This window comes from Leiobunum rupestre, chromosome 7, assembly GCF_980474605.1.
Source record: "Leiobunum rupestre chromosome 7, qqLeiRupe1.1.hap1, whole genome shotgun sequence".
Classification (NCBI taxonomy): domain Eukaryota; kingdom Metazoa; phylum Arthropoda; class Arachnida; order Opiliones; family Sclerosomatidae; genus Leiobunum; species Leiobunum rupestre.
The window spans coordinates 12,870,808-13,010,630 of NC_143390.1; the positions used below are offsets into that span (position 1 = coordinate 12,870,808).

General features: G+C 37.5%; 8 protein-coding genes and 1 long non-coding RNA gene across 15 annotated transcripts; 5 read left to right on the forward strand and 4 right to left on the reverse strand.

Annotated features, from left to right (window-relative positions):
- The first annotated feature begins 5,740 nt into the window (after nucleotides 1–5,740).
- LOC149934729 (uncharacterized) lies at nucleotides 5,741–6,972 on the forward strand. Of its 2 annotated transcripts, XR_016472324.1 has the most exons (4): nucleotides 5,741–5,871; nucleotides 5,938–6,025; nucleotides 6,094–6,324; nucleotides 6,717–6,972. It is a non-coding gene; the product is annotated as an uncharacterized LOC149934729 (long non-coding RNA). The 2 variants fall into 2 exon arrangements; XR_016472323.1 differs by having other exon boundaries at nucleotides 5,741–6,025.
- Nucleotides 6,973–40,538: 33,566 nt separating this feature from the next.
- LOC149934730 (uncharacterized) lies at nucleotides 40,539–50,118 on the reverse strand. Its single transcript, XM_090153464.1, has 8 exons — nucleotides 50,030–50,118; nucleotides 49,724–49,954; nucleotides 42,570–42,773; nucleotides 42,195–42,455; nucleotides 41,941–42,105; nucleotides 41,777–41,875; nucleotides 41,221–41,356; nucleotides 40,539–40,666 (listed from the first exon to the last, which is right to left on the reverse strand). Exons 4-8 carry the CDS (start codon nucleotides 42,438–42,440, stop codon nucleotides 40,539–40,541), a joined length of 774 nt encoding a protein of 257 aa, XP_090009590.1. The 5' UTR covers nucleotides 42,441–42,455; nucleotides 42,570–42,773; nucleotides 49,724–49,954; nucleotides 50,030–50,118.
- Nucleotides 50,119–53,732: 3,614 nt separating this feature from the next.
- On the reverse strand, nucleotides 53,733–54,428 carry LOC149934731 (uncharacterized). The gene has a single exon (XM_090153466.1). The coding sequence runs from the start codon at nucleotides 54,426–54,428 to the stop codon at nucleotides 53,733–53,735; it is 696 nt and encodes a 231-aa protein (XP_090009592.1).
- Nucleotides 54,429–62,254: 7,826 nt separating this feature from the next.
- LOC149934732 (leukocyte elastase inhibitor-like) lies at nucleotides 62,255–63,652 on the forward strand. The gene has a single exon (XM_090181046.1). The coding sequence runs from the start codon at nucleotides 62,511–62,513 to the stop codon at nucleotides 63,633–63,635; it is 1,125 nt and encodes a 374-aa protein (XP_090037172.1). The 5' UTR covers nucleotides 62,255–62,510; the 3' UTR covers nucleotides 63,636–63,652.
- An 11,026-nt stretch (nucleotides 63,653–74,678) lies between these two features.
- Nucleotides 74,679–77,004, forward strand: LOC149934733 (ATP synthase subunit s, mitochondrial). 2 transcript variants are annotated; one of them, XM_090152945.1, is made up of 6 exons: nucleotides 74,679–74,768; nucleotides 75,990–76,069; nucleotides 76,144–76,352; nucleotides 76,417–76,579; nucleotides 76,712–76,824; nucleotides 76,934–77,003. In XM_090152945.1, exons 2-6 carry the CDS (start codon nucleotides 75,990–75,992, stop codon nucleotides 76,936–76,938), a joined length of 570 nt encoding a protein of 189 aa, XP_090009071.1. In that variant the 5' UTR covers nucleotides 74,679–74,768; the 3' UTR covers nucleotides 76,939–77,003. The 2 variants fall into 2 exon arrangements, with proteins under 2 accessions (XP_090009071.1, XP_090009070.1); XM_090152944.1 differs by lacking the exon at nucleotides 74,679–74,768 and adding an exon at nucleotides 75,099–75,116 and having other exon boundaries at nucleotides 76,934–77,004.
- Nucleotides 77,005–101,139: 24,135 nt separating this feature from the next.
- On the forward strand, nucleotides 101,140–105,199 carry LOC149934734 (activator of 90 kDa heat shock protein ATPase homolog 1). 2 transcript variants are annotated; one of them, XM_090180975.1, is made up of 9 exons: nucleotides 101,140–101,252; nucleotides 101,336–101,449; nucleotides 102,478–102,557; nucleotides 102,620–102,730; nucleotides 102,795–102,880; nucleotides 102,951–103,181; nucleotides 103,248–103,367; nucleotides 104,219–104,320; nucleotides 104,416–105,199. In XM_090180975.1, the coding sequence occupies exons 2-9, from the start codon at nucleotides 101,370–101,372 to the stop codon at nucleotides 104,638–104,640; spliced, it is 1,035 nt and encodes a 344-aa protein (XP_090037101.1). In that variant the 5' UTR covers nucleotides 101,140–101,252; nucleotides 101,336–101,369; the 3' UTR covers nucleotides 104,641–105,199. The 2 variants fall into 2 exon arrangements, with proteins under 2 accessions (XP_090037101.1, XP_090037102.1); XM_090180976.1 differs by having other exon boundaries at nucleotides 101,143–101,231.
- Nucleotides 105,200–105,244: 45 nt separating this feature from the next.
- LOC149934735 (lys-63-specific deubiquitinase BRCC36-like) lies at nucleotides 105,245–106,890 on the reverse strand. The gene is made up of 7 exons (XM_090180589.1): nucleotides 106,680–106,890; nucleotides 106,497–106,611; nucleotides 106,303–106,395; nucleotides 106,149–106,243; nucleotides 106,016–106,086; nucleotides 105,784–105,956; nucleotides 105,245–105,434 (listed from the first exon to the last, which is right to left on the reverse strand). Exons 1-7 carry the CDS (start codon nucleotides 106,782–106,784, stop codon nucleotides 105,250–105,252), a joined length of 837 nt encoding a protein of 278 aa, XP_090036715.1. The 5' UTR covers nucleotides 106,785–106,890; the 3' UTR covers nucleotides 105,245–105,249.
- A 36-nt stretch (nucleotides 106,891–106,926) lies between these two features.
- Nucleotides 106,927–109,010, forward strand: LOC149934736 (uncharacterized). 2 transcript variants are annotated; one of them, XM_090180591.1, is made up of 4 exons: nucleotides 106,927–107,073; nucleotides 108,018–108,160; nucleotides 108,233–108,417; nucleotides 108,477–109,010. In XM_090180591.1, the coding sequence occupies exons 1-4, from the start codon at nucleotides 107,064–107,066 to the stop codon at nucleotides 108,583–108,585; spliced, it is 447 nt and encodes a 148-aa protein (XP_090036717.1). In that variant the 5' UTR covers nucleotides 106,927–107,063; the 3' UTR covers nucleotides 108,586–109,010. The 2 variants fall into 2 exon arrangements, with proteins under 2 accessions (XP_090036717.1, XP_090036716.1); XM_090180590.1 differs by having other exon boundaries at nucleotides 106,928–107,073; nucleotides 108,230–108,417.
- A 272-nt stretch (nucleotides 109,011–109,282) lies between these two features.
- On the reverse strand, nucleotides 109,283–112,549 carry LOC149934737 (serine/threonine-protein kinase VRK1-like). Of its 3 annotated transcripts, none has more exons than XM_090180586.1 (14): nucleotides 112,366–112,549; nucleotides 112,202–112,297; nucleotides 111,993–112,139; nucleotides 111,872–111,927; nucleotides 111,739–111,808; nucleotides 111,473–111,669; nucleotides 111,312–111,410; nucleotides 111,125–111,254; nucleotides 110,935–111,055; nucleotides 110,511–110,772; nucleotides 110,355–110,396; nucleotides 110,099–110,271; nucleotides 109,695–110,044; nucleotides 109,283–109,552 (listed from the first exon to the last, which is right to left on the reverse strand). In XM_090180586.1, the coding sequence occupies exons 2-14, from the start codon at nucleotides 112,257–112,259 to the stop codon at nucleotides 109,461–109,463; spliced, it is 1,797 nt and encodes a 598-aa protein (XP_090036712.1). In that variant the 5' UTR covers nucleotides 112,260–112,297; nucleotides 112,366–112,549; the 3' UTR covers nucleotides 109,283–109,460. The 3 variants fall into 3 exon arrangements, 2 of the variants coding, with proteins under 2 accessions (XP_090036712.1, XP_090036713.1); XR_016482248.1 differs by having other exon boundaries at nucleotides 109,438–109,552; nucleotides 109,618–110,044; XM_090180587.1 differs by lacking the exon at nucleotides 110,355–110,396 and having other exon boundaries at nucleotides 109,291–109,552; nucleotides 112,366–112,548.
- Between the last annotated feature and the right edge of the window lie 27,274 nt (nucleotides 112,550–139,823).

Genomic DNA, 139,823 nt, shown 5'->3' on the forward strand with positions numbered 1-139,823 from the left:
CTAATTAATGATTCATTAAAAAGAGCAAACATTTTATAGCAAGTACAGAAAATTTCATCAAAATCGGTTAAGTGGTCTTTGAATTATTATAAAAAGAAGTCGAAATGGTGGAAATCGAGTTTTTCGGCGAATTTCCAGACTTTCTCGGCACCCATGACGTCAGAAAATGCGAAGCGTATCATTGGCTAATTGTCTGTAATACATTTCTTTACATCTGGGATTAAAAGCAGGTTGATTTAAACTGTTGGTTGCACGAAAAATCGATAGCAATAGAAACGAATGAATGCGGGTTTGTTTTGAAGCCCTGGACGTTCTCTTTCCAAAATCCTGAAATATTCCGCGAATTTTTCTCCTCCGTAGCACGAGCAATTTGGAGCAAATCGAAGCTGTAGTTTTATTACTTATGGCGTTTTTCTTTGGGTTGCTCCGAAACCGCTCTCATGGATTAAATAACCTTACAGGGATAGTTCTCTCTAACACATTTTATTATACTACGAGTTGAAGATGTTTGTTTCAAACGAGGCTACCAGATATTTTTGCCGTCCCCTCAATTTTACCCCCTTTACCGATACAAATACGGAATGAGATTTCTTGACACGTCGCCATATCGCGGCGGCTTTTGGCGAATTTAATATTTTTCCAACGGTTTGAAATTGAAATATTCAAGCGTGTTCAGTACCTCAGTGGCTCTGGAGCTTCCTGGTTAAATGTGGGATATAATAAGTACCGTAAGCGACCTTTTTCATTTTGTTTTTTATCACCTAATTTTTCGTTAAATTGTTTATAGGCTTTCAAACTGTAAACAAGTTTTCAACTAGATAGGCCTTGCCCTACAAAAATAATAATTTCCCCCGTGTATCGGTAAAATCAAGACTTCCGGTCGTTGACAATTCTGGCCACCAGGGTACGTCTGGAGCAAATATTGTACCCCAGAGAACTATCCCTGTAAGGTTATTTAATCCATGCCGCTCTCAACTCCCTTTCAGATAAAAAAAATTGACGTGTGACGTCATCGATCCTTAAGAGAGCGGACGAGAGTACTTTTCCAATGATAAACGTCACTTTTTTCGGATCAGTATTTTTGGCGCGCTTTTCCCAATGAGAAACAATTGTTTCTCCAACTTTCTTGTATAAAATTCAGACGCGTTTTATTAGGCCTAGTGTATTCGAGTGGGCAAAGCCATACACCCTTAGTAGACACAGGTAGGCAAACTAATACAAAGCTTTTGAGGCTTTGTGATTTCTTATCGTTGGATATATAAATTGCCACCCTAAATGAAAGGGTGGATGCCGCCCACCATCAGGAGACCCGGGTGGGCAAACTAATATAAAAACTGTTGAGCCCATGTGATTTCCTATAGTTAGATATACTATTTACCATCCTTTATTAAAGAGTGGCCACCTTCCACCTTAAGGATACACGGGTGGGCAAACCAATTCATAAGCTGTTGAGGTCATTTGATTTCCTATCGTTAGATAGACGTAAAGTATCAAACGTGAAATAGGTAAGCAAAACACGACAAACACATTTTTTTTTAAATTATGGAAATTAGTGGAAAAATGATTTAAAGAAATTCTTAAACTGGGATTCAAATATGTTTATTTTAGGAAATTTATATCAAACATTTGGGTATGGTTCAAACACCAAAATTCCTATTATTGCACAAATTCAAAAAAAAGATACCCTTGAATGTAATTAAGCTTAAGTCCGACTGCTTTGGATTTTTTGGTCTCCCATATTCTAAGTACATAGATTCATTCTTGATTAATGCATATTGGTTTTGACTTAACTTGCAAGGTAATTTGACAAAAAGCTATATTTTAAATTTCGATCTATTTGTGGTAGAGCTATAAACGGGTAGTCTTTACTTGAACTTGTAAGTTAATATACCTAAGTTTTGCGAATGGTATACGGCAAAGATTATCGTAATAAAAATTTACATTCATAGATATAAAAATACATATGCCCGAATGCCCCTAGTTTTTGGATGAGTATGGGAGTCCAATAATTAATAATGGCGGTACGTAAGTGTGTGAAGGGAAATAGAGTCTTCAATGCTTTAACTGTTTAAGCGTACGCGTGTTCTTAATAATATAATACCTTCTCCCGATAGTGACTTCAATTTATAATTGTTTCTCTGTGGTTCTATTGCTTTTATTACCCAAAAGGAAGTTCGTCAGTGTGGATTGAACTCGTAGTTTGTCTTGAACCTTTTGTTTGGTGTAACGAGTGATGAAGTTTTTTAATGTTTCTTGTTGATTTATTGAAATAAGAAAATAAGTATCTCATAGTGGGGCTTTTAGAGCATTTATAAGTACATATGGGGAAGAGGGCAGAGATAAGGGAGTGCGTCTACCGATAAGGGGGCACCTGCGGGCGGGGGAAACGGGGGTGAAACGGGCCCCTGTAGGGGCCCCCATTTTGCGGCAATATTCGGCGGGGTCAAAAGGTTAGGTCAATAGGTTAGATGATTTACGATGTTATACCACCTCATAAAACCTAACCCCCCATTGTGGGTCAATAGGTTATCTGCCCCTATTCGACAGGAGGTGTGGATAACGATGTTATGCAAACAGCTATAAACCGTTAAATAGGGTGGAACGGGCCCCCATGTAGGGGCCCCCATTTTGCGTACATTTTCGGCGGGTCAAAAGGTTAGCTGTTTTACGAGGTTGATTTACGATGTTACCCTAGGTGGTAATCCAATTTAGGTCAAAAGGTTAGATGATTTACGATGTTATAACCCATAAAACCCGGGTTATAACCCATAAAACCCAGGTGCTAACCCATTATAGGTCAATAGGTTATCTGCCCCCCCTATGGCGGTGACACGATGTTATGCAAACAGCCTACCCGTCATAGTGAATGTCACCCCCCTGTCTTTCAAAGGGTTTTCGCCGACAAACACTTTCGGGCCTCTAAGGGTAGCGTAAAATAGCGGGCGGTCATCGGTAAAAGTGTTTTGGAAAAAAAGAGCAGAGTGTATACAAATTATAAGGTTTTATTTATACATTCAAAGTTACAGTACATTAAGCGGATGAAAACGTTTAAAGATAAAACAATTTATTTTTAATATATTTATGGTTGGTAGATACCATATTAAACAAATTGTAAAAGTTACTAAGTCTCATCTGTCGCGGCAGTGAGCGTTGACGAACATAATACCAAAAAACCCAAAACGCAACTAACATCCGTTAACGCTCACCGTCACGGCAGTTTTGCCACACTTTAGAATCAAAGAAACTGCGTACGCAGTGATTACGCTTTGCACCAAAATTGCAAACGCGTACACATTACACACAGAAACACACACACACACATACAGACACGGTGATTGTATAACCCCTCCTCGGATAATGGATGGATAATGCCGACCACTACTTTCACTGCATAAAGTACAACTATCTAGCAGAATACCATGAATTGCCTTTGTACTCTGTCTCTAATGTAACTGAGCCTTGACCCTGATTGTTGCGATTGTAGTGTTGCTCAAGTAATTGGGTCATTCCGTTCTCTCGGGGATAGTTCCTATTGTCGGCGAGACTCTTGATCTAAATTATCTTTGACTAGATGCACTAGCTTCCATGTAGTGGGCGTCAGTAGAAGGAAAGTAAGGGTGTGGCGTCAGTCCCGGGATCGGGATCGTCGGGATCCGGGATTTAAGGGGTGAAATGAGGGTAAAATCGTCGAAAAGTCAATGTATTTATGATATTTCTCGCGACGATTTGTTTTTTCGTATATCAACATACTATGTTCAGGCCAACTTGTTCATATATCTCCGCTTATCGCGAGTGACACTTGAACGTATATCTTATCGCGTTTTATCGTACGGAATAAGTTGAAATGATGTAAAAAGTGATAACTTAGGCGGCGCGCGCGGATTACCCGGGGCGCGGTTAATTTGAATTTAAGAGTGTTTTGACGTCATGGAATATTCGTTGTTAAAGTGACGTAGAATGGAAATATTTTTAAACTTCATTTTAATATCATTGTAGTATGCTTGGCACTTGAACCTATCTCACACGGGGATTTCCTGGGGCGTGGTTTTCGCGGCGCGGTTAATTTAAATTTAAATGAAAACATGGATTTAAGTGTTTTAAAAAGTGACGTCATGGAATATTCGAAGAAGTTGTTAAAGTGACGTAGAATGGAAATATTTTTAAACTTCATTTTAATATCATTAGTGCGTAAGTGGTTCCATTTTAATATCATTAGCGCGTAAGTGGTTCATGTACCCAAAATTGGACCGCAAGTTTTTTTTCTTTTAGGTGAATCTCTATGGAAGTTTAACATTGCTTACGAGTCGCATGATGAGCCTATTCACGATCTGGAAAGAAACTATCGCGTGAATGTTTTTAACGTTCTGCTTGATCAAGCTTTAATGTCAACTCAGGAGCGTTACGAACAAATGAAAAACTTCAATCAGACGTTCGGATTTCTTTTTGATATTCCGGCATTAAAAACGTGGAAAAACTCTGATTTATTGACTGACTCCAAGAACCTTGCCACTTTGTTCGACGATTTTAACGGAGTTGATTTGTATACAGAACTCCAAATTCTTAGTCGCTCTATTCCGCGGTAACACTAGTTTCGCCACAGCTAACTCTCGAGTACTTGTTGGAAAATGGACTTCGAGAAGCGTTTCCAAACTTTATGATAGCCTTAAGAGTAATACTAACGATCCCTGTAACAGTAGCCTCGGGAGAACGATCATTTTCTAAATTGAAATTTATTAAAACGTACTTAAGGTCGACAATGACTGATTGTCGACTAAACGGTTCAGCTTTAATTTCTATTGAAAATTATTTGTCGTCTTCGATAGACTTTTCGAACTTACTAAATAGTTTTGCAGCGTGTAAAGCACGAAATATTTATTTGTAAAAACTTAACAAACGTTTTAAAATTTTAATTTGAAAATAAATCTTCCTTCTTTTTAAAAACCATATTACATTTGTCATATCTAAAAAAATATCCTATACTAGGGCCGCAAAAATCAACGTCGCCTGAGTACAGAGTTTCAGTAGGGGTTACAAAAAAGGAGATCAAAGATCAAGAAAATTGTTCAGTTCAAGAGCGAATTTAGTTCGACCTGGTATGCTCTTGAGAAGTCCGGTAGTGAGTTCCACTCCCTGAGCGAGGAGGGAACAAAGGAGTGACGCCGGGTCATAGTCCTCATGAAGGGTGTTGCGAAGTATCTCGAGCGGCGTTTAAAGTTGGGAGAGCGCTGGGCTTACTTAGGTTGACCGACTGAAAAAATCTCCCTAAGTATTTTATTTTGAAATTAAAAGGTTTTTACTTTAGGAACTGGTTGTATCGCGATTTAATAAATTGAACTTAGTCTTAATGTTTTCTAAAGAAAAGTCAAGTTTTGTTTAATTTTGGCGACTGAAAAATGGCCCTTTTGGTTTGAGGACCAAGTTGAGAGTGAGGCCGATTTCTCGACCCCCAAGTTTTACAAGAATGGTATTGCTGCAACTTTCGAAATATTCAGCTGCGTACAACATTGAAAGGAACGGAAATTTTTGGCGTACGGGGTTTTTTGGCGCGACACAGAGAGAAAGCTACGAAACGAATATCGAGGCGATTAGAGCGCCTTGCTGACCACAACGACGCTATAGTTACAATGGAATATTTTTCTTTAGATTTTCTCTGTATCGTACCTCCTCCCGCCCGTCACTATTTTCGTCTTCTTACAATGGTTTAAAAACTTATTTTTCCACAATTACAGTATTCGCTAACGAAAACTCCGGCAGCGCCCCCTATCCACACGGCGCGTAACTATATAGTGTTGATCAGCATTCAGCAAATAGTGGTGTGCCACTGATGAGATGGCATTATATACATTTTAACAGCGAATTAGTGTTTTCTTGGTAAGTAGGATTGAATGTCAAGTTTAAAGACATATTGTTTGGTTCTAATTATATACTGTCATTAAGATTTGAAGTCGTTTTGGATTTACTTAAAACATTGTTAGAGTGGGCCTTGGAGCAATATTGTTGAAATAAAAGTTGACATCTCAAAAAGGTATGCTAACATTTAATTGGTATTCTATTATATTATTCTATTTTAACCTCTTATTTATTCCATAAAAGTGAATCTCACCATGGTTGAAATTTGGAAGAAGGAGAACGGATGTTTAGAGAAAGCCCAAAAGGATCTTTCAAGTTTTTTTTCTCTCACGAAGAAGATGGCCTAATTTCAATCGAAGGATTTGTAATTCAGTCGAGCGCACCAAGTGGGGAACCACATTCCTTAAAGCTAGTATTGAAATTGGAAGATAAAAAACATGTAATTCAAAGTGTCAACTGCTCCTGTAAAAGCGGGTAAATGTTTTTATTTATAATTATTGTCTGTGGTGTGATGAAGAATAAACATCATATCCCAAAAATGTAATAATAATAATAATTAGCAAAGCAACCCTTAGTTAAAGTATTGATTAAGGCATAGCAGTTAGCTATTTGTAGTACCATGTTGCTCAAGCTTCACTCTCCTCTTTATACTTGGGATTTTTTGAAATACAAAAGCTGGGTTTCCAGCAGCGCTGGAAATACGAAAATGGGAACTTCTGCTGATTCATCTCCATAGACAAAGTTTGGTCAACTGCCCAAGATTGGCTTTTTGAGTTTTTAAGCGCCTTTGGAAACCCAGAGCTTGTGTACGCGATATCTGTCTCCTTAAGCGCAGTTACCCTAACATATTTAAAATTATTTTTTAGAAACTCTGGATTTTGTAAACACAGTGTAGCAGGTCTATTTTACATAAATCGGTATGAAGAGTTAGACCAGCTCCATAATGAGATCTCTTGTACATCAAAACCTCAAAAATGGGAAAAAATGAAGGCTAACGTGCAAGCTCACTATCATTCACAAAAAATTAAAGATTTAGATTGCGTTAGAAAAGTTATGAAACCTGTTTTTTGCATTAACCGCTTAGAAAATTGTGAAGAACGAATTTTATCTAGTCTCCCTTACGAGCCAATGTGTGCAAGGCATTTACAAAACATAGTCAAATTGTGCAATTTTTATTTCAAATCATGTACTGTTGACTAGTAATGGCAAAAGTGGATATAATATCCACTTTTGGTAATGGTAAATATGATTTTTAAAAAAAAAAGTTCCTATTTTGCACTGTGCCAATTAGTATTATATAAAAAAAAGTAAAATTAATTTGATCAATTAATGTTATAAATTAATTTTTACTTGGAAGTCTTATTTATAATAAAAGATTTTTAAACTTATTTGATAAAAATTAATAAAATAATCACCATCGTCATTAAATAAGATTTAAACTTAGTCATCAAATTTATCATCTGCTAGAATTGGTTTTAGTAAATTTACTAATCCACATATGACCTTCAGAATTTCATCACAGTAGGGAACTAAATCAAGGTCAAATTTATCATTTAAAATTTTAAATAATTTGATTCTTTGAATATTTCTCTCCACGTGAACACGAGCGGATGCAATTTTTTGATTTTTTACATTTTCTTCCTTACTAAACTGTTTTTTTTTCTCTCAAAAATGGAGGGATGTGTAGAGCTATTCCATTGGCCGCACATTCATCTTCAATAAGGAAGCCTAAATTTAAGTTGAAAGGAGTTTTAAAATATTTTTTTTTAACATATTACACTTTTATGCATACCTTTGTCAACCATAATTCCATCAATAAATTGTTCACAAAGATTTATGACCCCACTCTCAATGGTGACTTCCTTGTCGCTTACCTTTCCACCCCAGGGGTCGCTAACGAGCGTGATCATGCCAGAAGGTGAAATTCCAATGATAATTTTTATTGTGTGAGTTCCTTTATAATGGCTGTAGGTTGCCACTCTGTCGTGAAATGTGTTGGGCTTCATCATAGGTACTTCTGAACAGTCCAACACAATGCGAGTATTATTAAACTCTTTAAAACATTTAGGAAAGTTACTTCTGATATTTTCTATATCCGGCCAAAAGATAAATTTCTTTAAAACTTCAGCAAGGGCACAAAGGGTTCTTTTGAAATATGTTGAAACTGTTCAATTCGAAATGACAAATAATGAAGCCAAAGCGTCAAATGTCAAATTTGACTTAAGCTTCATTAGGGTTAACAACACCCTATCTTTTACAGGCATTAGAAAATTAGCGAGCTCGCTCTGGTTTTCAAGCCCTAAAACCTCACTTGAAAGGCTTTCAAATAGTTCTTTCCCAATGCCAGTAAGAGACACAAAATCAGCATTTTTCATTCCATTGCTTGAAATTCCAACTCTTGACCCAGCAAAATACTTTCCATGGTCCAAATAAACTTGAACACCAATAGACGCATTCGTTACTCTAGATGGTTTGTGAGATTTGTCCTTTCCTTGGGCTTCAGTTGTTACTTCAGACGAAACATTATCATCCGGAGCTGGTTCACTTGCGCTTGCAACAACTTTTGGAGCAATGGAATCTGTTATTGGCGATGTTGAACATAGAACTGCTTGATTTAAAATTAAATTTATGTTATTATTCTATTTATTATTTCACAAAAGTTTACCATAAAATAAGAATACCTTTAGAACGCTTTACGTAACGTTGAGCTCTTTCTTTTATTCTAACTTCGGTTGATTCTTTAATTGGCTTACATGGCAATTTTTGGGAGGGAATGGAGTTACATTTCAAACGTCTTCTTACAGATCTACCATCTATTGATGAGTTTTCCGATTAATTTATTTTAAAATAATTAATATTATTTGCATCTCACCATTTCTTTCCAAGAAGTCATCATCTGTAAAATGGGCGCTACAAATCTGAGCCCACTTACTAGGCCTTTTCCCCGACTTTATCTTTGTTAACCATACATTTAAAAGTTTCTTACAACTTGGGAATTTATGAAATGATAATCCTGGCTTTGGTTCTTCACTATTTTCTTCAGTTTTACGTTTTTTAAGCGCAGTATTATTGCAAAAAGGGACAAAACTTCTCCCACCTCTAGCGTTAATGTGAACCGCCATATTTCTTGGATTTGTTTTGATTTTGATCACCACTATACGCCGGAAAACCAAGCTGCAGGGGTAGCGACGGCAGCGCCACCTATACCCGTTTCGCTAGCGAATAATACACAAATTATTAAAAAAGAGTTCACAGATTTTACAAATTATTTTAGGTCGTACAATTTTATACAATTTTAAGGAATTAATATTTTAATTTTATTACTTGGATTTTAATGTTTTGTTAAGGTTAATTAAATTTTATGACGTTACAACAAATTTTCAAAAAAGGGGAGGACGAATGAGGTTCCACACCGATCGCCACGAGGGGGCCTAGCCCACGCCGTGATAGAGTGAGAGAGCGGGGACAGTGTGGCATGGCTTTTGTGTACACTCTGTTTCAAAAGTCTTGACCTGTTATAATTTCAAAATTAAAGTTGGTCTAATTCCATTTCTACAAGAGCTAGAAGCGATGTTGTAGGCTTATCAGAAAGATAAGAGTGAAACAATAAAGGTCTGATCTATAATTAACCAAAAACCTTCATTTCCGATTTAGTAAACTTCTTTGAAAATGGGTTAATCAATGTTTTTATTGGATTTTCTTAATCTGTGGGGTCGAAAATCTGAAACCATATTTAAATTCCGACCAATAGTTAAAATGTTACAACCGTTTAAAGAATTGGTCGAAACACGGCTTAAACTAGATTCATAAATAAGATTCTAGCGTAATTAGTTGTAGGGTCTAAATGTGTGACACGTTAATTAGTTCGATTATTATAACGCATAAATCATAACGTATAAGACCGAACAAATATAAAACGAAAAGTCATAAATCTAATGTGGCGTTTTGAACTGGTTAACTCATATTTTGTGGGATAGGAATTTGATCAGAGGAGCTCCGGGAAGAAACAATGGCCATTCCACCGTGTAAATTTAAATTACGAAAAAGCTAATTTCGAGCTGAGTTAACGTAAAATGGACATTTGCGGTATGGCGAGGTGTTGCAAACCGAAAGTTTTCAAAAGATCGATTCCGCCAATAGCCTTTTCAGTTTACATAGAGCCACGTAGTGGCAAATGCGACAAGCTCAAGAACTGCTGGTTTTTCGTCTGCTAAGCAGACGATTTTTTAATTAAGCGTCTGCTTAGCAGACGAAAATCCAGCAGTTTATGAGCTTCTTGCATTTGCCACTACGTGGCTCTATGTAAACTGAAAAGGCTAATTGGTTAGGTGCGAATTGCTTTGCCTTATAAAGTGAAGGTTCCCTTCCTCATCGTCATAACGTCATCTGCTCCATCGTCTTCTCTACTTACTTTCATAGTATTAAGGAAACACGACGGAACAGAGGACGTCATGACGTAAAGGAAGTGAGACGTGAAGATGGAATTTCGAAACATTACTTGTTTGGAATCGACCTAAAGCATTCAGAGGAAATATAAACCGCGCAGCGCTGCATCGTGGACCGCGGTCCATTTGCGGCTCTCAAATATTTAAAAGGCATACATCTAAACAAAAGAAAATTGCATGAAGTAATTTGATACTGACGTTGTTTTCGTTTGCTCAGCCCATATATAAATAGAGTAGCGGCGTCCGTCAGTTCTGTAACCAAAAGTATTTCCCATTTTTTATGTGCTATATGGAATTTTTGAACGGCCACAAACAGACGAAAGTAACCAATTACTCAAAAAAGAATTTTTGTTCTATACTTTGATATGTATTATTTTGTCATTATAAAGTAAACACTGAAACAGTAAATTGAAATTCGTCTGGAAAAATCAAGGCGATGATGTTGCAATTTAACTTTAAAAGGGGGAGACAAATTAAATGGATTGGTAAATTCCTGAAGTCAGGGAATATCATTTTTTCCCTCTATGAATTGACGATACATTTTCTTTGGGTCATCATAACATTGCCTTTCTTTAAATTTAGGTCAAGAACGTCAAGAACATCGGTTTTTATTTTAAAATGGGGCAAAACGTTTCTTAAAAAAATTTATATAAGTTGTAAAGGTCAGGAACAGCCAAATCGGGGTAATATTTGTGCTTTCTCTTGAAAAAATAAACTTCTGTTGAAATATGGAATTAGTCGATTTTAATTTAAGTCAAAAGCAGACGCTGTTGTTTATATGGAGATTTTAACGGTGGCTCAAAATAAACGTAGTCATAATTTGATGTATGGTTTAAAAATTTATTTCAGTAATTAATAGTTAAGTCGCATCACCTCTCCTTCGAACACATTCTAGTAATCTTCGTCGAAATTAATTTGTTAGTTTTCTCACGTAGTCTGCAGGAATTTGTTAATGAGCCTGACGCACCATATCTGCGAGATCGTCTTGCGACTGTGGAATAAGTTTTTCAATTAATCTTGCCATTAGCGCCCAGTAGTTTTCCATGGGATTTAAATCGGGAGAGATTGCCGCCCAATCTAGCACTTCTATGCCTTCATTTTCTAAATGCGCCGTTACGATTCTAGCTTTATGACTGGGACAATTGTCGTGCATAAAAAGGAATCTGAAATTTTGAATTAAATGGTTAATTAAAAATTATTAATTTAACATTTTTTTATATAATTTATTTATCTTAGCCTAGACTACTGAAAAACTCGCGATTGACCGTAAATCCATAACCGTTACGTATATTTATACAGATCCCGAGAGTGTTAAATAGTATCAACGTCATCGCTCTAAAATGTGCCGTTACTCCGTCGACATACGTGATAAACAAACGAATATTGGGAAGCGGCAAAAGGGCAACCGTGCAATGTGAAACGCAGCACGGTCTATAATTACACTAAATGTAGACAATGCGCTTGAAATTTAGTATATATAAAAGCTATAGAATGTATTTGATGGCATTTCAATATGTCGTCAAAATATTTGTGAAGAGCCGTATACTTATTTATAACGCAGGAAATATTCCAGTTATAAAAGTTATTTTTAATCAAGGAATAACTCTGCGCTTGTATTCAATCGAGAGCGCTTGAGAAAAATCAAATAACTTCGGGAAGTTCGGGTAGGTATCGAACGTGTGACCTTTGGGTTACCGACACAACGATATAACCATATTTGGGTGCCCTCTTCGCGCCGAAATCTGGAAACACAACTGTATATGAGGCGTAACAAAATTCCATTGATTGTATATAATGGATTTTACGGCGGCCGACTTTGGTTTAAGTATCAGTCGCTGTCAGTTCAATTAGTCGCATAGCTGATGCAAATTAGCAAATAGCACCTAGTTTTAAACTAATTCCATATTTCAACAGAAGTTTATTTTTTCAAGAGAAAGCACAAATATTACCCCGATTTGGCTGTTCCTGACCTTTACAACTTATATAAATTTTTTTAAGAAACGTTTTAAAATAAAAACCGATGTTCTTGACGTTCTTGACCTAAATTTAAAGAAAGGCAATGTTATGATGACCCAAAGAAAATGTATCGTCAATTCATAGAGGGAAAAAATGATATTCCCTGACTTCAGGAATTTACCAATCCATTTAATTTGTCTCCCCCTTTTAAAGTTAAATTGCAACATCATCGCCTTGATTTTTCCAGACGAATTTCAATTTACTGTTTCAGTGTTTACTTTATAATGACAAAATAATACATATCAAAGTATAGAACAAAAATTCTTTTTTGAGTAATTGGTTACTTTCGTCTGTTTGTGGCCGTTCAAAAATTCCATATAGCACATAAAAAATGGGAAATACTTTTGGTTACAGAACTGACGGACGCCGCTACTCTATTTATATATGGGCTGAGCAAACGAAAACAACGTCAGTATCAAATTACTTCATGCAATTTTCTTTTGTTTAGATGTATGCCTTTTAAATATTTGAGAGCCGCAAATGGACCGCGGTCCACGATGCAGCGCTGCGCGGTTTATATTTCCTCTGAATGCTTTAGGTCGATTCCAAACAAGTAATGTTTCGAAATTCCATCTTCACGTCTCACTTCCTTTACGTCATGACGTCCTCTGTTCCGTCGTGTTTCCTTAATACTATGAAAGTAAGTAGAGAAGACGATGGAGCAGATGACGTTATGACGATGAGGAAGGGAACCTTCACTTTATAAGGCAAAGCAATTCGCACCTAACCAATTAGCCTTTTCAGTTTACATAGAGCCACGTAGTGGCAAATGCAAGAAGCTCATAAACTGCTGGATTTTCGTCTGCTAAGCAGACGCTTAATTAAAAAATCGTCTGCTTAGCAGACGAAAAACCAGCAGTTCTTGAGCTTGTCGCATTTGCCACTACGTGGCTCTATGTAAACTGAAAAGGCTATTGGCGGAATCGATCTTTTGAAAACTTTCGGTTTGCAACACCTCGCCATACCGCAAATGTCCATTTTACGTTAACTCAGCTCGAAATTAGCTTTTTCGTAATTTAAATTTACACGGTGGAATGGCCATTGTTTCTTCCCGGAGCTCCTCTGATCAAATTCCTATCCCACAAAATATGAGTTAACCAGTTCAAAACGCCACATTAGATTTATGACTTTTCGTTTTATATTTGTTCGGTCTTATACGTTATGATTTATGCGTTATAATAATCGAACTAATTAACGTGTCACACATTTAGACCCTACAACTAATTACGCTAGAATCTTATTTATGAATCTAGTTTAAGCCGTGTTTCGACTAATTCTTTAAACGGTTGTAACATTTTAACTATTGGTCGGAATTTAAATATGGTTTCAGATTTTCGACCCCACAGATTAAGAAAATCCAATAAAAACATTGATTAACCCATTTTCAAAGAAGTTTACTAAATCGGAAATGAAGGTTTTTGGTGAATTATAGATCAGACCTTTATTGTTCCACTCTTATCTTTCTGATAAGCCTACAACATCGTTTCTAGCACTTGTAGAAATGGAATTAGACCAACTTTAATTTTGAAATTATAACAGGTCAAGACTTTTGAAACAGAGTGTACATTGAGACACATAAACCATTTGTTTTTTTCTCAATATTGATATCTAAAAACGATAAGAGGGCCAAATTTCCAATTTCTGAAGTATATTTAATTTTTGAATTTAAATTATTAATAGTTTGGTGAAAAGATATATTCGACTAACGATATTTCACATGATAAAAACATGAAAATCATTAGTATTTACAGCTCGACGGGACTTTAATCGTACGCTAGCAGTTCTAGTCGATACTAAACAAGGTTATTTAAAAAAAAACCCACAAACAACCCCTTTTTAAGGAAAAATGGTTTATTACGCAATATTTACGTCATGAGAAGTCGCGCAAACGGAAACCCGCGCAAATGAGGGAACTGCGGAAAGGGGGTAATTTGCGCAAACGATAAACTGCACTCTTGAGGAACTGCGCAAATGCACAGTCGCGCAAATGGCCACTGGGCAAATAGGAAAAACGCCAATGAGAAAGTGCGCAAACGGAAACCGCGCAAATGGGAACCGCGGAGATGGGAATTGCGCATACGGACCCAAATTGTCCACGTAGGTTGTCACTATTATCTTCGTGGAATATAGTACACACATAGGTCAGCTCGTGATCGTTTGAATCCAAGCGATTTTAAACTTTCTCTAAATTTCGGTTCCACTGGAGACCAGACTGATGTAATCCATATATACTTTTCTTAAGTTTACAAACATAATTTCCATTTTCCACATCGGTATCAGTAGGTAAGGTGTTGAACGATTTTCTAAGCTCTTCTGTCAAATGGTCAAAGTGATCTGGAATTTCCAGTTTCTCTAAGTTGACCAACTTCCATGGAGCACCAAATCGTGTTTTCAAGAGTTTGTTCATTTGTTTCCGCTTCAATACGTTTAGTTTTCATAGGGAAAACATTTTCTTCAAATTGAACGTCTCTGCTAATGAACACTTCATCTGTTTCCGAACTCCACAGTTTGTAAGCTTTTGCGTACGCAACGTACCCAATGAAAATAGAAACGTACGCGAAATGCGTTGTCTCATCATGGACAGTGGATTTTTAAGAGGACCGGAAAAGCCCCCTGGTTTTTAGCCTCCTATACCGATCACGCTAACATAAGTCGCTCAAGGTCAAAATAAAAAATTATATAAAACTTTTATATGATTTTTTATTTTGACGCGCCATATTTCTTTTATAACAAAAGAAATATGGCGCGTATATTTCGGTCGGCTAGAGTTTTAGATGGCAATAAAAAGCCAAAAAACGTTATTCACGAAGAACATTTATATGCAATAAGGTATGTATTATACATTTCTTTAGTATTTATATTGTGGTAATTAAAATATCTTTATTTTAAACATGTTTTAAAACATAAGTTTATTCAAATTCAATGAATGTCAGTTAAGCCTTAGTCATTTTACTTTAGTGTGTGTTTTAGTTTTCTTAATCTATGATTTTTTTAAATGATTACTGTGTTTTTAGGGCTGAAAATAAGAAAGAACCTCTAGAAATCGATCAAAATATTGATTTGGTATTAAATATAGCTTTTGATGAACCTGAAGATGAAGTGTTGAAGCTAAATAACTGTCTTAATTCGAAAGTCTACACACCTTATGTTCTTGTAGAGGAAAATGTTTTAAAATATCCACCCAAGAAAAAAGTGAAAGCTATAGCAACCTGCAAATCACCCAAATCAAGTGAGTTCATTCATTTGTTAAGTTGTATGCAGAACAGTGAAGCTTAAATTGTAATCTATTCCAGAAATTTCTGAACTCGAGTTCCAAGACCATGTGGTGGAAAGCGTAAGGAAATTGGGTCTATAGGGCAAATTTTCACTAAATTCCGAACTAAGTCTAGTCATTGATGAGCTTAGTCATATTGTTAGGGAAGATACTCTACCAACTTGGGATAATGGATATAAAGCATTAAGCGACATAACCACACGGATGTCAAAAGGATTTTGGACTGATGCTCAACGTGTACAATCTAATGAGAATATTCTTCAAGATACAATATCATTTTTATCATCATTTGCTCCTCCAGTAAGGCGTTTTAGGTTAATGTTTTTGAATTTCAAAATTTTATTTTTTATTATTCGTAGATATTCCTCTGTATGGATTTTCACCTAGAAAAATTTTGCGCTGCTGAACTGTTACGGTGCCTCCTAAATTTATTGCAAATATACGTAGAGAAAATAGAAGCAGAAGCTGAGAAAGAGCCTGAGAAAGTTCAAGATGTTCCTATCAAAATTGATACTAAAGAAGCTTTAAGAAAACTTCAAATACTATATTTCGTTGCTGGGTCAACTATTAATTCAGTATGCAAAAGTAAACAAATTGCTGCGGATTTTAATCTCCTAGACAGTCTATCAATAAAGGGTTCAGAAGATGATATTAAAGCGTATATAAACAAAGAGTTACCAACCTTAGAAATTACTGGTTAGGTAAGTTTAAATAATAGAGGCGGCCTTCTTTATGTAAGAAAGAACACTTTTACATTTTTTCAAATGATGGACAAAATTGTTACCCCATATTATAATGGCACTGCTTTAATTGAAAATAACTCTAAGAGAAGGGAGCATGCGAAAGAAAACATTCTAAAAAATGAAAATTTAAAACAAATGTGGAAAACTTTGATACAGCTTTCCAAAGTTCCGAATGAAAAAGAAGAGTTTGTCCTTAAAAAGATTATAGTAAGCTACCTTAAACTTAGGGGAAATGGCTTGCAATTGTATTTACGTGCAAAAAATTTTGGGGCCAAAAATGCAAAAATTAAATCCCAAGCCAGTTTAAGAAAAGGGTTAAAAGAAAATAAGGGTAAAAAACCAGTGCAAGTTGAAAATAAAAACAATGATTTGGTAGCTACTGTGAAGAAAGATTTTCAACTCCCACTTAAAGTAAAGGGTATAGTCCATAATGGACATGAAATATATTTAGTTTAGATAAACTAAATTTTTAAAAATTATGTCTTTGTTCCTAAACTTTTAAAACCATTCAATTTAAAGAATCTAATCAATAAGCATTTTGTGATATTTTATTAAGAAATGTTAATGATTTTTCACATGGATTAAAATTTCAATAGTTAACAAAAAATGTAGTTAATTTTCAACCAATGTGTTACCAGTTTGCGGAGCTTTCACAATCCCATCTAAATCTTTAAATCTGTCAACATTTTGGGCGAAGTGCAGGACATCAGGATTGGTGTTCCCACCACATGAGCCTCTTTGTTTTCCAAATTCTTGCTCCAAGCAATCCTGATTTAGATGGCTTGTTAAGACAAACTTGGCATTTTTTTCAGCAGGAAACGAATAATAGCAGGAATTGAGTTAGCTGTCATCTGAATACCCTCAACTGTCTCTCGACTAAGTGTCATTTTTTTTCTTTCAGGAGCTGTAACTGATTTTGGCAATTTGTCCACTTCTGTTTGCCATTCCAACAAATAATCTACGAAGGGTCCTTCAAGCCACTAAATGTATAAATTTTATTAGTACTAATCAAATTAATTTAAAAAAATTATAGTACCTCCAATCTTGCATCATTTTCACTAAAATATGGAAGCAAGTTAGGATTTCGCTTAAAAATTCCCTCTTTTAAGTTTCTTGTGTTCATGCAGTCGAAAAATTTGTTCATCATTCTGATTAGTTTTATAGTTTCACGACATGAGTCACCAAACTCTAACTCTAGAGCATTTGCCACTGCCCCACTAAACACTTGAGCCGCTAGGCCTACCCTCATTCTAGAGTGAGTTTAAGTATACGTGGTCTCTGGTAAGTTTTGGTACTAGTTTCAGGGTTCGCTGATAGTCTAAATCGTACAGATCAACAATATGTTTCCACTGAATTTGTTGTCCATTCTTGATTAAGTTTTTGGTTTTCGTGTGAAAGTTGCTATTACTAAAGCCATTCCTAGCTGTTTTCAAAAGATGAGGAGGATCACAAATGAAATAGACATCGCAGGCATATATATTTTTCCAGAAAAAACTATCTTGCACAAAATTGTGAATCATTTTTCCCAAAAATTCTAGTTTTGATAGTGCTTCGGAAATGATACGATGAAGACTATCTGTATTCATATCCTTGCAAGGGAAATAAGCGAGTGGGAACTTGAAATCACCAGTTATACTTCTGATCATGATTTGTAGGACGTGCGTTGCTACTTCTGGTAAATCATTATTATCATTCAGCAGTTTAATTTTTTAAATTTCATTTCCAGTTGCATCCAAATTGCTAAAGCCCACTAGCTCTCCTGTACTTGCACGATAAATAATGTCCTCTTTGATACTCATTTCGTTCAAAATAATAGAAACGTATCGCTGATGATCTTGGGGACACGCTTTATAAAGCATTTCCCTTGCCTGCAGTAAACTTTCTGGAGTAAATCCAGAGTTAAGACCAACATGAGAACTATGATTGTACAAAGTTCTTTTGGATGGCAACTCAAACAAACCATTATCCTGCATAGCATTATAAGCTGAAGAAGACTTTTTGTAAAGATGCATAGCCCATTTAATGATTTTAGGATGCCAACGACGCTGTCTCTTGTTTTTTGTTTGCATTATTGCCAATTGCTGTTCAATGAAAAGTCTTTTAAAAGAATTTTTGCCCAATGTTTTTTTTGCAACTCTAATTGATCTGCAATAAGTTTACTATCAGCATTATGGAAATACTGACCACACTGCTTAGAGTCCTTCTTTAATTGATACTTGATTTTCGTAATTTTTTTCCTTTGGTCTATCCCTCTTTGGGTTTGAGTTTTTAACTTCCTTAGTAACTCACTTCTTGGTAAATAACTCACTCTTTGTTCACCACATTTTGGTTTCCTCCGGCGAATAATGCTATTTACCAAAAGTCTGCGATATTTTGTACCAGAATTGCACAAATTTTTAGTCTGCAAATAAATTTTCTTCTGTTGCTTACGTTGACTCAGAACGACTTCACAGTAATTCGAATGAACTGCGTCGTCGAATATGCTTTTATAGCCAGGTGTTTTCTCCATAGTTACAAAATGATTTATAAGTTCCTCTTAGAAAATTCCAGTGCTGAGTGGAAATAAATTTACGGTGTTAAGATTGTTAATCAATTTATCTACACACGTGATGTCCGGCAGTGACTTTATTAATGGATGATTATCGGTGATAACCTTCCCATGAATCTTCAGTGTGCCACGAACCTCGTGATCTTTCAGACAGAATGATTTTGTAATTAATCCTTTTTCTATGTTTTGATTCGTTAAGGCAATACCATTATCGATAATCGTTAATAGCCATTTTTTAGGAATACATTTTCCAGCAAGGGATTGAGACGTGACTAGTTTACTAAATGCAGACTTCTCATTTAAAACACCGAATATATGGTTAGTGCTTTCTACAATCATGGTTGAATTAAGAACAACTTCTTCGGCTCCATCTTCAAGCAGCTCAATGCTTTCTGCTAAAATACTTGATAAGTCTAGATCTCCACCATTAGTTTCTGTACTACTAATTGACTGCGATGTTTTGTCTAATAGCGATGGCCATGACCGACTCTATAATTGAAAAATACAACACTCATGAATATAGCTATGTATTATTTTTAAATCTGATAATAGCTATTCCAACTTACCATAAGATTTAAAGTTTCTGGAGTTTCTTCAAATGGTATAGGATTTGGACATTCAGTAGTAGGTTCATTGCCTCCCACAAAATGCTCGCCGCATAAATAATAAGATTTTTTCGCGACTTTACTAATGTCTAACTGATTGTCAAAACGACCACAGGCCACCATCCACTTTTTGCATTCGTCTAATTCTTTTTTCGGTCGAGGAAATGGTATAAAATTAGGACAAGGCTTAACGCGATCGGAGTTATTAAGACATAACGAAAACATACACCGCTTCGTTTTCGGCATTTTAACGTAAAATATTCAATGCTCCAAAATAATTTGAAAGTTATCCTAACGAAATTTAATTTTAAAATTATTTAAAAAAGAAATAACTACTAAAAACTAGCGAACGAACTGAGCAGCAGTAAAATCGGAAGCCATTTTAGAATTTGACGATCACGTGGAACAAACGACCTTGCGCGCCTCCTAAGGACCGTCTCAAGCTGATTGAAGCGCGGGGAGATAAAATTAGTACAGTGGAAGGCTAGCGAATTCCGGTCCTCTTAAAAATCCACTGTCCATGGTCTCATGCGAAAAGTTTCAGTGGGTTCGTTTGCTTCGGTATCTGGACCAAGTTCGGGCCTCGGGTTAAAAATTTATCACGCTTATTGTCAAAAGAAACAACCCAAATCTAAAAAGCCGAATGGTTAGTATTACAATTTTAATTATCATCGATGTAGTCATACATTGTTTGTTTTAAATATAATTTCAGGGGTAGACTTTAAAAAACGCTTCAAAATTAATATATTTGCCCAATGAAGAGTTTGAATCTCCTGACTTACCTTTTGTAAAAATTAGTTTTAAATGCTTAATTTCAAATGTTTTTCTATATTTTTATTCTTTTTTAACAGCTTTGCTTAGAAAACAATTAAGGCTAGAGGTCGGCGGATTAACCATAAAAAGTTTGGTTAACTGTTTTTTATGAACATTTTATACGAATAAACAACGATTTAACATACAAAAATAATCGGTTTTTCGTATATTTTTTGGATAATTTGCGGTTATGAATAAAAATAAATAATTGGATAATTTCTTATTCAAACGCCGATCTCTAATTAAGGCAAATCCAATAAAAATGATGACAAATGAAGCATTCCATTACTTGTCCATATTTACAATTGAAGGCACCAACGTATTAATAAACTTCGCTACAATTTAAATTTAACCCAACTTATGATTAAAGATGATTTGTGATAGTTCTTACAACTCTTGAATTGGCAAGATTTTCCCATATTTAGTTTACACCTTGGTAAAATAAAATAAACCATAGTTTAATATTATATCTGGTTAATGTAACTTAAAACAAATACCTTTGAAATCCAATCAGTAAAATAAAGAAAATTTACGCTTCAAATCAAACTTGGTCGAACCCTCGGGCCTCGTCCTCCAGTCCAGATTTTTTTTGTTTAGACTGCACAGTGTTTTAAAATCGACTTTTTGCGGCCAAAATTAAATACCGATAAAATGTAACATAACATTATATATTCTTCTGTGATTTTGTGCGTAGAATCTGAAAACATTGATCATTTTTTTCTAAGTGACAAAAGGAGGCCAAACGTTTTCTTTACGGAATTTTTCAGGATTTTTAGCGCAATTTATGTTAAGGGTGGTCATAGACGTTACTTGAAAGTTTGGTAAGTCTATAATAAATACAACCGCTGAAAATTGAATATAAAGCTTCAAATTTCATCAAAATGTGGCATTTTCAAATGGCTTTTTTGTAAAAGAGTGCAAGTGAATGCAAGTAATTTTAGAATTATCTCGTGGATAAATTTGTGTAGAATAAAATGCAAAAACTATGCGAGGTAAACGTCGTCAAGGTGTGTAGATACAGCAACTTTTATAACATGCAAAAAATCATACTTTCATCGGGAATTTTATCGTGTCTTTGATCATCTTGTTTTCTTTTAAACTTCTACAAAACGCACTATAGATGATCAAAGACACGATACAATTCCCGATGAAAGTATGATTTTTTGCATGTTATAAAAGTTGCTGTATCTTGGTTTTGCGCTTGTTGCAGCCTACTTCCAGGGGCTAGTAGGCCACACTTTGAACCTCTCTAGCGCTCTTTTAACTCATCGTAGGAAAATGGCGGAAAAAACAGGCATACTTCTCAACGCACCCCCTACAACTCCTTAAAATTTGTGTATAACCTTTTGAAACACCCTGTATATTGCGCGGGCAATTATTGAACTATAATTAACAACCTAATTTATTTGACCAAAAAACCGAGTTAAATAATTAGAAGGATGTGTATATTTGGTAGCAAACAAGCTTATTGAGTTCAGATACGAAGACATGAAACCAAGTACAGTTTTCTAAGAAACTTCCAAATAGAAAATTAAAATGTGCTCCTTAATTAAAATAAAAAGGGGCGAGTTATTTTTAAACTGCAAAGAATTTGAGTCAATAGATAAGTTTTTGAATTTTCTTCGAGATCTTTATGAAATCGCTTCCTGTTAGAATAATAGACTAAAGACTAAGTAGGATAGAGGGTGCTAGATCAGTAGGTGATCACATGAGGGCCAGGAGAGTGAGAGAAGGAATTCGGTCAATACTCTCATAATAACGATGTAACTACTACTAATAAAGACACTTAATTATTTTATGAAAGCGTAGTCTTTTTAATGTACTAAAACAAATAAAGATATAACATGGTGTCAGAAGTACCTCTGGTATGCAAGTGGGCCTACGTATTGTGATTTCTAGTGCTAACCCTACCCTTCTCGCTCCGCTCTTAACCCTTGGCGGATTGCGCCGCATTGACAGCCATGACTCAGGAAGTAGGCCCAACATCGTCGATGATGTTATCTATACGTTCACCAGATATATTTACAACAGGTTCGAAGTCAGCTGAGCCATGGCGGGAAAATAAGGAACGGTTTGACATTTTTTTTATAGCCTCTCAACTTGATAAAGATCCCATCCAACAACAGCGCAACACCTCATTGGTTCGGAGGGGTACCGGATATACAAAACATTGCTTTTTACGACACCGCCGGGTGAACGTACGTTGAACGATATTTATGACGCCTTTGACAATTATTATAAACCCTATCACAATGTGACTTATACAAGATATATATTTTTTACCACTAAGCAAGCTACTCAGCAGCCATTTGATGATCATTTGACGGTGTTGCGTACGCTGGCCGCTGACTGTGCTTTTGACACGTTACAAGACTCCTTAATAGCAACTCAACTAACGATTGGGGTCTGTAACGCGGAGGTGCGGAAGAAATTATTGGTTAAACCTACGTTGACCCTACAAGAAGCAGTGCAATTATGCCAAACTACGGAATCAGCTAACGCTCAAAGCCAATCCATATCGGGAAAGGATGCAGTGTCGTTCTCCGGTGACGCACAGGTGGACGCAATACAACGCACACGTCAATTTCACCGTGCACGCCAGCCTCAGACCAATTATCCCGCAATCAGACCAAGAGCGTACAGTGATACGTCACATAATACAAGGTCATATCGGGGTCGTGGACAGCGACAACAGCACTCGCAATCACAGGACCGCAGGGCAACTTCCCAACGTCAGTATAAGTGCATATGGTGTGGCTCTTTCAATCCTAATCACGCCTGCTCTGCAATGGGAAAAACTTGCCGGGCATGTGGAGGCATTAACCACTTTGCATCCGAATGTTGAGCCGTCCACACCTTGGAACAATACTTGCCATATTATGCTCCACATCAACCTACGCATATCCAACCGCAGACAATGATGCAGTGGATAAGGCCACTGCTGGGGATGGCGATGTGTACCTTAACCTGGATGCCAAATATCTTGATTTAGATACTATAGAAGATAAGACGCAGATGATGGATGACCAGATATGGAAAGCATCTTTATACGTTGCCAATACCCCAATCCTATTTAAAATAGATACGGGACCCCTACCACGACTACTTACGAATCGAAGGAAGACCAGAACTACAGAAAGCTACTCACAAGATCCGTGCGTACTCTGGACACACGGTTGAGATATTGGAGACGTGTACCATTTCTTGTGGATCAGATACAACGTCGGTAGTGACTCAATTTTACGTCACGAGGCAACGCTATACCCCGATAATCAGTGGGACAACCTCCAAACAGTTGGACCTCATCACTCGTCTGCCAACCAACTTGTACAGCATAGATACCATAGAGACGCACGGTCACAAGGGGATCCCCATAGAAGATTCGGCCTGCGGTCATAGTAAAATGACACCTCACGAGATACTAAAACAATATGGGGACCTCTTTGGGGAGATTGGAAAACTACCTGGCAAATACTCCCTGCAGATAAAACAGGAGGCGGTTCCGCGTATAATACCATCACGACCCATTCCCGTTCACTTAAAGGATAAGGTGAAGGCTGAGCTAGATAGGATAGAAAAACTACAAGTCATCGTACCGGTGACTGAACCTACACAATGGGTTCACCCTATGGAGATCGGGGATGGTTAACTTTTATTCAATAGATAAAGCTCTCAAAATTATTCGTAAAATGTTTTGATCAAGTTATTTATATTTCTGTATTATCCGATTAATTTTTTCGATAAATTTGTAAAATTAATCGGAAAAACGACGTTTTTTTCGATAAAAAGCTCAAAATTTACGAATAATACATGTTTTTTAATCATTTTACGAAATATTAACGGGTAAATTTCTTTGTTTACATTTTTTTCCCAAAAAAATCAATTTAATCATGGATAATGATTAACCGTTACCGACCTCTAGTTCACCCTATGGTTATCGCTCGAAAACCCAATGGTGACATTCGAATATGCTTGGATCCAGGGCAATTGAACACAGGCCTATTACGGGATTACTATCAAATTCCAACCTCACAAGATATCTTCATATCTTCTGTTATCGATATTCCAGACAGACATAGTCCAGTCTCATAAGCTCCCCTCTATTTCTTTGCCTGTTTCCTGTTTCTCCCACTATGGGTAAAACCCAGTTTAGACTACCTCTGTTTGGTATTAGAGAAGATCTCTCGCGTACCGTCGGCCTGAACCAAGGATCCTATATGTTAGAAGGATAGGTAGCCCTCCGGCCAGCCCGTGTTTTCAAAACGCCGGCAGCGCCGTCGATATTAAGAGAGCCTCTAAACGTGGGAAGTCTTGTTTCTATTCCCTCAAGGACAAATTTTGGCGGTGCTTCCTCCATGTTTTGTCCTTGACGGAATCTAAAGACGGATTCTCTATCGCGCATGACCCACCGACGGCGCTGCCATTTTTCGTCCCTCGCCTCATATCCTTCTAACATATAGGATCCTTGCCTGAACTTAACATGTACCTTTTGATTAAAGATTAAACCTTTTTATTCACCTTAAACGAGTTATTATTATGACGTAAACACGAAATGTAAAACGCATTTAACAATTCAGAAGTGGGATAAAGATATTCAAGTTGTTAATAGTTAGTGTAGGGAGCTGTTGGCTCGATTTCGTGGCATGCAGGGCTTGCCACCACCCTCCTACGCATTGTAACCCGGCCTCCTGAAATTATGGCTTCAAAAGTCACTTGATGACTTAGGCCTAAGGTGGTGTTAAAAAAAAAAGCCCACATTTACAATCGCAAATGTAAGCTTTGTCCCTAGCCGCCTTTCCCTTTACTTTGGAGAAACCTCTCGTTGTTTTGGGCGAACGCTGCTAGGGAGGGCCAAGACGACTCATCCTCGCTCGCGTCGTCTCTCTCTAGGAATTCTCCGAAAGGGGGCAACCTCTGACCCAAAAGGTTAAGAGCGGGGTGAAGTCGCCGGTGACGCTTTATTGCACCTCAGAAGGTCCGTCAAGATTTCTTGGCGGGCTTTTTCCTCTAGCCAATCGGTTTAGAGGACGGTGGCGTCATCCGAGGGGACCCCTATAAATAGGGGTGCCGCGGCACAGGAGGTCATCTTTTTTTTTCTGGAGCCAACGACGAAAGGACTCGCGATTTTTCTTCCTCTCTTAAAGGGGTTTTAGTTTATTTCTTTTATCATTTTTCTCTTTCCAACCATGCCTAACTGGTAATTATATATCTTATTATCAATAAAGAGTTTTATATTTTATATTGGTCTCTCGTACATGGGTTAAATATAAGCCGACAATCCAGGGCTTCACAAAGTAACGTAATTAACGAAAACGATGTATTTATGACAATGCACGAGGATTTAAAGCAAAAATCGAAAGACAATTTTCTAAGCCTTGCCCATGAGGTGAACGTTACTATGCGCCCAGTGGCCGAGGAAAAAGAAGTTAATGCAAGTTCAAGAAGACAATAAAGTAACGAGACGTAGCTCACGATTTAAAGGAATGGAACCGCCAGTGTACAACGTAAAACGAAGTTATACGTATTCAACTTCGCGTAAACTCGCCGCCGACGAAGCCCAACGAAATCGTAAGACAAAAACGCATGTATCGCGGAAACTTAAGCCTCACGAAAACGTAAATATCGACTACAAGCCTAACGTAATAGGAAACGATAAAGACGATATTTATAGCAACGCAAACGCTAATAACGACAACGAATTTACGGACAACAGTTCTGATTCTGAAGTGGACAATTCTTCAAATTCAAGTGAAAGTCTAAGCAGTGACGTAAGTGAAGAAAAATTTGAACTAGTTAACGATCAATTGGGTTTTCTGAACGATAAACAAAGAAAAAAATCACTATGGCTCTTGGAAATGATGGAGGTAATGCTAACCCCGAAGCTCCAGCAATTTACAATGCCACAGAGTTAGCTGACGTCATACAGACGGCTGTAGCTCAAGCAGTCGCTCAAGCAATGGCTGCGCTTAATGTAAATAGGAGAAGACGGAGGCGATCGAATGAAAGCCAACGACAGGGTAATGCTGAAAGCTCAGAAGAAAGTGATAATCCAGCAAGTGAAGATGACCAACGGAGTCAGAATGGAAACGTTCAAGAAGTAAAATGTGACATTGATCAAGGAAGTAAATGTGTAACTCTACGGAAAAGTGACGCAGAAAAGCGGCAGAATCCTTAAGCCTAGCCTATGGAGACGCACCTCCAGGAACAACAATAGTGGGCTACGGAGCAGGACTGCAGGAGTCACGTACCCATTGGGAATGCTGAAAACTCTTATGCAAGTTGACCAAGCAAAGGCAGAGGTTGAAATTTACATTGTCCCTGATCAAGCTCAGAACATTCCACTAGTTGTTCGTCAACCATTTACGGAAAAACCCCACATTATCATTGTCAGGCGAAGGAACACTGTCAGACTGTGAAAATGCAAATTCCAGAATTGCCGAAACAACCTGTTAACCTTTGGGTTGGTGAAGCGACTGTTGTACCAGTCAACTACGTTGGATTTGTGGACTGTTTCATTAAAGAGCCACATACGGAAGCAGATATTTTTATCGAGATGCAGTATAGGTCTCAGTTGGGTAAAGAGCACTGTATACCTCGCAGTATCTCCAAGATTGACAAGAACGGAAAAACTACTCTATCAGTCCTAAATCTTTCGGAGGATGACTTAGTTATCAAAGCAGGGCAAAAATTTGTACGAGCAGAGTATTATCAAGAAGAAAAAGCAACACATGAAATGTTACACATGGATATGAAGCAAAGATTACCAATCAAAGCAGATCAGGTGAAGATCGGGCCAAATGTTTCCACGTTAGAAAAGGAGTCTCTCCTGAAATTCTTAAATGAATACAGGGATTGCTTTGCAGAGAATATTCACGAGTTGGGCAGAACGGACAAAGCTCTCATGGAAATTGAGTTAGAAAGCATAAGCCTGTAACATTTCGCCCCTACCGCCTTTCCTTCACTGAACGTCAAAATGTACGAAAGAAAATCAGTTATTGGAAGCTGATATTATCACCGAATCAACCTCGCCCTACGCAAGTCCTATTGTCATAATAAAGAAGGAAAATGGAGAAGAAAGACTTTGTATAGATTATCGCTCGCTAAATAAAATCACAAAAAGGGACGCATACCCTATTCCACGTATGGAAGATTAGTTAGAACGGCTGCAAGGCAACAAGTATTTTACCACTCTGGATTTAGCATCTGGTTATTATCAGATACCGTTAAGCAAAGAGTCTCAAGAGAAAAATGGTTTTGTCACGCCTTATGGGCACTATGAATTTAAAGTGCTGCCATTTGGACTCACGAATGGTCCAGCGGTAGTCCAGAGGATGATAAACAAAGTACTAGGTCATTTGATATACACGATAGCCATGGCTTACATGGATGACGTAATTTCTCCCTGTCCTACTGTTGAAGTTCGGTTGAACCACTTACGATGCATTTTTGATGTCCCCAGAGAAGCAAATCTTACACTGAATTTAAAGAAGTGCTGTTTCTTTATGGATACAATAGACTATTTAGGTGTAGAAGTGAGCACAAGCGGAGTAAAACGAGGCTCAGAAAAGATTGGATGTGTCCAAAACTATCCTCCCCTAAGGAATGTACACGAAGTTAGACGCTTTCTTGGACTAGCGAGTTACTTCCGCAAGTTCATAAAGGGGTTTGCACCAATGGCCACACCACTTACAGAGTTACTACTACAAGGGGTCGCTCGACATGTTACGCGACTTTGCAATAAATAAATTAAAATAATACTAAGTTTTTTTGATATGAAGTAATAAAAAACATTTATTTATACATTTTGAAAATGACTTTTTACTTCGGAGAAGAACTCCTTACGTCTCGGTCCATCACTTGGACTCCTCTGTCAAACTCTGCCGTCTAACCCCCCTTGAAAATTCGGTTTCGGCATCAACCTGTCTCGCCAGAGGGGAAACGAAACGGACCATCGTTTGTTACAAAGGATGCTTACGAAAATAAGGGGAGAACGGTTTCGTTCTCGGAAAAACCCCAAATACCAAAGTATATATACAAAAGAAGCTTTTCCAAGTTATCGAAACCATACCCGACGCTTACACTACGAAATGATGTGAACTGGCTGTTAACAGAAAAGGAATAAAATGCATTTACGACACTGAAAATGAAGCTCACAGAAAGGCCTACATTAGCCCTCTACAATCACGAAGCACCTATTGAATTACACACGGATACACGGATGCAAGCCAAGATGGAATTGGTTCAATATTACTGCAACATGACGAAAACAATGCACTACGTCCCATAGTAGACGAACTACTCCTGAAGAGAGAAAATATCATTCATATGAATTGGAAATCCTTGCTATTGTATGGAGTATAGACAAGTTTACATGTATATCTTTTAAGAAAAAACTTCAAGATTATTTCGGACTGTAACGCTGTTCGAAACACGGTCTCAAAGAAGAATCTAATTCCACATATTGGAAGATGGTGTCTTAAGATGGAGGAATTCAATTATGAGATAATCCACCGACCAGGAAAATCAATGGCGCACGTTGACGCACTCAGTAGAGCAGCATTTGAGCAGAGTCAAGAAACTGAAATTGCCAATGGCCTCGAAATGTTACACACCAATGTAACGATAGAAGATTGGTTGGTTATAGCTCAGAAGCAAGATTCCCAACTTAATGAAATTAGATAAAAACTAAGTAAAGCGGAAAAATTTGACAAAATCTGAGAAGCAGCTTAGAGAAGAATTTGTTTTACAGAATGGGAAAATTTTTAAGTTAAATCTAAGCAGAACCAAAAACCAACGTTATTATGGGTTGTACCAGCAAAAGCAAGATGGAAAATTGCCAAACGACACCACGATGACATGGACACTTCAGTGTAGACAAAACGGTAGCAAAAATATTTGAAAAGTTCTGGTTTCCACGGCTACGCAGATATGTGAGACGTTATATCTTATCTTGTTTGGAGTGCTTATCCCACAAGTACCCAGGTGGAAAGAAGCCAGGCCAGTTAAATTCTATTGACAAAATTGGAAAGCCATTTGACACCATACATATGGATCACATAGGACCATTTATCAAAAGTGTCAGGAGAAATTCATTCCTAATAGTAATTGTGGATGGATTCACAAAATTCACTTTACTGAAGCCAGTCAGACACACAGGCACCACAACTGCTAAAAGAACATTAGAAGAGCTTGTAGGAATCTTTTGGTCACCACGACGTATAATCACGGACCAAGGAACAGCTTTTACAAGCAACGCTTTTGGAAACCTGTGTAAGGAGTTACGTATAACTCCAATTACAACCGAACCATCACACCATCCATAGCTTCATTATGCGAAAGAACCGATGAAAAGGATTGGGACGAACACCTAACCCAAGTACAGTGGGGTGTAAACAATACTATTCATCGAGCCACGAAAAGATCACCCTTTTCTCTGCTATTCAATTTTCAATCCAGAAATCCAAAAGGCAATTAAGTTATAGATGAAATTGACGATTCTTTTGACCCAGAAGTAATGGAAAAACGCCAAAAAGCTTTAGAAGACATAAAGATAAATCAACAATGCGAAACGTGCCAAAGCACCTAATTACAAAGTAGGAGACATGGTAGTTGTTGAAGGAGAACCATATATTGTGGCTGGAAACTCCCGAATGATAGATATATCATTGAAGACCTACCAGAAAGACAGCGCACCCAAAGGTTTTACCGTAACATTGCAACAGTGGACAAGCTGAAACGGTGGCACATGTTCACCGCTTATGACGATCTCGGTTCTACTTCTTCATAAGAAGATGATAACGATGATAGAACGCGACCAGGAACTTCATAATGCAATAAAGCAGTATCGGGACATTCCAAATTCGACTCAGAATGTGATGATGAAGACAAACCCAGGCGAAGTACCCGCCAGAAGAAGAAACCAGATTATTTTAAACCATAAACTGATATACTAAAACTGTTTTTTGTTTTGTTTTTGTTTTACTTAGATAAACTATGTATTTCATATAGTTCAAAGTAAAAATCAACATTTGAATACAAGTTAATGAAATTGTACAGCTATAAAACCGTTAAGGTAATTTAAACAAATAGTCCTCTAGCGAGGAGCCTGGGGGGAAAGTGTTTAGTACCGAAGCCGCGTTGCCTCTTTGGACGGCTATTGCAATGTGTTGAAGTAGGTACTGTACCGAGCGCGTCTCGCCAGTCGCTTCGCGAATTCGTCGGACGATGGAGTGAACCAAAGCTAGGCCATCACGCCCGAAGGACCCACGGCTTTAAACACGTAACAGTTTTCTAGGCCTTCATACTTGGCTTTCTTCTTTTGTTCAGCCAGGGAAGCGGCCCAGAGAGGGGTTGAAGAAGAAGAGGCCAAAATAGGAAGGCGCTAGAGGCTCGGTGCGGGTAAAATCCCACACTAGGGATTTACCACCAGACCAGGGAACCAAGGATAAACCGTCGGGACGCTTTCCATCCTCACGCGATAGACCTGGGGGCTCCAGGATGGCCGGAACCCCAGCAGACACCAAAGCGCGTTTAAGAATATCGTTCACCGCACCATCACGCGAAAGCCTACCCGCACTCTTCTTACAACTAAAGCCGTGGGTTCCAAAGGAATCGACTTGGCTACTGCAGTTGCAAGAATGCGGCACACATATGCGGGCGCCCAAACGAAGGCCGATGGCTTTTCGGAATGAGTCATCGTTTAAGTATGTCCCCAATGACGGTGACGGGAGAGCGTTCAACCAGCAGCCGGATTCTTTAGTGCTCACGGAGAGCAACCTCGCCTTGGCACAGTCACTTGAAGCGTGGTCAGACAAGAGAGCGATCGATTGGTCAACGACAGGACTCTCCCACACGCGTTGATGCTTCCACTGATCAGGTGACGGTACGGGAACTTAAGTACGCAGCTCCCAGTGATTCAGGGCGTCACGAAAATATGGGCATGGAGAGTCGGCGATAGACTCAGGGAGTATTTAACGCACGAGATCGGCTACGCTAGATGCAGAAGACAGAAACGCGGGAAGGGTGAGTTTCGTGGCATGGCGAATTCCGAGACCACCCGCGGCAACGGGAAGTGACGATTGTACCCAGGGGTCCTCTTCCATTAACGTATTGGTGACGTCCTGGAGTGCCAAACGCAGGGTAACGTCAAACAAATGAAGACCCTCTTCATCCTTCCACACTGGGCAGCTACGTAAAAGGTACGATAGCTTTGGAATTGCCTAGGAGTTTTTCAAAAGGAAAAAACCTTGGTGGGCTGATATTTCATGGAGGTTCCCTGCCATTGTTTTCAACGCCTCGTTTTTACTTAATAAGCAAGAGGGGATAGCTTCATCCAAAAGAGGCGCGCCCAGGAGGACGTAATTGGAACGAGCGACGATTTTGATGCCCGGAGCCGCCGCATCGAACTTGAATTTGAAATGACCGTCGTTGAATTTACCTGGGTTTAAAATTAGAAGCTCGCATTTCGACGGGTTCAGTTCGAGGCCGATGTCCAGCGAAAGCTCTTTCAGAAGGGGTAAATCATTGAGGACTACTTCCGGTTTGCCGCCCAGAGACGCATCGTCCAAATACCAGATATTGAGCTGGGAGCTCATTCGGGAAGCAACCTTTTGAACGAGAACACAGAATAGCGCAGGGCCTAAAGGGTCGCCCAGCTGAACTCCCCTCTCTGAAGATATTAAAGATTCGCCATAGGCGAGATGGGAAGGAGACTTGTAACATTGACGCAAAAACAGCTACAGTTCAGGGAGCTCCTTGTACACGCACTCCAGAATGCGGTCTCGTCAGATCATATTGAAAGCATTTAGAAAATCAAGCTTAAGTAAAACCGTGGGATCTTCATGGGGGTGGTTGACGAATCGACGTGCAGCGTGAGTGGCGGCTTCAGCTCCGCCGTGAGTACCGAAACCCAATTGCGTGGGACGAAGAAGAGGACCAAGCGTTGGCGACATATGTGTACAGGCTAACTTGGCGGCTAGACGACGGATACTATTACCCACCGCTATCGGGTGGACACCCCCATCTATTATTTATTTGTTTTGATGTAAACTGTCAATATTAATGTATTTAAATAGTGTAAAAGAACGTAATTGTAACTAATTTAGTCAGGAGTCTAAAATTAGAGGATGGCCGAATGTTATCGATATTCCAGACAGACATCATAGTCAAGTCTCATAAGCTCCCCTCTATTTCTTGGCTTATTTCCTGTTTCTCCCGCTAGGGTTAAAACCCAGTTTAGATTACCTCAGTTTCGTATTAGAGAAGACGGGGGTCTTCTCTCGCGTACCGCACGTCGGCCTGAACGTAACATGTACACTCTGTCTGAAAAGTTTGTTCGTCCTATAATTTAAAACTTTAAATGGGGATAACTTATTTTCTAGAAAAGCTAGAAACAAAGTTCTAAGCTTGCTGAAAAGAACAGAAAAAGCCCTACAATACACATATATTGACATAAGGAAACGCATAGGTTTTGACCTATTTTCGTCTAAACTTTCCAAAATGTGGAATAGTAACTTTTTTTGCCGCTTAGAAATTTGATTTTTAATTGCGATTGTCATATTCCTCTGGGTCGATTTAAATAGGAAAAGTCTTTGAATTTTTAAATTTCAACCAATAGTTCGCGAGCTACGGCCTTTTAAATATTAGTAGATAATACGCATTTAACTAATTGGCGCAGCACGCAATTCTAACATATCAAGAAGGTTGTTTCGGCGTCACACTTTTATTCATCGACTTCTTGATATGTTAGTATTGCGTGCTGCGCCAATTAGTTAAATGCGTATTATCTACTAATATTTAAAAGGCCGTAGCTCGCGAACTCATCTTTAGCCGCTTCCCTTTCGTCGAGATGTTTGTTATGTGATAAAGCTCATAAAATTCGAGTCATCAACTTTCGATATAGGGTATCATATGACCTTAATTAACTAATAGACAGACCTGCCCTAAGTACTCTCTGAAACTCACTATATGCTTAGCCTTGAAAAACTTCTGTATCCGAACCTGGAGCAATTTGCCCGCTGGCATCAGGGGGAATACCAACCAGTACTCAATTCCACAATTTCATTCATTTATTTCTAAACATTTTGTGTACTAATTGACTAGTAGGGGTACGTGGGGTCAAGGATTTACCGTAGAGTTCCGTTTTAGTCGAACCGAAATAAAACCGCACTCACCAAATAATTATCCTTTTAAAACTCTTTATTTAACCAGCCGATTAGTGCATTTACATAAACTCATGGAATACTGGAGATAAATTGATTGTTGGTCGGCCTCCAGATTTACAATTTACAATGAACGCTCCTTATATAGCTTCCAAAAGAACCCGCCGCCGCTGACCGTTGAACCCACGATAAGCCGGCCGCCGCCGGACTGGTGGCGCCATCTCTCCCCTCATGAACGAACTGTAAACATAGCTCCCCGTTACAGACTTCTTTAATATTCTAAGTTTATTTTATTTAAATTGGGTTTTGGATTTCATTTGTTTAATTTTGTTTGATTTCATTCTTTTAATGTTTTGTAATGTCTTGGCAACCACCATGTATAGGCTATACCTCAGTAGTTGCTTGCCAAGTATTTGCGAAGTAAATATTATTATTATTATTATTCAACTTGCTTTATTTCTGGGTAGTTTCATAAACATTAGAGTGGCTTCAAAGTCCATCGATGCCAAATATTGGCACAGGCAACTTATAGGCATTCAGAGGGCTTAAGTAGTTTGCACAGGAAAAGGCGAGGGGGTTTATTTTTCGACTGATGATTGTCGAGATGTTTCAGCTCCCTCTAAAACCCAAAAAACCACGTCTTTCGATCCCTCTCCGGATTAGAAAAAAAGTAACTAAATTATCCCATGTGCGAAGGTATCAAAAGAAGCGGCTATTTCAAGAAAAAACAGCGTCTACTGTTCTTTAACATGGCCGCTCCTTTTCTTTAAGGGTATGGCTTCGGTGGCTCTTACCCTACCCTCGATTCCGAGGGTATGGCTTCGGTGGCTCTTACCCTACAGGTGAAACAAAAATCTCAACCCGATCGCTACTCCCCAACTTTATTCCGCCAATCTTTAACTTTGGAGGACTTGCTCCTTAAAAAGAGGCTGGATACGTAGTCCAGTAACTTTAGGATTTCACTTCGGAAAAAATGCCCCCGGGCTGAATTTTTGCATACACCTTTATTTAGTGTCTATAACGTTGAGTCAAAAGTCCCCATCATTGGGGTGTATGGAACATTTTTTTGGCGGGAAAATGCCAGGCAAAAATAGTTTTTCACCAATATCTTCGTTATTATTACTTTTACAGCTATACTGTCAATTGCAAAATTAATGCTGAGCACGTTTTTAACAAGAATGGTCATATTTGAATTTAGCGTCTGAGCAGTCGTTTCTGCGCAATCGCAGTGCCAATGTTTTTAGTACGGCTTCCATGTTTTTTTTGTGGAAAAAATATGCCATACCTAAAAATTTCACAATCGAAAGAGGTTATGGTTTTATAGAACTAGAGGTCGGGGATGGTTAACTTTTATTCAATAGATAAAGCTCTCAAAATTATTCGTAAAATGTTTTGATCAAGTTATTTATATTTCTGTATTATCCGATTAATTTTTTCGATAAATTTGTAAAATTAATCGGAAAACGACGTTTTTTTCGATAAAAAGCTCAAAATTTACGAATAATACATGTTTTTTAATCATTTTCCGAAATATTAACCGGTAAATTTCTTTGTTTACATTTTTTTCCCAATCAATTTAATCATGGATAATGATTAACCGTTACCAACCTCTATATAGAACCTCCACAAAGTCCTAAAGTCTGCAGTGCCAACTTCCACCGCCATCTTGGAAAATGGCCGCCATTTTATATTCGCTTATAATTCAAAAATTATTTACCCAAACTCAACATATGAGGTGTCATTCTTATTCAAATTGTCTTATCATTCTTTATAAGCTCTTAAAACGTTGATTTATCAAAAGGTCTAAGTTCACGAGCTAAAAAAGTTAAAATATCTTTAAATTATAACGAAAAACGGTATATTTCTTACATATTGCTTATTAATTAAAACTTACAGTAATATTTCAAAGTAGCCCTGTTGCTCTGGAAAAGGTCAAAGTTTAATTGGATTAAATTGATTAAGTATTTATTTTAATATTAAATAATAACTGATACCCCACCCTTCGTTTTCTAATAAAAAAACGTCCTTGGTTTAACGTCAATTTCGAATGAAACATTTTCTGAGGCGAATTCTAAGTCAAAATGTTGCGCTATGTTCGAAAAAAATTGTTTCAAGACTGCCCGACTGGACATTCAACCACCAGGGGGCATTCTAGGTCGTTACGACCACAGCACATGCAGTTTCAAAGCGAACGGTACGAAAGATATTTTTGAAAACCAATTTTATAAAAATAAAGTAAATATCAAATATTAATTAATAAAAACATTAATAAATACACGTAGAAAGATTAAAAAAACGACCACAACCATCAGTTTATCATGAATCGCTGGCTTCCAATGGAATGCGGGTTATTTTGGCCATTACAGAAATTTCCATTAACGAATATCGTTATAAATGTTTTACAAAATCTATACATAGAAAGAAATCGGTAAACCTAAATCTTTTACCACCTACAGAAAATGCAGCTAAAGAGCACTTATTTCGAGTGTATTATCAAGTTCAGAAGTGGGTAGGTAATGAATTAAATCCTACAGTTTGGGGATGGATAAATAAAGATAATCTATTACGACCAAAAACAACTTCGCAACCGCCGGCTCCGGAATGTCTTTTGAACATGACTTTTTGTAACTATTTAAAAGGATGCGGACCATTATGTGGTTGTCGAAAGCTCGGACTTCACTGTTCATCAGTTTGCGGTAATTGTCACGGGCAATCATGCCAAAATTGTGAACCAATAGAAATGGATTCAACGGAAAAAAAGAAAAGAGCGATAAGGAAATAGGTAATCCAACAGAAAATGAAATCGAAGAACAAGAAGAAAATGAAATCGAAGAACAAGAAGAAAATGAAATTGAAGAACAAGAAGAAAATGAAATTGAAGAACAAGAAGAAAATGAAATTGAAGAACAAGAGGAAAATGAAATTGAAGAACAAGAAGAAAATGAAATTGAAGAACAAGAAGAAAATGAAAACGAAGAACAAGAAGCTCAAAGCGAAGAATAATAAGTTTAAAAAACGATAAATTTTTAGAACATTAATTTATCATATCTATTTATTTGTGTTTTATTTACTTTTTCATTTATGTATTTATTAATATGGTTAAAATAAACCTATGCAATAAAATATAAAAAGATTAAAAAAACGACTACTCTTGCATTCGGTAGCATCATCAGATGCACATCATCAGGTGCGATGTGCATCAGATTCTGATGATGCTACCGAACGGCAGCGAAACAAGTCGTGTCTTTTAATAAAACATTTTTAAATTTTACTATGCAAGGGTAGTCGTTTTTTTAAATCTTTCTACATGTATTTATTAATGTTTTTATTAATTAATATTTGATATTTACTTTATTTTTATAAAATTGGTTTTCAAAAATATCTTTCGTACCGTTCGCTTTGAAACTGCATGTGCTGTGGTCGTAACGACCTAGAATGCCCCCTGGTGGTTGAATGTCAAGTCGGGCAGTCTTGAAACAATTTTTTTCGAACAAAGCGCAACATTTTGACTTAGAATTCGCCTCAGAACATTTTTCATTCAAAATTGGCGTTAAACCAAGGACGTTTTTTTATTACAAAAGAAGGGTGGGGTATCAGTTATTATTTAATATTAAAATAAATACTTAATCAATTTAATCCAATTAAACTTTGACCTTCCCCAGAGCAACAGGGCTACTATGAAATATTATTAGAAGTTTTAATTAATAAGCAATATGTAAGAAATATACCGTTTTTCGTTATAATTTAAAGATATTTTAACTTTTTTAGCTCGTGAAGTTAGACCTTTTGATAAATCAACGTTTTAAGAGTTTATAAAGAAGGATAAGACAATTTGAAGAAGAATGACACCTCATATGTTGAGTTTGGGTAAATAATTTTTGAATTATAAGCGAATATAAAATGGCGGCCATTTTCCAAGATGGCGGTGAAAGTTGGCACTGCAGACTTTAGGACTTTGCGGAGGTTCTATAAGACCATAACCTCTTTCGATTGTGAAATTTTTAGGTATGGCATATTTTTTTCCACAAAAAAAAACATGAAAGCCGCACTAAAAACATTGGCACTGCGATTGCGCAGAAACAACTGCTCAGACGCTAAATTCAAATATGACCATTCTTGTCAAAAACGTGCTCAGCATTAATTTTGTAATTGACAGTATAGCTGTAAAAGTAATAATAACGAAGATATTGGTGAAAAACTATTTTTGCGGGCATTTTCCCGCCAAAAAAAGTTCCATACACCCCAATGATGGGGACTTTTGACACAACGTTTATAGACACTAAATAAAGGTGTATGCAAAAATTCAGCCCGGGGGCATTTTTTCCGAAGTTTAGTCGATTTTTTTCCTAAAGTTACTGTATTAACGGTTATATTCAGCGAGGTTCCCCTCACGGGTCACCTGTTTTAATTTTTCCGCATCTAATTTGAAGACTGAGGAGAGAAATGAGGGACACAGTCAGAGAATAATCAAAATCATTACTAAACAGCAATTCGGAGGATTCATATAGGTTTGGTAATGGATACGTTACACTAAGCACTATGTGCAACGGGGGCGCATCTCTGATACTCGTATTTGGAGATAAAGTCGAAACGCAGAGAGAGAGAGGTAGCGAGGCGTCTGACCAGTGACGTCACTGGCTAGATTTTCAAGAGAGCGATTTATAGGGTGATAAAATACGCGAAAAAGTAGATTAGTCCATAATTAAAAGGGATAATATAGCTAAATCCTAAACAAATTTCAAGAAATTAAAAAACTTACTACTAACTCGTACCCAATAGGTCTTCGAGCAAAAAACGCGAAACTCGGATCAAATAGATCTTCGAGTAATAAACTAAATTAAAATTAAATATATATATATATATATATTTAATATATATAGAACGAAACCGGTCTACCGTTGGAATTTCTGGCTATTTTATTTAATTTTAATTTAGTTTATTACTCGAAGATCTATTTGATCCGAGTTTCGCGTTTTTTGCTCGAAGACCTATTGGGTACGAGTTAGTAGTAAGTTTTTCAATTTCTTTAAATTTGTTTAGAATTTAGCTATATTATCCCTTTTAATTATGGACTAATCTACTTTTTCGCGTATTTTATCATCCTTCTCACAGTCCATAGGTGGTTTCTTCTAACTTGATTTATAGGGTGGCTACGTTTGTCTCTATCTTCGTCTGTCGCTTAAGTCGCCTTTCATTCTGGTATGCGAAGTATTATTAATTTTGTAGATATTTAGAAAATCGATATAATTTGTGGAGTTAAAAAAATTTCCTTTAAAGTTGGAAAGAACTTTACAGAGATAAAATAGTTTATTTTGGATATTTTCATATATATATATTTATATATATGTATGTATATATATGTATGTATATAAATGTATGTATATAAATGTATGTATATAAATGTATGTATATATATATATATATGTATATATATGTATGTATATATATGTATGTATATGCATATATTGTGTATGCATATTAGAATAGTACATTTTACCAACATTCTAAGTATTAAATCTTATGAATTGAGCTAGTTTAAGAATACGGCCTAATTAGAGGTCGGCAATATTCAATCTTTATCCACGTTATGTGAAGATATTTAGAGATAATTCAGTAAAGCAGATAATTTTTTACTCTATCTAAACTAGTAGAATTATTCCAACAAAATTGCTACGGATTATGACAGTACGATTTTAATCACAAATAAAATATCTGATGACAAAATGATTGAAATATTTTTATAGGCAAAATAAGCCGATTAAATTGGTTGAGGAAGAAATTGATCAAGCAAACTACACACACAGATAAGCAAATAAGAAATTTTCAAAAAACTTGTTCTTAAACGTTTTTCGCCGTAAGCAAATAAAAATTTGTTAATTCTTGAAAATATTTTAACATCGATTTTCATCAGTTTCAAAAAAACGATTTGTTTCTAGATTAATTTATCAGATTATACACTAATTAAATAACTAGCCAATTTGATACAGTTGAAGTAACATAACTCACCATCCTTCCACCATAACTTTAGCGACATCATCGCGGTAATTGTGTCCGCTTGTAAACTTGCCCTCTTAGGGCTGATAAGGTCAGTTCCCGCTGAGAAAACTTTCTCAGCAGGAACAGACGTCGCTGGTATGGCGAGGTAGTCTTTCGCCATTTTGCATACAGATCGATAAATATTTTCATTATCCGGAAAATAATAAAAAAAAAATCGTTACGTTTAATGCGAGATACATCGTCAAGTAATTAGCGATATCGTAAGTCAGTGGATGTAAATTAGACTACCGTCCAAAGTAAACACTTACTATTCCTACGCTATAACGTAGTCTTTCCTCTCACACTCCTAGCTTAAAGGAAGACGCCATTGTAGGGGAAGTCACTTAACTTTATATACTAGCGCGGCCGGATTAAGCCGAAGTGCGCCCACTGGCAATTGTCCTCTCTGAATCCTCCTTAATCCGCCCCTTAAGGCACGGTCACACGATCGGCTAAAAACTAGAAAATCAACTAGCATTCGGCAAGTCGCTTTTCGCCCCTTCTTGTATTTTGTTTCCTACAGAGGGGAACACAAAATGAATGCCCAAATAGTATTAATGGACTGTATTCATAAGGGCTTTATACCATTTCTTTAATACAGTGGCGTTGCCCGGATTTCGTGTCGGATTCAAAAATTCAAAAATTAAAGAAAAAACCAATGTATATACAGCCATACGTTTCGGGGGGGGGGGTACGTTGTCTTCGTATACCCAGGTTTATATGCCAAAATATCAAGTGAATGCTTTATCCCCAAATTCTAAACTCTCTATACGCGTTGTATCGCAAACCAAGGAGACTGAATAGTTTTTATAAAGAAACGTGGCCTTCTTGCTTAAATGTTGCTTTTACTACAGTCTCTTTTTTACAACCCTACGAGCGCGCGCTACAGTCGTCGGAGGAATGTAATTTTTTCTAGCACGCGTGCAAATCGCTCGTGCGAAGAATACACTAATAAAGCCGTGTCTTGTGACGTAAGAGCAACATTTTAACAAGCTGGGCAAGACCACGTTTTAATTTATAAATTCAACTACCCTACTATTATCCCTCCTTAAGTTATGTACTCCTTTTCTCTTATGTAGCAAAGGAGAGCTTGTTGCATAACTTCCTCTCGGAAAAACATGGGCCTCTTTTCAACTCCTCTGTTCAAATTTGGTTCAATTAATCTGACGGTCTGACCTACGCGTTCACGAAATTATTGCAACGCCACTGTCATTTACCTCCATATATTACTTAAGGTATTTTCCAACCCCTCGAAGAAATAGCGATTGGGTACACGTAACTAGTTTTTAGTGAGTTTTAACCGACGTTTGACCGTGGCTTTACGGACATTACAGTACCCGTAAACAATGAGGCATGAAGGTCCTTAATGCGGGTGTATCGAAATGACCGTAATTAATATTTTTAGTCCCATAGCAATATGGTATACGGATATAATTCGTGGTAATTTAAGTAAATGAATAATTACAGTCGGTACCATATCTCTGTATAAACAGGGGTGCCTATAATTTTAAAATTTTAAAGTCGAGATCGCCAAGTTAGGTATCCGCCAGTCAAGATTCCAAGTTTGGACGTTCTAGTCATAAGCCTTGGTAAAAGTAGCGAATTTTCAAATTAAGACGTACATCGAGATATCTAGTGCCGAACAATTTATGCAAAAATATCATACCAATAGCTACCCAAAATGCTTCGATATTAGAAGACTCTTTATATTTTTCTGGCTTGGTCCTAACCAAAGAACACGCTTCCTAAAAACGGGTCGATAGTTGGAGTTTTCAGTTTGTCAAAGAGCCAATGATAGGCCGGCATTACCGTAGAAATAGTGGGATATCTCGAGGAGGAAAAAACATTCGTTGCAGTATCGAAATCCTAAAACGAAACTATTAAATTTGTACGTACACTATGACGAATCTACGTAGGCAACTGAGAACGTAGGAGTTAACCGTTTAGTGAGCCAAGTTCAGCCAAGTTAATTCAAATTGAAACAAAAACGCCACTTGTCAGGGACGGGTTCAAATATATGTTTTGTACTATAATTCAGGCTCTAACCGCACGGTTGCTGTTTATGAGAAAGTGATACCATGAACATCGGCTTTTATTAAAATTGGTCGAATTAGTCATAAAATTGTTCTGTAACTAATTACGCACGTTTTTCATTAAAAGTAATTACAACCAACACCAGAGGGCCGGGAAGGTGGACTCTTACGTTCTTAATATACTAAATAGGTTTTTTTTGGAATACGACTTTGCCCACTTCAAATATAACGGCAAAGAGTTAATGTGACTAACTTTCAATAATTTTAGGAGGGCATCTAAAGTTTTCCATTCCTGTTCTGATAAGGCCAACTTTCGTAGGTCCTTGTCCGTTTGCATCATTGTTTGCAACGACTACATAGAAACAATTATATTCAAAAAAATATTACGATCGCGATATTACTTCATTTATCTACGACCTGTTTCAAAAGGGTGGCTCGAGAAAGCATGGCGTAGGTCGAGTTCCAACGAGTTTTTACATCGAGAACCAATTTGAGATCTTTTATACCAAAAGAAACATTTAGCTGAGAAAGTTGTTCTTCGCGCACACCCGGCAATCTGATTTTGGTGACCACATTACGAATCTATAAACATCGGAAATATAATTTAAAGTAAATTACGCCAATATTTTTAAACCAAAGTTCCTATAATATTATTAAGCCTTCATGATTACCTTTGCCACAGCATTCCCAATGTGGCAGTCCGTGGTTGTACATGTATCTTTTGTGTTTTCTACATATTCTTCGACGTTGTTAAAGTTTGGTTGCGACTTAAGATGTTTTAGAAGTTCTTGGACAGTCAAATTTAGGACATGGGCAAAGCATCGAATGCGATTTTGGGCGGAGTACCTAATCCCAAGGTCTTTACTGTTTTTTTGTAACTCCTCACTAAACGTATCATTATTTGTCGCATTGTCCATAGTGATGGCAAGCACCTATGTAGGCACGGATGTTTCCACAACAAATTGCAAATATTAAAATTTTCTATTAGCCTAAATAGCACTTTTCAACGTAATTATTTTACTCAATATTCAAAAGATATAACTCACCTTTGAATCGTATTTTTATACCATCGATACAAACATCTCACAAATATTTTTCCCCGTATGGCGTACGGGGAAATGAATAAATCCCATTAATTTGCTATTCATTTGAAAATGCTCGTCTACCCAATGTCCAGTGATGGCGACAAAAGGTATTCTGTTAGCGGATGTCCAGCCGTCAAGGGTAAAAGACATTTGTACCGAAACAGCCTAGCGGAAATCGTACAACTATTTATAGAGTGGGTTGTCTACAGGGTATTTGATGTTGCTTAATAGGAAGATTAATACCGAAACTAATAAAATGCCTGATGGTGAACCCCCTTTTTTTAATTGTTTTAGAAAACTGAAATATTAGGTTTCCAAACTTCACACAATCGTTTTATTTTAACGAAATAGTATCGAATTAAATAAGCATATAATTTACGAATTACCATATAGAAATTTCAATTGTTTGAGGAAACCAAACTATATGAATAGGTTCCGAGATGAAGAATCAACCACGGTCCACTGACCATATAGACCAATACCACCGTTCAAATATGGCTACCGACAGTATCGCCGCCGGGTAACAGGGATGCATTAAAAAAACCGAACTATCAATATATTGCTACCGAAAGACATACACTAGGTGAAAACGGTTCCTCAGTCGAGACCGCTCGAACAGTTCCAGAGCAGTCTATTCACCGGAAACATAATTCTTGAATAGTTCCGGTGAAGATTATTCGCTGTCAAAAACTGGTTCTCGGATCGTTCGGGACTGTACAAACAAGAATCACACCAGAACCGACGTAAAAGTCATCTGCTAATTTTTTGCGTCTTGAGTCGTCAACCACAAGAGTCAGACTATTCGCAAAGAAAATCTTGAACTACCCGGGATTTTTTGTGACGACAGTTCTCCAAGTGGTGCGGGACTGACGAATAGTTTTCACCTAGTGCTTGCAAATAACAAAAGTCGGCGGGTAGACGTTTTCCCACCCCCCTTAAGTGAAGAATTACTTTCCCTACGTTATAATTTCTTAAATTCCATCGTCGGTTTCCCTTAAAGGTACATTATCACGAGTATTTTTTTTTAAATTGAAAAATAGTTCTTGTGGTTCTATCTAAATGGAACCTCAGTTTTTTTGGTAAAAAGTCTTGCTCACACTACCATTATTATTATCCTGCTGATCAATATTGGCCAATATTGGGAAAGTCAATTTTTGGGAATTTGAGGGTAGGATGGAAAATAATGGGGGTGGCAACGTCGTTTTCTTTTCAGTTGCAATGCTGACTCTTTGCTCTAAGGTTGATTCGATTACCTTTTTGGTGTGTTATTGCTAAGAGCTATATATAAGTTTCTGGTACAGAATAAGTAGTTATTTTTAAATTATTTTTTAATACTTTACTAAAGAATATTTCTTTAATTACAAATCAAGGATTTCCACTGTTGTGTTATTGTTCAAATAATAATGTTATGTGAAAAAGCGCGGCTTACGTGAAAATCGCGGCTGCAATGAAACTTTTTTTATCGGGAGGTGAAATCATGGATTAAATACTATTTAAAATCCATGGTAAAATCAACTAAGGATATGAACGTATCTGCGATGGAATGCGTATTCTTATAATTAATATTAGTGAATTAGGTGAATGAATTTTAGTACAGTTGTAAATTGCGGCTTACATATAATTATGGATAAAAATATCAAGCGAAGTGAAACCCACAAAGTGACAATGGGAAGTGAAGCGTTTCAGAGGTGGACGCGGGAAAGGCAAAAACTAGGATTCACAAATGAAAAATTTGCTACTTTTATATTTAATATATGGTGAGAAAACCTTGAGTATTTTTTTTGAGAAAATTCATAAAATAATTTTTATTATATTTCATAAAAAATTAATGCTTGGACTAGGGATGAGTATGAACTTTTGAAACGTAAAAATGAAATGTATATTGGTAGAAATTACCTTTTAAAGAAAAAAGGTAAAACAAAGCTCTTCTGGATTAATGTTTAGAAAATAATAAGCTGTTTCTATTAAATTTAGATGGGTTTTCTCAGACTGAATACCTTACAACCTCTGTAAGCCCAAGGCCATTGGTACAAATTGAATTAGAGTCTCCTTCAAAACACCCAACTCTCCTTCAAAGTAGAGGAACCCTACGCCGTAGGTTTCTACTCGCTGCAAATTCGGAATGATTTTCACAAAAACGTTTTAAATTTTATCCGCTATTTTTAAAAGGAGCCACTTTACGGTGCGCAAAAAAGGGAAAATTTTAGACTATGTCCAAGGCGAGAAATTAGGTGATAATGTACCTTTAATCTTAGGGGAGGGTTTGGGAAGACGATGGGAATGACGACGTTTTGACAAAGGGAAGCATGTCTTCACTTCAGATGGAGGGGTTATACAATCACCTTGTCTGTCTGTCTGTCCTGCGAACGCGTTCGCATTATCCGTGCAAAGGTTAATCTTTGCGTACGCAGTTTCTCCAAATTTCTGCGTTCGCCGTTTCTCGAAGGGTTGGCAAAACCACCGTGTGACGGTGAGCGTTAACGGATTGATTTGCGGTTGGGTTTGGTTTGAATGGTCTTTTTTTCGTCAACGCTCGCGGTCGTGACAGTTTTAATTCATTTGTGAATATTGAGATCGTGTTATGACGGTTGTGGGTGTTGAGTTTGTTGTGTTTGTGTTATGATGGTTGTTGATGTTGAATCTGTTGTTTTGGACGGGCGTTTTCTCTCCAACTTCTTCTTAATGACTTTGGGACGGACCGAGTGCTGAGTGTTATGCAACCTCTCAACGTCCAATGGCAGGGTTTCCACCAATTGTACACGATATTCGTCTTAGTTTCAATTTGCGAATTATCGGCGCCGGCCGGGAATCGAACCCGGGTCTGCCTCGTGCAAGAGATTTACTCTAACCACTCAGCCACCAACGCTTGTTAAGTTACGGTGTTTTTCTAAAAAACAGCTTTGGCGAATGTCCTTTACAAAGTTATAACGTTAGGTACTATAATTTATTCTACATCATTTTAAATATTTATAAATTATATTAATCTTATATTTAATTAAATATTTATAAATTATATTAATCTTATATTTAATTAAATATTTATAAATTATATTAATCTTATATTTAATTAAATATTTATAAATTATATTGATCTTATATTTAATTAAATATTTATAAATTATATTGATCTTATATTTAATTAAATATTTATAAATTATATTAATCTTATATTTAATTAAATATTTATAAATTATATTAATCTTATATTTAATTAAATATTTTAGTATTTTAATCTAAAATTTTATCGTGATCAGGAATTGAACTCGGGTCGCATTGTAACAATGCGGATAGTTCACCGCCGAGCCCATGACTTCCTTAGGGGAAATATTAAAGTAAAGGAACCATTATGATAAGTCGGGTTTTGTTACTAAACGGATTAATACAATATCTGTATACAGGGTCTTTTTTTTTGCTCGGAAAAGTGTTTTTTTTCAAAAACTATTTATAGTACCGATTTCAAATTTGGAAGGTCAATTCTCTATACCGGGGGACATCAGTTTGAGAAATTTGAGCGTTTTCGGTAATGTTTTTCACCAATTTTGAAAAATTATTTTTCGACCACTAGGTGCGAGATAAAAAATTTCTATTATAAAGTTGTAGGCCGTCATCGAAAACCCTTAAAAATTGTTCACTCGACGAAAAACAATTTATTTATCAGTGAAAATTCGAGCTTGAAAAATTTACAAGTTGGTGAAGCCAAATTACGATTGTTTGAAACGATAATTGAAACCGAATTACCTAATCCAGTTGAAACTTTGGTTAAAAAAACGACCGGATTTAAAAAACACGAGGCTATAGGTCAATCCTAAACATGCATTGGGTATTTAAAGGAAAACTTTGGGAGATTATTATCAGTGTTTGATAATATTTCGAACAATGCCTCGTTATTCAGTAGCTGAGCGTACTGAGATAGTTGCCATTTACTATGGAGAAGCAGCGCAAAACCTTAGAAGAGTGACTGAAATCTTCGCAGAAAGACATCCAAATGGAGCACCATCTGTAAATACAGTAAGACGAGCAATTCACGATTTCAATCAATTTGGTAACTTGCAACCTAGGTTTCGCGGATTGGGTCAACCGGATTTAGACTTCGAGAACAATGTACTCGCGTACTTTGTGGCATATCCTCGTCACAGTTGCGCTAACGCCGCTGCTGATTTGGGTTGTTCTGCAAATCGTGTGTGGAAAATTCTTCGTAAGAATCGCTATCACCCATACAGAGCTACGCTCCACCAAGGACTAATTGACGGAGACCATTAAAGACGTTATGAATTTAGCAACTGGTTACTAAATGCTGTCCAAGAAGATAGACAATTTTTGCGCCATGTTTTGTTCTCCGACGAAGCGTCATTTTCTAGAGATGGGCCCTTTAATCATCAAAACAGCCATCTTTGGTCTGACATCAACCCACATTGGGGTTTTGAATATCATCACCTGGTTCAATTTGAACGGGTCAATGTTTGGGTTGGACTTGTTGGAAACCGTTTGATTGGTCCCTTTTTCCTGCCGACGAACCTCAACGGCCAAAGGTATTTACATTTTCTACAGAACGAACTGAGTGACGCAATCGACGACCTTCCATTGGCTGAAAGACGTCAGTTGTGGTTTCAGCAAGATGGCGCCCCTCCGCATTTTTCCCGGCAAGTAACTGAGCACCTCAACAACGAGTTTCCTGAAAGGTGGATAGGGAGAAATGGTCCAGTGCATTGGCCAGCAAGGTCACCTGACCTAACACCGCTGGATTATTTTCTCTGGGGATTCGTTAAAGCAAAGGTATACGCCACGCCCATTGAAACTAGGGAGGAACTCATTAGACGAACAATCAGTGCTTGCCGAGACGTCACACCAGAAATGGTAGAGAAAGCGTTTGAGAACTTAATTGTCCGCGCACAAACCTGTGTTGCAGCCAATGGTGATATTATTGAAAATGTTTTGTAAAAATTTATGTGAATAAAATATCTGCATTTAAAAACCAAACGTGTACATTTTTTCAAGTGTGAAAACTCTACTACGTTTGTATTAGACTTGTTCCCTTTTCAATTATCGTTTCAAACAATCGTAATTTGGCTTCACCAACTTGTAAATTTTTCAAGCTCGAATTTTCACTGATAAATAAGTTGTTTTTCGTCGAGTGAACAATTTTTAAGGGTTTTCGATGACGGCCTACAACTTTATAATAGAATTTTTTTATCTCGCACCTAGTGGTCGAAAAATAATTTTTCAAAATTGGTGAAAAACATTACCGAAAACGCTCAAATTTCTCAAACTGATGTCCCCCGGTATAGAGAATTGACCTTCCAAATTTGAAATCGGTACTATAAATAGTTTTTGAAAAAAATCACTTTTCCGAGCAAAAAAAAAGACCCTGTATATTGTTTATTGAACTTTGTTTTTTAATTTTTGTGAACTTGTTAAAGTCTAAATATTTTACGTATGAAAATTTAAAGGTCAAGTCTTGTTTCAGGTTATTTTTTGCACGAAAACGTCCAGTTTTGGAGGAACCTTTACAGTGTGTACGTCGTGATATTTAACTTATCCGGTTTCATAATAATAACGTCGAAAATTCCTGTTTGTTAATGGTAAGGTGTCGCACTTCTTGCTATAATTAAAATTTCTATTGTTTGGTTTCTAAATTTTTGAAGGAATTTGTTGCTTGATTGCGTTATATTTTTCTTCCGGTTTTTTTTTCTTTGAAGCCTGATCGATGGAGTTAATATTATATATTTTCTATTAAGTATTTTTGTTTTGAAGGTTGATCGATTGGGTTAATATTAAATATTCTTATAGGTTATTTTTGCTCTGAAGCCTGATCGATTGAGTTATTTTATATTTTTCTATTTGTTATTTTTGCTCTGAAGTCTGATTGATTGGGTTATTATTATTTATTTTTCTATTAATTATTTTTGCTCTGAAGCCTGATTGATTGGGTTGTTATTATATATTTTTCTATTGGTAATTTTGGCTCCGAATTTTGGTCGATTGGGCTTTTGCATTTTAATTTGTTGATTGTGTTGAGCTTTTGGGCGGTATTGTTAGCATTAGATTATTGTTCTTTGTGTGAAATGGTTTAAAGTAGGTTTTTTTGTTGTTATTAAGGAATTGTTGTATGCCACGAGGTTTGTTTTATTGAATTTGGTGTAGTGCTCTTTAAATAAGAGTTAGTAAATTTTGAATATTAGATGGCATGAGACGAGGGTTTATTTAAAGAAGAACTAAGAAAGGGTATCGGTTTTACCCATGTTATCTTCATCATGGGCGAGTGTTGAAATAAAATGAGCGTTAAAGATGCGGCAAGTATTGCGTAAGTGAGAAAACTAATAACAAATACCCTCTGTAGATATTTCTTTCATTGAAATTGGCTTCGTATTAATTGATAAACTTGTACTGTTAAGAGGGTTAAACTCAATTGTGCATTGTTTTAGTACGTCTAACACACTGTTGTAACTACTTAGTTTATAATATTCGGAATAAATTAATTTCGGTTGTTTCGTCTGAATTATTTTTATTAAAATTAAAATTTTATACCGAGTGGGATCTAACTAGGATTCGGTTTTCAGTAAATAACTCTGAATTGCGGAGATATATCTTTAAGGGTCATCTCGATAAATTAATACAACTAGGGACAATTCTTCCGAGGAGAGGTATATTTTGGCTTGCCAACTTGTCTATATAAAACTTTCCACCCATCGACTTTCATAATTAACCTAGCACAAGAAAAAATCAGTGACGCAACGTACTTCCTTGCGGCCCGGCCGCGAAACTCCTTTTTGATCTTGGCAACCATATTTATAAACATCTTTTAGGTACCCCTAAATAGATTAAAATGCAACTTATCTATAGTAACTATACTTATGCACTTTCAAATCATTAATTCAAGTTTGTACGAGTTGTATTTTAATTATGTTTAATATAAATTACAATTTAGAACAGAACTATTTGAAGGGTGGTTTTGGCCTATTCCATTACCTCCAAGGATTCGAAAATTATTCTACGCTCTCGTTATTAATCACCCCCGGAATTTGGATAATAATAATAATTCGCAATTTCTACATTACCCCCGCAGCAACCAATAACAAACACCCTAAGTAATTTAACGTGAAATAAGTACAACCTACCTTAAACGTCTCTATGACTTGTTGCGCTTCACGCTCGTAACGAGACATAAGGTTTGCTCTTAAAACTTTGGCAGATTTTGGCAAGGAGTCAGCAACAGTAGGATTTTTTCGATTTAGAGATTGCAGGAGAGCTTTGAATCTAGGATGTTCCACAACGGTAAAAGGCTGATCAGTTTCCACCACCCAGTGCTTCAAGGAATCATTGGCGTGTTCGATGTCTGATTTAGTTGGCTACACACGTAAAACCAATCGTTTCGTCTATATAACTTGAACTTAAATACATTTTAAACTAATTCTCACTCTTACCTTCGTAGTAGTCAACACGCCTACCAAATCCCCGTGGTGTTTTTCCAGATGATATCTAAGGTGACTTGTTGGTTGACATTTCGTAGGACCGTGAGTTTTATACGCCCTTCAATTGTTGTTGAATAAATACATTATACTACCGCTTTATTTGGCACTACGTTACACGCTACTCGATCCATTTGGTTTTGTAAATAAATCGAGACAAATAATAAAGAATTTGGCTAGTGCGTTCAAATAAAGTAGGAAAAGACCTTAAATTACGGTTAGATCAGTAGATTTAAAACGGTAATTTTGATGCAAACGAAAGACGTTTGATAGTTAAGACACGTAACGTTTATGACGTAATCCCGAAAGACATGAATGTGAAGCTTGAATTGAAAGTTAGTAACACGTTTCTTAAACAATAATAGTTTTGCATTTTACTGTTACCAAATTGAAGGCTGTCGGGCAAAATCTCATAAAGAAAACGAGAACCACCGTTGGCCTAAAGATAGGCCTTCAAGGCGAAGTTAAGACTTAAGCTAAGTTAGTCTTAACCGAGGGGCTAACCACTCTTAAGCTACGTTCACACTTACCCCTAAATTCGCTTCGTTTAGATAACTGGTTTTTAAAACCAACGTGAGAAATCGCTTCGTGTTGGTTCGGGAAGCAACTCGTCCAAGTCGGTTCGCTTAGAATCACTTTCAGAACGATAAGGCGGGGAAGTAAAATTGCTCGTATTTTAAAAAATAATGCGGATAAAATTCTAAATAATGTTAAATAATATTACTATATGTATAGTAAACATGATTAACTAATTGTTTTGGGATACATTTTTGTATTTTCAAAATTCTAGTCATAATTTGAAATGGCGTTAAGCCTTGGCTATAAGCGAACCGGGCAGTCCGGGTTGAAACGGTTTCGCACGTGTGAACCAAGAATTATCGTCGGCGGTCAAAACTGGCATTCAAACCGACCTAAACTGGGTTTTAGGCTCTAGTGTGAACGTTGCTTTAGAAAGTCTGTACACCGGATTACACTTAGATTAGCACTGCCAAAGGCAGGGACTTCAAAGATTACGCGTAATCCCATTAGTACAGTCAAAGGTACGGCTCTGTACACCGATTACGCGGAGTGATCATCCCCTCGGTCTTAACTCGTAACTTCGCCTAGAAGTACCGCGTATCGGTTCAACTTCATAAATAAATATCTTTTAGTTTATCCCAAATGTTGTTGGTCTTTCCCACTCGTCTTCAAATCTTATAAATAGAGCCACTGAATACTTACTTCTCGCAATATTTACAATGCACCACATTGTCAATAATTTCTTCTCGGCGGTATTTCCCGAGGTATTTCCCGAGACCGTAATTTCATTGCTCGCCATTGTCTCGATTTAAGATATTTCTATTATTAAATACTCGTTGCAAAGTTGTGGTCACTATATTAATATGAATATCCTGAATAAACGACGAAAAATAACGCAGCTCGTCAACTTACGACTAAATATATAGTTTTTGATGAAACGAAGTAAACTTCTTTTTATGTTTTTTAACTAAACCATGTTGGTGATTCTTCGATTAAAATATTTATAAATCTGTAAAAATAGACTAAAAAAATCAAACGATCTAAAAAAAACCTTTTATCAAGAAAAAATAATGATCGGCAATATTTTTAATTAAATATAAGTAAGCTTTAAATATTTTCAACCATTTTTAACATGAATATTTTAAGTCCATTTATCCATAGACAAAAATTAACCGAACGCCGACCACTAATTCAAGCCTAGAAGAGTTAGGCCTAGGTTCAAAAGAATCTGCAAAGACTCCAACCTTGTAGATGCGCCAGAAAAGCTCAACCTGAATTTCAACTATTTTTTCCAATAAACCTGCTTCTTTTATTTGACAATGCAAAATTTATTTTAGAACGTGAGTCTCCGAGAACTTCATTAATTTGCAAATTAATTACATTAACAGAACTTGACACTATATTGTAGTTCATTTTAGCTCCTTAGCCTTGGTTGTTCAAACCGGTTTGATTACTAAAATAATGGCCGTCGGTTTATCAGACGTAGAGCTAATTGGGCGACGGCATTATCGGCATTTGAGATTCGATGACGTCAAATATTACGTAGGGTACGGATGACGCAATATCTGTGAAACAAACCGTTAGTGAAGAAATAGAGCTAGTGGCATACTTATGAGTAATTATGTTACATATGATAGAGTATTGAAGGTTGGAGGTAGAAACCTAGAATTAATAAAATAGTCACCTCCTTTTTTTGGTCAGGTTTCGAATAAATAATCTGTTCACCTATTTTTTGTTATTATTTCGAATTAATAAACTGGACACGAAGACCAGTGATACCCCAAATTTTTTAATTATAAATTCGTTTGAGCAATTAATAAACACTGGTCTTTGACCACCTGACCACTTTTATTATTTTCAAGACTGCTAGCGGCTCCATCTCAAGAACGCCACAGGTAAATCGATTTTTTTATTTTCGAGGCTAGGAACCCCAGGAGGAATACTTGATTTCCGCTGGAAAAGCATGTTGTCTTCTGAAATTATAGAAACTTTATATTTTCGAAGAAATAAACAACATACGCAGTTCTAACCAAAACTAAAAATATACGAAAAATACTTATTATTAAACAGAAAGAAATATTCCTAACAACCTTATTAAAGCGACTGAATGAAAAAAACTTTGTTCATTTCGCAGAGATTTAGTTAGTGAATTGAAATTAAATCGTTATTAGATTTATTAAAGTGACACATTCTGAAACGCTGTGCTGGAGAACAAATTCATTTTCTGATAACTTCAGCGTGAAAATCAGCTACGTCCAACACATCTTATCATAACGGCAAAGACATTAAGTTAATTGTTATCGCTGAATCGGGTCGTTAATATGTTAAAAATAATAGCAACTATATGGCAAACATATTGGGCATTGCTGTTTTAATTTGTTTAATGGAAAAATAAACCGTTCGTTAGCTTCCTTATCAATAAAAGATAGGAGAATAAGCTAAACGAAAAAAGCAAAAGAATACGATATGACCTTGAGGGAAAAATCGTTAAAATTAAGTGTTATATTATATTTTTCGTATATTTTTAGTTTTGGTTAGAACTGCGTGGGAACTATTACTCGCTTTAATATTGCACATCTTGACCGCCGCCAAAATAAAGAGAAACATTATTCCTAATTTCTTGTGTTGTCAAAAACATTTTCGGTTGCCATGGCAAAACTAATGCCCATTGCGACTTTTCCCTTGGTGAAATTTCATGTTACCATAAGGTCTATATACCCACCTAGTTTCAACAAAATCGGTGATAATGACCTCGGGTAGTCTCCTCGTAAGTATTTGTTTAGAGTTCGTATATTTAAAAGGGAGCTTGCCTCCGAAAGCTGGCACAGTTTTGAAATTAAAGCCATTTTTGATTCATGTATGTTCGTTATATTTAAATTTAAAATTGTGTATATTTGCCTCGTTTAACATGATATTGTTCGCCATGTTGTAAGCAACTTCGAAATGAGTTAACCTAACTGACCTGTTTGACATTTTGTTAGTTCTTTAGTTCTTTATTAGCTCAAAAAAAGGTCAGAGACCCATCACGTCAAGACAGTGAGAAATGAGATATGTACAGTCAATAAGCAAAAACAATATACATACAACGAAAAAGGGTAATAAAATTGTGAAATAAAATAGCTTGAGAGATTATGGACACTTAGTCATAGAGTTCGAGATAGTTCGCCAACTCCTTCCGGAATTGAGTTTGCACGGCAAAGCCCTTAAGATGATCTGGCAAGGAATTCCAGTCCCGAATGGACGAGGGAAGGAATGAGTGCTTGCGGCACTCAATACGGAATCCCGGAGGCACCACAGACACCGTGCGGAAACCGCGGGGTTTACGAAACCACTGAGAGACCACCGCGGAAAGAGGCGCAAGGGCACCTTCGTGGGGGTGAACGACAGAGTTTACCAGAACTAGGCGTCTAAAACGGCGGCGCGAAGCGAACGTGTTCCATTTGAAATTAGTTAGAACGTTTGTCATACAAGTGTCCCACGAAAAGCCGATGCTCGCCGCGAAACGAAGAGCACGACGCTGGATAGTCTCAATAGAATGGATCCCGCTTGCCGAGTTGGGGGCCCAGACCGCCGAGCAGTACTCCAGGATAGGAAGGACATAAGATTTTATACCCAGAGTCTTAGTGGCAAAAGACCAATGGGCCAGATGGCGCTTAACGAAGCCCAGCACGCGAGCGGCTTGGGAGGTGACCCGTGCTACGTGGGTAGCCCACTCCAGGGTGTCGGTGATGATGACGCCCAAATATTTCTGAGAATTGACAACCTTGAGCGCGACACCATCGATGCGATAGACGGGCACCACGGGTGGTTGACCGGAGCGACGAAGGCAGAGCATGGCGCATTTTGCAGTGTTCAGAGGGAGCTTCTATTGTTTGCTCCATGTAGTGATGGTGTCGAGATCCCCTTGCAGGAGTTGATAGTCATGGGACGAAAAGATCGCCCGAGATAGGGCCACATCATCAGCGAAAATGTAGAGGGTTGAGACAACATTATCCCCAATGTCGTTGATGTAAATTATGAAGAGGAGCGGCCCAAGGACCGATCCCCGAGGGACCCCGGAGGAAGCAGGGAGCCAAGCAGAAGCAGCTCCAGGGAGAACTACGCGGAACTTCCGGTCACTAAGATAGGCCGACAGCCAGTTGAGAGTTTTGCCACGGACCCCATAAGAGTGCAGCTTGGCTTTCAGAAGTTCATGCGGAACCGAGTCGAAAGCTTTCCGGAAGTCGAGAAATATAACGTCAACCCGACCTGCTGCCTCCAGACCGGCGGTCCAGTCCTCAAGGCAACAGAGAAGCTGAGTCTCAGTGCTAAAACTACTGCGGAAACCATGCTCATACGGCATGAGGACATCGTGAGTAGTAAGATGTGTAGTAATCTGGGAGGCATTAACGTGCTCGTCCAGCTTGAGGACCTGGGAGAGAAGGGCTATCGGGCGATACTCAGACGGGTCAGAGGGATCACCTCCCTTCGGAACCGGGGTAACGTTAGCTGTGCTCCAGTCGGAGGGGATGGCTCCAGCATCATACGACTGTTGGAAGAGGGCAGTCAGGGGAGCAGCGAGAGCGTCCGCACAGTTTCGCAACAGGATAGAGGTAATCCCGTCAGGGCCGGGGGCCTTGAAGGGCTTGACTGATTTAAGCAGCTTCAGAATACCCTGCCTTGAGAAATGGATGGGATCCATGGTCGGGGCCCTCCGGGGTTGGAGGGGGACCGAGTCAAGGGTATAAACGGGAAACGTTTTCCTGAATGAAGCGGCAAGCAGGTTTGCCTTGTCGGTGGCAGAGGTGTAAATGTCCGAGCCCATTTTGAGGTCCGGGACCGGAGATGACTTTGACTTTCGCGAGACGAGTTGAAAAAACCGCTTCCGGTTTGATTTCAGGTCCGAGGCAACCAGGTCGAGGTGGTGCGTGCGCGCAGCCCGAAGAGCAAACTTCACGATGGCGCGATGTTGCGAAAAATGTCGGCGATTGGCATCGCTAGGGTGAAGCTTGGTGCGATTGTAGCGTCGTTTGGTCTTGCGGATCAGCCGGCGAAGCGATGGCCCAACCCAGGGAAGGTTCTGGCGAGAAGAAATGCGCTTGACGGGCACGTATGCCTTCGTAGCATCTTCAATGGCCGATCGTATAGTGCTCCAAGCTTCGTGAACCGACGATGGGAGGTGAATAGTAGAGAGACAAGCGGAGATACTCAAGAAGTCAGCGAGGTTATAGTCCATGGACGAGCGGGGGGGCACCCGGGCTGGAGGCTTAACCCCCCGGATAGGGCAGAGGAGAAAGTCATGATCGCTGATTCCAGGAAGGTGAGTGACTTCACCCACCAGGGTTGGGTTGGATACGAGAAGGAGGTCAAGGATGTTCCCACCATTGGCGTTGTCACGGGTGGGCTCCGTCACACACTGCGACAGATTGGAGGACAGCAGGGATGTGAAGGAAAGTTGTATCCTCCGCTTGTAAGCGACGGCCAGTCGATTTTGGGAAAGTTTAAGTCGCCAAAGAGAATGAGGTCAGACTCCGCAGTGGAGAGACTGGCGATAAGTTTGTTGAGGCGCTTATTGTACGCTGGTTTAGCATATGCGGAGGCAGGAAGAGCCAATGGTGATCCTAGCAGCAACGGCCTCAACCTCAGTGCGAAGGTCCAGAGGGAAAGAGCGGAGTCTACTGTCGATGGCTAGACATACCCCTCCACCGTTCCTGTTCCTGTCCTTCCTGTAGACGTTGAAGGACGACCCAAAGAGCTCAAGGGAAGAGAGCGAGGAGTCCAGGTGCGTCTCAGTAAGAGCAATTATGGAAGGCTGGAGAGTGTCAGTGAAGGCCCGGAGGGCGAGGTGTTTGTTTGCGATGGAGCACAGATTCGTGTACAGCAGGGAGAGCCCCGCAGTGCCGAGTCACACCTGCGAGCCTTGCTGTTGGATGGACTGCTTGGACTGCTCGCCAGCCGGAGGCCTAGACAGGGCGACAGTGATGCCTTTGGCCCAGTTTTCAGGAAGAAGCGCCAGGCGGACTTCCTGCGCCGGAAGTTCAATTGTGAAGTAGCTGGATGACTGTTGCGGACCATTAACCACCGCAGAGACAGAGAGCGGATGGAGGCCAAGTTTGTGTAAGTGATCCTCGACCTGGGAGGCCTTGGCAACTACGTGAGCCTTCGAGACGATTAGTGATTTTGTGAGTTTGGCGGCGAGATGGGACTAGCTACTGGACGGTTGGCCTTGTCTTTGACACTGGGCGAGACAACGATTCCAGTAGGCCAGTGGATCTTTTCCAGGATAGTGCCCTCGTCCTTCGGGTTGACCTCCAGGAATGCGGTTTGGAAATCGTGCTTCCGTAGGGTAAGTATTCGGATGCCGGATGGAGTGACGCCCAGACTCTTGACGTAGGAGTCCAGGACAGAATTGGTAACAGCTGGGTGAAGGCGAGAGATGTACTTCTTCTTAGTGGCTTCTTAGGAGGCCGCCTGCCAGCTCTCCTGTTGCCTGTCCAGTGACGACACTGCCACGGGGTTTAGTAATTTTACGGCGGCGCTTGGGGGCCCTGTCACCGGGCTTGGCCTCCTTAACCTGTGCATGGGACTCCTTTCGAGGACGCGATTGAGGAGGGTGACGAACATGAGAGGGCTGCTCCCGAGAGCGCCCAGGCGTCAGACGGAGCTGCTCGTCAGCAGGAGGAGATCGTTGGGAGAGCTGGGCGTAAATACTGCCAAGTGACTGAACAGGCCCAGAAGCGATTTCCGCAAAAGAAGGAAGCGGAGGGTGGACTGGCTGCTGAGTCACGAAAGAGCAGAGTTGGCGAAGCTCCTTGTTCTCAGCTTCAAGAGACTGAATCCGCTTAAACAAGGAGGCTTGATGCTTTTCCAACAGGAGTTTTTTGTGGAGGCTGAATGGTAGACACATTCTTTACAAGCCCAGAGGCCGTAGACGTTGGCATTCGCCCTGATTTTACAGCACAGCATGTGAATCCAGCGGTGGCAGTACGCGCAGTGGAGCATCTTTCCTGCAGTTTCACCTTCCCTGCCAAGCCCGCAATCAACATAGCAAAACTGCTGAGGAGGGGGAGGTGGGAGATCCGAAGGAGTAGCCTCTTTGGATGCCGAGGGGCTTACGGCGGCAGAGGGAGGTGAAAAATATTTATCAGTGCGGGACCACTCTAATTGTCAAGTTGCCTATTCACCGGGAATAATTGGCATTGTTTTTGAAAGTTGAAAGCGAATGTCTGTATATTGGAATGACGAAGTTACCTCAGTCCTAAAGCGTAGAACGCCACCGAAGCTTATTTGGGAGACGAGAAAGACTTATTTTTTAATTTAATTTTCAATTTTTATTAAATATTTCATTTGAAATAACAATTGCTGTAGGGCTAAGTCATGTCTGACTTGTAGGCCCTTGCTTCTCGTTCGGTGTTTTACAATACAAGCTCAAATAAAGAAGAAACAGAGCATTAATGAAATATTAAAAAGTAACAACAACAAAATAAATAACAATGAAAAATGAAATAAAATTAGAATAAATATTAAGATGTCAAATTCCCACTATTAAACTTAAATAATGCGATAATAAACCATGTAGAATACAATATAAAAGAAAACGAATTAGACCAATGAAACCGGAAAATATATATTATTCCAAGATTTAAAATTCATTTGGTAATAAAAATGATTTCAGATTACGTTTAAAAAGATGATATTTATGAGTAACGTTTAAGTTTTCAAGTGCGTGGTTAAAGAGTTTAACTCCATTATAAAATATCGAAGTAAATTTTTGCACGTGCTACAAAGTGGAAGTTTAAACATTTGATATTAGCTAGTTTTTATATATTTTTTTAGTTGTGTTTGGTTGCAATATTTTCCTATTTCCATGAAAGTCTTTAAACAGATGAATAGTCTTGAAAAACATTTAATATCCCGTCTTTTATAAATAAATCTTTTGTATGAATTAGTGTATTTATAATTAAAATTTATAAAAATTTAATTTATTAATTAAATTAATTAGTACTGTTTATATACATTAGAGGGCGTACCGGTAGCATAGTAGAAAACAGGGTTGCCTGTCAGAAGAACTTAAGAGGCTCAAAACGCTAGCACCTATGAAGATACAAGTAGTCTAACCTATGTAAATATATAAACCGTGGCCTTTTAAAACGTACGATATAACATAATAACAGACGATATTTATATTTCGTTAGCTCACGTTAGATGGCAGTATCGTTACCCAGCGTCCCTCAATAATCTCTCTCCATTTGAGGGGGGTGGAATTTTCAACGAGAAAATAACTTACCCCCCACACTTTTGTAAGGCAGAATTCACGCTCTGTAGTAACTTCTCCTAATCTAATTCTGCGTGATGTTTAAATAAAAGTAATTCAGTGCTTAACTGAGAATACTTTGTCCTAAAAAAATTGTTCAGAATATATCATCTATTTTAATACTTAATTAAACTAATCAAATCGATAAGCTCAGCTGTAATTCAAGTGTTACGAAATAAATGAAACTTAATATTTAATATGCCTTCAAATTCATCATACACCCCACAATTTACTAGAAATTATTGATTTTTACGGTAATATATTGACTCGTACGGTAATTAACATACAGAAGTAGGTTTCTTATATTATTTCAAATAGAAAAACGCTCCTATTTACATTAACACAATTTTTAATTAACTTGACATTGAATTTTGAACAAGTGGACCATGTGTCTTAAAAATTTGAACTTTTTGTAAACACTTACAGCCTTAGGAACTGAGATTGTCTTATACATTTAAAGATACGTAGCGTAGTTATCACAGTCTAAACATCTGTAGAAAATTATAACTCTTTGTATTTGAACTTAGTGATCACAATGTAAACATCTCTAAAAAATATCACCCTCTACATTCGAGCATATTTTACAAACATATTTAGCGTCACAGTGCACTAATTCCCGTACTAAATGGTTTCCGATGTGGCTACAGTACAGAAACCTAGGTCCTTTCTAGTGTCGATGCTTAGTCCTCACTAACTCCTACTTGCTAAGTTACGGGACACGCGGTCCTACTCAGCTTCGGATAGCCTTCTTTCTGGTAGGGCGTCAATTTCGATTGGTCCTGCAAGGTGCGGAGTCCAATTGGTCTGGCGTACCATAAGGTTCCATTTACGCTGCTGATGTCACTCTCTCCCGGGTGATGTGCTGCTCGGGTGACCATGCCACTCTTCAGACGGATCTGGACCAAAGAGTGTCCTGTAGGTCCGCTGGAAACGTCAACTTGAAGAAATGCAAGGTCCTTAGCATACTTCGTCCGGGGACCAAACCCAATACTTATTATTGATATTAAGTGGTCACTCTCATAAAAACATGTTGAGGCTAACTGTAGGGAGCTATTTTCTCGCGTGGCATGAAGAGCTTGCCACCACCGTCCTACGCATTGTAACCCGACCATCTGAATTAATGGCTTTAAAATTCGCTTGATGACTTAGGCTTAAGGTGGTGTCTTGGGTATTAGTCTAGCTGATTATTATTATTATTAACTGAGCCTTAGCTTCCTTCGTGGGTACCTACATGACTGCTTCTTCTCTTCGAAAACTTCGGGAATTAAAACTTATGTCATGCCGATCTTGTAGTAAATCCACAAGCTTCAAAAGGTCCTGAGGAAAACAGTCTGATTTGCCACATCTATTGGGTACACATGGCATTTCAGCAGCACTCGTGTCAATTGACCCACTTTTGTGTCCCGTCGTCGATTAAACAGAAAGTGAATGAGGTGCTGTCCCATATACTAAATTCAATCGAGTTATGCGAGCGAGCTCCCCGTGGTTCACGACGATGTACTACTATGTCCTTCCTTTTGCGAAGACTAAGCTCCGGTGGAACTCATTCGTACCTTCTCCTGCCCGAGACGGGAATTCAGTGCCTGTTTGATACAAGATATAGAATTTCTTGTTAATTCGCTAAAAACTATGTGTTTATAAACTACCTCGTAGAATCTAGCCCCGTTATGCCACCTAGACTCGTTTCGGGCATCAATAATCAAAAGCATTACTACACAGCAATTTGGGGGATTCATAGATGTATACGTTACACCAGAATTAGATTAGGAGAAGTTACTACCTTGGATTAATAATATTATTAATCCAAGCAAAGATAATTTAAACTCGTACCCTAGATTCGAAATCACTCTCTCGCGCGTTGCCGATAGCGTTTACCCACTTCCCGCCGGAACTCAGAAAAAATTCGCTCCATGGTTTGCACCGTACCGCAACCACGGCCAACTTCGATCCCGCGCTATCGCGGCAGCACGTGATCGAAGTTGGCTGTGCCACAACCGATGGAGCCCGATTTTTCTGAGGTCACGTGCCGGAAAAGGGTAAATGCTTCGTAACAAAACCGTCAATGGGAAAGCTCTCAGTATTCGAATCTATGGTACGAGTTTAAATTATCTTTGATCCAAGGTACTGTAGAGCCTGAAATTTTGGAAATGCAAATGCCTTACAAAAGCGTGGGGCCACGGATAAATTTACGGTCCGTGGTGGGGCGTAAGTTTCTTTCTCGTTGAAAATTCTACGCCCTCAAAAGGAGAGATGATTCTCGAGGGACGCTGGGTAATGATACCGCCATCTAACGTGAGCTAACGATATTAAAATATCGTCTGCTTAGATATTAAGTTGTTAGGCATGGAAGGGTGGGACTGGGATGAGACCATAGATATAAGAAATGTATATAAAGGTCTAGATAAATTTCGGGGCGTCTAAGCCTAACATAAAATACGGAATTGACACCTAGCAGACGCCGAGGAAGGCACGTGACCAAGAGCGCGAGCTCTCTTTGCATTTTAGTACTAAGTGCTTGACCTTTCCGCAGTCCGTAGTCTTTAGACACCATCTGTTGGTGACTTTTAGTATAATTTTAAAGCAGGAGACAATGGCTCTCGCGACGATAGCACAGGCTTTCTTATCGATAGATAGCGCCTTATAAGGATAGCCTGCTAGCTGTCACCTTCGTATTGACTCCCTTTGAAATATTTTATCTAGACCTTTATATACGTTTCATATATCTATGGATGAGACCTATTTACCTAAGCTACTAATATATTTAAAAAAGATGTAAGTTTATTTGTTCAGTCAAGAACTGCGTTATTTAAAAAACCAAAAATTTCAGACGTACGATAACATGTCCATAACTGTGAGCCAACTGTTGGATCTACTGAACGCCTGACGATAATTTTTCAAAAAAATTTAACCGGTGTTAATTGTCTGACTTTGGTAATTATTTTTAAGAATTGGCAGCACTACCTGTTATCCTCAGAGTCCTCATTATTTCATAGCATGAAGGAATTCTCCCGCGAACTTCGCGAAGCGGCGAAAGAGGAAACTTAATATTTTCCTCTTAATATCCTTCTTGTTTTTTTTCGTCGGGCTCTCCGTGAGGTTGGCCTGCCTGAGTCCCTTGGCCCAACCTTGCCCTCACTGTTGACTTTTTCTGCCTTTCCCGAAGGTTGTTCTCGTTCGGGATATATGAAGCTGTTGTCTACGTTTCTGGGTACGCTTTTAACCTTGTCAATCATTATGTCTACCGATTCTCTCTTCTTCGTAGTTGTGTTTTAGTATGTGTCTGTGATTTATTTTATGCTGGTGTCTAAGGCCTTGGGTCGACACCACTAACTACTTTGTGTATATAAAAAAAATATATATATATATCCATCTTGTTTTAGCGAACTTTGGAATCCTTGTCTTAACACCGCCCCAAAAACTCGTAGGATTACAAATAGGATAGTTCGATAAGATACGTGTTATAACAACAGTTGAAAGCACCTTTTGAAGGAAAGTAGGTGTTACATCAAGTGAATCACCGATAGATTATTAGATACTAATTTTTAAGCCTTGGTTTTAAATCAGGAAGGGTAGAACTCTTTAACATTTTACTAAGTTTAAACGGTGTTATTACAAAGTAATATAATGTGTGACGATGATTTCCACTTGCGTATTTCCCATAAACTTCTCTCCAAATGTCGGGATATAAATAAAAATGGCAATATATTTATTTCACCTGTGAGCATTTCCCTGGGTATTTTATCTCTGGCATTCGGAACTAGAGAAAATTCAAGGAATCAAATTGCCTGTCTTTTGCATTTAAATTCTGAGGTTACAGATGAAGATTTAATATCGGTCTCTTCAACATTTGCCACTCTAAACGAAGATCTGAAGCTTGCAAATGGTATATTCGTTGACAAGACATACAGCATTAATCAAAGCTTTTTGCAAAATTTGGCAAAAACCAAAATACCGTTGGATAGCAAAGAAGTGGATTTTAAAACTAATAGCAAAAATGTATTAGCTCAAATTAATACCTGGGTAGAAAGAGCCACTAATTCTAAAATCAAAGATTTTCTGAATGAAATTGACCAAGATACTAAGATAATTCTAATTAATGCCATACATTTTAAAGGTCAGTGGCTAGAAGAGTTTGATAAAAAATTTACAACTAAAAAACCATTTCACTTAAGTACTTCCGTAAACCGTCTAGTCGACATGATGTTTATTGAAAAGAAATTTCAGACCATTGATTGCGAGGAGCTTGATTGTCGATGTATTGAACTCCCTTACAGGAAAGATTCTATATCTTGCTACATTCTTTTACCAAATAAAATTGACGGGTTGTCAATTATCGATACAAATTTTACTCCCGAGTTGTTCAACAAAATTTTATTGGAAATGGAAGGAAATACACCAAAAATAGAACTTAGCTTGCCAAAATTTAAGATTGAATGTTCCTTAGATTTAGAATCGCTATTCCTGCAGCTAGGAGTTGTTGATATATTTCAACCTGGCATAGCTGATTTGAGTGGCTTCTGTGCTGAAGGAAAGAAGAATTTGTACATCTCTAAAGCCATTCATAAAGCCGTAATTGAAGTTAACGAGGAAGGAACAGAAGCAGCTGCGGCTACTGGCTTTGTGGGAGTGACTTATTGTGCCTTTTTTCCTCCAAATCAGTTCATAGTTGACCGTCCATTTACCATTATCATAAGAGATAAAAAACTTAATGCAATTTTATTCATTGGTTCTATTAAAGAAATTGAATAAATTAAATGTTTTTTATATTTTTGTTGCAATTGTTTTATACTTTAAAATTGTAGAAACTATAAAAGCTAATATTGTTATTGAAATTGATGCTTTCGCAGTAATAATGTGATCATTTTGTAATTTTAATATTATTACAGAATTTATAAATACTATATTTATAGGACTGATAATATGCAATTTATTTTCAATAAATATATTTATATGGATAAGCTTTTCATGATGATATAGTGGTAAATAATATCTAGTTTTTAAAGTGAAAAATATAAATACAAAATTAACTTAATAAATGTATGACTAATTAAATATGCGAATAATATCACTTTAGCCCTGTTCTTACCTTTTTATCTTAGTAAAATAGAATTATATTGTTTAATTTCATAACTTTTTCATAGTTTAATGAAGTTTTTCGTTAGCATTTTCACATGTGACACATTGTTAGTTATTTAAGATATGGGTAGACAACGCGTATTATAAGCAGTATGTCAAATAAAAAGTTAGAATTTCAAAAACCTGATTGAATTTTATGGACTACTGTTACTCACGACCGAAAATTATCGCTACGCCTCCTTTGGTTCGCCATTGAAACCTAGATAGGTACTTTAGGTAGCGGCTAAAGCCGCAGACGCTGTTAGTTTTCCTCATAGTTATTCATACTTTCTAAATAATGATACTTGCATTTAAATATATTTTTTATTTTTTTCTATCGTTTGCTCATATTTTGATAAATTTATTTAAGAAAAAACGTTCTTATTAGTTATGACTTTTTAATTGGTCTGTAGTAGAAGCTAGAATGATCATAGGCGCAACCAGCGTTGCCAGGTCAAAAACTGAAAATTATTGCACCCCTGATCGAAAATTATTCAATTCTTTTAAAAATTATTGCATTTCCTCTGCAAAGAACTTGTAGTTATTTAAAATTTTAATATTATCAAGAAGGATCAGTCAGTGATCCTTCTTGATATTATTTTTATGAAACACGAGTCAAAACTACCCAATTTAGAGATATTAAGGCGGAAGTCGGTGGTTTTGTGTTTCGTGGAAAAAAATTAGAGATGGCGCTCTTACCTTTAACAGTACAATGAAATTAATCAAATCATTTGATTAGTTTCATTGTAATGTTGGGGCTGAACATGAATTAAAATCATAATATTCGATTTATGTAAAAATTATTTAAAATATGGTACAACTTGAAGAAATTATTGCATAAAAGCGTACGATTAAGCCCCTCCCTTCGTAGCGACTGAGGTCAGACTACCTAATAATGCAGTTCGATATTCATGACGGTAATATATTGACTCGTACGGTAGTTATCATACAGAAGTAGGTTTCTTCTATTATTTCAAAAATAAAAACGCTCCTTTTTACATGAACACCATTTTTAATTAACTTGACATTGACATTTTAACAAGTGGACCATGTGTCTTAAGAATTTGAACTTTTTGTAAACACTTACAGCAACTTGACCTTGTACCAAGTTTCATTTATCTTTCTTTTACTATACAAGTTTTTGCACAACTTTCAACGCAACCCTCTTGAGATTTTGTTATTATAATCTTCCTGTTTTTGAGCCAGTTTCTCTAGCCGCTCTTGTCTCTTCTTCTTCCGCAGAAGAAGATTTTCTTTTCTATCCTTCTCCTCCCGAAGAAACGCAACACATTCTTCGCTTGTTAAGTGCTGGTCCAATTGTGCTTTCTTTGATTGTTTGCTTTTTCTTGGAGGTATTTTTCTACGAGGGATAAATATAAAAAATTATTTCAAACATGGTTCTTTTATACTAACATTTGGGTCAGGTTTGGACAAAAGCACTTTTGGGTAGATTAGTGTATTTTTTAAACTCGAGTCACTTGTTGAAGATGCATCTGGTAGATCAACTGATTGCACAAGCGAATTGGTTAAAGACTCGTTAGATTTAGTAGCTCTTAGTTTAGCAACGTCCGATGTACATATTTTCTGTTCGTAAAGGATTGTGTCACTTGATAAATTGCTAAGTTTTGGCTCGTAACAATAAGAGCCACACCATCCAGTAGCGGCGCTAAGGGTGGGCTGAAGTGGGCTTTAGCCCCCCTGCATTTCTGAGAGGGGCCACATATTTATATTAAAAGGGCCACATATTTATATTTAAGAGGCCACATATTTGAAATTTCTTTATGTTTTTATTGCCAAGTAACGTTTTTCGGGGGGAAAAATCTTTAAAAATCAATTCGTTTACTCAAAAAGATAGTAGGCCATAAACAGATAGATTCGGGGGGCGAAGGGAGCGGAAATGGAGAGAAAGTTTAATGAACAATTGAAAGAAAAGAAAGGGGCTTGAGGGAATTTCGGGAAATACCCCAGCGGGCATGCACGTCAATGCTCGGAATCCGACGCTCGGATACAAGCTCAGAAGGGGGTCCAGTAAACGCGACGATAGCCACAACAATAAAACGACCTTGCTCTTCTCGCTTCCTGGAAAATTCTGCGGTTTTTCGATTTCACCACTTTTGCGAAATATGGTCAATGCCAGGCTCGACCGCTAAGCTGCTTTTTTTTTAAACATTTCTTTCCATTTCGTCTTGAGCTCCAGAACGAGTCAGGTCTATTTTGGAAGTATTCCTCGAATTTTAAGTCTTTAGTCTTTCTGTTCTATTATTTTGGCAAGAGCGGACTTCTACCTCCTCGAGGTTTAAAGAAGCCCTAATGCGCTTGTTTAAAATATAAATGACCAGTTGATAGTTTAATTTTATTTCAAATTATTTCAACAGCCTTTTAAAGGCTAATTAACTATTAATAGTTAATTTTTCAAAAAGCATTTTTCATAGCTAGCTAACTATTAGTCAAAGACTATATAACGCTTCGCTTACTAGACAGGCGTGTTCCTAGGAAAAACATGTTAACACCTCTGTAGCACTGTAAAAGCTGGGGTAATATTTATACCCGCGGCTAGAGGCGCCACTAGTAACACAGCTCAAGCTAGGGGAAATTTTGGGCCAGCGTCGAGATGGAGCCACAATCGGTATGCAAGTTGAGCCATAGAACACGCCTGTCTAGTAAGCGAAGCGTTATATAGTCTTTGCTATTAGTAGATATATATTTTCCAAACCGCCTTTGTCAAGGCAAATTACTATTATTAGTTATTTTTCTAATATCTTAGAAACTTAGTCTTATTATTTACTAAGATAAATATTCCTCGAGAATTAGAAGGATTTTAGAGATACATTTTAGATAATTATATCCGGTAAATTTAACTATTTAAGTATTGACAAATTAAAAAAAAAATTGTAGAAATGAGTGGGAGAAAATTTCCGTCAAGAAGCCAAAGTCGCAAAAAGCGAAAAGCCAGTCAAGAATTTTTAAATTCTCAAAAAGGGGCTCTAAATAAGTACTTCAAAACATCAATTCCAGTCTTAGAACAAACTCAATTAAATGCAATTGCGAACAAACTTGACTTACCAACCACTACTGAATCTTTAAAAAATCAACTTTCCCACAACGAAAACAAATCGCTAGAATCCGAACCAAAACAAAATAGTACTGACAATAAAATAAGCTTATTGAAGAACGCTATAGGGGTTCATGTTGAAAGTAATCTTTCAACTAATAAATCGAACGATGTTATAAATAAACATTCTATGTTGCAAACGAGTCAAAATGTTTTCGATAAAGTTGTAGAAGGCATTGAAGAATCAGTTATTGATAATATCTTAATAGGAGCTCCTAGTGAAAGTGAATCAAACAATTCAAATGACATTGCACTTTCATTTGTCGCTTCCAGGAATTCCCGAGAACTCCATGAGAATAGCAGTATCGTGCACCATTTAACTCCTGCTCTATCTGATTTAAATGCAACTCAAATTATTCCTGACATTAGTATCGACATGGATTCTCCACTCGCTCAACCAAGGCTCTTATCATTTCCCCAAACGATTATTAGGGGTCAAAAACGAAGTTTCAATAGTATTTATTATGTAAAATATCCCTTTTTGGAATATTCTGTAGAAAATGACATGGTATACTGTTTTTGCTGCCGTCATTTTCCAAGCTGTGGTAAAAAAACATATTTCACAACTGGTTATAAAAATTGGAAAAATATGAATGAGAAATTTCACGAACATTTTACTTCCGAGAAATCGACCCACCAATAGTTCTTTTTATAAAGTAACGTGGCCTTCTTGTTTAAATGTTGCTCTTACGTCACAGTCTCTTGCTTTGACAAGTCTACGAGCGCGCGCTACAGTCGCTAGAAATTAGCTTTTTCTAGCGCGCGTGCAAATAGCTCGTGCGAAGAATATACTAATAAAGCTGGGTCCTGTGACGTAAGAGCAACATTTTAACAAGTTGGGCAAGACCACTTTTTATTTTATAAAATCAACTATTAGCGGAAACGAAGTACATACATTTTTTACAGTCTAAGAAACGAGGAGCTATAACTTCACAGATAAATAAGCAACACCGTTTAGATACTATTCGAAACAGAGAAGTTTTATCCGCCCATGTGCAAATTGTTTTAACATGCGCTCAACAGGATATTGCGTTAAGAGGGCATCGAGAGAACGACGATCAGCAAAATCGTGGAAATTTCATTGAAATCCTAGAATTGTTAAAGCGCATTTCACCTGACTTAAAGAAAAAAGTAGATAGCATGCCCAATGTAGCAAAATATACCCACGGATCAATACAAAACGAGCTTATTAACACTAGTGGTGCACTTGTTCAAAGAATGATTATTCAGGATATTAATGATTCGGGTGGTTTTTACGCAATAATTGCTGACGAAACTAGGGACAAAGGCGGTGTAGAACAACTAAGTGTTTGTGTTCGATTGAAAGGTTTTTGTCTTTTGTTGATTTACATAAATTTGACGCTGAATCTTTATCTTCCGCGATTATCAAATGGGTTAAAAATATCAAACTGTGTAGCGCAAACATATGACGGAGCGAGTGTAATGAGTGGAAGTAAGTCGGGGGTGAACATTAGGATTAAGGATGCTGTGGGTGGGATGTGTCCATATGTGCACTGTTACGCCCATCGCCTAAATTTAGTTTTGGTGGATACCTGTAAGAATGTACCAATAATTCGTGAAACACTTGGTTTGTTACAGGCAATTTATACATTTCAAAGTAATTCGTCACTTCGAAGTGAGTATTTCCAAGAGGCCCAAAAAGAGCTTGAATACGATGTAATATTAAAATTACCCCAGAGTTGTGACACTAGATGGTCCAGTAAAAAAAAATGTATACATTTTTTTAGAACTAGATATAATGCTGTAGTTTTAGCTTTAGAAAACTTAATTGAAAGTGGCAAATCTGAGGAAGCAGCCGAATGTAGAGGGTACCATTCCCAGCTTCAAAATTTCAGCATTTTATTAATGGTCGTAGCATTAGATGAGATTTTAGGCGTAACAAATGTGTTGTCTGAATATTTGCAAAATTCAAAAGTAGTTTTAACTCAAGCCGTAGCAATTTGCGGTGCCACAATAAAAAAGTTAGAAACAGACCGAAATTCTGAAAGATTCGATCAAATTTGGGATGTTGCGAAACAATTAGCTCTCTCAGCCTCAATTCCAGTACCAGAAAAGAATAGTTCCGTCAAAGTACCCATGAAAAGAAAAAATATTCAAAACAAAAGGTTAAAAGGTACCATAATAACGGGTACTATAGGAAGTCGGGAAACGGAGTTCAAAACTATTGGCGACCAACTTAAAGCAACTTATTTTGAAATTTTAGATAGATTCGTATTAGAAATGAAAAAAAGATTGTTAGAAAATTGTTCTATTTATGAAGAACTTTGCGCATCAGACCCAAATTCGAGCGAGTTTTTGAACGTTGAAAAAATTACTGCGTTTTGTCAAAACTACAAAAGATTTAATTTTGAAATGGAGTCTCTGAAAAATCAGGTCAACGTTGCTAAAATGTTATTTAGTACCAAAAGCGGTGAAAACATAAACACAGAAAGTTTGCAAACGCAGCTTGAAACCAATGAATATCTTAAACCTCAAAATTTGCAAAATGTTTCCGATTGCTATAAATATTTATTGACATACGAGCAGGCATTCCCAGATCTCGTAAAATATTTCCAAATTGTATTATGCATACCTGTTGCTAATACTATTTCAGAGCGTAGTTTTAGTACACTTAATAGACTCGAATCATTTTTAAGAACAACAATGTCTTAAAATCGATTAACAAATTTAGCCTTGCTCTCTATAAATAGAGATTTATCTAATAGGTTAAGAGACAATCCTTTGTTGGTTGTTGACGAGTTTAGTAAAAAAAAGAGAAGAGTGCAATTTATACTTTGAGTTAAATTTTCAAATTTTTAAATATGTAGAAGCTATAAGAGACATATTGGAGGGCAAGCCACAGCTGCCACCAAATTATAAGGGGTAACTAAAATGGTAAGGGCCACAAAATTCTTAGGGGCCACAAAATATTTAGCCCACCCGTGAAAAAACCTTAGCGCCGCTACTGCTTGAAAAAATTACGAACAACCAAAGCTACGGGCACAGATGGCCTCTCTTGTTCTTTAATTAAAGGCCTAGCAATTATCTTGGTCCCAACGTTAACGAAACTCATTAATATGTCTATTAAGACAAACACTTTCCCGTCAGCCTGGAAAAGAGCAAAATTCATTCCCATTCTCAAAGCAGGTGATCTAACGGACCTGGAAAATTACCGTGGAATATCAATTCTTCAAATTCTATCAAAAACACTGGAGAGGTGTGTTTATGACCAGCTATTAACTTATGTCCTTCTACACAATTTGTTATAACCAAATCAATCGGGCTTTAGACCAGGTTAATCCACCACAACATGCGCCATAAATCTCCACCAAACAATAATAAAAGAACTGGAGGAAAACAAAATTGTTGGAGTCATTTTCCTGGACTTATCAAAAGCCTTTGATAGAGTTAATCATAGCTTGTTAATTAAAACTCTTAAAAATATCGGTGCTGACAACAATACAACTGATTGGTTTGAATCTTATCTCAAAGTGTCTTTATTAATGGCAAGGAATCTAGTGTTGCTCAGATAGTGTCTGGTGTTCCACAAGGAAGCATCCTAGGCCCGTTAATGTTTAACATATACATGTATATCAATAATAACTACAAATCCTTATCAACCTCAAAATCCTTTGAATACGCTGATGACAATTCCATTTTGAATTCTGACCATGTTACTAATATTAATATTTTAACAAATAATCTGGAGAGTGACTTTAACTCCCTTAAAAACGTTTTAGAGGCTAAAAATATGCAGGTCAATCTAGCGAAAACTGTTTTTATGATTTTCTCCCCTCAGCGCTTTAAATCTAGCACTAACTTAATCGAATCCCTCGGAAATACTGGTCTGAAAATAGTGAAAACATATAAATATTTAGGGTTGATATTTGATGAGGACCTATCGTGGAAACCACATATAGACTATGTTATTTCAAAAGTCAATAAGCGACTATGGTTGTTAAATCGATTCTTCAAGATCTTGGATATATATAATATCAAGTTATTGCATGACTTATTAATAATGCCAATAATTGATCACGGCAACCGTCTATATATGAACGGACCTAAATTATACATCAGGAAACTTCAAGTAATCCACAATAAATGTGGTAAATTTATGTTGCATAAAAATAGAAGATCATCTGCAACAGAAATGCGTGCGGAACTGGACTGGATGACACTGGAACAGAGATACATTTGGATGCTTCTAACTTTCATGTTCAGGGTGAATATATCAAAAGTACCAGAATATATTCTGGACTTATTTTAAAAAAATGTACATCATAAGTACAGTACTCGTGAGAAACTGACTAACTTCTCTCTGGCCCCTAAGGTCAATAAATTCAGTAAGCAAAATCTGAGTGTCTCTGGGGTAAAATATTGGAATGAACTGCCCAGAGATTTAAAAAATAGTCAATCATTAGGGAGTTTTCGTCAGAATGCTAAAGACTACGTAATTGGACAATTTTATCATTTTTGGTATATCTCTTAGATTTAATTTAATTTTAATGTAATGGATCCCTCTGTAAAAAAGTTTTTTCAACTTAGTAGGATTTATCCAATAAAAGCTTATTTTATTATTATTATTATTATTATTATTATTATTATTGAGCGTAGCTCTCACTGTGGAAACTGGCAGAAAAAGTGGCTGTCCGGTCCTAGAGAAGCTATTGGATGAAACGAAAAGGGGCGTTTCGGAAAACGACTCGAGAGGGAAAAACGGGTGATTGTTCCGCGCTTTAAAAAAAATTGGTATTCTCTCACTGCGATGAATTGGGGGGGAAAAAAGTGGGGTTTCGGAAAACGAGTCGAAAGGGAAAGAGTGGTTAATCGGTCGTGTTGGGGGGAAAAACGACTCCAGAAGAGCTGGCGCCAGAAAATTGCTGTCTGACGGAGCCACGAGAGGGGAAACAAGTGGGCCCGGCAGTCCCAAATAATAGTTTCACACGAGCCAAGCTTTACGAACACACGAATAGTAGTATAACCGGTAACGGAAACATGAACAAATAAAATAAACGGTCGAGAAAAACCGCTCGAAATATTTTTGTGGGTAATATGGGAACCGCTCGAAATATGTTTGTGGGAAATATAGGGGTGACAATTTCAAAAATTACCCAGAGTGGTTGGGCTAAAGGGTTAAAAAACCAACAGAAGCGATTTCACCACGTTTAGAGATGCACTTACGAAAACCCATGCCACCCCCTCCCCTCCCTTCACACATAGGGGCTCAGGGAAGGTGATAGCATAGTTCCCAATTCCACAGAATGGCTGGGCTCCGAAGAGTCGCCAACAATAGATAGGAGCGCTCGGTGGGAGAGTCGCCATATCTTACCCTGCCCCACCCGAATGGAAGCGAGAGGCAAGCGCTGTCGCGGAAACCGTGTGCAAACGCCAAAACGCCAGAGACGGAAACGCCAGAAGATCGCCGAATCCCGATTGCCTGACTTGCAAGGTTGTTGGTTGTCTAAACCGCGTGAATTTTAGGGATGAAAAGCTGGTTTAACTATAGCAGCATATGGCTAGCTTTCTACGGCCTTTCCCTCTCTGGTTTAAAGCGCGAGCGTAGGAGGATTCTACCGTGGCGTAAGAGAACGACGTTATTGCGGACGGTGAGAATCCTACCGTGGCGTTCGAAAACGGCGTGTTTGCGAACGGCGGCGGCGGGGACCGTAGCGGCTACGGGAGTTTTACTCTAGCCTATACTAGCAAAAATATATATAAAAACCATAAAGTGGACCTCTAAGGCCCTTACCGACAACATGAAAAATGAGAAACCCCCTCAATCACCCCAGAGCTGCGTCCCCCATTCGGGGAGAAGAGGAGGGGATGTTAGTTCGCCGCCGCGGAGGGTTAAATTCGCGCATTTTTACACAAGGTACATGCGTTAGTTGGCAAAATTTAAATAGTTCCAAAAAATCTCAAACGTTTTCGTTGTGATATTTCCAAAGTGATAGATTCAAATTGATTTTTAAACATGAGTGAAAATATTAACGGAAAACCATTAGATTTAGTGGCGTTAATAGAAAATTACGAAGATGAAGACTTTTTTATCATTGATAAATCCGGAAACCTTAAAAAAACTCTGGAATGTTTTAAAAGGCAACTGCTCTTCTGTTCTTTTCCGTGGCATTTCAAATGCAAAAGAAAAATATCCCTAAATTGAAATGAAGTAGATGATTACATTGATGAAATTTGATTTTATAACCTAATTGAAAATTAAATAAATAAAATTCAAAACAAACCTAGAAAACGATGTAGCTTATCGGGCCTTTGCATCAAAGGAAAATAAAGTATTTCCGAATCCATAATCCGTAAATCTAGAAACCGTGGTATTTCCAAAGCAGACGGTGCAGACGATTTTGATACTAGGCTCGTGTAAAACTAAAAAGACTCAACAGCTGACAATGACCGAAAAACACAAAACGTTTAAATGAGTTTTGAAATTTATATTTTTATTGACCGAAAAACATAAAACGTTTAAATGAATTTTTAAATTTATATTTTTATTGACCGAAAAAAACAAAACGTTTAAATGAGTTTTGAAATTTATATTTTTATTTAAAAAAAAAACACGTTTAAAAATTTATTTTGAAATTTTACGTAAAAGAACATTTAAACAATGGGCCACGTCGACGTCGACCTCAGATTCCACACCGGCAAGTCGTTCCCCGCATCTTATAACTGTTTCTCCACTCATTAATGCAAACGAATTGAAATAAAGAGTAATCTTTAAAAACTAAATTATTTATCTCGCTTTCCTTTCTCTACTTGAGTTTAATTAATCTAAGCCTAATTAACCACCGGATTTGCATCTCGCTCCGCTCAAGTATTTGTTGAAAATTCCGTTTTCGGTTTTTGCAACGTCCTAGTTATTATTATTATTATTATTATTATAACATTAGCTTACAAGAGTGACAGAATCAGATAGCAAAGCGAGGGGTCGGACATTTGCCTGTTTTGTGTACGGGATTTTGGATTTTTTAAAAGTCCAGGATTTTTTATTGTGGATTTGTCATACAAAGTCTATGGATTTTGGATTTGTGGATTTTTTTCCAAATTTTGCCCTAAATACAGTAAACTATTCTTTTTAATAATAAAGATAAGTTACAACAATTATTCAAAAGATAATCTATCATATCGTAAAAGAAAACTAAAAAATGCTGTATTTACCTTTCGAAAAATATGAATCCGAAAACCTTATTCTGGATAGTTGCAGCCTTCTCTCGCTTTGTACTTACAGCTAAAACCGTTAAACAAAGTGGAAAAGATCACTAATGAATCAACAACACCTGTAAATGGTTATTTGCATCAGTGCCTACGTTATTCACAAAGTAGACCTGATCACTAGACAAAAAAAGCTTCGTAGGCGCGGTGTAGATGGTGTTACTGTCGTTTTAGCCAATAATATAATCGGTGGGCTGCCAGCCATTCGATTAAGCTTTCTAGTTTGTTATCAGATTTCTATGATTAAAATAGGGGTGTGGGATGGTGGGAATTCATGGAAATTTTAACTTTAGAAAATTGGCAACACCTATCCTATGTGGCTAGTGGCTACATTGACTGATTAGTCAGTTTAGATTTTTCTACCGCAAACGTTAAGGCAAAAATCGTAAGATAAGTAATACCGCAGTAGTTGAAGGAACCTTTTAAAGAAGGTAGGTGTTAAATCAAGTGAAATATATATAAATTATCTATTTTGTTTAAATTAAAAAGGGTTGAACTCTAAAGTTTCGTTTAAGTTTAATAATGTGTGACGTTGATTTCCACTTGCCTATTCCCATAAACTTATCTCCAATTGTCGGGATATAAATAAAGATCTAGTAATATAGTTAGGGTTCATAGTTTTTTTCACCTGTGAGCATTTCCCTGGGTATTTTATTTCTGGCAATAAAGGAATCAAATTGCCTGTCTTTTGCATTCAAATTCTGAGGTTGCAGATGAAGATTTAATATCCGTCTCTTCAACATTTGCCACTCTTAATGAAGATCTGAAGCTCACCAATGGTATATTCATTGACAAGACATTAATCAAAGCTTTTTGCAAAATTTGTCAAAAACTAAAATACTGTTAGATAGCATTGAAGTTAATTTTAAAACTATTAACGAAAATGTATTAGCTCAAATTAATACCTGGGAAGAAAGAGCCACTTATTTTAAAGTAAAATATTTTCTGAAAGAAATTGACCAGGATATTAAAATAATTATAATTAATGCCATACATAGTCAACACGATGTTTATTGAAATTTGAAAAGAAGTTTCAGACCATTGATTGCAAGGAGCTTGATTGTTGATGCATTGAACTGCCTCATTTTGCTACTTTCTTTTACAAATAAAATTGACTGGTTGTCAATTTTCAATGCAAATTTTACTTCTAAGTAAAATGTTATTGGAAATGGAAGGAAATACACCAAAAATAGAACTAAGCTTGCCAAAATTTAAGATAGAATGTTCCTTAGATTTAGAATCGCTATTCCTGCAGCTAGGAGTTGTCGATATTTTTCAACGTGGCATAGCTGATTTGAGTGGCTTTTGTGTTGAAGGAAAGAAGCCATTCATAAAGCTGTAATTGAAGTTAACGAGGAAAGAACACAAACAGCTGTAGATTCTGGCTTTATGGGAAGGTTTTGCGCGTATCTTCCTCGAAATCAGTTTAACGTTGACCGTCCATTTACCATTATCTTAAGAAATAAAAAACTTAATGCAATATTATTTAATTCAATCATGTTTCTATTAAGGAAATTGTATAAATTAATTTTTTTATATACTATATGCTTAAAAATTGTTGAAACAATAACTTAAAAAAACTAATATTGTTTAAATTTATGCTTCGTAGCAAACATAATGTGATCATTTTATAATTTTAATTTTTGTTGCAGATGTTATTCCGTGGCGCTTTTCAAAATAAAATTATTTTGAAGAGAAATCTTTGGGGTTGGCTTAATGAAGTGGCAAATCGGTATATTTAATTGATAAGCCTCTTTCTGTTGTTGAGACCCATTAGCTCAGATTAAAGTTTTAATTTCCCTGAAGAGTTGATCCTTCTCGAATACAAGAGGTTGGGCCAAATAGAGCAGCAGCTGAATGGCTTATTCGCTGTGGTGCCTCGATAAAATGGAAAGGAACAAACAAATTTCACAGTGACTATAACACTTTGCCCGCTACCAACTTACCTACCTATAAAATAGAAGAAATAGATGCTACGGAATCATCTATAATGAGTACTGGATTTCCACATCTCAGTAATGAAAAATGAATTTAAGTTCGATAGTTACTAGTTTTTTTAGGGCTTTTTTTGTTATATAGAAGGATTAGATGAATTAAAAGTGTTTACACTTTTACGGTGCAATTATCTGGATGATGAGGCCTTGCCTTTATTGAGTTATGTTAAAGGATCTCTTGAGAAATTAGAACTTTGTAGCTGTGGTAATATATCCGATGTAGGATTAAAGTCCCTTGATCGCCTTGTGTAAGTTTAGAAAGTAATTTTTATATTTCTTTTAATCTGTGGCTTGCTTCGTGCTTCAAATCTTCATTTTCTGAAAGTGTTTAATTTCAAAACAAACTTTATAGTGATTATTTATTAACACAAGTTTTTCAGGAATTTAAAAAATCTGCATTTATTTGATCTTCAACAAGTGAAAGATCCCAAAGGGTGTATTTCTCATTTAGAAACTGCTCTGAAACATTGCCAAATTAAATTTGAAGGAAAATAATATGTTCTTTTAAATATGTTAGTCCATTTTCTTGTATTTCTCATTTCTAAAATTCTTTTAAACATGGTAAAATAAAATTTGAAATAAAATAATAGTATTCATTTTTGTGTAATTCAAATTGAAACATTGTCAAATTTGAAGGAAAAAAATAATTTGAAATGTAAATAAACGTGTTTGAAAAATAATTTTAGTTTCACACTTGCAAAGCCTCTTAATTTGACCTAACTTCGGAAAAAATCCCCCCGGGCTGAATTTTTGCATACACCTTTATTTAGTGTCTATAAACGTTTTGTTAGAAGTCCCCATCATTGGGGTGTATGGAACTTTTTTTGGTGGGAAAATTACCGGCAAAAATAGTTTTTCACCAATATCTTCGTTATTATTACTTTTACAGCTATACTGTCAATTACAAAATTAATGCTGAGCAAGTTCTTGCCTCGCGTTCTTGACAAGAATGGTCTTCTTTGAATCTAGCGTCTGGGCAGTCGTTTCTGCGCAATCGCAGTGCCAATGTATTTAGTATGGCTTCAATTTTTTTTTGGTGGAAAAAATATGCCATACCTAAAAACTTTACATTCGAAAGAGGTTATGGTCTCTTAGATTAAGAATTTGTTACAAATTCTTAATCCAAGATGGTCTTATAGAACCTCCCCAAAGTCCTAAAGTCTCCGCTGCCAACTTTCACCGCCATCTTGGAAAATGGCCGTCATTTTATATTCGCTTATAATTCAAAAACTATTTGCGTAAAACGTTGATTTTATCAAGGAGTATACCTATCCTTCTTGATTTTATCAAAAGGTCAAAGTTTACGATCTAATAAAGTTAAAATATCTTTAAATTATAACGGAAAACGGTATATTTCTTACATATTGCTTATTAAATATTTTAATAATAATAATAATTTAATAGTAATATTTCAAAGTAGCCCCGTTCTTCATTTTCATTTCCTTCTCGTTCTTCGTTTCCATTTTGTTCTTATTCATTTTCATTTTCTACTTGTTCTTCGATTTAATTTTCTGCTGGATTATCTATTTCCTTATCGCTCTTTTCTTCTTTTTCCGAAGTCCGAGTTTTCGACAAACACATAATGGTCCGCATCCTTTTAAACAGTTACAAAAATTCATGTTCAAAAGACATTCCGGAGCCGGCGGTTGCGAAGTTGTTTTTGGACGTAATAGATTATCTTTATTTATCCATCCCCAAACTGTAGGATTTAATTAATTACCTAACCACTTCTGAACTTGATAATACACTCGAAATAAGTGCTCTTTAGCTGCATTTTCTGTAGTTGGTAAAACATTTAGGTTGACCGACTTCTTTCTATGTATAGATTTTGTAAAGCATTTAAAACGATATTCGATATTGGAAATTTCTGTAATAGGAGCCCCATACATGGCCAAAATAACCCGCATTCCATTGGAAGCAAGCGATTCATGAAAAACTGAAGGTTGTTTGAAAACTTGAGCTGCAACTTATAAATCTTCTCGTTTTTCTATTAAGTTCAAAGCTGATGTTTTACCTTTACTTATTAAAAAGAGCAGATGATGTGTCACACCCGGTAACTGCGTGTAAAAATAAAATATGATCTCTGCCTTTTTCATGTCTGTCAAAACTTTGAGAAGAATAAATTTTCTTTTCCCGTTTTCAAAAAAAAAATTCTTTATTCATATTTGATATTTTCATTTTTATTTTTATAAAAACATTTTCCAAAAATATCTTTGGTACCGTTTGCTTTGAAACTGCATGTGCTGTGGTCATAACGACCTAGAATGCCCTCTGGAGGTTGAATGTCAAGTCGGGCAGTCTTGAAACTATTTTCTCTAACTAAGCGCAACATTTTAACTTAGAATTCGCCTTAGAACATTTTTCATTCGAAATTGGCGGTAAACCAAAGGCGTTTTTTATTAGAAAAAGAAGGGTGGGGTATCAATTATTATTTAATATTAAAATAACTACTTAATCAAATTTAATCCAATTAAACTTTGACCTCCTCCAGAGCAACAGGGCTACTTTGAAATATTACTGTAAGTTTTAATTAATAAGCAATATGTAAGAAATATACCGTTTTTCGTTATAATATAAAGATATTTTAACTTTTTTAGCTCGTGAACTTAGACCGTTTGATAAATCAACGTTTTAAGAGTTATTAAGAAGGATAAGACAATTTGAAGAAGAATGACACCACATATGTTGAGGTTCTGTAAATAGTTTTTGAATTATAAGCGAATATAAAATGGCGGCCATTTTCCAAGATGGCGGTGAAAGTTGGCACTGCAGACTTTAGGACTTGGGGGGGGGGGGGTTATAAGACCATAAGCTCTTTCGATTGTGAAGTTTTTAGGTATGGCATATTTTTTTCCACAAGAAAACATTGAAGCCGTACTAAAAACATTGCACTGCGATAGCGCAGAAACGACTGCCCAGACGCTAAATTCATAAATTCAAATAAGACCATTCTTGTCAAGAACGTGCTTAGCATTAATTTTGTAATTGACACATTTTTGCCGGTAATTTTCTCGCCATAAAAAAAAGTTCCATACACCCCAATGATAGGGACTTTTGACACAACGTTTATAGACACTAAATATAAAAGGTGTATGCAAAAATTTATCCCGGGGGCATTTTTTCCGAAGTAAAATCCTAAAGTTGCTGGACTATTTCGAAATTCGAACTTGAAACATTTGTGGTAGATGGCGCATATATACTGCGACCCTAAACGGTGTTCCATTGCATCTGTGCTTGCCATTCGTTCGATGATCTCTCTTGGAAAAAAAGCACTGGTCGCTGTCAAGACACTAGTCTTCTCGATTTTCCCCACAAACAACCACACTCCAGTAACAGCTTATCTAGTACTCTAGTATCTACCCACTCAGGGGCGGCTCAAGGGCCGGGCAACTGCCCGGGGCGCCGGTTTGAGAGGGGCGCCGAAATTGAGTTGTGAGCCTTTTTGGTTTACCAAGAATCGGATTTGTTTATAAAAATTTTAATGAAAGCATAACATAATTTGAAAAATCTTTAGCTAATTGGAAATACAAACTGTTTTACCAACCAAAATGTCCAACATCGTCGATGAACGTTTTTTGCGACTATTTTTTTACAATAGTAAATAAACCATAAAATTACGGTGCATAGTTCTGACGGATAAAGCATTTTCCTGGTATTTTCATTATAAACCAGGGTATATAATATGAAGAAGAAAAAGTGGTTGGGCGATAGTACAAGAATAGAAGGGTGTCAGAATTTTTAGCCCGGTGTACCTAGCAACAGGGGCCATACCACCGGAAGCCTATCATCATAGTGCCCTACGCCAGCGTCCCCAAGCCCGGACAGGTGACAAATCCAGCGAGGGGCTAGCCAGTAAGAATTTGCCTGTACAACAATTACGTAATCAATAATGAGTACAGATGAGTACACATGATTACGATGAGTACAGACCGATTACGATGAGTACAGAATGATTAGGGTGAGAACATAATAATTACGATGAGTAAACAGGCAACCCAAATCTTTAAAATTGTAACAGATGAGTAATTAAGTACGGGGTAATTCCAATGAATACGCGTGATTACAGATGAGTACGAAAATTACAAATGATTACGGGATTACAAATGAGTTCAAAAGATTACCGAAGATTACAGTTAGAGTGAACACCGATTACGGGAAGTGGTTAGCCCCTCGGGTAGTAGTACCCTACTACTGATGGTTGCACCTTTGACGCAAACCACTCAACCCAGCAGAAGGTGCAGCAATGGGTGGACCAACCCTCACTTCGCACACAGCCGTGGGATTAAGAGTGGATGCTATAGCAACTCCAGCCGACACCCTACCTACGTAGGTAAAGAGTCATACCCTTTGGAGAGAGCTCCTAAAGGGGAACGACGGGAACACAGCGGTCCACATAAAACGGGCACAGCTGGCACCGGAGATCCCGGTGCGACTCCAAAAGGCCGAGAAACAGGAACAGAATTATCAATAAAAATATAATTCAATTATGTAATTGTTAAACGTTGAACGAAAAAGAGGCTTTTACTGTATTCTTCCCCCTTAATCTGTCGTGTGTCCGTGGTTAGCGTTAGTCACTTCTATTTTACGCGCACGTGCAGAAAGCCATTTATTAGTTTCAGTTAAATAGTTTTAGTTAGATAGATATTAATTAGAGACACGTTGAATTGAATTAAGATTATAAAAAAAGGAAATTAAGAGAAGCCGTTGAAGCAGAAAAGAAAGCGACAGCTTAAAAAAAGTTCTTAAGTGTAGGCCTTAAAAAATCCCGCCAAATACTGTTTTAATTAAGTTGTTAAAGCAATAAAGCGTTCTATCAAATAGGCCCAAAACCGGCCAAACGTTTCATACAGACTATAGAGCTAGTTCATCAGGACTAACAAAGTTTGTTATTCTTTGGTTTAAGAGAATTTGGCTTATATCCTGTCTTTATATGAATATTTTAGAGACGTACCTTTAAGCATATGTAACATAATTGCTCAGTAGTATGCCACTGTACCTTTATTCCATTCAAAAATCTTCACTAACGGTTTGTTTCACCACGAACCAGTAAAAAGGTGGACTACGTTAGATTTTAACCTTTTTATTCATCCTAGTAATTTTGGGAGTCACACTATTGGCTACTAACATATTTATTTAAGCCAATGGAAAACCTCTAAATTGAGAAGGAATTTTTTGCGTCGGAATTTTAGTCAGCCCAATGTAGCTTTATTGAAATTTATAAACTCGCTCGGTTTGTGCGGATGAAGTTAAATACTGAGTAGTTTAGAAAAATAAAATGAAAATGACCAATACGGTTCGGTTCAGAGATCACTTTCCGAAAATGAAATAAGTAGTCGAAGTGGGATATTCCACCAGCGTTATTAAATCCCATACCAAGCCTAGAAGAGTTAGGCCTAGGCTCAAAAGAATCTGCAAAGACTCCAACCTTGTAGATGCCCCGGAAAAGATCAACCTGAATTTCAACTATTTTTTCCAATAAACCTGCTTCTTTTATTTGACAATGCAAATTTATTTTAGTACGTGAGTCTCCGAGAACTTCATTAATTGGCAAAATAATTACATTAACAGAACTTGACACTATATTTTAGCTCCCAAGCCTTGGTTGTTCAAACCTGTTTGTTTACTAAAATAATGGCCGTCGGTTTATCAGACGTAAAGCTATTTGGGCGACGGTATTATCGGCATTTGAGATTCGATGACGTCAAATATGACATAAAATATGATATCAAATATTACGAAGGGCATGTATGACGCAATATCTGTGAAACAAACCGTTAGTGAAGAAATAATGCTAGTGGCATACTTATGAGTAATTATGTTACATATTCTTTTAGGAGTGGTAGCCTGTAGGAGGGACCCTAGGTATTGAAGTACGTTTGGGGTTAAGAATATTATATCTAAGTTTCTTTTTAAACCCATGGATTTGAGACTAGTATTTTGCTTATTTACACAAAGTATTGAGAAAGTGATTAAAGGGATTATTTATTGTTATGAAAACGGTAAATTTATAACATGGACATGGTTATGTTTTTTACCGGGGGGGGGGTAGTTCAATTTAGTCTCAAAATAAAAGGGGCGCCAAAAATCCCCCTTGCCCGGGTGTATAAAATTTCTTGAGCCGGCCCTGTACCCACTACCTAGTAGTAGCTGCCGTTTAACCTTTCTTCCCAAAATAGAACATTTACCTACATATATTCACTATTCAGTAAAGAAAGAGGCTCACTCGACGCACTGGTCTAAATTAATGCTGTAATTATCTTAGAGCTCCAACTAGTCTAGATATTATGGAATCAACGCTCCCAAAATGGTTTCTTCCACTCTGTAGTGTCAAAAGCGACATAAGACCCAAAAGTGTGTCGGTACGGTATAATGTTTAATGAGAGCTTGTCGCGAAGTAAAAAGAGGGAGTGGAAGAGGGGGTTGAAAATATGTCATCAAAATTTGAAATTTCCTCCTCTTCAGCGACGCCGAGTGAGGCGTTTTAGAACGTATGTCTACGGGAGAATAAATCGAAGAGATGAAATCGCGCCAGACCATAGACTAAATATACCGTTGCTAGTACTATTCCATCTAGTAGGTTATGTAGTCTATTGTGAGACTAGCTCTCAGTAAATATTTTAACGGGCGCAAAGGTAGAGTTGACACACTTTTGGGTCTTATGTCACTTTTGGTAGTGTATACATCTACTTCATAGTTATCTTGTACCCATACAATTCTTTCCTATTTACAAACGTCAAGATAACTTGCAAGTTTAAATTTTGTTTGGTTCGTCACTCGTGACCTTCAGTTTCGTCGCGCAGAAAAGAACGTTTTTTGTTTACTAACTCTGGCGGTAGAAATTTGATGCAAATACCAGATAATTTGATAAATTTGGATTAATATCGACAAAATCTAATTAAATTTTTATAAATAGAATAGTCGTTTTTTCAAAGTTCACTTTTTGGTATTCTAGAATTTTAAAAACTATAATTCGATTGGTCGGTGCGAATAACCTAAAAATAACCAAATCATTTGGTCAAATCGAATAATAACGAATACTTTGCACAGCCCTATCAGTATTGCCGGAAGAGTATGAAGGGCGTTGGAACTTTACGTCCTTTGTCGTGACTTTACCAGTTCATGAGACTCCCAGAGCCTTCCTGTCTGAGCACAGGACTATGGGCATCGTAAATTCGTAATAACGTTTCATCGAGCCCAGGGTCCACAACCTACATCAGTGACGCAGAAACCTTCCACCACCCCACGTCAATGACTTCACAGGGACTCTGTCTCATTGTTATATACGAGCTTTATTCTTATTCAATTCCCTCAAGCTAAAACAATAAGCTCTTCGGGCTTATATCGACACCCACAATACCCAGTTCATTGCCATCTCGGAAACAAAACTCGATAACACCATCTCCTCCTTTGAACTTTTCGGTCCGAAGTTTTCCGTCTATCGTAAGGACCGAAATGCTGACGGTGGAGGCGTGTGCCTTGCCATTAACACAGATTACGAAACATTCCCTATTGAGAACGTAATCGTTTTTATTATCAAACTTACGTTTATCATTGTTTGATAATAGTTTTTTGTAATCGCCCCATTTTTTAAACCTTAGTATATAATCATAAACCGTCCTTGAAATTGTGTCCAGTATTACCTGATTGATTCCATGTATTAAATTATTAGTTGAATTTTCCTAATGTCTTCATTGATCGCCTTCTGCTAAGAATTACATTCCCTATGGTCTATGGAGCTTCATTAATCCATTGAAGCTGTTGTTGCACGGGTAAAAATCGGGTCTTCATGTCTGAGGCTGTGCTTTATTTATCCGCCTCCATCCACGACGCCATCATATACTAAGCGTCTCAATGCACTAATTCAAAAACTTACTGATGCACATTCCGATCTTATCATCCATGGGGATTTTAATTACCCAAGCATCGACTGGGTCTTGATTACTAGTCCCTCCACAGTGCAGGAAGCATGGGCCGTGCTTAAAGGTGCAGTACACTCTGCTGTGGCAGCGCACGTGCCGATCCAAACTCTTTCGTCTAAACACAACATGCCTTGGGCGGGTAACTCTCATAAGTCGGCGAAGAGAGGAGCCAACTCAAGGCAGGTTGTGCCGATCAAAATTCTTTTGTCTAGACACAACTTGCCTTGGGTTGGCTCCTCTCTTCGCCGACTTATGAGAGTTACCCGCCCAAGGCAGGTTGTGCCGATCAAAATTCTTTTGTCTAGACACAACTTGCCTTGGGTTGGCTCCTCTCTTCGCCGACTTATGAGAGTTACCAGCCCAAGGCAGGTTGTGCCGATCAAAACTCTTTTGTTTAGACACAACTTGCCTTCAGTGGCGTCGCTAGGATGTTTTAGGCGGCATTTTAGCCACCTGCCAAATTTCTGAAACGCCACCTAAAATTTCCGAAATGCGCTTCCTAAAATTCCCAATTTTTCCAATTCACTTGTCGAAAAGTTTCTTCAAACTTAAAAACGGGCATCAAAAATTTAATTTTTCCTAGTCGACCAGTTTTGAAATCCTGGTGACGCCACTGCTTGCCTTGGGTTGGCTCCTCTCTTCGCCGACTTATGAGAGTTACCAAATGTCACTACAGCCGCGCTCAACAGTATAATGCTAAATATCACAATAATAATAATAATTATACCATCCTCTTCCCCAAAAATAATTGCTGGTCGAATATTTTGGTGATTGGGTGATTCGGTTGTTTGTGTTTTATCCCAGGTAAGGGAAGGGCCCGACCTTTTACCGGGAGATCTTTGGTTTTGTGGGATATCGAGGAAATCACAGCGCCCCTTTCGCCCCTTTTTGATATACCGACGTGCCCAAGACCACTTGTGGGATTGCCATTTATATTTCCTATACATTATATATATTATATATTATTTATTGTGTTAAAATATGTCTAATTAATGTATTATACATATTTTTTATTTAAATTGGAGAGTTGGAAAAAATAATACCCGAGATAAATAACGCGAGTATTTAATAACGCGCGCTCGGACGCGAGCTAAAAAAATGAAATTGTAACGGTTCGGGATTTGATTTAAAAAGTACTCCATTTTATGACCGGAGAAAAATAATTTTTATTCAACTAATTTTGGACGTTAAAGTCGTGTTTTGTTTAACCTTCGAGCTGTATACGTGTTGACTTGAAGATAAGGGCAGCAACAATCTATATTGGCAAATTCGTTATGCCCAAACATCCAGCGGCTACTTTCATCACATTGTACGAGATATACCATCGCCACCAACATAAATTCTATGCCCTGCTGTTCCGAAAGTTCAACAACGTCGTTCAGATTCTTCCACGGCTCCAACCGGACTCTGTCACTACGATAACGTTTTCGCAGTTCAACTGAACATTTCATGATGAACTTTGTTAGGTAATGGTTGCAACCTCTATTTTACATTTCGTTAATGTCGGGATCAATGGCCAGTTGCTTAATTTGTTAATATTTCATTTCGTTAATGTCGGGAGCACTGGCCAGTTGCTTAATTTGTTAATATTTACTTTAGTTAAATTAGTATTTAGGTAGTTTTAAGTTAGCTTAAATGTTTAGTTAGGATATTAGGGTTAAATTAAATCATTTAGTGTTTGGCAATCTAACAACTGGCTTGATACGTTTCATTTCAAATTTCTCCTAGACACCAATTTAATACTGAGGACCCTCGCTAACCCCACCATATAACGTTACGCAAGTAGTCCCGGGCGTTTTCATTCATTATTATCTCCTTTGGTTTTCTTTTTTTTTAATTGTAGGCGTGTACCTTATACGGGTTCGCTTAAGTCGATTGTCCCTAGGTTGAGATCTGATCTCCGACGCCCGCTCTACAACAGCCTACAATTTGCGCCAACTTACGAGACACCAAGCGATTGTGAAATTCGCTCTCTGGGCTGCCAGGACTTATCATGTCGATAAAGTGGCCTCAGACGAAGGTTCTACCAGCTTGTTGTTAAGAAAGCTCAGACTTCTAGCGTACGTTCCTGACCTTCACTCGTCCGGTCGGGTATATGCCTCGGCGCTTGAGAAGGCAACCCTCCTTACCGAAATTAACTTGCGAACCTTCCCGGCATACACATCTGATACAGTTCCACTCCTCCATCTCGTTCCCCGGCGATGACTTCTCTCACATTCTCTGCACAGGGAATCCACAAGCTCTTGACCAAGGTCAAGCCATACAAAGCCCCTGGCCCTGGTGGCATCCAATCTATTGTTATCCGTCAATGCGCAAAGTATCTCGTAGAAACCGTAAATACTTCTCAACATTTGGCTTAGGTGGAAGAAAGACAGGTCCAAGTAAAGTGTTACCAGCAATTCCACACCAGATATTAAGGCTAAATTGATGTTGGTGTGAGCTAACAGTTGTCGCGTGAGAGTTTCTTTGACTCCACTGATGTCCATTGTGCAGATTGATAATGCCGTCACGAGAAAAATTGGCTTCATCAGCCGTTAGGATTATAGCCGGAAACTGTAGATTTTCAGCGACTCTGTTCACAAACCACTGGTAAAACTCATCTCGCCTAAGATAGTCTGCTTCGTTCAGAGACTGTACCTTTGGCAGATGGTAAGGGTGATACTGGTGACCATGAAGTATTCGCCACACTATGACGTGATTTACCCCCTATTGCCTTCCCACTTGCCGAGTACTTCTTTCGGGAAGATTATCTTAAATAGTAAGCACCTAAATAACATTCGTATTTTTAATTACTCTTTATTTATTTATCAATAAATGGAAGTAAATACTATTTTCGGTAGATTAAAAGCAACGAATAAATGATTATAAGAAAAATGCCAGTTTTAAAGACCAGGTGTAATTACTTGTTCTTCGACGTCTTCTTGATTACTTGCGGGTTGAATATGACCACGCTCTCGTAAATGTATATCGACGGCTTCGAACGTGCGTTTATCTGGTAATCGTCTTTCGGGGAATTGCTATTGGTATAACCGCCTCGCTTCTAAACTATTACCATGGGCCCGTCCGTACATCAAATGCATATCCGCATTCTCAGAGTTATTGAAATTCGCCATAGCTGGTATCATCTTGACGTAAAGTAATGATTTTCGAAGCAGCACGTTATTTTATACTTCAAAATCATCCATTCAGTCTGTGAAAGTTCAAAGTCTAATAGAATGACCGTTGGGAAAATGTCCCCCTGGTTTATTGTAGCTTATCTAAATACTTTTTTCAACTAGATTTCAATTCGTCTTCTCCGTCACTTTTTTATGAACTTACATGAACGTAAAACGTCCGATATTTAAGTAATTACAATTTTTAAAGTTGATCTCAGAACAAATACCCGGCAATTTTGGGGGGTAATAACGTTATGTTGTGACGATTAATACGTGGCCCACAATCTTTCCGTGGTTTTAAACTGAATGTTCACAAAAAGTTAACCACCAGTGGAGTCAAAGAAATGTCACGCGAGTCGCGACAAGTGTCAAGTCACACCAACAGTAATGTAGTCGTATTGTTAGTAACCATTTATTTGGAACTTATTTTCTTCCACTTATGCTAAATGGTGAGGCGTATGTATGGTTAATACAAGATACTTTGCCTGAATTACTGGAAGACGTACATTTGCAAGTTAATGGTCCAATTGCGCAGTTCCCATTAGCGCATATGCAATTGCGCGGTTTTCCATTTGCGCGAGTTTAACTTGCTCAGTTACCCATTTCCGCAGTTTTCCATTTGGCCATTTTTTATTAGCGCAGTTTTTCACTTGCTCAGATATTTTCGATTTCCGCAGTTTTCGATTTGCGCGTTTTCCATTTGCGCGGTTCCTCGTGACTTAAATAATATATATTAAGCCTTTTTTCCTTGTCAAAAGGTATTTCGTGTCGGTTTTTTTGTCATAACTTTTTATAGCATCCAGCTGAACTGCTAGTGTATGTTTTATGTTCGGTCGTGCTGTAAATAACAATAATTTTAATGTTTTTCTACGGTTAAATTTTGTTCGTTGAACTATTCTCTAGGGTATATATGTTTATCAAATCGTAGTTTTTCGGCCTCCCGGCTAAGATGAAAATGTAGTATCTGTTACGCTGTGAATAAGTTTCTCGGTTCTAAGGAATAAATGTAGCTTGTAACAATTGCATTAGACCTAATTCAGCTGTATTTTGTAGAGGTTAAGCTTACATTCAGGTGGAAAAAGGAAAATGCACATTTCTAAGCGGGACAAAGGGATAAAAATGAGCGCCTATTTAAATGGGAACATCGTACTTCTCAGGGATAAGAATTTTTAAGTATTATTGAGAAAGTCAAACCATGGATAGTAGATTTTAGAGGATCGGTAAAAAGCCTGGTTTTTAGCCCCCGTAAACCAATCACACTAAGGGAGTCGTCCAAGGTTATTTGAAAAAACCAAGTATCGCTAAGAGTGGACGATACTGTTCGAAAAAAGAAAAAAGATAAACACGAAGTACATTTTTACGCCAAAAGATATTTTTTCACGTTTTTATAGATCAAATATGATATACTAAATATCAGTTGATAGTTTTTATTGAATTAAAAAAACAAAATTAAAAATTACTAAAATATAAAGCGCAAAAAATTACGTAACAATATCAACCGCATTAGATTGCCATTTTGAAATTTTAAGATCACGTGGTACAAACGACCTTGCAAGACTCCCTCGGAGTCTCTCGAGCTGATTGATACGCGGGGATAAATAAAATGCACTGTGGAAGGCTATCGAAAACCTGTCCTCTTAATTTACTGTCCATGGTCAAACCGACCTTCAAATAAGCTGACGCTACCCGAAAATTAGTAAATTCGTCGTAATCGTGTTTTATTTCAAATTCAAAAATTCCTTTTTATTGCTTGTTTTTTATGGGATGATCAAATTAGTCAATAAGTAGATTAGTCCATTAGGAAAAGGGATAAAAAAGCTAAACCCTAAACAAATTTCAAGAAATTTAAAAACTTACAAATAGCTCGTACCGATAGGTCTTTGAGCAAATAAAATGACGCGAAACTCGGACCAAATAGATCTTCGAGTTAAAAACTAAATTAAATTAAATCAAATAGCCAGAATTTACAACGGTAGACCGGTTTCGTCATATTTGGAACTCTTCAGTACCGTGCGGGAAGGCTGGCTCGCGACTATTACACCGAAAAGAGAAAGTAAGCCTAAACATAAAAAATTTCAAAACGAGTTGCGTAGCAACGGAAAGCCGAATATTGGGAGAGTGGTGGAGAATAGTATATACGAAATGTTACATTTCTTGTTATTTATGGGGACTAACTAATTTCACATTTCTGCCACCAGGTTTAGCAAAAACTAGGAATAATTGGCGCTAGTCACGTTAGAAAGCAGACAACTTTTCGATTTATTTTATACTCCCTTTTTACGATACGTTAGTTTAATAATAAGTTGGGCAATACTTGGTTCGTTATGGCTAGGTCCTGTCCTCTGGCTCGTTGCAGACGGCCCATCATGATAGCAAAAATGGGGTTGTGGTAGCGCAGCGCCGTCAGGCGCCAATACATAGCGTATGAAGGCCCAAACACACATACGGTTCGCAACCGATTTCGCCTGTGAATTTTCGCGCACGCGCCCATGCGCCATGACTTCCATTCTATTTAAGTCACGCGACGCGACGCGATTTGCCAGCGAAATTTCGCGCGCGAAGGCTATGTGTGCATCCACCTTAATTCTTAAGATTATCTCACATTTCCAGCGTAGTACAAGCTATAGTTCCGGTTGAGCTAAGGTTATGTTAGGTGGCCGCCGCAAGCTTAGGCTAGGTAGGGTAAGATGACTGCCGCAGGCCTAAGCTAGGCAGATACCATTATTTCATCTTGGTCGAACGGCCGAGAAGCTACGCTTCGCTGTTCGACTAGAAATATATTCCCAAGAACGATATTTTACCTGAGGAGAACATGAAAATCATTTGTATTTACAGCGCTACAGGACCTTAATCATACGCTAGCAGCTCAGGTGGATGCTAAACAAGGTTATTTATTAAAAAAAAACCCACAAACAACCCTTCTTCAAGGAAAAATGGCTTAATACGCAATATTTACGTCATGAGAAGCCGCGCATATGGGAAACAGCGGAAATGGGGAAAAACTGCGCTAATGGTAATCTGCGCAAATGGTAAACTGCGCAAATGCACAGCCGCGCAAATGACCACTGCGCAAATAGGAAAAGCGCAAATGAGAAAGTGCGCAAACGGAAACCGCGCAAATGGGAACTGCGCATACAGACCCAAATCCATTAGCAACGAAAAGGTGCATGCGGTAATTGAACGACGGAGCCCTAACAAATTGTAGCCGAGAAGAGCTCCCCTTGATGCGCCGTTTCCCATGAGATGAATTGGTCGAGGGGTCACTGTTGCGTGGTCCACCCGATATCTCGACTTTTACCTCTGGGGACACATTAAAGACTTGGTTCGCGACATTGATGACCTACGACAACGAATATTTGATGCCTGTGAAACTCCGTAACACGCCTGGAATCTTCGAATGTTTTCAAGAATCATTTGTAGGTGGTTATTTTGAACAATTTTTGTAATGAAATGAAATTAGTACGTGTTTCATGACATTTGAAGAATAAAAAGATTCCAATTCAATTAGAAACTTTCATTTAATCAACGGTGACACTTTGAAACACCTTCGTTTTACGTAAAATGTAATTTATACACTTACTCTAATTTAATATCGCACTTTTGATATTAATGATCATTTTCTTATCTTTTTCGAAAAAAAAACCAAATAATTAGTCAAAGGAAACAATTGGGTCCAAGGAATAATAGAAACTGCACATTTGCCCGTCTAATACGTTTTGGAGGAAAGAACATTCTCCGAATTTCAGAGGTGGCGAAAAAACCGTTTCCAAACTAAAAGGGCTGTCGACAACCTCAAGGATGGTGATGGAAAAAACTTGACTCCTGGCCTGCCTTCGGGGAATCAGGTTTAGGAAGTAACGAGACCCCGATTTCCAATGTGGGGTGCCGTTTGCCTACCCGAAGGACACGCACGGGAATTCGTAAAAAATATAGACGTGTCCGATCTCTTTTGGCAAATAGTCCTTTAAAATTTGGTTTTCTTAAAGGAAAAGTCCAGGTTGGGTAAAACTTGGGTCTATTTGAAAGATCATGTTTAAATATACCCAAAAATATCAGTCGTAAAATTGTATCTTTTTTTAATGACGAGAAATTAATTTTTAAACGAGCGAAATTCACCCGCCAAGCGAGCTGCCATTTTCTTTCGCCTTCCCTCCGCAGACCGCACGCGGAGCAAGCGCACGTAGGGAACAGAGCGCTGTTATAGCGCGAACAGCGCGTGATTAAAGTCCTTAAACGTCACCGCGAAAGAAAATGGCAGATCGCTTGGCGGGTAAATTTGGCTCGTTTAAAAATTAATTTCTCGTCATTAAAAAAGATACAATTTTACGACTGATATTTTTGAGTTTATTTAAACATGATCTTTCAAATAAATCCAAATCTTACCCAACGTGAAGTTTTCCTTTAATATGCAGGGTGCTTCCACATAGAAATCTCATAGGTAACATGCAAAAGTGGATGGAAATCGATTCAATTTTTAGTAACAAACAATTAAATTTTTTGTTCCTTTCTGAGACTCATTTGCGGGAGTGGAACCTCCCTCCTCCATTTAAGGGTTTCACATGGTTCGGTTTGAATCGTAAGGGTCGTGAGAAGAAAGGTGGAGGGTTGGGAGTTCTGTGCCGAGCTAGTGAATCGTGTAAACTTGTTAAGTCTTGTTCAGAGCATATTTGGTTTTCTCATGAACGGTTTCCAGATCTTGTCATAGCTCTAGTGTATTGTGCTACGGATAAATGTAGTGGAGTTTACAATCGTAAAATCTACGACTGTTTAGCTAAGGATATTGAGGAATTTCGGGCTAATGATGTTCTTAGTTATTGCATCGGCGGAGATATGAATGGACATCTTACTGAATTTGATGGTTCGGATTGCTATAACGGTAAACTTTTGAGAGAATTTGCAGAAGAACAAAGTTTTACCATAGGGAATTTGATAGACAATTGTGTTGGTCGCACTGCTAGAAGTCGTAGGAACAGTAAGTCTACCATAGACTACGTCCTCTTTAGTGCTAACGTTGTCGATAATGTTATTTCGATGGAAATTGACGAATCTGGATCAGATAGCCTTGGTAGTGACCATAACTTGGTTTCCGTTTCACTTCGGCCTCGTTCCAGTTTAAAAGCAAACGACGACCAACCAAAAACTGCTTCAGTTCCTGACGGTGAACCAGTGAAGACATTCTGGGACTTCGATAACAAGACAACTCTAAAGGCTTACAGTGATGAAATGGAAAAGTGCTCAACCCTCGTATGGAAGCAGCAGCGCGGAAAAACTTAATCAAAAATCACCTAGTGTCATTTTGAAGAAAGGTATTGTGCCAAAGAAATGGTGGGATAAGGAAATTGCTGATGCCATTCGTGCCAGGAAAAGAGCGTGTAAGGATCATAGACAGGCGAAATCTCAGGGCTGCACGGTGGAAGAGGTGCTTGCAAAGTGGGTCTATTATCTACAGAAGTAAACTGAAGCTAAAGAATCGATAAGAAAAAAGATCCAACTTGTTAATAAACATATTGAGAATGATATTATCAAGGCTGGCAAAGCGCAGGGGAAAAGGTTCTGGAAGTTCATTTCTAAAATGCGACGTTTATCCTCCCAATCTGCTTCTGGATTAAAGGGTTTTCGGTCTAAGTTTGGTATCCTTCTGTATTAAAAATCCGTCATACAAGCCCGAATTCAAGGGTATATAGCAGACATGGAGGCAACGCTATTGAGTCGTCCTACTGTGACGGATAGCCAAGCGCACTCCGTGGTGAAAGTTCCAACTATAACTCCAGCCGAACGCCTCAATGTACCCTTCTTATTACCGAAGTTTTTAGCCGTTATTAAAAAATTAAAACGGGGTAAAGCAGGTAGGATTAATGACCTCTACGGGGAACTAGTTCTGGCTCTTGGTTCTTCAGCTCTTCAATGTCTGTTGTCCATCTATAATGAAATCCGAAAGTCTGGCGATATTCCTGGTAGTTGGAAGGAGTGTCGAGTCAGCGTGATTCACAAGGGAAAAGGAAAGCCCGAAGATGATTTGGATTCCTATAGGCCGATAGCCGTTACTTCTATTATGTATAAGGTGTACGCAATTTTGTGAAAGGAACGTCTTGCTATTTATATGGAGTTGAATGGTTTTTTAAACGAGGCGCAATATGGGTTTCGACATGGTCGACGAATTGCTGATAATTTGTTCGTGTTAACACAACTTATTGAACTTTACGGTTTACCAACTAAAGAAGCGCCCGCTTTATTGCGGTTTCCTGGATCTACAGAAGGCCTATGATAGTGTTAGGTTACCCCAACTTTGGATGGCCTTGAAGAACATGGGAGTTGATTCTGCTACGATAGACAGCATTGAGCGCTTGTATGCGGAAAGTAGTTGTGTCTATAAAGCGCAAGGAGTTACCACCACTCCTATGAAGACTTCTGTCGGCCTTCGTCAGGGTTGCCCGTTGTCCCCCCTACTGTTTGTTATTTACATAAATGGATTGGCTGATCGCCTGGAGTGGTCCTCTCATGGTGCTTTTGTGAACGGGGAATCTGGACGTCGTTTGAGTTGCTTGCTCTTCGCGGTTGATGTCCTCTTATTGGCGGATTCAGCGGGAGGCCTTCAGGAGTTGTTGAATACTTGCACCTCTTTTGCGGAAGAGTGTGGATTGCGCTTTGGGAGTGATAAGTCTAAGGTTTTGATCTTTGGTTCAGAGGGTGGAAGCGATACGTTCACTTTGCATGGAGCTAAAATTGAGGTCGCTACAGAGTACATGTACCTTGGAATTATTTTTTCTTCAAATGGAAATGGTTATTTCGAAGCCTACGAACGGAAGTTGGTGTCTAAGGCGACGAGTCTCCGATGGGCAGCAGGGCCGGCGTGATGCGGGTGCAAAGGGTGCGGTCACACTCGGCCCCGCACTTGCTAGAATTTAAGGGGCCCCGCAAATTTCCTTTTATATTAGAAAATAAATGATTTTGATAACCATTTTTTTTTCATATTCAAATAAATTGTGGGATCATTTCGTTATTTTATTAAACATCTAAAATTTCTAAGAAACCATTAAACGAAGCGGGTGACTATTTTTGTAATAAACCGGCCCCGCAGGTTTCTCGGTATTTCACACTTTCAAGCATTTAACGGGAAATTCCTGGAAAATCCAGTTATAGATAAGGTAACAAAAATGCAGGTGTCCAATGTTCATTTCCAATATGGTAATATCCAATATATGGGAAGAAAGTATACGAGTGGCGCAGAAAAGAAAGCATGAAGAAATTGCCGATAAAGAGAAGGATGCGCCTTAAAATTTTTTCGAAAAAAGGAATTGTACTGTCACACTTATAAGCAACGAAAACTGTAGTGTTCACGAAGAATTAAGAGAGACCTTCGTTCAGTCATCGGGTGTCGAAGAAGATAAAATTGTGTGCGCGATTAAATCATCGTTCGAACGCGTAACTTTGTCACCAATCAATAATAATAATAATCAGCTAGGCTAATACCCAAGTCACTATCTTAGGCCTAAGTCATCAAGCGACTTTTAAAGCCATTTATCCAGGTGGCCGAGTTACAATGCGTAGGAGGGTGGTGGCCAGGTTAGAGCTGTTAGATTTCAAATTCCGGCCCTAAGCATTATGTCTTGATTTCATCGTTAGTTTGATTATTTGGTACGAAATGTTGACCAAAGTTAATATAGTCAGCAAAACCAAAAAGTGACAATGGACGTAGCGACTAAACATTTTAGCAGAAATTGTATTTATTTTTCAAAATTATCGTTGAATTTGATATTCAACCATTTTTAGGGAAGTTAGGACACGAAAAAAAAAAGAAAATTTTTAGTTATGAAGGTCCCGATGAAACAGTTTACAATGGTGAGGTTCAATTTAAAACGAATTATTTTTTAAAATTAGTTGATAACGCGTTATCCGCCATGGAAAGTAGATTTAAATTGTACAGAGAGCACAAAGATGTATTTGGCTTCTTATATGGTGCGGGTGCAATAAAAAACATTTCGGAAGAAGATCTACAAAATTATTGTAAAAATCTCGAAACGACGTTAATTGACGATGTAGACGGAGAAGAATTATTTAAAGAGATTCAGTTGTTTAAAGATGTTATTCCTGTAACAGTCTTGACAGCTATTGATACTTTAAATTATATAACTAAAAATAACAGGGTTGTACCCTAATATCATATGTAACATAATCACTCATAAGTATGCCATAAAAGCATTTTCGTTAATGAAACCTTGCTCACGGGATATGACTAAATTACGTCACTTACAACTCCGTGACGAAATATGCGTCATCAACTTTACAGATGGGAATCGGAAATTAGTGAGAATTCCTCGCGCGTTTCTGGCTTTGCCCATGTCAAGTTTAGCTCGTGCCTCGCGATCACATGATTTCATTTCCATGGTAACCTTTTCAATAGACTTCGGTTTCCCCTTCCATAAAAACTTGATGAGGTTAACGGTAATAGTTAGTGTAGGGAGCTGTTGGCTCGTACGCGTGGCATGCAGGGCTTGCCACCACCCTCCTACGCATTGTAACCCGGCCACCTGAATTAAAGGCTTTAAAAGTCGCTCGATGACTTAGGCCTAGGGTGGTGCCTTGGGTATTAGCCTAGGGTATTAGCCTAGCTGATAGCGCAAGGATTATAAGCATTTTTGCACTTTTGGGTCCGCTCATTGTATGTTCCGCTTGAAACAAGGTCTCATTGAAATTTTTTCAATGGAAATGTTATACAGAGGCATACTTGTTGACCACTCCAGTTTCAGTAGCCTCAGCAGAAAGATCTTTTTCAAAATTGAAATTAATTAAAAACTATCTAAGATCAACTATAAGCCAAGAGAGACTGTCATCACAAGCCTTATTGTCAATCGAAAATAAAGTTGCGAAATCATTAGAGTTTGATGGCGTAATAAAAGATTTTTCTTCCAAAAGATCTAGATCAATTTTAAAGGGTAAAGGTAACAAGTAACTGTTACAACTGTAAATGAACTATAAAAATAAAATTAATGTCTTCCAATGTTAGAAACTTAAAATAGTGCAATATTTGATCAATAAAACGACGGGGGGTAAAACGGGGGTGTGTAAAAGGAGGGTAAAGCTATAGGGGTTATGAAATCCGAAAGTCGAGAGCCCCGCAAGTATATTTCGAACCCGGCCCCGCAAAACACCAAGCCGCCCTTGATGGGCAGTGAAGGATTTGGCGAAATATTCGTACAACAACTACTTTGTCGGGCGCACTTTGTGGAAGTCGGTGGCGGTTCCCGCCCTTACGTATGCAAATGAGGTGATGACACTCTCGAAGGCCTCCATTGCAGCGCTGGACTATGCTCAAAGAGAAGCCGGTAGGAGGGCTTTGTCTGCGGGTCCCTGTACTCCGAATGCTGCTATTAAGGGGGAGCTTGGTGGGAGCACTATGCGTGAGCGTGAGGTGGTTAGCAAATGAAGTACTTGGATCGGCTGATGTTGATGCCAAGCCACATGTTTCTTGGTATCGTGTTTCGGGCCTTGCGACAAGAAAATGTTAGAACACGCTTTTTTTCGGCGGCTAGAACATCTTGACAAAATTTACGGTATTCGCACTAAAAGGAGTGAGGCTACGTACGAACATCAATGGACCAGGATTGTAACAAGGGACGTTCGGGAATCTGCAAGAAAACTGTGTAAGGCTGAAATAAGAGAGAAGCGTAGCCTTTGCTATATCAGTTGAAAAGTGTTCCAGCTCCAGAGCCCTTCTACGACGGATCGTGGCAGAGTGGCCTACTTTTTTATGCCCGTTGTGGTGCTTTGTTGACTGGTCAACGACAGGCCCAACTTTTCGGTGACTTGCCAGCATGCAAACTCTGTAACCATGAGGTCAAAGACCTAAGTCACATCCTTTTGACGTGTCCAGCTTTGGAGAACCATCCGGGAGTTTAAGCTTGCCATTTTAGCTCGTGTACTTTTCCCCCTGTAGCACATGCAGCCGTTTTAGGGTCGGGGTACGGTCGAAAAGTCGCTTTATAGTCGACGACCAAATGCCGACCTAAAAACGTTTTTCGACACTAAAACCGTAAATCCTTTTTTGGGACTATTTATGGTCGGAATGCCGACTATTATCCGACTTAAAATAGACCTTACATTTAATTATTACCCCTGTGGCACAAAGAGTCGATTTAAGGTCGCGCTTTGCCAATTAATCGCTCAAAACTGTGAAACTTTGGCGATTTAATAAAACCAAAGATAATCTAGACTACGTACCCTAGATTGGAAATGCAGCGAGATTCCTACGGGCTCCCGTCTAACCATACGATTCCCTAGTTGCGGGGGGCAATGTAATACCGTGGGGCTAAAAAGTCTGAAAAATTCAGTTCGGTTCAGTTTTAAATCTCGTATCCGAGGTCGGTGCTGGCTGCTGGCAGTCTAAACAAAAAAAATCGGGACTGGAGGACGAGGCCCGAGGTTTCGACCAAGTCTGATTTGAAGCGTAAATTTTCTTTATAATTTTACTGATTGGAATTTAATTTTACCAAGGTGTAAACTAAATATGGGAAAATCTTGCCAATTCAAGAGTTGTAAGAACTATCACAAATCATCTTTAATCATAAGTTGGGTTAAATTGAAATTGTAGCGAAGTTTATTAATAACGTTGGTGCCTTCAATTGTAAATATCATAGTCATTCAGCCGCTGAAAAGAAAATTCCGCGCTCGCCTTGAGCTTGCTCAGTTGAAGAGAGATCACATATTATCGCCTGCGTTGAGATCAGGTTCACTTGAATGCTCGCGGAAAAAATTTCTGAGCGTTCACTTTGGAAAGCTGCTCAACATTTTTGCCCACCTCTGTAAATATGGACAAGTAGGCCTAATGGAATGCTTCATTTGTCATCATTTTTTATTGGATTTGCCTTAATTAGAGATCGGCGTTTGAATTAGAAATTATCTAATTATTTATTTTTATTCAAAACCGCAAATTATCCAAAAAAAATACGAAAAAAACGATTATTTTTGCATGTTAAATCGTTGTTTATTCCTATAAAATGTTCATAAAAAACAGTTAACCAAACTTTTTATGGTTAATCGAAATTTAGCCGGTTAATTTATTCTTTCCGCCGACCATGGACAGTAAATTAAGAGGACAGGTTTTCGATAGCCTTCCACAGTGCATTTTATTTATCCCCGCGTATCAATCAGCTCGAGAGACTCCGAGGGAGTCTTGCAAGGTCGTTTGTACCAAAGATAATTTAAACTCGTACCCTAGATTCGAAATCACTCTCTCGCGCGTTGCCGATAGCGTTTACCCACTTCCCGCCGGAACTCAGAAAAAATTCGCTCCATGGTTTGCGCCTTACCGCAACCACGGCCAACTTCGATCACGCGCTACCACGCTATATAGCGCGGCAGCGCATGATCGAAGTTGGTCGTGCCTCAACCGATGGAGCCCGATTTTTCTGAGGTCACGTGCCGGAAAAGGGTAAACGCTTCGTAACAAAACCGTCAATGGGAAAGCTCTCAGTATTCGAATCTAGGGTACGAGTTTAAATTATCTTTGTTTGTACCACGTGATCTTAAAATTTCAAAATGGCAATCTAATGCGGTTGATATTGTTACGTAATTTTTTGCGCTTTATATTTTAGTAATTTTTAATTTTGTTTTTTTAATTCAATAAAAACTATCAACTGATATTTAGTATATCATATTTGATCTATAAAAACGTGAAAAAATATCTTTTGGCGTAAAAATGTACTTCGTGTTTATCTTTTTTCTTTTTTCGAACAGTATCGTCCACTCTTAGCGATACTTGGTTTTCTCAAATAACCTTGGACGACTCCCTTAGTGTGATTGGTTTACGGGGGCTAAAAACCAGGCTTTTTACCGATCCTCTAAAATCTACTATCCATGCGCCGACCTCTAGCCTTAATTTTTTTCTAAGCAAAGCTGTTTAAAAAGAATAAAAATATAGGAAAACATTTGAAATTAAGCATTTAAAACTTATTTTTACAAAAGGTTAATCAGGAGATTCAATCTCTTCATTGGGCAAAGATATAAATTTTGAAGAGTTTTTTAAAGTTTACCACTGAAATTATATTTAAGACAAACAATTTATGACTACATCGATGATAATTAAAATTGTAATACTAACCATTCGGCTTTTTAGATTTGGGTTGTTTCTTTTGACAATAAGCGTGATCCATTTTTAGTCCAAGGCCCGAACGAGGACACGAGGTCCATAGATCGAAGCAGACGAACCCGCTGAAACTTTTCAGACTAAACTTCCACCCCCACCTCTCCCACTAGGGAATCGCATGAGACAACGCATTTCGCGTACGTTTCTACCCCCTGATAAAACCAATTGAAATATTTTTAAAATAACTTCCTTTCTGTATTATATTTTTTCGAAAAAGATTATATATTCAATCTGAGAATGTTTCCTTATTAAAAATCTCTCAGCTCAAGTAGGTTACATTCCTATAGCTAAATATGTTAGGTTAAGATATTATTAATGAAGATTTATTCGTTACTTTTACTAAGCCCCAAGAAATTCTAGAACTCTGTACTCTAGATTTAAGAGCTTTCCGATTGACGGAAATAAACTCATTGTTTCACTCAGTGTTGCCAATATGTGGGATAAATCCCACATTGTGGGATTTTTGGCGATTTTTTGGGCTGTGTGGGATAAAGGGATTTTTAAGCGAAAATCGTTAATTTGGTGGGATTTTTGGCCTGCATTTTTGAAAAAGCACTATTTCCAGAAATTCATAAACCGAAAATATCAGACTTCTATAATCACAATAACCATAATATTAAATCTCTTGCAATTTTAAAAATACTGCTCATTTAAGCGTACGTTTCAATCAAAGAAGATGGTAAAATGACTTAACAAAACATTTCCTAAAGATTTTTTTTATAAAAATTATTAGTAATTTTTATTTAATTTTTTTCCCGCGCTGGCCTACGAAACTTGAAAATATTTGGCATGTTTTCCGCTGAGTTTTGGGAGGGGGCGTGGCTAAAAACGTGTAGGGGGTTTGGCTGGAAATTTTGGGACTGGACTGTGGGATTTTCGCTCGTCAAACATTGGCAACACTGGTTTCACTCCCGTTCATGGGACTTGACCAACTACATACATGTATATAGCTATATTTACGGTTTTATTTGGTCATTTTCAGTCACTTAAAATATCAAAAAGTAAGTCGTTTCGACGTAATTATACAGGACATTCTAAGTCGGGATGACGTCGTTTCGGAGTCGGTTCTTAGGTCTATTAAAAGGCGGTAAAGAGTCGACGTTTTGTAGGCGGCCGACCCTTTTACCCCTAGGGCATTTCGACCCTGAATCCAAAGGTCGGCCGACTTTAGTGTTTAGTACCTTTTGCCGACGTCGGCCCGACTCTAATTTGCTACAGGGGTCCTAATTTTGATCCTTTTAACTCATAAAACATAAAACTAATTAATCTTACCTTAAATATTTGTGTTCTCTTAAATACTAAGGAAATGAATGGTAAATCACAAAGCCCTAAAAGTGAAATCAAACGCTACAACTATTTTTTAAAACTAATAGAATTAACAGTAGGATAGTAGCAAAGACGTAGTTATATTATCTTTGATAGTAGATTCTGTATGGAAAACAGCTTTTCATCAACAGGGCTACCAGAACATTTTTACGAGCTTCAATTTCAGACGCCGCAAAAGGTCTATATAGCAGAATTATCGCTGCAGTAGTTCTCGAATTTTCTTTGGCAGTTTGGCCTCCTTGGTTTGGCTTTTACAATTAAGAGGAAGATAATTACGCAAGAAGTTAGAACTTCTAGGCACTCTGACCTTTTTTTACGCCGGTTGTGCTGCTGCTCCTTTAATTTCGTTAAATATTCGGTGAAATTATATTTATTTTTCGTTTTAGAAATTACAAGATTTTTATATTGTGTGTTCTCTGTATTTTTCCCAAAAAAAAACCATTTTTTATATCTTCCGTTAAGACTTGGTATTCGCAATTTAGTATTGGTTGAAAGCATGGCTAAATGGGGAGAAGGTGATCCACGTTGGATTGTTGAAGAACGTCCAGACGCAACGAATGTAAATAATTGGCACTGGTTTGTATAATTTTAATTTTCGGTTTGCAAAGTTTGCTTATGCACCTAACTAGCTGCTTTTGTAGTTTGTCCGACAGTCTTGTATCGTTTTTATGCTGTATTTTACATTATTGAGTTTTTAAATCAATAAATAGTATCGGAGTTATTGAATAGAACTGTTTCAAGACAAGTATCTGTCTAGGCCATAAAAAAGTGAAACACGTGTCTTAGCCACTTCAAATGGGGTTTATTTTCCCACAAATCATAGAAGCCTATACTACATCATGGCTTAAATTTTATTGTCTTTATTACTCCACCTACCGATGTGATATGAAGAAATTACATTGTGTATACTTATTTTTAAACCAAATGTTTTGGGATATAATAAATTGCTAATTTCAATTATAGGTCCCACTAGCCAATTTTATTTCTTTTAGCTAAATCTTGAAGAACTCTGTGCGTAGATTACGAATATGTAATGATTTTTAATGAAAATTAATATTTAATTTTTAAATTAATTTAGAAGTTGGTACTATGTCCTCTAAGTCGCAATACTAGACAGCCTAGCTTGATTAGCAAGAATGAGGCTGTGGTGGTTCAATCCGCCCCTAGCACAAGAGTGTAATGAGCGTGCGGCACCAATACTTTATTTATACCTTATCTTACCTTTTCACAGTGTACCAACTTCTAAATTAATTTAAAAATTAAATATTCATTTCCGGTAAAAATAAATTCTATATTCACAATCTACGCACAGTTCTTCAAGATTTAGCTAACAAAAATAGAATTGGCTAGTGGGACCTATTATTGCAAAATCCCTAATATTACATATTTCGTCTTTACTATTTTTTCAAGACATTTGGGAAAGGCAGTGGGAACTTGTTTCAACTGAAAAATTTTAGTACCATTGGGATGTAGTTAGATACTTCTCTAAGATATACACTTCTGGTAATAAATAGTAAATTTATGCTTAGGAAGTAGAACTAAATGGAACCTTTGTCACTCTCTATGTCATCACACCTTTATCATAAAACCTAAATTCTATTTAGGACTGAAAAGAATGCTTCTCAGTGGTCAAAGGATAAATTAAAAGAATTATTCCTAAATTTGAAAATTGAGGAAGAGATAGGTAAGATATATTTAAAAAAAAATCAATATTTGGTTCCTAAAAGAGGGTCACTTAATTTTTAGGAGCAGTTGAAATAACTGAAATATCTAAATGCGAAGGAGAAGCAGTTGCGAATAATAGAAAAGCTAAATTAATTTTCTTCTACGAATGGCTTCTGACTTTAAAATGGAAAGGTAAATTAACATAAAAAATCAACAGATGGAATATTTTTTAAATAATAACGTTATGTAAATTTAGGTCGATTAAATGGTTCTGACGAAGAAGTTAATGGTAAAATTGAAATACCAAATTTAAGTGAAGAGCATGAGCCAAAAGACGTTGATGTGAGATTTTACCTACACTTCAGTAGGCAATGGTTTATGAAAGTTCTTAGTTTGTCAAATTCACCCGTAGGTTACTGTTACCATTAAAACTCAATCGCACGAAGCGGAAATCCTGAAGGAAATGATGCGTCATAAAGGAAGCGAAGTCATCAGGAACAAGTTACAAGAATATATTGATGGACTCAGGAAAGAATTTTCCCAAGGCATGATACTTCCTACCAAAGATGGCTCTGAAACTAAATCACTGATTAATTCAATGGCGAAGGAGAAAACACCAATAGACTCTACCATATTAAATAATGTTAGGTTTTTTTATTGATTTCTTATGTGTAAATTTTATTTATGGCAGTTTTCAATTACTCTTTAGGTTAAAAATGGAAAGAAAGTTGGGAAAACTGGTGTGAAAATAGATACAGGAGAGATAATAATGAGTGAAACATTTAAGTGTACAGCTGAAGATTTCTACCGTGCATTTACTATTAAAGAAGTAATTAGATTTTTTAATTCATAATAAGAATAAGAGCCTTCTTATTAAGTCCAATTTTATTGCCAAACCTTTTTTGTGACACTGACACTCTCTAACCCAGCTATGACAGGGACTCTCAACTGAACCGAGTAGTTTATTATCATACTTGGTAGTAGTATATTTTGGTTTGGCCACATTTAGACTCTAAACCTTGATTGCGCAATTACTCTGAAAATCAGTTAGGTGATAAATTTTGCTAATTGTTATACTTTTTGTTATCTTATTTATGATAATATGTATTGGAACTTTAACTTGGTTTTTAAAGGCAGCCTGGCCCCTGAGCCAATAATATAGAGTTTACAGTAATCCTCATCAAAACATGTGGAATAATTCGCCTTAAGGGTTGAGTGTGTACACTTTAAGTTTCATAACAACCAAAAAGTATCCCCTTAGTATTACTTTTGTTACTAAAATTACAAATATTCATCCTCAGAACTGATCTTGGCAATTAATGGTTAACTTTTTAGTTATTTTTTAAATAAATTTTAAAACGTGACAGATTAATTGAACCAATTTTGTTTTGGCTTTATATCTGGTTGGATCATTTAAAACATCCGTTATAAATCTCTGTAGCCATTGTTCTTTTTACTTATGTCATAAAAAAGTTGTTTACAGCACTTCATAACACTTACATTTTTAAATTACTTTGAGGCTGAGATATAAATTTAAAAGCAATTTATAATTCACTTTGGGTTGGAGAATAGTTATTTCAACCTTACTAATCGCTACAGCATGAACCGTACATAAACATTTGTAGGGTTTCAAATTAAATAAAACCTTATTTTAGTGGTTCGTTTATTTTAATATTTCAGATGGTCCAAGCTTTCAGTCAAGGTCCTTGCATTGTAGAAGCCGAAAATAATGGAAAATTTTCTTTGCTTGGAGGAAGTATTACAGGAACATTTACTGAAGTGGTATGTTTTATTAATTCTTTATGATGAATTTTGATGTTTTTTTTTGTACCACTTCCTATAAACCAGAACATTGTTAAATAAAGGTTTATTTTCAGATACCAAACAAAAAAATTGTCCAAAACTGGAGGTTCAAGTCATGGCCTGATGGTCATTTCTCCAAAGTGTTAATAGATATATCTCAAACGGAAGATAGCACGATTGTGCAGCTGACTCAAACAAACGTTCCCAAAAGTGAATTGGAGTGTACTAGAGAAGGGTGGAAAAAGTACTACTGGGACAGTATGAAAAAAATTTTTGGTTTCGGAAGCATTCTTTATTGATAATACTAAAAAAAATTATAATTCTAATGCTACAAAATTCATCTTGTACTCTAGCGTATTTTCTTTCCCCCTTAGCCTTTGTACTGGTGCTTTTCCCCACCATTATCAGCATACATTGTATATATACGCAAAAAATATTAACAAATTAACTGATGCGTCATCTCGCTTATTTATTTGGATTTTAAATTTTGAGCTGTAATTCGGAAATACATTTGATTGTATCAGAAATATATTTTTTCGATCAACTATTTTGGGAGCGAAATAAGTCTATGTAGGTTTTTAAAATACAGAAAAAATGTTTGTTCAAAATGCAAGGTTATATCAGCTTAGACAAAACTTTATCTTCACACTTCCAAAATAGTTAACCAAACCATTTTATGAAGGTGACAAGAGAACACATGACGCAAATTTAAGGAATATATTTAAATAACCCCATCAACAACATTGGGGGAAGTATCTGTTTATCTTCAGAATAGGATAACAATTTTGCTGGCAACAAAATAGAACTTCTTAGAGAAAAAAATAAATTGAAAATGATTTATTCAAAGTTCAAAAATAACTGTAGTCTGTACATAATTTAAAAAGAACCTTTTTTAAAGAAATATTAAGTTAGGAAGAAGTAACTGAAGGCTCCTTTGTACGTCTCTTACAGACTGCAAGTTCCAATTCCATTTCTGCTCTCTTAATATCCTTCCTTTCATTTTCAAAATCTATTATTTTACAAAGGCCTTCTAAAGCTTGCATTAGAGGTGCACTGATGATTTCAGTTATATGACATATTGCTCTAGTAAATACTGCAAAACAGACCAAACTATTGTTAGCAAAAGCATATAATGTATCTCTGAGAAGAATACATCTTTCAATTCTAAGGTTACTTGCTGGAAATTGTACCTTCGCAGGCTCCCGTTGATTTTTCAAAATATACTTTGGAAGAAAAATAGTGCCTGGTGAAATATATTACGCTATATAAACTATTAAATCCAGAGAACATGGTTTACAAATATAAATTTTGAGATATGATTTTCTGTGCTACTAAAAATCATTTCAATTAGAACCTGGGAAGGTACATGTTTCATTTTTATGGGCAAAAAAGATACTTCTCTTACTTCTAGTGCTAGAGATAAGAAAAAATTATATTTATACCAGACTCATTGATTAGCTTTGCGAGGCAATCTTGGTTGCTGAAGTTTGTGGTTAACTGCAAAATCTCTTCCTCCTCTTCACATAGAATCATTGGAAAATTCATTAGCATTTCCAAACAATGATGGCTTAAAGGTGCTGGTTCAATAAGTACAGGCACATCTAATTTTTCGTACCTGTAAATTAAAATATGTAAAAATAACATTTAGGTTAAAAAACCTTAGAATTGTTATACTGAGGAGCTTCCCCTTCAGGGCTTTGATTTACACTTTGAAACGCAATCAGTTGAATTTGATGTGGGGATACCTGTTTAAAATTTGGTTTTGGGATCACTGTGATTTTTTAAACTATAACAAAATACTTCATACCTTTGATTTCACATTGTATTCTTGACTAAAAACAGAAAATATCAGCCCTACAAATGATTTATCCATCAATTGGTACGTTGCTTGTGTTCTCAGGTCTTTAATAGCAAAAATAATAGATTATATTTTCATATTAATTTTTACTACTTTTACTAACCAATATGCGATGGCCAAACTGTAATATGCGGATGAGAATGATACCACCCCAAAACTCTCATTGGTTTACCTAACTTCTCTGAGAGAGAGTATAGTATTAATGTTAAGGTGATATTTTATTGGTTTTCAATCATGTGTGCTTGGCATATTGAATAAGCCATTTATGTTATGTGCCATTGATAAAGGATATTTCAGCGCGCGTTGATGCCATGGTTAGTTGTTCAGGTGATATTTCCACCCTGTCTTTCTTCTTGTCTGAACGTCTTAAAAGTATCGAAGAAGAGATATGCAATGTTTCTGAATTATCTATCTGAGTTTATGGTAGTATACGTTATTATACATGTTACATCCATAGATTGATTAAAATTGTTATTATACTTCTCCTATTAATAATCCCATTATTTCTTCTCTTTCAGTTGACAACGCGTGAGTTAAACATAGAAAAAATACATCAGAAGATAGAACTACTTTAGAGGTAGACATATTAATACAAAAGTTGTTTCTTATAAGAAAATTAATTTTATTTCCTGACCGTCAATATGAAACCATCTTGACAGCACCCACGACAAAAACCTAAACTAAAGATTTCATTGGCTCGCTGAGTAACAGTAGATAACGTAGAGGAGCTTAACGACCAATAAGGTGAGAATCTTGCTGTGGAAGATCATTTTCCATTGGTCTATTTTCTTGTGCAATATATATATTTTTTTTAAAATACTCATTCCGAAAATCTCGAAAGTGACTGAAGTCAAGTGAGACAAAATGGCAGAAGGTGAGTGGCGAATTTTTTGGATTCTTTCTTAAATTGACAGTTGAATTTGAATTCAATTTCGAATTTAAAAACCAATAAAAGTTTAGAGTAGGAGCTGCGCTTTTTGAGGTTATGGTATTGTTGTGTAATCTAAACCGAACGTGATTTTCAATGGCAAAGGCTTAAGTGGGTAATTTAATAATTTTTGTAATCTGTATTCATTCGGGCCTTGGCGATCGACATTTCTTTGTTCAAATCGCGCCGGTTTTTTCACACGTTTTTTTGGGTGCCGGCAAAATGTTTTGATTAATGTTAGTGTTTTTATACATCAGAAGTTAATAAGTTAAATATGAAAAAAATCTTTATATTAACGAATTAACTATTTAATTTTCAGTGATAAAATGTTTAATGGATTTAAAATATTGAATTGAATGATTAATTTATAACTTAAAAATTTTGGCATTTATTTCTTAACCTTGAAGACCGAATTCTTACTAGAAGTACTCTGAAGTAAAAATGCCCTTTAACATGATACAGGAGTGAAAAATGCAAAAAATTTAAAATTTGCAAGCAACATTGTCATGTCTTCTTTTTCTTATTACTGTCACCAAAGAATATAGACCCCAGGAAGCGAAAGAAAAACCGTTAATGTCTCGGCTTCGAGTTGACGGGAGAGCTTCCGGCTAGGCGAATCAATAGAACCGGAAATAAGCCCGTCAACCTAGGTTTGCCTTTGGAGGCTAGAGACAAGCAAATTTATACTAGATGGAGCGGCAGTTTCCATTCCTGGGGTCTAAATTCTTTGCTGTCACTGTTATGGCAATACACTTCACATTACCAAAACGGTGTTACAGTAAAATACCTCCAAATGCTGTTACAATTATGGAAAATGATCCATTAGTTTTAAAAACGACCACATAAAGCTTAACACATTATAATTTGAAATTTAAATCAATTTTTTTTAGAACAAACAACCACAGCGACTGAAGTTCCTGCTGCCACTTCCGAAACAGCTGCGGCTCCAGTAACAGAAACTCCTACCACTCCTGCAACAACAACTCCAGCTGGTTCTGGTGAGACTACAGCTGCTGTAACAGAAAGTGTTCAGGTTAATCCTTTTTCTAGCAGATATTTAAATTCACATGAAATATAAATTGCTACATAAAGACTGTTATAGAAGGTTGTGCACAGTATGGAAAAGGACAGCAATACGGGAACTGCACCCGCAGTTGACAGTAGTCAACAGTCACAACCAACTTCTAAGAAAGCGAAGGTAGATTTGCAGTCATTGCCAACTCGTCAGTATCTCGACCAAACTGTCGTTCCTATTTTGCTTCAAGCACTCTCCACTCTAGCTAAAGAAAGGTAAAATTAATTTTATAAGTCTAGTTTTAGACCAGTTTGATCATGAGTCTCATTTTTAGACCATCTAATCCGATTGAATATTTGGCCACTTATTTATTAAAAAACAAAACTCAGTTTGAACAACTTCAGATCCAACCTGTGAATGGATCAAGTTCTACAACTAATTAAGTTCATTAGTGGGATTTCATTAAATTTAACCCTGATCCCTTTAAAAAAACCATTATTAAAAGCAACTTTTTAGTTAATTTTTTTGTTCATGTGTAAAATTGTCGTCACAATGTTTTTGTCCAAGTTTGTATATTTCGAGTTCGAAGCGTTTTTAGATATAAAGTAAAGAAATGTGGACACTTGAATGTATTTTAAAAAGCTCCCTGATAAGCAATTTTTACCGAAAGTGGAAATTTGAAAATCTTCCATGTTTCGCTTTTCCTTAACTTTTACACTCCTCTTAGACTCCCATGATCCTTAACCCAACAAAAAAAGAATGGTTTAGCTTGAGAGTGCGAGTTGTTTTGACTAAAATTACGGTTTCCAACTAGTGTTATCCAGTTTTAATTAAAAATAAAGATATCTTGAGTAATTGTTTGCACTAATGAGTTTTTATATTTTTCAAATCAATATTTTTACTAGCCATTAACTGGTGTGATGGCCAAGTGTTAAACCATAACACATCCTAACTAGAAACTTATTAAATCATTTGCATAAGTAATGTTGTATTTTTAGATCAATGTGAATTAATTCCCATTCCTTGTGCTGTGTAATTTAAAATAAATGATACGTTCTTTTCCTAAGAACAATGTGACATTAAACAAACTTTTAATAGTTTGAGACACTTTTTATAAGAATATATCAATATGAAGATAAAAACTGCGAAAATTTACATAATGAAACAAGTTAAAATAATCGCGTAAATGTCTTAAATTCTTTAAAACCACGAAAAAACTTTAATTATAATTTAAAGACCTACAGGAAGTTGGGGTTATGATAAACGAAAATAATTTTAATATTTTCGTAAGGAAGTAAAACTTTTGAGGATGTAATTTTTAAACTTCAGGGCTGTAACTATTCTCTCTGTAGTGTCGAGGCGGTGGGTCTTGCGTTGGTCGTGTGGCTAATGGTTGCCTTTCATTAGATTCTGCAAGAGATGTGAAAAGTCCGAAAAAGTCTTTTTATTTAGAAATTTTACAATTAACAACGTACCAGTAAGAATTTTAAAAGCATGCAAAAAACATATACTAGCGAATAGTAACAAATTTAAATAAGGAGGGGATTAGCACCTTTGGCCAACTGAGAACGTGGTAGCCTTTTAGGTTTCTTAACGTTTTTGTTTCCCATTAGCTTATCAGGAATAACAACAGTACTCTCCACAATTCCAAATAGTTCAGGACTCCTTTCTTTGTATTTCTGTACAACTTGCAAAGTGTCTGATATAGTGTTTCCCGAAGCGGAAAATGTTGCAAAAGTTTTCTTTTTAGGTTTGGCACCTTCCTTTTGCAGTTCTAACTTACGCTGCATAACTTGCAGCATGGCTGGGGTGGGATTTTCTAGGGAAGTATCATGTTTGGTCACAGCAGAAACTTCTTCAGCAAATGAGTCATCTGTACTGGTTGATGACTTTTTTTGGGACCTTAAAAAAATTACTTGGCATAAATTTGAAGATTTTCTTATTTCTTACTTATACCTATATTTTGCTGAACCACTTCTGGTTGGTTTAGCTTTCTCACTAGTGGAGGGTTGTGGAGAATGTACTCTATCTCTTCTTGTTCCTTTAGACCTACTTGGATGACATTCTTTAACATCTATGATTTCCATTTCATCCTCACTACTCGAAGATATTGTTACTGCTTTGGTGCGCTTCAGGAGTTATAAAATCAATAAATATTTAGTAACCACTGTTTTAGGCAGTTAAAAGTTAAGAAAAAGCTAACAAAACTAACACTATAATTTTTAACTCTTTGATAGGCACAACCATTCAGAGGCTAAGAAATACACAAATTATGTAAAGATTCTTCGGTTAGAACATTCCATGAGATGTTAAAAGAGTTAAAGAAAAAGCAAGTTCAGATAATTTTTTTGATTGAAACGCAAGTTACTTTCTTGGTAGGTGACTTGGACCTATGCGTTGTTGGTCTTTTCGATGCCTTTGCAACTTGAGGAGAGGTAAATAACAGCTTCATGTCATCCTTCGCGTGTGCTTTTTTAAGAGCAGACCTAAATATTGAGCGACAGTGGTCATAGTTTGGTTCTTCCTCAAATTTAATGGTAGCAATGTATTGTAGAAACGTTGATATGGCTTCAGGATAATTTCCTTTTGGGAAGCACTTGTCCATTAAAAGAGGAACATTCATCATGTACCTATTACAGAAATAATTTAAATTTTGAAATGTTCTAATGCGTGATTATTAAAACCCCATCAAATGATTAAATGTTGATCCCAAAATAATTTAATAGTGATCATTGGAGAACCCAAAAATTTAACGATATGTCCTAGGATAATGCTAGTATAGAATAGCTAACCCGCTCTTTTGGTGGCTGACATATTCAGGATCTTTTAGATTGTCTTCCCACGGTAACTGACCACACAACCACTGAAGCATGTTGTACCCTAAAATTTCTAAGTCTCCTCGCCTTGAATGTGCTGAAAGTACAAATTTTTTTTTCATAGACTTGGACTTCATTTATGTCAGTTGCCCGGTTTAATACGTACCACCAATGTGAGCATCGCGACTAGTGAATTCGATTGTTCCATCATGGGCTTTGCGTAGATCTTCTTTGTACTCTTTGTGTTTGTTTCCGGACATGAACCGGCAAGCCAAACCAAAGTCAATTAAGTATACCTGAAATATTTGGTATATGAAAAATACATTTCAATAGTTGTACAATTTATGACATACTTTATTTTGGTTTTCTTTTCCATAACCTAGTAGCAAATTGGACGCTTTAACATCAGCGTGAATGTAACCAAAACTGTGAATGTATTCTAGAACATCTACCTAAAATAGTGATAAAGTTGTACACGTGTAAATAATACAGTTCCCCTATATTGTTAACTTACAATTCTGAGACCAAGTGTGAATACAGTTTTTAAACTAAAGTTGTTACTGCATCGAACGAGGATTTTCTGCAAGTCCTCCCCAAACCTATCCATGACCATAAAACGATACTTTATCCCCTTGTACTCGTGAGATCCAGAACTAATGAACCTTGGCATTCCCAAATAGTCTAAGCCTTTCTTTTTAACCCAGGCATTTACTATAAACATTTTTATAAGAAAATTAAAATTTTCAACCTAAATTATACATATTTTCCATTTCATCATACTTGAGACCTCTTTTCCAACCCTGTGATAAAAATGCATTTCTGAGAACAAAGGACCATTATGGTGATGTTCCTGGATTTAAGTTTATCATTAGCAGAATAATTTAAAACATTTCGTTTAGTTTATGATACTCACAACTTTAATAACATATCTAGAATCTTGACCAACTGGTTTGTTGATATCATTTGAAACTTTAAATGGAAAAATTTGTTAATACAAGAAACAACTATTTACATTTCTCAAATTAGGCACGTACCTAAATATATTTCTCCAAACCCTCCTAAACCAATAGAGGGGCCAAGAATCCACTGTCCTTTATATAAATCGGTTAAAATTTCTCCAGGAGGCAACTTTTCTGGTAACTTGTGTCCATTTGCTGCAATTCTTTTAGCTCCTGCAGTGCCTGTAATGAAAATAATTAGTGAAAATGCCTTTACGAATGTAAAAAAATGGTATATAATTTACCTCTTTTCCGACCACTGTTAACTGTAATCTCATTGTCTTTGTCAATTCTTTTAGGCATGACTGACCAATATTAGAAAAAGGGGTTCTTCCTAATAACTAAAACTACTTTTATTTTATTATTCTTTGTAAGCCTTGGATTTTTTACGCGGGAACTAAATACTGACCTTGGATTAGAAGACTTAGGATTGTTAAATGTCGTTTACAGTATTTCACTCATAATCTCCTAAATACGGCGTAAACTTCTCCAAAGATCATTACCAACTCAAATTTAGAGGAAAAAAAGTTAAACTATTCGAATATGTCAGATGACAGCAGCCGCTAAATGTTCAGAAAGAAGAGCGAAAATCCCGATTATCCCGTGGGGTGTTAAATCATTGAGTTTGGAATATTAATCTAGAGGTCCAATCAAAACGTCGGATTTCAGTATTTCGCGAAACAAGTTTTTAAAAAATAAGAATACTGCTGCCGTCTGCTCCCAAATGACGAGAAAACTTTATCATTCTACCCATGGCGCCGTCTATCTCTCAATGGTTCGTTCAAATAAGACGCTTTTTCCGGCGAAAAGATTTTTTTGCAAAAATAATGGATAGCGCCACGGGTCATAAAATAATGTTTTCTCGTCATTTTAGAGGAGACGGCACATTCGTAATTTTCAAAAACTTGTTTCGCGGGGAGCAGATTTGATTGGATCTCTAGATTAATATTCCCAACTCAATGTGTTAAATACGAAACTTTTGTATTATCGCGTAATCTACAGCAGTTTTTCGAAAGCACGGATTCTAAGTTTTCTAACGAGTCTAGGTGGCGTAACGGCGCTAGTGACGTACCTTATTACGCTCGCCTTATTATTCGTCCATGGCATAGAGATAAAAAGGAACTAGAGGCACTTTTGTATCTGGCGAAGTTGACCGCGAGTGCCGACCCCTTTTCGCCAATGTAAGAAGCCATGAGATGGGATAGATGGCGTTGCAAATTCTGCCCATCTCCGCTTTCATACATGCGCGGGGGGGGGGGGGGGTGGGATGAATTTTGCCGGTCAAAAACCGGGGTGCCTTAACCATGGACTAATTAATGTATACACAGGGACGGTCCGCATAGGAAATTTAGCGGCTAGCGATTGCTAAATGTGCCCTCGAGCGGCGATTGTGCGAACTAACGACAAACTGAGTCAAGGGGGATGGAAACGGGAGGAAAGGTTTAAGGGTACATAAAAAAAGCAGTCGCCTTGCCGGCGATGTTGTAAGCTCCACGTGCGTTTGGTAAATGAATTCATTTATATCAACAATTAAATTCATTGATATTAATTTTTCGGCCCATACATTCGAGACCTTATTCTCAATTTCTCCAGACAAAAAGAAAATTAAAAAAGTGGATTTAAGTGATTCCGATAATGGTAAATCAAAGATTTTTTTGGACAAGGCTTAGAAAAAGATGAACAGGAAAGGTATAAAGAAATCTTTCGTGTGTTCTTTATGACAATACTTCGAATCACTTTTACACGAAGGGTAAACACACAGCTTTTTCCTCATAATTAATTTGTAAAACTACTTAAATAAATTAAAGCTCTTAAATCATACACCTTATTCAAATGAACGAAAAAAACCGTTTGTTTTTCAAATCATAAGCAGACGCCAACATCGATAGACTCCAAGCAGATAGAGGGCAGCATCGTTTTTCCGTTTGATGACGTTTTGACTCGGCTAACTTTGCTTAAGGGGGGAGGAAAAGAGGGAATAGCATTAACAAGACTTAGTCGCCGATTTTATGAGAGAGTGGCGTTGTGCGGACCGTCCCTGTGTATACATTAATTAGTCCATGCCTTAACGCGGTAATCTTTCCTTTATTTCTTTTCTATCTCTATGGTCCATGGCTTCTCCGAGGTTACGCCTAAGATCTAGCATCTGCTAGAGACAAATTAAAAAGTTTTTCTGAAAGAAACTTATGAAAACATAAGCAAACGATGCAAAATATATATATATATATTATCAGGAAACTATAGAGGTATACACTTGGAATGTCTAAGGTTCCATTGGGACGGTGATACGAAAGCGCGTCGAGAAAAAGGCGGGGCTAAACTACGTCAAGTGTAAGACGTAACACGACATTTCAAATTCATTGGCTCAAGGTTTGACGCGAAAAGAATGCGTCGTCATTGTAACAAATAGGCGATCTGCTCATTTGACCGACTGCTCATTTGACCGACTGCTCATTTGACTGACTGCTCATTATCTATGTCTTTAGTGTTAGGCTGACTTACAGAACGGGCAATGTATTCTAAGTATTGGTGCCTGATGGCACCGCGCACTCACTTCGCTCGAGCGCTGGGGTCCGGACCGGCGCCCCCCCAGCCCCGTTCTTTATAACCAAGCTGGGCCTTCTAAAACGCGACCTAGAGGACAGTACCTAGCCAAACGCACCTAGTATCGTCCAAATGCCAAATGAGCAGTCGGCCAAACGAGCAGTCGGCCAAACGAGAAGTCGGCCAAACGAGCAGTCGGCCAAACGAGTAGTCGGCCAAATGAGCAGGCAGCCAAACGAGCAGTCAGCCAAACGAGCAGTCGGCCAAACGAGGAGTCGACCAAACAAGCAGTCGACCAAATGAGCAGTCGGTCAAATGAGTAGTCGGTCTAATGCACTGTCCATTTGTCCGACTGCCCATTTGGCCGACTTCTCAGTCGGACAAATGTGCAGTCGGCCAAATGGACAGTCGGCGTAAAGTGTATTTTGTGGTCGGCCAAATGAGAAGTCGGCCAAACGAAACTCTCCCATTTGGTCAACCTTTCAGTCGGCCAAATGAGAAGACCATATGGCCGACTACTCATTAGGCCGACTCAGCCTGACTGCTCATTTGGCCTACTACCCTTTTAGCCGAAATTCTGGTCGGCCAAATTAGCAACCCATTTGACCGACTGCGCATTTGTCCGACTACTCATTTGTCCAACTACTCATTTGACCGACTGCTCATTGGGCCGACTGCTCATTTAACCCGTAAGGGCGGTGGCGCACTGGGAGATGTTAGCTCTGATCAATTGGTCCTATCTCCACCTCCGACTTCGGTCAGGTTTGGGCTGGATACTGAGCTTCGGTTCAGGCTAACGGGGAGGGTCCGTGCAAACTGGCCACCTCGTCGGATTGGGTAGCCTGCTGTGGGGCGGTGGGCCTCCGTATGAGGGCACGGTGGTCCTGTTTCCCGGCCTTTTGGAGTCAGCTGTGCCGGGTTATGTGGACCGCTTTGTCCCGTCGTTCCCCTTTAGGAGCTCTCTACAAAGGGCTTGACTCCCTGCCTTTCTAGGTGGGGTGTCGGCCGGCGTTGCTACCGCATCCACTCTTAATCCCACTGCTGTGTGCGAAGTGGGTATTGGTCCATCCATTGCTGCACCTTCTGCTGGGTTGAGTGGCTTGCGTCAAAGGTGTGACCATCAGTAGTAGGGTACTGCTACCCATGCTGGATTTGTCACCTGTCCGGGCTAGGTGGACGCTGGCGTAGGGCACTATGATGATAGGCCTCCGGGGGTAATGTTTTCTGTTACTAGGTACACCGGGCTATAAATTCTGACACACTGCTCATTTGACCGACTGCTCATTTGAACGACTGCTAATTTGACCGATTGCTCAATCGGTCAAATGAACGGCTCATTTGACCGACTGTTATACTATAGCCTGTCCCAGTGTCTTTAGTGTTAGGTTGACTTATAGAACGGGCAATGTATTCTAATTAAGTATTGGCGCCTGCCGTCGCCGCGCACTCACTTCGCTCGAGCGCTGGGGGGCCGGACTTCTAAGTCGGACAAATGTGCAGTCGGCCAAATGGACAGTCGGCGTAACGTGTATTATGTGGTCGGAAAAATGAGAAGTCAGCCAAACGAAACTCTCCCGTTTCTACGAGCTTCATCACGGTCGTAAAATCTTCCTTAGACATTCCAAGTCTCATTAATACAGTCAAATTTACGAATAAAGATGAGGAAAAACCAATAGCGTCTGCTAGCTTTAGCCGCTACCTATCTAGGGTTGAATGCAATGAGGTAGAATAAATAGAGATCCAAACAAATCAGGGATTCGTGGGACACGTTTTATTTGAGTAGGAGAATTAGGCCTAATTTTCAACTTTATCCAATCGTATTGGCGCCATCTGTTTCTATAAGCAGACACTTTTGCAAAATATATTAAGGTTTAGTTTTTCAATAACACGATAGATGGCGCCAACACGATTTGATTAAGTTCATTTACTAGGCCTAACTCTCCAACTCAACAAATACTGTCCCGCGAAACGGTAGGTCCTGGAAGGTGGATTTTTATCTCTATTTATTCTACCTCATTGGTTGAATGGCGATCCAAAGCCTAAGGGCGCGTAGCGATAGTTTTCGGTCGCGAATTATGCCTAGTAGAAATTGAAAGAAAAAAAATATTAGGGGAAACCTTGTGAGTGTTTAGTACCGCCAAAGATAATATAACTACGTACCCTAGATTGGAAATCAAGCTCCTTGAACGTAACGCAGGCGGGAACGACTCATAATTTCGAAAATCACAACTCCGAATACAAAATTCCCATAAATTCCCATATCGTCGATTCCCATTTTTCCGAATTCCCATTTTTCCGAATTCCCATTTTTCCGAATTCCCATAACTCCGAATTCCCATTACGTAGAATTCTCATATCTTCGAACCAAAACCCCGAATACAAAATTCCCATTACTTCGCATTCCCATAACTTCGACTTCCCATAACTTCGAATTCCCATAACTTCGAATTCCCATAACTTCGAATTCCCATAACTTCGAATTCCCATAACTTCGAATTCCCATAACTTCGAATTCCCATAACTTTGAATTCCCATAACTTTGAATTCCCATAACTTCGAATTCCCATAACTTTGAATTCCCATAACTTTGAATTCCCATAACTTCGAATTCCCATAACTTCGAATTCCCATAACTTCGAATAGTAGTTTTTTGGGTACGGAAATGCTAATTATTATTCTCAACTCAATGGTGAAGTTTGTTTTCGTTGTAAAGCTCTCTTGCGGAAGTGAATAGGAGAAAGCGTGTTGATTTCAAATAAATGATGAAAAAAGGACTATAATTAACGGAAATAATGGAAAGATTCAATAGGCCATATCATAAGTAACATAATAACAGTAAGTATGACAATTAACGAAATTTACAACGGAACTGATTTTCATAGCTATTGCGCAATCCAGATGTTTTATCAGCACAGAGCCCCCTAGTGTCTAAAACACGCGAGACTTCCACCTAAGCCAAAATATCTGGTTTCCGATAGATCGGCGGAATATTACACTTAATTGATAAAATAAAAAATAAAATTCGGTGGCACGAGCCCAAATATGTTTTTTGGCACACGTGATTCGCACGCGGGTTTCAAAACAAAGGCAAAGTTCCTCACGACTCCAGAACGGCCTCTCCGATATTAGGATTATATTCTTAAAGAAAATTATTCACCAAGGACGGTAACTTCAAGAGAGTATCTTTGTCGCAAAAAGGTTCTGTAAGGAAATTAGAATTAAAGCAATAGAAAGTGTCCTACTTATTGTAGTTATGGCACCTATGGCTATATCTAGTTATATATTTGAAACTCAGGTATTATAAATATCATACGTCTATAATATTTTTCAATAAGTATATCACTTTGGAAAATATTTTACTAACGTCTCGTAAGAGCTAATCACAGAGTGACGTCATCATAGTACGAAAATCGCCCCGCTAGACCCGATAACGAGCAGAAGCAAAACGTCACCGAAGTCCATTATAAAGTCTCTCGTATCTAGCTCTCAGTAAAAGTTTTGCATGTAGAACATAGGAAGTGACAGACTTATGTAAAATATTATAAACTGATGTAAATATGTACTGGTGAAATAACATCACCCGAGTTCAACTGATAAATTACCTATACTTGAAAATTATCATTAATGATTATTTGTAATTTAAGATTAAATCTTGTCACATCAGGGCCGTGCCGAGCTTTCGTGGGGCTTCGATTTGCACCCCCGCCCCCTTGAACTTTTCCCGTGGGCACCTTCAACTTGCGGGCCCCCTAACAGTCCCTCATGGGCCCTTTTCAACGGGACAATGCGGATTTTGCCCCCCCCCCCTTCCACTTTCCCCACGTCTGCACGGCCCTGTGTCCCATATCAACTCAATCTAATTATCACCCCGATAATCAACCCCGATCATTGCCAATTTATTTGTTGATAATTTGGAAGACGTTTTATGGACGATATTTTCTTTGCGTGGTCAGGCAATAGACAAAATTTAGACGCTTTTGACCAATCTATTAATAATATTAATTCGAAAATTAAATTTACTTTAGAATTAGAAAACTCTGGTTGATTATCATTTTTAGATATTAATATTGAGAAAAAACAAAATGGCTTATGTTTCACGATGTACCAAAAACCCACTCATTCAAAAACGTTTCTAAATTTCAATTCCAATCATCCTCACCAGGTGAAAACATCAGTGATAAAGGGTCAAAAAAGCCACATTGAGAAAATATCTGATAATCCCATTTTAGATAAACAAATTATAACTAATCAATGAACAAGCTCGGACTATCCTAAAAATTTGGTGACTTCTATTCTGAACCAAAATATAGTTCAAAATTTAAAACCAGTTGATTCGGAAAAATTAAAAACATTGGTTCTCCCATACATGAAGAACACGACGGAAAAATTAAAACGTATTTTAAAACCATTTGGTATAAATATAGTTTCGAAAACCACTATCACATTAGGAAAACAACTTTCAAAATTAAAACCAAAAATTTCCGAAGAAAATTTACGAGGTGTAATTTATGAAATTCCCTGCTCGTGTTCTAATGTATACATTGGAGAAACCAAACGTTCAATTACCGATAGAATTGAAGAACATAAAATTTGTATAAAGAACTGTGATTTGACAAATGGTATTGCGAAGCATATTTGGGAAAATTCTTAGAAGGCATATTTATTCGAAAAAAGGGTACTTTAAATTTAGATAGAGGCTGTTCAGAAATAACTTAATAGGTAGTTTTTTTTCGCCTGTCCCAGGACAAAAAGTGTAAACTTTTTACCCTAAAATGTTTTATTCGCCTGTTCTCGGGGTAAGATTTACCCTGTTCCGAATTTTGTTCGCTTGTTCCAGAGCTCAAACGTTACACTTTTTACTCCTCCTTGAAAGGAGGTGTAGAGGGACTAATCTAGCTTAAATATAAAACTAGCTGAGAAGCCCGCCTTACAGGCGGGCCCTCAGCTAGGGAGACCTTAAGTGTGTACCTCCGTGTACCTTCGGCGACGCCACGTTAGAGGCGCTTATATAGATTCGTCTGCTTAAATTTCATTTCACGAAAACATAACGGGTTTTGAAGCTTTTAATAACGAATATCCAATTGTTAAATGCTATTCAATGACTATAAAAGTTGCTTGATGACTTAGACCTAAGGTGGTGTCTTCTGTATTAGCCTAGCTGATTATTATTATTATTAAATAAATAAGAAAAATGAGTCCTATATTGATGATCTCACCACCGGTCGCCATCTTAAAAACAAAACAAATATATAACCTTTAACCTCTAACTTATCCCTTCTTACTCCAACTCGTTTTTTTCGTCAAGATAGAATTGGAATAAAATGACGTCATAGGGTTACACTTTTGAACCTGCTCAAAAAACCCAGATCAGGCGAAAAAAAACCACCTAATGTTATATAAAATTATATTTTTAATAGGTGGTTTTTTTTCGCCTGTTCTGCGTTACGTATTATTTTGTACCCTTTGACGTTTTCAGTATAGGGACGTCACCACTGCCTTAATTAGCGAAAACGCATCAAGGACCGAAAGTCCATTTCGAGAAAATCATTGAAATTCATTTGGAAAAACCATTTAATACGTTTTTGCTTAATTCATTCAAACAAATGCTATTTGCAAATTTGTTACTATCTAGTTTATACCAATTAATGTGTTATTGCACAGTAATTTTAAAATATCATGACTGATGACGCGTCTATATCTAAAAAATATTCAAGCTAGAAAGGTTTGTTGATTTAATAATAATAATATTTCGCAAAATAAAACTCTGCGGGCAACCACAGAGGCCTATACGTGGTGGTTAGATTCCATACAAAAAAGGTTTAAATAGATAAAACCAAATTTAAAAAAAATTAAATTTAACATAAGAAATTAAGAATTTTGCGGAAGCCAAATGCCAAAAAAGAATTCCGATACTCAAAAACGAAATAGCGGAATTGAATTCTAAGTGACATTCTCACGGATTCCAGCCCAGCACCGTAACCAGGATTTGATTTCGGAGATAGCACACAATGGGAAACAAAAAAAGCCATACGTTTCGGGGGAGGTGGACTTGCCCCTTGGCCCACCCATCTGGCTATACCACTGCATGCTCCTCTCTATTTGAACTCTGTTTGAGCCCAAAAACCAACCTTTTTCTATTTGACTAGGCAAAAACCTAACTTTTCACCCTACCCCTCTAAGACCGAGGGGTAAGACAGTCTCATATAATCGGTACACCGAGTTCGTGCATTTAGCACTGTTAAAGGTACATATTTTCAAGAGTTCGCGAGTTCCATTTAGCACTGTCAAAGGTACGGCAGTTTACACCGAGTTCGCAGAGTGTCTTACCCCTCGTCTAAGACGAAGCACTTCATTACATACGTTCCTGATTTCCATACGTGACAAGTCACAACGTAACTAAAACCAAAAAAGAAATGCCATAGCACCCACTTAAAGGAAGAAACAACTGGACCATGATTATCCAAATTATAGTTCGACTATTCAAATTTGTTTAATGCTGGGAAAAGGGTGGGGCTACTACCTCTCTGCTGAGCGGCCTGACACGTAGTCACAGAGTGGATAAGAGATTGGCTATGTAAGGTTACAAGGTAGTCGATTTGGTACGGTTTTACCTCTATAGATCACCGTAAAACGAAATAGATGCTACGCGGTACCGTATTTCGACTTACTCGAATTCGTTTTTTAGTGTTTTTCGAAAGAGTATTTCATATTTCGTTTATACTATTAATATGAAAAATAGAATCAATATAGTTTCAAAGTTATTGGTTGTTTTCATTTTGAAAAAGCATGCGGTAAAACTGTTATTCAATTTAAATAAGCTTAATGTTTTTTTTTGAACTAGCGTATTGACGTGGGATCTTTCGGGGCCCCCTGATCCAGGAACTCTAAGTCCGCCCCTTTGCGTCTTTGCGTAATACAGCAAACCGGAAGCTGTCAAACATGCATTGAAACCGGGTAAATCGATATTGTTTCCACATATTACAATTAAAGATTTTGTATCGAGCCTTGAGGCACTCCAGAACGCGCTGGAAGGTACGTGCTGAATTCACCACGATAGGTCACTCGTTGAAAGCGATTGGATAAAAAATCCCGAAGCCAAAGCAATACCTCACCAGTTATCCCGATTCTTTGAAGTTTAAAAATAAGCCGCTTGTGGCAAACGGAGCCAAAGATTTTGACCAGTCAAACGACACCACGTAAATGTCAGTTGGGTTACGCTCATCGAGAAAGGAAGACCACTCGTGGAAAGACTTCAGAAGCTGGTGCGTGCAAGAGCAACCCTTCGAAATCCATACTGCGAGGTAGGTATTAAGGAACTGTCTTCCAAGAACTTATTCAGCTTCTCGTAATCAATCGATTCCAGTAATTTTCCAACGACAGACGTGAGTGATATAGGTCGATAATTTGAAAGATCGTTGCGCTTGCCCGACCCTTTGAAGACCGGCACAACATTAGCAAGCTTCCAACCAGAAGGCAGAGAAGACATCGATAGTGATAACTTAAACATTTTCACCATCGGGTCAAATATGGCAGGAGACATCAATTTAAGAAGCCTAGGATGTAATACCATCTGGCCCACAGGCCGATCCATTCTTCAAACGTTTCAAGGCGTTTTTTCTGGTGTCGAAACGGATGGTAGAGATAAGGCAGTGTCTGACGTGCTAAAGCTTCGGTAGAAGAATTCACCAAAGGCCTTAGCTAAGGCCAAAGGACATGATATTTGCCCATTCTTTACTTTAAACGAAGACGGTGGAGGGAGTTGGGACTTTGAGCGGATGAAACTCCAAAATCGCGTAGGATAAGTAGCAATGGTATCATGCAAATTTGACACAAATATTTCATGTGCACCTCTAGTCTTAGTTCCCAAAGTGTTGTTAAAATCCCGATACTTCTTCCAATCAAAATCTCTTCCCAACCATTTGGCCTTCCTAAAAAGAGAATTCTTCACGTGGCTCGCGTGAACAAGACCAGCCGTAATCCAGGGCGGATGCTTCTTTCCATGAATGGTTATACTCGGAACATTGTCCCTAACTCAATGCCCAAAAGAGATCAAGCCAAAGTTCCTAAGTCACATCAATATCACTTGAAGAAAAAACAATGTCCAAAGAAGCGTAGTACAAAGTGCCTGCAAGATCATTTTTCGACCGATCTTTGTAATTGAGAATAGTTCGATGAATTCTCTGAACAAAATACCGAGGTAAGTTCAGGCTTCCAGCAACTGCAAAGTGATCACAACCTGGTAGGCTGTCTCTAGTGTGAATCTCAGTGAGGAATCGTTCGTCATTTATGAAAACCAAGTCAAGGAAGTTATTTCCGCGTGTGGGATTTGTTATACCGTCTGTTGAAGTCCAAGGCCAAACACAGTATTGCAAAAAATTTGCTCCTGGGCTGTACAAAGGGACGGATTCGACCAGTCAACATGTAGGTTAAAATCTCCCATTAAGATGAAAACATCGTGCGGTGGAAGAGTCTCGTGTAAGAAACCAAGAAGGTCACTTACATCCTAAGGACTGACAACTCTCCGCGAGTTAAATCGGAACATATTTTAAACTTTATTTTTGTTTCTGAAGGTAGTTTTGTTCGAATTTGAGACCCAAACCTTGCCCAAACGTGCTTTGGCTCTTATATACAGCCGTAAAAATAATCTTTAGACGAATTTCCGGTTAGGAATCCTCCGATTACGCAATCACCCCACGACAGACCATCATTAATATCATTAACGGATGTCTTTCAGTTTCATAATAATGGTTATTATGTTAGTTATGATATTATATATGAAATGGTATATTTTATTTTTAATAATAAAAATATTTTGGTACGCCCTTAAAGCAAAGAGTGTTTATGTAGTATCAGGGGATTTTAGCGTATTTTACAATTGTTCTCTTTCTGTAAAATGAATAGCATCGCTCTTCGATTAGGAAAGCCCCAAAATTTGTCATAATTTAGAAAAAAGGCTCCGTTGAAAATTCGTAGTTTTTAGGTTTGGCCCGAGGGGCAGTTCACTCCCATGATTAAATCTGCACTCTTGGTTGATTAAATCTGATTAAATTTGATGTCTGTAGCTTTGGCTGTATTGAATTTAATCCGATTAAGTTTAATGTCTGTAGCTTTGGTTGTATTAAATGTAATCCAATTAAATTTTTAACCTTGATTACTTCTGCACTCTAAGAAGGAGTGAACTGCCCTTCGGTTTGGCCTCGGGTTTGGCCCCGTTGGGCGCATTTCATTTCGCCGTCTAGCTTACCTGCAAAAAGTTCCGATTCCTCGTCTGCTTTTATTTTTGTTGACGTGCTTCGGTAAAGCTAAATTGTATCCAAAAAATTCCAAATTCGATTTCAAAGAACAAAATGAGCAGAAATGTTTGAAAAAATTAAGACTCGATGCAATGAAGTGAATAAACGACTACAGGCCAGCTCTTATTTTCAAGGAGTCGGATTCGACCTAACCTAACCTACATAATCTCAGAATGTTATAGAATTTTAGAAACGTGTGAAAACTATGGGAGACGTCACACTGATACTACTCTATTTCCCATTTTCTGTATTTTTGCTTGAAATACTTTAACACAGTAATAATAATCTAAACTACTAACGCCCCCATTTCAAGTGAAAATGGACTGCAATTTCTTGAAAACAATATAATAACTTACGAAAGTTAGTTCCTCCATTTAGATCCCCAGATTTAATTTTCATAAACCATGGTACGGATACTAACAAGGAGAGTATCCGAGGTGTTTTTTTCTGATTTTGTTCGAAGTCGGGCGTAATGTAGGCCAATATGAAAATTGAAATTTACCAAAATGAAACGGTGCACTATCCATTGGTTTTGCCATGGCAACCGAAAATGTTTTTGACCACTTAAAACAGAAATGAGATTTTTTCCTTATTTTACCCAAAAATATTTACAACTTTAACCCAATAATGTTAAAATTTACCCAAAAATGTTCCAATTTACCTAAAAGTGGTCGAAATTACCTATTTCGTGATTTTAATTTTTTTTTTAAATTTTCGTAGGTAAAACCGAAAACATGCCATGCTTTTTAAAATGGAGATTTTTTGTTTAAAGTGGTCAAAACATTTTCAGCTTCCATAGCAAATCGAAAGGGAAGTGCAACGTCTCCTTTTGGGAAATTTCATATCTCAGATAGGTCTACATTATATCAAAGATAATTTAAACTCGTTGTTAAGAAACTGTTAAAACTATGTAGAATGTTAAAAATAAGAATTAAAAGTTTCAAAACTAAATGTCAAAAAGATAAAAATTAAAGGTTTTCTTAAAAAGTATTTTGTATTTTTAAACTTGTCTTTCTGTCGTTAATGATGTATTCGTACACGTGGTCGAGTTCGACAAGCCCTTGTAATGGCTGCCAGATGAGACCGGGGACCCCCGCATTGTTCGCGGATGCTCCTTTTCTAGAAGGCCCAAGACACGTGTTAAGTGTCATCTCTGGGGGGGAGCGGAAAGCGAACGAGCGGGGTTTAAAGGGTATCTTCTGGCATTCAATGAAAAAGAACCACTGGAAATCGGAGAAAACTAAAGCATTGTAAAAAATAAAAGTCCTAAAAAATAAAGCAATATTTCTCGGTTTTAAATAGACTTTGTTTCAATAGTTATTTCACCAATTCGATCAAACGATAGTTTAGTGGATTGTTTCAGTCCGATTTGCTAAAATCAAACGCTCTCCTAAAATTAAAATTGTTACGAGAAGAAATAAACCGAAATTCTTCACTCGTACCCTAGATTCGAATACTAAGAGCTTTCCCATTGACGGTTTTGTTACCAAGCGTTTACCCTTTTCTGGCACGTGACCTCAGAAAAATCGGGCTCCATCGGTTGCGGTTAGGAGCAAACCACGGAGCGAATTGTTTCTGAGTTCCAGCGGGAAGTGGGTAAACGCTATCGTCAACGCGCGAGAGAGTGATTTCGAATCTAGGGTACGAGTTTAAATTATCTTTGATTATATACGCCCAACTTTGAACAAAATCGGCAATTAACACATCGGGGACTCTCCTTGTAAGTGCCCAGTTTGTACCCTTATTAGAGACTCTTATATTGGGATTATGGGATAATTACTTAGGTGGGGAATGAACTAGTGGCGACATGGAAAGTAATCATCGCCGATTAAATTCTATTCCGTCGCTAGTTCAATTCGCCACGTAATTATTCTAATTGTACTGCTCTAGCTTGTACCAAAATATTTTTATTGTTAAAAATTTGTTATTAAAATAAGCTGATTACCACTCAACTGAATAAAATATATGATTTAATATAATATCATAATTAACATAATAATCATAAGTATCACTGAACGACGTCGGTTAATGATATTAATGATGATCGGTCGCGGGGTGATTGCGTAATCGGTGGATTAGAAACTGCAAATTCGTCGAAAAAATGACACCTACGTATTATGTACTAGCCAAAGCACTTCCTTCAAACACCTGGGTAATGTTTAAAATTTGTCCCGATTTAATTTGCAAAAATCTGTTCGTCTAGAGGATGAATGGTAATCGCCGAGACAGACTATCATTAACTAACGTAGCATTGGGAGAATAGGACGTGTCATACTTATAGTTATTATGTATTAATATAAAATTGCAATTATAATTATAAACTAAAATTATGTTACGTTTTTTTAAGGCTAATATACTTCTCAATAATAATATGGTAGATATACAATACGTTCTAAAGTATTACTCGTTATGTTAAAATGTAGCTTTTTTCGCTTGACTTTTTCATAATTTAGGTCGCCATTTACCAAAATGGCGATTTTTTATCTCTTCTTAAACGTGTGATAGACAAGAATTCGTAGAAGAGTGCTATTTAAACAGTTAAATTTTAACAAATTATTTAATTATAGTATGTGGAATTTTGGATTTCAAGAAATTTATCGATTGACCCTGTTTCAATGCATGTTTCCCACCTTCCGGTTTGCCTGTACTATAAAGGTACGATTGTCAGGAGCCACGACAGTCTGCCCGCGCGATTTTAAAAAGTCGTAGTTTTTAGGGTCTTGATATTGGTGTTTTTTATTTAAAATTATTTATCTACCGCAATTTATATTGTCTTAACATATTCTACTTACAAAACGTTGACATTTTTGTAAGAATATTTTTGAAAGCTGATTTATTCAGTAACCGCGGAAGTACTCCATGACTAGCTCCTCCTAGGCTCCTACGACTAAAGTATAAAGAGCCCTACATTACCATGCAAAATGCGGGTGCATTTGGCCCTACCTGCCCCCCAATTCCGCGGCTCCTGCTTTTATTTAATTGTGTACTGTAGCTGACATGGATATTGAAAGCTTAATATGTGTTTTTATATTAAAAATTCATTCTTCTGTCCCCTTCTGAAAGAGGACGTAAAACACAATGACATCTACATTATAGAATTTGTATTGTTACTTGTAACAATAAAATATGCTACCAAACAATTTTCTTATACTGTAATAAAACATCATATTTAATTACGACCAAAAATTAAAATAAAGGGAAAACTTCAGTCAAGATTATTTAATTTCAATAATCTTGCTTTAGCCACAAGCGGGCGTGACACGTAGGAGGTTTAACTCTGCATAGTGTAACTAAATACATTTCGGAGAAATGGGACTTCGGTGATATGAGCTTTCGGAGTAAAAGCAAGAATATGTCAATTCGGTGAAAAGGGAATTCGGTGATATGGGAATTCGGTGATATGGGAATTCGGAGAAAGGGGAATTCGGTGATATGGGAATTCGGAGAAATGGGAATTCGGAGAAATGGGAATTCGGAGAAATGGGAATTCGGAGAAACGAGAATTCGGAGATGTGAGGTCACTAAATACATTTCGGAGAAATGGGACTTCGGAGATATGAACTTTCGGAGTAAAAGCAATTCGGAATTATATCAATTCGGAGAAAAGAGAATTCGGTGATATGGGAATTCGGAGAAAGGAGAATTCGGCGTTGTGAGGTCGACCCACGCAGGCTCTTACTGAGTTCCCGGCGGAAGTCGGAAAAAATGGCCTCCATGGAGCTGGCAGGGCTACCGACATATAGTTAAAACGTAAAGTTTTAGTGAAAATTGCGCCGTTGTTTTTGACTCGCGGTTTTCAAGATACCAGATATTTTTGGGTTATATGGTTTTAAAACAATAATGGATCATGCCTGTAGCTCTAAAAATGTTTCTAAACGAAAGAAAACTAAAGGTGAGTAATATAATCTTGGGTTATCTCTTGAAATTCCTTATTTCCCACCCTGCTATGGAGCCCGATTTTTCCGAACTTCCGGCGCGAACTCAGTAAGAGCCTCAACAGAAAACGCGCTATCGCGGATCGCCGAGATTTCGAATCTAGGGTACGTAGTTATATATTATCTTTGGTACCGCTCAAATAGAATTACTCTCGGACGCGACGCGGCGACTATAGACATGCAAAACTCACCCGAAACCGCGGTAATAGCCATATATATAGGAAACGTATATAAAGGTCTAGATAAAATATTTCAAAGGGAGTGAATACGGTGTGCACGAATAGCTTGGGAGAGCGTTTGGGGGTCACGGAAGGTGGGCCTACCGACTGAAAAATAAGCCCGGTGTTCGCGGAATCACGGAATCACTGAATGAAAACTTAACGCGTAACGCGACTAACTTAATCGACATTAAATAATAACGACTTGTTAAGAATTGAAAATAAACTGAATTTAATTGAAAATATAAAGAGGGGTTTACAAAAATAGAATTAGTTAAAACTTGGTTTAAAAATCGCGGAAAGTCTCGAAAAGGGTTTCTCTCGGAATGAACAAAGGTGACGACTGACCCCAGCTTCGGAGCGGTCCTCGGGTCTCGTACCCTGGGAGTGGAAAATGTTGGTCTGCTGACGCACGGAGAAAAACTTTCCACGATTTCACCACGGAAAGAAACTGGGGACAATATTGGGGCTTTTCAACTATTCTTCGAGAAGCGAAGAATAAAAAAGGGGTCGTTAACAAAATTGTGGGAAAATACACTTAGAAAAAATAGAAATACCTTATAAACTTAAAAATGAATTCACAATGAAATAAACAAACTAAATACAAAAATTACGCAATCTTAGCGAAGATTTAACATACGGAGGTGACAGCTAGCAGAAACGCGTAATTTCGGCAGGCTATCCTTATAAGGTGCAATCTATCGGTAAGAAAGCTCGTGCTATCGTCGTGAGAGTCATTGTCTCCTGCTTAAAAATTATACTAAAAGTCACCAACAGATGGTGTCTAAAGACTACGGCCTGCGGAAAGGTCAAGCACTTAGTACTAAAATGCTAAGAGAGCTCGCGCTCTTGGTCACGTGTCTTCCTCGGTGTCTGCTAGGTGTCAATTCCGTATTTTATGTTAGGCTTAGACCCCCCGAAATTTATCTAGACCTTTATATACATTTCTTATATCTATGGTAATAACGGAGAATTTTAGACGGTAAAATTATTTAATTTCTTTGGAAGGCACGATCTCTAGATGCACCAAGAATGCATAGAAGTTACTAAGAACCAAACAATCTCTATCTTGTTCCGTCTGCTCACAAAGTATTTCTAAAGTTTACAAGGTCATTTTATGCTGTAGTTTTTGGAGCCATATAAAATGTGTAAATGTTTCTGAATCACTGTATAAAGAACATGTTAATGCTGAGTCTGAATGTTTTCTTTTGTTCGATGTGTAATAACTGCCCGTGCTGACCGTATAAAAGACGCTTCTCCGTCTATCTCTGCTTTACCGGTAGACGCCATTTGATCGTGATCAGGAATTGAACTCGGGTCGCATTGTTAACATGCTGATAGTTCACCGCCGAGCCATTGACTTCCTTAGGGAAAATATTAAAGTAAAGTAACCATTATGATAAGGCGGGTTTTGTTACTAAACGGATGAATACAATATCTGTGGATATTTTATATTGAACTTTGTTTTTTAATTTTTGTGAATTTCGTCGTGAATTGAACCGGGAGCGCGGTTTTAGGACTTTAATTCGTTGCCGCGGTGTTATTGATTCCTTTTACGTTGTGTTATAAATCTGTAATATATTATTCAATGACGTTGTTAAACTCTTTAATTGTCAGTAGGTTTAGTTTTTTCGGATACTCTTTTTTTACTATAATATGTATCTGGGTTTTAGGCAAAGGAAGGGTCGTATGTTATTTTTACTGATCGAGATAATGTTGTTTTTTGTCTATTCTTTGATCTTATATTTTTATCTTTGGTATTTTGAGATTATTTTGTTTCCACGAAAACGTCCAGTTTTGGAGGAGACTTTAAGGTGTGTAGGTCGTGTTGTTTAGCTTATCCGGTTTCATGATAATAACGACAAAACTGGTAAAAAAGACCGTATATTTAATAAAAATAAATCGCAGTACTTCGGCAAAATATGCCTTCAAGGCGGTACAAGATTTGAAAGAAGACTAAGATTTGAAAAATTAAAAGCACGCGCGGTGGAATGCCTAATGAACGCGAGCCGTAAAAAGAGAGCTAGAAATAACTACACAGAAAAACTAAAGGGGGAAAAATATTACAGAAATAGAAAATTTAACGGAACGAAAGCTTTTCGTTCAGTCCGGCTGGGAATTCGCTCTTACCTCTTACCATCTTCTTGTCACCCACGACACTCGACTAGGTCCATACCGTACTCCCAGTTTTTACGTCTTCGACGTATTTGCTCCTCCTACGACGATTTTCAACGCCAAGCTTTGGAAATGCGCGATAGTTTTATGAGAAGAGGCTACAACGAGAATGTGTTAACATCGGCTCTCAATCGTGCATCCAAGACAACTAGAAACGAAGCTCTCGCAAACAAAATTCGTCCTGAACCAACAAATCGTCCCGCGGTGGTTCTAACTTACCATCCACAAGTTCGACAGGTCGAAAACATCCTTCGTAAGAACTTTCACCTACTACAGATCGACCAAGACACGAGGGATGTTTTCACTGAACCGCCCAGGTTCTGTTACCGTCGCGACCAGAATCTTCGGTCGATTCTCGTTTCTAGTTCGTTACCCGAAGATGATCCATCCGGCACTCATTCCGGCACCACGAGATGCAATCGCCCTCGTTGCAACACATGCGCTTATGTTAGTTCCGACTTGGTGGTTACAGCCCCTAAATCGAACTATCATATTAAAGGATCCTTTTCCTGTATAACATCCAACCTCGTTTACTCTTTGTCTTGTAAAGTTTGCGACAAATTTTACGTCGGCGAGACTGGTCGACGCCTCGCTGATCGTTTCCGCGAACACTTACTTGATATCAGAAGCAACCGCGACAAAAATCATGTAACTAGACACTTCAACGACGTCCACACCATCTCTGCCGTTTCTATCCGCGTTCTCAAGGTTCTTAACGGTGACCGACCTTTTAGAGTTACTGAAGAAAACCGACTGATTTTCAAATTCGGAACGGAATTCCCAGCCGGACTGAACGAAAAGCTTTCGTTCCGTTAAATTTTCTATTTCTGTAATATTTTTCCCCCTTTAGTTTTTCTGTGTAGTTATTTCTAGCTCTCTTTTTACGGCTCGCGTTCATTAGGCATTCCACCGCGCGTGCTTTTAATTTTTCAAATCTTAGTCTTCTTTCAAATCTTGAACCGCCTTGAAGGCATATTTTGCCGAAGTACTGCGATTTATTTTTATTAAATATACGGTCTTTTTTACCAGTTTTGTCGTTTAATTCTTATATATTGACCGTTGGTGGCCTCCTACTTTTCATGATAATAACGTCGAAAATTCCTGTTTGTTAATGGTAAGGTGTCGCACTAACTATTCCGTCTACGGTCATTTATTGATATACGAGTTGTGGTTTAGTCAAGTGGCTTTCTGTGCTTTGTGATGGTAAGTTACTCGCTTCTTGTTAATACATTTTTTATTGTTGTGGATATTTGGACATCTACGATTCCTAATGCAGTCATTGATTTCCTGGGTATGCGAGTCATTATATGATATTGGAAATTGGACGGTATTGGTCTTTTTCATGCGGTATGTGTCACAACGGCAACAGGAAGTCTACGAGTCATCCACTACCAGATGTCAAATATATTGCTATTCTACGGTATCTTCATCAAGGGCGAGTGTTGAAATAAAATGAGCGTTAAAGATGCGGCAAGTATTTCGTAAGCGAGAAAAATACAAATACCCTCTGTAGATATTTCTTTGATTAAAATTGGCTTCGTATTATATTTAACTGATAAACTGGTACTGTAAATAGGGTTAAATTCAATTGTGCATTGTTTTATTACGTCTAACTTGCTGTTGTAATTACTTAATTTATATTATTCTGAATAAATTAAACTTTGTTGTTTCGTCTCAATTATTTTAATTAAAATTAAAATTTTATACCGGGCGGGATTGGACCGGGACTACGTTTTTAATAAATAACTCTGAATTGCGGAGATATATCTTTAAGGGTCATCTCGAGAAATTAATACCACTAGGGACAATTCTTCCGAGGAGAGGTATATTTTGGCTTGCCAACTTGTTTACGTATGCAATTTTAAAGGTCAAATCTTGTTTTAGCGCAGTCAGCCGAGATAAGAGGGTTGTGGTCCACTTTGTTAGTTAGTTAGTTTTTTGTTATTTATTTACGGGTTTTATTATCGACCTATATATAGTTGTGTTAATGAAAAGGCGATAATTTAACGTTTATTGCTTTGAGTGCTGTCGGTTAGTCTAGTGGCTCTCTGTGCTTTGTTGATGGTAAGGTTTTTGCTTCTTGTAAATACATTTGGTGTAGATATTTGGATATCTACGATTTCTAACGTAATCAATGATTTCCTGGGTGTGCGAGTCATTATATGATATTGGAAATTGGATGGTACTGGTCTTTTTCATGCGGTATGTGTCACCAGGGCCGGCGGATAATGTGGGTATGGTGGGTAGAAGTACCCACCCGGGAAATTCCGGGTGGGTATTTTACCCACCCAGAATTGATGTCATCAAAGTCGGTACTATGGGGATAGAGCCACTGTCACAGAATAGCTAGGTTTCCACAATTTTCCAGGGACTACGTATTTTTCATATCCCCTCCTTGATTAAGTTAATTCATTCAGTATAAAAACTGCAGAAGTAAATTTGTAAAATAGGTTATTACATATTAGTTTTTAATTCTAATGAGACAAGCGAGAAAAGTAAAATGCAGTCTTCCCAACAGGGCAAATCACAACTTAAGCATAGACCTTTAACAAGTCTCTTCATTTCCTTCGCGTCCATCCCCTTTTTATTTCTGAAAATACGGTAAAGACTGACTTCTATCGGGAAGTGATGCAGAAGTTAAATACAACACCATCTTTATCTCATGCTTCAAATATTGGTGCTGTTGAAAACTATGCACGCGGCACTGCCCCGATTGAAATAGATTAAAGTAAATCATCAAAATCAAAATTTAAAAATACATAAAATGACAAAAGCATAATTTTCATAAGTGTATTTAAACGTTAATGTTTGTCGTCATTAGTCTCTTTGTATCAAACATTTATATAAAATAGTTATTAGCTATCTCCCGTTGTGAAGTAGGAATTATAAGTGCATATGCATACACTATAAATTTTAGAAGGTAAACGATACTAAATGTATATTACATATATGATATTGAGTTGATTATTTGGTTAGTAGTGGGCTCTAATGTAAGTGTTCAAAAAATAAATAACTGATTCTCCCTAAACTGCTTATTTGACACCAAAGCCATAAAGTCTCCATTTATTTTTTAAATAATTGTAATTTAAATAATCGGTGCCTAATTTTAAGGAACGAAATCTTCTACCACAAATTGGGGTAGTAAAGGTACCCACAGTTGTCAGTACTACGTTTTATAACGTTGTCTCTACCTTTCTATATAATTGAGTTTAAATATTAGTACTCAGATCCTTCAAACATCGTTACACGTAGCCATATGAATTTTAATAGGTACATGAAATCACGCGTCAAAACATTTGGAAAAATTGTTGAATCAGTTCATTTCCGAAAATGCAAAACGCAGTACAGTTTTTGCATTGCGCAATTAATACTATGTAATAATAAATTTGAATAATACTAAATTTTTGTAGTTTTTACCTCTATCAATTTCTCTTAATTAGTATTATATAGGCCTATCTATTTATGTAAGATAACCCAATAAATCCACCCCCCCCTTCTTCTGACTACCCACCCGAGATTAACACGATCCGCTGGCAATGTGTGTCACAACGTCAACTCAGGCCCGTACACAGCCGCCAAAACTCGGGGGCGCTCAAATTCTTTTTGGGGGTGCCAATGCCTTGAGTCATTTTTATCTCCCCACCTATGAAATTAGTAAATTGGGGATGCTCAAGTACTCATTTGGGGGCGCTGAGCATCCCCTGGCACCCCCCCCCCTTCCATGTACGGGCCTGCGTCAACTGGAAGTCTACGAGTGTTGAAATAAAATAAAATGAGCGTTAAAGATGCGGCAAGTATTTCGTAAGCGAGAAAAATACAAATACCATCTGTAGATATTTCTTTCATTAAAATTTGTTTCGTATTATATTTAACTGATAAACTTGTACTGTAAAAAGGGTTAAATTAAATTGTGCATTGTTTTAGTACGTCTAACTCACTGTTGTAACTACTTAATTTATAGTATTTTGAATAAATTAAAATCGGTTGTTTCGTCTCATTTATTTTAATTATAATTAAAATTTTATACCGGGTGGGATGGAACCGGGATTACGTTTTTAGTTCCACATCGAGATATATATATCGAAGTGGGACTATTGTTATGGACGGATTGTCGTTAAGTGTTGTGCGTTTGTTTGTTTGTTTGTTTGGTGTGGAAAGCAACGACACGGCAGATGGCGCTGCGAAAATAATTTGAAGTTTTGGCGAAACCGGGATTCGAACTCACAGTCAAAAACTTCGATCAATGACGCCTTTACGCTCTCGGCCACTGGAAGCTTCCCAAATTTTGTTCAAAACTTCAACTGTATTCTCGTTAGTTTTAGTGGCGCGGGGGAGTTGGCTAGTTAAGTTGTCGAAATTCTCGTCCGTTTTTACGCCTTATTTTACGTATATTTTCCGAAATTTAAGGTCAAGTGAACCTCAAACTTCGCGTCGGGTGGTGGGTGGTGGGCGATGGGTGGTGGGCACACTCGCTTAAGATGCCTCGCTCGAAAGTGAGTACTCGAATAAACGAGCTCGAAAATTTTAAATGCCCTCTTCCCCATATGTACTTATAAATGCTCTAAAAGCCCCACAATGAGATACTTATTTTCTTATTTAAATAAATCAACAAGAGACATTAAAAAACTTCATCACTCGTTACACCAAACAAAAGGTTCAAGACAAACTACGAGTTCAATCCACACTGACGAACTTCCTTTTGGGTAATAAAAGCAATAGAACCATAGAGAAACAATTATACATTGAAGTCACTATCGGGAGAAGGTATTATATTATTAAGAACACGCGTACGCTTAAAAAGTTAAAGCATTGAAGACTCTATTTCCCTTCACACACTTACGTACCGCCATTATTAATTATTGGACTCCCATACTCATCCAAAAACTAGGGGCATTCGGGCATATGTAGTTTTATATCTATGAAGGTAAATTTTTATTACGATAATCTTTGCCGTATACCATTCGCAAAACTTAGGTATATTAACTTACAAGTTCACGTAAAGACTACCCGTTTATAGCTCTACCACAAATAGATCGAAATTTAAAATATAGCTTTTTGTCAAATTACCTTGCAAGTTAAGTCAATAAATGACCTCAACAGCTTATGAATTGGTTTGCCCACCCATGTATCCTGAGGGTGGGCGGTGGCCTCTCTTTAACATAGGATGGTAAATAGTATATACAACGATAAGAAATCACAAAGCCTCAAAAGCTTTGTATTAGTTTGCCTACTTGTGTCTACTAAGGGTGTATGGCTTTGCCCATTCGAATACACTGATGTGGAACTAATATCTTTAAGGATCATCTCGAGAAATTAATACCACTAGGGACAATTCTTCCGAGGAGAGGTATATTTTGGCAAGCTTGCCAACTTGTTATTATTGTACGATTAGCGAATTTCGAGATATTCGATACCAAATTTTGGTAAAAATAGTAAAAAATTACGTTGACTCATAAACCTAAATAATAGTCCGATTTTAACGGGAAAAATAGAATTTTAAAGGCATTTTTAGGTACTTTTTGTTAAAAAAAATAAAATTATATTATGATCCGTTCTAATATAAAAATGCAGTTAAAACATTTGACCTTGACCTTAACCAGCTACTCAATTCTTAAAAAATATTTAAAGTGTTGGTTGCACGAAATTTTAGCTATGGCTAATTAATGATTCATTAGAAAGAGCAAACATTTTATAGCAAGTACAGAAAATTTCTTCAAAATCGGTTAAGTGGTATTTGAATTATTATAAAAAGTCGAAATGGTGAAAATCAAGTTTTTCGGCGAATTTCCAGACTTCTAAAATTCTTCTCCGCACCCATGACGTCAGAAAATGCGAAGCGTATCATTGGCTAATTGTCTGTAATACATTTCTTTACATCTGGGATTAAAAGCAGGTTGATTTAACACCCAGGAAAAAGTCCTACGCAGTAGTAATTGAAATAGGCATACACAAGCCTACCAAAGAATATAAAGCCCCAGGAATGGAAGGTGTAGCTCCATCTAGTGGAACTTTTGCGCCTCTCGTTTTTAAAGAGAGACCGGGTTGCGTTAACCGTTTCCGGTTACTCTGATTTGCTTTGCCGGAAGTTTATAGCGCAGTCAAAACAGGTGGCCAATAATATCAATCCTTCCATTCCTGGGGCTTTATATTCTTTGAGCCTACGTAGTAGAAAAACGATATGAAACCGAAGGCTCCTTGTAAATTCTTCTTAAAACCTCTGGTTTGAAAACTTCTACAAGTAAACAAAATCCCTCCACTTCAGTTCCTTCTATTTTAGGAATAAAACTTCAGCTTTGATTTGTCCCAAATTGCTCGTGCTACGGAGGAGAGAAATTCGCCGAAAATTTCAGGATTTTGGGGAGCGAAAAAGGTCAGTTTCGGACTCAAAGTTAATACACTTAGGCTTGGAAATTTGTTTCGACAATGACATTTTTGGAAAGAGAATGTCCTGGGCTTCAAAATAAGCCCGCATTCATTCGTTTTTATTACTATCGATTTTTCGTGCAACCAACACTTTAATATTTTTTTTCGAATTCCCCATATGGGATTTAGTAAAAAATGCTAAAATCTCAAGGTATTATTTTTAGTTTTCGAGAAAAATAAACTTTTCTCCAACCCCAATTCACAAAAAAAAGTTATTTTATTTTTTTAAATAACCTTTTATTTTAGAAGTTGACAGTTTTATTTAAATATTTGCATAGTTTGCAAAAGCCGTTTGAATTTTAAATTTATCTTCTTGACTAAAAGTATATGTAGACCTTAGACTAGTTATAGCAACTACAAGGGGGGGGCTCAATTTTGCACAGAATATTGTCAGGGGGAACCCAGCATTGATCTTTCTTCACAGGCCAGGAAATTAGGAATAGTGATCAGAATAACCAGATGGACACATGCAAGATACCTTAAAGTCTCCAGATTCCAATAAAATTTCTTCAACTACTGCTATATAGTAAAAATTATCGTAAACAATCGATACAAAATCCCCGTTTGAGATATCACTGAAGACATAAATATTGTGTTTCGACATTCTCATTATTTCGAGATACTCTGAATGTTTTCATATCGTTCATAAATGAAAGAGCTGCAGCTTTTACTTGATTATTGTTGACGGGGATGAGTCCCTTTTATCGTTACTGCGTCTAAACATCGTGTCTCTAAAAAGGCAGTTTGTTCTTTGATCTCATTATTTGAAATATAAACAAAGTCTATGTTTTCAAAGGCATCTTTACAAAAATCAAACATTTCAATCGAAGTTAGAATTGCCCATAAATAGGTCGTTGTAGATTAGTTTTCGCGGCTTTACTTTTAACTGTACCACCAATTCCATCACAGGGTCCTTTACCATGTGAAGTGGCAAAGAAATGCCACTCACATTCCAAATTAAAGTCGTCTTTGTGGTGACACAAGTTAAGAAAATTATATTTATTCTTATACTGTGCTGCGCAGCCATCGGTAAAATCAGGAATCCATAACGCTACTGGGAATGAGTATCTCCCCATATCCCCTGTGGTATTTTGTGGCGGAACATTGTGGAAGGGGATAAAAACGCTTATACCGCCTTAAATGACGTCAAATTCAGTGACAAACAAAGGCTTATAAGCTCCGCCTACTATGTTCCGCCACAACGGCGGGGAATCGAAGCCGTTATTCATTCCAAGTAGCGTTATGGATTCCTGGTTGTCGTGAACAGCGAAATAAAAGACGCGAACTTTTCCGACATAAAAACCGGTAAACCTTTTTCCTCTTATTTCAAAACAGAACTGGCCGTTAATTTATTTTTACACGCGAAAAATAACACCTTTTTTAACAGCAACCAAAAACTCACTTTCACGCGCGCGTGCGCTTTATAAACATTTGAAAACGAATATAGGTAGATGTACTATACAAAATTACGATGTGTACAACCGAACATTCCGCCCGCCTTGAAATAACGAATTTCAAATGAGATAGTAAAAGTCCGAAAAGTTACATTTGCATACATAAATAACCCTTAGTAAACAGTTTGAATACAATTAAAATCAGTCTAGTGGTAACTGGCATAATTTAACTACGGGTCTTTTCAGTGATTTGTCAGAGGTTCTGACAGTTACGACGCGAACTTGATTGTCTTGTCCTGGATGAAGTTCAGTGATTCTTGCCATTCTCCACTTGGTTGGAGGTAAATCTTCATCTTTGAGCAAGACCAAGTCGCCGACTCGTAGATTCGGTTTTGGTGTAGTCCACTTTGGACGTTGTAGAAGGCGAGAGAGGAATTCATTTCGCCAACGGTTCCAAAAGTGCTGCAGTACTTGTTGGCCCAATTGCCAACGTGACAGGCGGTTGACGTTTTCAGAAGTGAGATCGGGTTTGGGTATTGCGGTGAGTGCATCTCCGATTAGGAAATGTCCAGGTGTCAACGCATTGAAGTCGTTTGGATCCGAGCTTAACGCCGTTAAAGGACGTGAATTTAAGCAAGCTTCGATTTGGCAAAGAAGCGTTTGCATTTCTTCAAAGTTTAGAACCATGGTGCCAAGAACTCGTTTCAGATGATACTTGACGGACTTCACCCCGGCTTCCCAGAGGCCTCCAAAATGTGGCGCTGCAGGCGGGTTGAAGTGCCAATTAATTCCTTCGTCTGCGAGCCATCGTGATACTTGATCGTTGTTGTTTGTAGAGACTATGAATTTGATGAATGTTTTCATCTCTCGATCGGCTCCTGTAAAGTTGGTTCCACAGTCGCTGTAAATGTCGGCGCATTTTCCTCGTCGAGCAACAAAGCGTTTCAATGCTGCCAGAAATGCTTCGGTGGTCATGTCACTGACAAGTTCAAGATGAATTGATCTTGTGGTAAAGCAAGCGAAGACGGCAATGTATCCCTTAAATCTGAAGTGACTTCGTCCCTTCATTAGTTTAAGGGTAAATGGTCCTGCGTAGTCGACTCCACACTTCAAAAATGGCCGAGCAGGATTTACTCTCGCTGGTGGTAAATCGCCCATAAGTTGCTTTACAGTGACTGCCTGCTGTCGTACACATGAAACACATCTTCTGATATGGAAACGTATGGCATCACGAAGACCGACGATCCAATAACGTTTCTGTAAGACAGAAGTTAGTAGTTGAGCACCTCCGTGAAAATGTTTTTCGTGCTCGTGTTGTATTAGAAGTTCTGTTAATTTGCTCTGTCTCGGTAACAGTGCCGGATGCCTTTGTTCGTATGGTAAGTTGGAGTGGCAAAGTCTGCCACCAACTCTTAGAATCCCATCTTGATCGATGTACGGACGCATCGAAAGGATTTTACTTTTCCGTGGTAATTCCTTGTTTTGTTTAAGGCAAGCTATCTCTTCGTTAAAACTGTTGCTTTGGACGACCCGAATCCAATGGGATAGCGCCTTTTCGTTCTCTTCCTTCGATAAAGGTCCAGTAATCCTCAATTCTGTCGCATTTCGCGAATTGAAGACAAAACGTAGAATGTAGGCGGTGATATGAATGAGTTTTTTAAGCGCTGAAAATTTGGAAAGGAGCGTGAAATCCATTTGATGATGTGTTACTAACGAAATAATTCGTCTTTCCTCGGATAAACATTCATTTGGCTCTGAGAGTTCATGTAGTTCTTGCGTTGTTGCGGCGAAAATAAGGCATGCCACCAGAGACCATGATTTCCCAGTTCGCTAGCGGATATTCCTCGAGAAGCGCAATCTGCAGGGTTGCTATCTCCTGAAATGT

Excerpts from the sequence above, each read along its gene's own strand:
- LOC149934730 (XM_090153464.1), bottom strand. The coding sequence starts at position 42,440 with ATGGACAATGCGACAAATAATGATACGTTTAGTGAGGAGTTACAAAAA. Across the intron at positions 42,106-42,194 it reads TTGGGAATGCTGTGGCAAAG|ATTCGTAATGTGGTCACCAA; the intron begins GTAATCATGAAG and ends CGATGTTTATAG. Across the intron at positions 40,667-41,220 it reads TTTAGGAAGCGTGTTCTTTG|GTCAGACCGTCAGATTAATT; the intron begins GTTAGGACCAAG and ends GTGAACGCGTAG.
- LOC149934731 (XM_090153466.1), bottom strand. The coding sequence starts at position 54,428 with ATGCTCTGCCTTCGTCGCTCCGGTCAACCACCCGTGGTGCCCGTCTAT.
- LOC149934732 (XM_090181046.1), top strand. The coding sequence starts at position 62,511 with ATGTGTGACGATGATTTCCACTTGCGTATTTCCCATAAACTTCTCTCC.
- LOC149934733 (XM_090152944.1), top strand. Across the intron at positions 76,070-76,143 it reads CTTAATGAAGTGGCAAATCG|AGTTGATCCTTCTCGAATAC; the intron begins GTATATTTAATT and ends ATTTCCCTGAAG. Across the intron at positions 76,353-76,416 it reads TACTGGATTTCCACATCTCA|AAGGATTAGATGAATTAAAA; the intron begins GTAATGAAAAAT and ends TTTGTTATATAG.
- LOC149934734 (XM_090180975.1), top strand. The coding sequence starts at position 101,370 with ATGGCTAAATGGGGAGAAGGTGATCCACGTTGGATTGTTGAAGAACGT. Across the intron at positions 102,558-102,619 it reads GAAAATTGAGGAAGAGATAG|GAGCAGTTGAAATAACTGAA; the intron begins GTAAGATATATT and ends CTTAATTTTTAG. Across the intron at positions 103,368-104,218 it reads GTGCATTTACTATTAAAGAA|ATGGTCCAAGCTTTCAGTCA; the intron begins GTAATTAGATTT and ends TTAATATTTCAG.
- LOC149934735 (XM_090180589.1), bottom strand. The coding sequence starts at position 106,784 with ATGTCTACCTCTAAAGTAGTTCTATCTTCTGATGTATTTTTTCTATGT. Across the intron at positions 106,244-106,302 it reads AGTTTGGCCATCGCATATTG|ACCTGAGAACACAAGCAACG; the intron begins GTTAGTAAAAGT and ends TTGCTATTAAAG. Across the intron at positions 105,435-105,783 it reads AAAGCTAATCAATGAGTCTG|TATTTACTAGAGCAATATGT; the intron begins GTATAAATATAA and ends TCTGTTTTGCAG.
- LOC149934736 (XM_090180590.1), top strand. Across the intron at positions 108,161-108,229 it reads CTGTAACAGAAAGTGTTCAG|AAGGTTGTGCACAGTATGGA; the intron begins GTTAATCCTTTT and ends AGACTGTTATAG. Across the intron at positions 108,418-108,476 it reads TCCACTCTAGCTAAAGAAAG|ACCATCTAATCCGATTGAAT; the intron begins GTAAAATTAATT and ends TCTCATTTTTAG.
- LOC149934737 (XM_090180586.1), bottom strand. The coding sequence starts at position 112,259 with ATGCCTAAAAGAATTGACAAAGACAATGAGATTACAGTTAACAGTGGT. Across the intron at positions 111,809-111,871 it reads CTAGATATGTTATTAAAGTT|GAACATCACCATAATGGTCC; the intron begins GTGAGTATCATA and ends ACTTAAATCCAG. Across the intron at positions 110,045-110,098 it reads AGTGGTTCAGCAAAATATAG|GTCCCAAAAAAAGTCATCAA; the intron begins GTATAAGTAAGA and ends AATTTTTTTAAG.